The 127,711-nt window shown below is 41.4% G+C and overlaps 1 protein-coding gene across 2 annotated transcripts; it reads right to left on the reverse strand.

The window, feature by feature from the left end:
• Positions 1-2,748: 2,748 nt before the first annotated feature.
• Positions 2,749-94,277, reverse strand: GNPTAB (N-acetylglucosamine-1-phosphate transferase subunits alpha and beta). Of its 2 annotated transcripts, XM_078146808.1 has the most exons (23): positions 94,077-94,277; positions 73,576-73,661; positions 60,713-60,832; positions 59,440-59,481; positions 58,444-58,649; positions 52,844-52,908; positions 52,461-52,595; positions 45,069-45,230; positions 44,497-44,676; positions 43,637-43,807; positions 40,726-40,849; positions 39,387-39,590; positions 37,423-38,510; positions 35,876-36,075; positions 34,936-35,155; positions 33,613-33,726; positions 28,593-28,628; positions 27,994-28,023; positions 14,294-14,379; positions 13,971-14,069; positions 7,911-8,078; positions 4,923-5,013; positions 2,749-3,943 (listed from the first exon to the last, which is right to left on the reverse strand). In XM_078146808.1, the coding sequence occupies exons 1-23, from the start codon at positions 94,191-94,193 to the stop codon at positions 3,866-3,868; spliced, it is 3,822 nt and encodes a 1,273-aa protein (XP_078002934.1). In that variant the 5' UTR covers positions 94,194-94,277; the 3' UTR covers positions 2,749-3,865. The 2 variants fall into 2 exon arrangements, with proteins under 2 accessions (XP_078002934.1, XP_020838003.1); XM_020982344.2 differs by lacking the exons at positions 27,994-28,023; positions 28,593-28,628.
• Positions 94,278-127,711: the final 33,434 nt, after the last annotated feature.

Consider the following 127,711-nt stretch of genomic DNA (forward strand, 5'->3'; position numbering starts at 1 on the left):
TGGATGATGCCCAGAACCAAATGACCTGTCTTTTAGGGACCCATCTGGATAAAAGAGTCAGAAGCCTTATTTTCAAACACAAAGGACGGAATCCACATCATGGTTTTGCGTGTGTGTGTGTGTGTGTGTGTGTGTGTGTGTGTGTGTGTGTGTGTGAAGTAAAATTTCTTTGATGATGTGGAGTTACTGGGGGCCATCTGAATCAGTAGAATGTTTAAACTACAAAGGCTAAAAGAAATGCCATTTGGACATTTATAATTATAACTTAACTAGCCAAGTGCCGCTGGGTAATGCTTCTTGGTCTTGGAAATCAGTGTTTGCAAAGTGCTTTGATGTAGATGTAGCATTATTTTTCTTGCAATCTTGCTCCAACAGTAATCGGTTCAGTTAAACCTTTCTTTTTTTGGGGGGAGGGGGTTAGGCAATGGGGATTAAGTTACTTGCCCAGGGTCACACAGCTAGTAAGTGTTATGTGCCTGAGGCTGGATTTGAATTCAGGTTCTCCTGAATCCAGGGCCGGTGCTCTATCCACTGCTCCACCTAGCTCCCCCCTAAGCCTTTCTTCAAATACAATTGGGTACAAAGCAAAACCAGTCCAGTTCTGGTTCAATTAATATGAATTCCTAATAAAAAATGATATTTATCTTGACATACAAATGTCATAATTGAGTAGACAAGTGTGTCTACAAGAAGAGCTTCCAATTCTAAAACCTAAGCATGGTCAAAAGTCTGGGGGGCCTACAGGGGATACTGGGAGTGGTATGGTGGAAAAGCAAACCAAAACCCTCCCCCTCTGCAAAAGTGAAAGAAAATGCTGAAATACCACTACTAGGTCTGTACCCCAAAGAGATCATAAAAAAGGGGAAAGGACCCACATGTACAAAAATATTTATAGCAGCTCTTTTTGCGGTGGCCAAGAACTGAAACTGAGGGGATGCCTATCAATTGGGCAATGGCTAACAAGTTGTGTTGCATCATTGTGATGAAATACAATTGTGCTATGAGAAATGATGAGCAGGCTGATTTTAGAAACACCTGGAAAGACTTACATGAACTGATACTGAGTGAAGTGAGCAGGACCAGGAATCACAGCAACATGGGGTGATGATCAACTATGATAGACTTAGCTCTTCTCAGCAATGCAACAATCCAAGACAATTCCAAAACACTTGTGACGGAAAATGCTAACCACATCCAGAGAAAGAACTATGGAGTCTGAATGCAGAGTGAAGCATGCCATTTTTACTTTTTTTTTTCTTTCTAGTGGTTTTTCCCTTTTGTTCTGATTCTTTTTTCACAACATGACTAATATGGGAATACGTTTAATATGATTGTACATGTATAACCTATATCAGGTTGCTTGTTGTCTTAGGGAGGAAGGAGGCAAAGGAGAGAGGGAGAAATATTTGGAATTCAAAATTCTGGGTTGAAGTTGAAGTGGAAAACTATCATTACATGTAATTGGAAAAAAATAAAATACTATTAAGGGAAAAAGAAAGAAAGAAAATGCTGACAACTTCTAGTTCAGACCTCCGTTCTTGAGTCGGCCCCCTCCTCCCATAGCATTCTTCAACACCAAATTATTATAATTTATTATTACCATTATACCACGTATCTACAAAGTCCCTATTTATACACAGACTTAGAGAGGCCTCCTACAATAGAAAGAACATTGCATTAAAGAAATTAGAGTTCAAACACTAGTTCTTCCACTTACCAGATGTATAACCTTGAGCAAGACACTTCAAAGCTAAGGGTTAGCTTCCAAATCTGTAAAATGGGGGCTTTTAATGTTTTTGTCATGTCCTTTAATTAGAATGTTATCAAACACCTTACCGATAGGGATGTTTCATTCTTGTCTTTGTATTTCCAGAGCCTAATACAGTACCTGGAGAACAGTAGGTATACTTAAGATACACTTGCTGATGACAGAAAATGCTATCCACACCCAGAGAAAGAACAATAGAGTCAGAATGCAGATCAAAGCATTCTATTTTCTCTCTTTTTTTTCTTTCTTGTGGTTTTTTCCTTTTGTTCTGATTCTTCTTTCACCACATGACTAATGTGGAAATATGTTTGATATGATTGTACATGCACAACCTATATCAGATTGCTTGCTGTCTTGGGGAGGGCACAGAGGAGGGAAGAGGAGAAATTTAGAACTCAAAATCTTATAAAAGTGAATGCTGAAAACTAAAAATAAATAAATTCTTGAGAAAAGATATACTTGCTGACATGGCTAAAGTGGCAACATGTTTTGCATGACTTCACACCTATAATGGGCATCATATTGCTTGCCTTCTCAATGGGGTGAGTTGGAAGAGGGAGAAAAAAATGAATGTAAAAAATATTAAGTCTAAAAAATAATTTTAAAAACAATAAAGTCTAAAATAAAAGCTAGATCCTAAATTAAATGTATATTACATATATACATATACACACACACATATAAAACACACACACACACACACACACAAATATACTTGCTAATTGACAGAAAGCCTGAAAGTACATATGTGAAAGCATGTAAATGAAAACTCTTCTCCCTCCAGTAATCTTGGATAACATTTTTCTTCCAGAATAGAACCACTCTTCCTCCCACCCCCCAACTAGCACCTGTTGGCCTTCTGATACATACCCTTGTTTAAATATTGCTGAATATTCAGTGGCAAACAATAAACTAGTCTAGAAAAAATTCATGAGATTTAAAAAAAAAGTAAGGCAGGAAAAAAAAAAGTAAGGCGGGGGGAAGCATCAGACAAGTGAGTTTTTTTTTGTGACCTTTTTTAACCACAATGACAGCACAAACACATCCTGTACATTTCAAATTCCATATTTTACAATTATTACAAAATGATTAATGTGATTTTTGAAAGACTAGTGCTGTGACTGTGATTTAAAGTACATGTCAGAAACGTCCCCTTGAATAGATTTCCTCTCCTACCCTAGTCTTCTGTGGCTTTGTTGATGTCATACCACAGTATGATGCAGTGTCAGGGTCTGCCCAAACTTAAAAGACCCTCCCGACATATGTCCCTTGGTATCACCTGCTCCTGTATCAAAGGAACCATCAACGTGATGTGACGGTGGTTCAGGGACCGTATCGCTAATTTCTACAATGAGGCACTTTTGTTTGTATTTTACAACGTTTCCAAAACATGAGTACTCTTGATCAGCAGCCCTTCGTGTGCAGGCCCCCAAACATAATCCCTGTGTTCCTGGGGGTGGGGGGGTCAAGTAAACCCAAACCAAGATATTTCAGACATCAGGTCCTGAGATCTTCCATAGCCGAATCCCATTAACATTCTTCAAATCCAAATTTTTTTGATCCTCCCAATACGAAGCTGGGCTGAAATTATACATTCACCAATTTGTTTCAGCATCACAGTTGAGACACAAGGACAGCTAAAAGAGTTAACTTAAATGTTACTTATTTAAAAACGGAAAATGAAAAAAGCATCCCAGCAAGAGACCAGCAGAATGCTCTGGAATGCAAAGGCTGATTGAGGCCTCTCAGTAACTGCTCCCACACTGGTGTAGGATTCAGATATTAAATTTACTTGGCAATGTCCACTGCAATAAAGGCAGCTGTCTCTCTGTTGGTAACCCTTTTTATAAAAAGGATAACATGTCCATGAGCTAATGCTTCCAAAGTAGAATTTCAGCGGAGGGCTGCCCAACACACCTATCATTTTTTAGTGTGTCTCTTAAACAGCTCGGCTGGTCTGGGGGTCACACTTTGTGCCCACAACCTGTCATCCTTCAGGATGTTTCTCTTTATTTCTTCAGGCCTGGATCTCGAGGCATCACATTACAAAGATGCTGTTGTCATCGAGTGAACACGGAGGCAGGCTCTTTCCACCTCCTACACCCCGATCCGTTCAGTACCAACTTCCTTGTAGATCCTCCTTCTGGGAAAAATCCTCCGTTTGAGTGCAATTAGCTAGATAGTGGAAGGAAGGCAGAACACGGCTCTTAATCGTCCATAAGAGGGATTCAAACACACCAAGCGACAGCAGACATGGCAGCACCGATTGGACATCAGACTCCGCAAGCCAACCCTCTACATATATTTTTAATTCTGCCAACCCTGAGAAAATATGCACCAGCATGTTGAATGTCCAGAAGCCTACTGCACATCTCTACTGCAGTAAGAAACTTAAAGAAATGCAGCATGTGAGCTCTGGACTGGTATTTTAAGTGAATACAAATTTATCGAAGAAGCTTAATTTTGTCAAGGACCTAGAGCCCATGCAAGTCTGTGTTAGGAGGCGTGTTCTTTTTTAAGAAGATGGCTGTTAGCTAAAAGTAAAAGACGACCGTCATATTTACACAACAGATGCACTGAGTTTCTACATCTAAAAATGCACAAGAGATGGTCATCTGCTTAAAAGCTTTGGAAAACTTTTATTATATATCATGGAGGAATAATCACCAATTCAGATCGTTTATACAGATACATGTATGCACACACCTAAAGATTCTGCATATGGACAGCATTACAGACATATAAGCCTTACAAAATGTAATGGCATCAGGTAACATGAAAACTAGTTAGAGAACTAGATTTATTGAAACAGTGAACAAAAACAATCAGCTATCTCTTAGGATTGTGCAGATCTGGCATCAGAATTGGGAAGGTTCTGATATCCCTCCCATCTGAGAGTGTTTATAGGGTTAGAGCTTGAGCCACCAAAGGTTATCCATTGAGTCTTCAGGTCAAAAATATTACAGGCAATAAGTTTTGAGGATAATTAAGTAAAAAGGGTACACTGATGATATCTGGATATCACAGATCTCAAATGCTGTTAAAGTTTCAAAATATGATACATCATAAATTTATTGTCATTTTCTTAAAATTATCAGATGTTAGTGTACCAATATATAGGGCTTGGTAATTAGCTAAAGCTCACAAAACTTACCTGCTCAGCAAAAAACGAGAATACGGTAAACATGATCAACGTTACAAGTACACAATGGGTCCAAAATTTTAATTTATCTCTATATGCCCTCCTGAAAAGAGAAAGAGGAAAACAAATGTGTACTTTACATATGCTTATCCCTACCAATATTTAGGTGGTAGTCAAATATTTATCATTCTTTACATAAAATAAATGAATATGGGAAGGATATGTGGTTTCACTAGTGAGGGGAACTTCCAGTGTGGAAAAAAGCCCTCCATCAACGCAGACAACAATGTCATTGACTTCTTTCAACAGTCCTAGGTGTAGCCTGAGATGTGCAGAAGGTAAGCTGCTTGTCTAGGGGCACTGAGTGTCAGAGGTATGATTTCATCTTAGATTTTCTTGATGCTTAGGCCAGCTAGCACGCTATTCACTAGGCAATCCTACCACCATTAAAATCCATAATGACTTCAAAATCAAAAGCATCATTTGCACAATCTCCTTTTGAAGGTATTTTGTCAAAACCTAAAGATAATCTCACAGAGCAAACTTTTTTTCAATGTCATATACTATTATTTTCTCTTTGTGAAAGGAATCACTCAAGGGAAAATCTTTAAATATCTGAAGCTCTCAAGTCTGACCTCAATAAGGTTCTGTACAAAAACTGTCTTTTCATTTTTACCAATACACCAACTAGCCATGTCTCCTATCAGTCTTTAATGGTGTTTTTCCTGAATGGCAGGCACATACCAAAACGGAAAGGCATACCAACAGTCAGCAGTGTTTTTCTAGAGAGGAAGGCTGCAAAGTAGCTCACGCTCCTCCTTCTCTGGATGAAGGGGAAGCAAAAGGGCTCTCAAGCCAATTCTTTACATTTCAGGAAGGAAGGAAGGATGGAGGGTAGGTGGGGGAGAAAGGACCATGGCCCACAAACAACTTCCTCTCCTACTAAAAAGGAAAACATTTGGACGCCAACAACACCGTTGTGGTCTTTTAGAAATTCATTGATGAGACAAGTGAAAAAGCTGGCATGGGGGAGATGTGGGGACCAATGCGCCAATTCCCTTAATCTGCACTTTTCCTTCCTCGGTGCAGAGCAGCCCTAAACGAAGTCTGTATTTTGCTGGTTCTTCTTCCTCTTTTCCTGGCCCAAGGTCACTACCCTTGGCCTTTTGCTTCTCTCTTTAAACTTACCCATCCTCCGGAAAACTCAATGACTGATGCTCTCAGATTCCCCTGCTATCTCTATGCAGATGACTTTGTCTATAGGACTAACCTAAAATCAAACTTACCATTTCCCCTCCCAAATCTGCTTCCCATCTGCCTCCCTCATTTCTCATCTTATTATGAACTTCACACACACACACACACACACACACACACACACACACACACACACAGCATTTCCACATAGAAGGGAGACTGTCCATGAAACTGTGACTCTTGACTTCATAGTGCGTGTATTTAAAAAATCCACAATAATTCCAATCCTTTCTTTTCAAAACCACCCTGCTTGTCTGGGCTTCCCTCCCATATTCAACATTCCTGATGTCTGTCACTTAGACTTGAAATTTCTGTTATTCTTTACCTTTCCTATTTTTCTCAAGTCTCAAATATGATAAAGGCCCATCAATTCCCTTCTCCTTCTTCCATCCCTGCCTTTCTATGCCCACTGCCGTTGTCCTAGTTTAAGCCCTAATCACCTCACATTGGGATTATTTCAATAACTTTCTGTCTCTTTCCTCTTCCCTTCAATCCATCTTGCTGAGAGCCACCGACTAGATTAATCTTCCTAAAATAACACTTTCGAGATGTTACTCCACTGCTCATGAACCAGTCTGAATGGTTCCCCCAAGATTAGGAATTGCTAACACTTTTAGAACACTTGAAGGTTTATAAAGTGCTTTCTTTACATATAACATTTCATTTGTAAATGGGATAAAGAATAAATTCTTGAGGCTAGCATTCCAAACCCTCCACAATCGGGCCGCAATTACTTTTTTTAACCTCATCTTCTACTACTACCCAATGGCTCGAATCTGGCCATCCATCCTATCTAACTATCCATGCATACAAACACTCTCTCTCTCTCTCTCACTATCCCTGAAAAACTTTTCTTCTTTCCATCCCAACGTCCTCACTGACATGGTTCCCTCAAACAGCCCTCCAATGCTAGAAGGGAACTTAGAGATCTGCTCATCCACACCCCTCACTTCACAGATGAGGAGACTGAGTCCAAGAGGCTGAAGCTTCTCCCAAGGGCAGGGTCGGCTGGCTGCAGAGCCTGGTCCAGAGCTCTTGCCATCAGCCTGTGTAGGCAACTCATGCTATGCTATCTTGCTCCCACCCCTACAACAACCTGCCACCATGGATGGCACAAACTCTGCTTCTTTGGATCCCGCACGGCACCCAGAATGGTGGGCATATAGTAGAATGCTCTATAAATATGCATTCCAGGGTTAAATTCATGAGTATTTCTTTGATTTTATTTCTTTTCGCTTTGTAACTGCCTAAGTACTGAGTATGCTTTGGTAGAAAGATTCCTCCCTAATATTTTCCAAGTTAACCATCCTGTCATCAGCAAAAAGGATAGTTTTATCTCTTCTTTGCCTGTCTTTACACCTTGCCATTCTTTCTTTTATCTTAGTTCTATTGCTAGCATTTCTAGAATTATATCAAATATTATCAGAGAGAGTGAGCGTCATTGCTTTATATTCTTCGATAATTGGGAAATTTCTAGTGTGTTCTCATTTCTGTATCTTGATCCAGGATCCAGAAAGTTAAATACCCTTCTTAATTTTTATCTTCTTACTCTTTCGTACATTTGCCATCTATATCTGCCTTTCTTTTCTGAAGCTCCTTACTTTTTATGATATTAAGATGTCTTTATTTCATAGGGTATTTTTTTTAAGCATAAATGAATATTCTAAGAAGGAAAAGCAATCACATACACTCTATGATCACTGTTGACTATCTGCATGAACACTGCATGACATAAGAACGTACCATTCCTGGAGCTCATGCATGTGAAGGAAACGGTTCCGATATTCTCGTGGCAGTTCAAACTGGGATGGCTGGGGAAACATGGACTCGTAAAAATCTCTGAGTACTGCTTTCACTGTCTGTGCATCTTTATGATTGTGATCAATGTTGTCATTCAGGCAAACAAATTTTCTGAAAGAACAAGCGTCTGCTGTTATTTATAAGGTATACCTTCAGAAAGACTCAATCTATCACATTCTGAAATGGAAACGAATGACAATCAGTGCAAAGGAATGAGACGAGCTATTTACGAATCCTCCTAAGAAGTAATCCATGTAAAAGATAGCTTGTGTCTTATTGAATAGACAACAGTATTTGTCAAAACACAGCAAGATATACAAGCTTAAAGTTTCTTAAAATCTTTTAAGAGATGCTACAGATAAGCAATGTCATCAGTAAGGGCATCCCTTCCACTGATTCTAAGTATAGAAACGAATAGATGGTCTTTAAGAATAGCTGTAGTATGGGACAGCTAGGTGGCACAGTGAGTAGAGCACCGGTCCTGGAGTCAGGAGTACCTGAGTTCAAATCTGGCCTCAACACACATAACACTTACTACTTGTGTGACTCTGGGCAAGTCACTTAACCCCAACTGCCTCACAAAAAAAAAAAAAAAGAAGAGCTGTATCCTACGGAGTAATAAACCTTCCCAAATCTAATAAAGACATTTCTCAGATCACAGACACACAGTTTATCAAGCAGACCATACCTTAATCTTTCACAATCTGGTAGGGGCCATGCAGAAAGAACAGCATTTATTTTATTTAAGTTAGAATGGTTTCCCTTTAGGGATGCCAACCTTAGGATTTAGTGGGTCTAGGGGAACAGTAATATAGAGAGCCCACCCTAGAGGAGTGATGGTGGCACTCCTTCCCAGTGTCCTGTGGGACACAATCTGATCCAGCATTGTCACCCTGTTAATGTGGAGGTGGGAGACAGCAGCATTTTATGGGCCCTAAGCACTTCACTGGATTTCAATCCCAAGCCTGAATAACTAGACTTGATCTGAGCTCGGCCTGGCCCAAAACGTTTGGCATCAGTTAGCAAGCCTATATCAGAATGAATTTATGATTGAAGTGAGGGCCATACAGAAAAAAGTGAGTCTGACATCTTGTGGCTGCAACAATTTTAGGCACATAAAGAATATCCTCTCAGTGGGAAAAAGAGACACTGGTGGATGATTAAGAAACTTGACAGGGAAATTAAAGTATTGTAAAAACCAGAATTTCCTGGCTCTTACTTTAAAAAGCTGGATTACCAGCATAGGGAAAATAAAAACAGATTGTCTTTGAGAAATCAACAACTAGAGACACATAAATCATACTGATAAAGTTAATGATAACACTGAACTATGTTTTCACAGTATGCTTTACTAGTCACCAAAAATTTCTACATTATTATATTGTCACATGATAGACATGATGACTCTTCCAAGAACACAGCCTGCTTGCCACATCAGGAAGATGGAAAACTAAAATGTAATTAATATGCAAGAAGTAAAAAGTTCTGCCTTCCCTCGCCTCAGTGTTCCAATAGTCCCGTTCGTTCCTTTCTCTCAAAATAGCTAAAAAAGGCATTCTGGTCATCCTTAGTGGCGTTTGCCAGCTGCAGGGGGCTCTGAACTTTGACACTGCTGACACTCTTCTCAGAGGGCTACGTTACCATTTTGTATTCATCAATTACTTAACTTTGCTTCCATTTCCTGTATGTGGTGTTTTTTTTCCAATCTATAGTAGTCGATGAGTTAAAGGCATATCCCCATCATTATCTTTTAATCAGCTCTTCTTTTTGTTACTCAACGGAAATGTAAGCTTGGTCACATCCCCTCCCTTTGTGGTTAATTTTCCCCAAAAAATTTTCAGCCAGGGACTATACCTGTCCTTTGCTCAAACTCTCTGAAATCCATTCTCTCCAAATACAGGGTGGATATCAGTTTAAGCCTATCCTTCCCTGTACCTAGCATGAACTGTAAGAGGAAAGGGCTACTTTCTCCCAAGGTTCTGAATGTTTTCCCCTGGTCACATCTTTATTAGTCAGAATCAGGTGCGGATTAAGAGTTCTAATTCTTTTCCCCTCTCCTTTGATGAACAAAATGATCAATAAGGGAAGTCAAGAATTTATCAGTGTTCTCTTTTTAGCAGATATAACACTGAAAGAAATATCTGGGTAGGGAACTGCAACCCTATGTCACTCCCCCCCCCAATAAAACTTCCCTGGTTCCCTAGAACTTCCAGAATCAAATAGAAAATCCTCTGGAATTCAAAGCCCTTCCTAATCTGCCCCATCCTCTTACCTGTCTAGTCTTCTTACAATTTATAACCCGCCCTGCCTTACTCTGTGATCCAGCAACACCAGCCTTCTTGCTGTTCCTTAAACAAAATACTCCATCGTCAAATACTGTTCGCCATGCACGGAATGTTCTCCTTCCGCAGTTCCATCTGGCTTCCTTCAAGTCCCAACTAAAATCCCACCTACAGGACATCTTTCCTGATCCCTCATAATTCTAATGTCTTCCCTCTGCTGATCTATCTCCATTTTATCCTGTCTATAGCTGGTCTGTATGTAACTTTTTGCCATGTTGTCACCCCTATTAGACTGTAAGATCCTTGAGGGCAGGGACTGTTTTTTGCCTTTCTTTGCATCCCCAGCACTTAGCACAATGCCTGGAATACAGTAGGTGCTTAATAAATGTTTATTGGCTGACTGATATCATCCTTCTACTCCAGATTTTTAAAGGTTCCCAACTCATCATCCATTTTTCTCCTTTTGGCCAGGTGGTCTTTAATACACTCCCACCTGGTCTGGTTCCCCTCCTATTGCTTTTAACCCAAATGTCCTGGGCATGGTCCATGGTTACCCCTTCTCACCCCCATCTTTGTTCTTGTATTTTCTCATACATGACATCTTTTGTATCTATAGGAACACAGTAACGAGGTTGGCCCTTCTATCAAATCAGTTCTTTTTTAACAAGTATTTTCTTCCTCATCCATATTCTAATCAAGAATTCCATCTTATAGAAAATGCTATCTACAAAGAAGAAAGAACTATGGAGTTTGAACGCAGGTCTAAGCATATTATTGGCTATTTTTCTTCTTCTGTTGTGTTTTGTTTCCTCTTTCTGGTGGTTCCTCCTATTGGTTCTAATTCTTACTTACAACATCATTAATGTGAAAATACATTTAATAGGAATGTATATTATATAGCCTATATCAGACTGTGCGCCATCTTGGGGAGGGAGGGGGAGAAAAATTTAAAACTCAAAAGCTTATGGAAGTGATTGTTGATAATTCAAAATAAGTTAATAAAAAAAAAAAAGAATTCCATCTTACCAAGTCACAGTGATACCTATGAGATATCCACTCCACAGGAAGATTTCTCATTCATTTCATTTACATTCTGTGCATTGGAATATATTTATCTGAAGCCCAGAAGATTATTACTATCCCTCTTCCTGGATATTTTCCATAATACACTGGCCTATCTATTGCTCGCTCTTCTTCCTGACAGGTTTTCATCCTCTCTCCCTAAACTGAACTTTAATGCTTGATTGCTAAAAATTTTTTAAATTAATCAAAACGAGTTATGGGTAAAGAGCATTAAACAAACATATGTCTACCATCCATTATTAGATATACTCCAAACCCAGCCAAGGGCTCATCACTACTCCAGAGCTCTTATGGACTGTGTCTGGATCAGTCTGATTATTCGTTTTAAACCACTACTAACTGTAAGCAAAGGTAAGCAGTTCCTGCTTGCCAACTTACCTTGAGTTTAGAGTCTGAAGGAGAGAGAACAAACAGGCAAACAAAACATAATGTGATGGCTTGTTGCCATAACCATGGCAACTTACCAGAGACTAAAACAAGTGTTTAAAAATTTGGAGACAATACTTTTCTCCAGGACTTGCACAACAATTTTTGAGCATAGGACTGGTTGACTCAGGATAAGAAAATATATTCTGAAAGATGTGTTTCACTTCTCAGGTATTTGATTGCTCAAGGGTCTAAAAGAATTATGAGATGAGCTGAAGCCTGCTCCTTTCTTCTCAATGTTTCTTCCAAGAGAATTTTCTGACTTGGGAGTCCCAACAATACCCAATGGGTTCAGTTCTGAGGACGCACTTATTAATGCAAGGCATTCTTGGGGTTTATTTTATGTTTGGTTTTATTTGTTTTGGTGTGCGCCTGCCTATAACTATTTTCTTCTGGAATTGTGAATTGTTAATTAGTATTGCATGCAATTTATGTTACTGTTAAATGACTTAACTAGGGGCCAGAATTGCTTGTGGAACACAGGAATGAGCCCTTCACAACCCGACCACAGCCTATTTTTCTGGGCTCCCTAGACATTACTCTGATACTCTGCAGTCCGGCCAAATTGGCATTCTCTGTTTTCTCCCATTTCCATGCTTTTGCACGGAAGGTCCACATGCCTACAATGTATTTCCTGCTCAGCCCTATTTCATACAATCTTTCCCTTCCCTCAGATGAAGCCCAAGTACCACCTTGTACATGAAGCCTTCCTGATCCTCTAAACCACTACTGTCCTCTCCCCCAACTACCATGTATTTTATTCACTTAACATTTATTTATATCCTTGACCTCCGAACCCCAACTCCCCATGAGAAGTAAGCTCTTTATGAGCAGGGGCTGTTTCATTCACGGTCTCTCCAGTACCAACCACCATGTCTGCCACGGAGTATGCATGTAATAAATGCTTGTTGACTGATTCCAGTATTTGAACCAGAAATCCAAATACCCTTCTCCTTTGAGGTTTATCTTCTTAATCTTTTGTACATTTCTCATCTACACCTGTCTTTCTTTTCTGAAGCTTCTACCTTCAAGTTCATAGCGATTAATAGCAATGTATATTCTGCCCCAATTGTCCAGTTTTTCATCTAGCACTCCACAATCCCTAAGCAATACTTTATAGGTTCCTCCTGATGTTATCATCTGTCTCTACATTAATCATAAGAAGTGGGTAGTGGGGGCAGCTAGGTTGCACAGTAGATAAAGCACTGGCCCTGAAGCCAAGTGGACCTGAGTTCAAATTAAGCCTTAGACACTTACTAGCTGTATAACCCTGGGCAAGTTACTTATCCCTGATTGCCTCCAAGAAAAAAAAAGTGGTGAATGGAGAGACATCACCTTGGACAATTCACAGGATACTCTCAATGATACCCTAGATATATATGGCAGGATTCTGAACTGTCTACGTCAAGTCATGGACACTTACAAGGTGCTGTTGTGACCTGTCCCTCTCTGTGAGCCGTAGCAGATACCCAAGCTCTTTTTCTTCCTCCTGGCCCCTAAATCTAAGCTTCTCTCAAAGTTTTGTTCTCTTCTCTTATCCCTTTTCTCTTCATTTTCTCCTTCCCCTTCCTTGCCCTTCTCATTTACTGACATAGCTTCAACTATTCCTTCTAGGTCTCCTAAAGTCTCTAGCTGGGACCTTATACTGGAAGTCTGGGTCTGCATCTTACACTGCTTGGTGAATCTCTACACAAATGTTATGTCCAATAAAATTCACTGAAAATGCCATAAAGGTAGAAGCTGTGAATGTCTTCTGATGTAAGTACTACGTTACAGCTTACAGTCTCCTCTCAATTGTGGATTGAACATTTAGAAAATAAAATTAAGTTATACCACATTTTAAAATAAAAGTGAAGACCAGTCTAACGTACAAATTAGGAGAGGTAATTTCTATCTGTACAAAACCATTCATAACCATTTTAGATGAAACAGAAAAAAAGATCCCCTGGAAATAAGTCAGATATTGTACATTCACGATGGAGGGAAAGGCCAAACAAAGATAATATATGAAATAATGTAATATTAGTATACATGTTTTAAAACCAATTACAAATAACCTGGACACCTTCTGGTTGAATGATCATTTTTAATTTTATCTGGAGGTTTCTTTTTGCTAATTAGTAGTTACTAAGCTTATTCTAAATTATTTTTTGCTTTTAAAAAAGAAGAAAAGACCATTTAAATTTTAATGTGCATATTAAGAAATGAGTACCTGGGATTTTTTCTTATGTCATCTAATTGGCCAACCACATGAGAAACATTGGTGCGAATCATTTTGAAAGCAATTTCCTCTTCTCCCATGATTTCAAACCTAATTATTACCAAGACATAATGAAGAAGAGAAAAACATTTATACAGATTTAATATAAATATAGTTACTTAGCTAAAATAACAATCAGTAAGTATATAGTCTTATAAAAAGTTTTTCATTAAATAAATGTTTAGTCAACAAGAGGATACTTTAAAAAGAATGAAAAATGATTGGCCCCATCATGCTTAAGCTCACACCACCACCACCACCACCAAATTACATACCTATATTTGTTTTTGTCTTTATACGCTTTATGGATTTTATCAGTTACTGGTTTACAGTTGGTTACCAGACTTTTAGTCACTGGTGGCTGTGAGAAAATATAAGACATATCAGATGTTAAATACACACCCTCACACACACACCCACACACATACACACACACACAACAAAACCTTCTCTTAATGGGTACAATCAAGAGAAAGAATATCCTGTTCTATCACAAAACAAAACTGGTCTTGGTTCTTGATGCAAACCAAGAGAGTTTACAAACCCCTACATTACTTAACTTCCAATCTTTATTTATAAATATTTCCTGCAGCTCAGCTCTAACTACAACCAATCAGAACAGGTGCAGTCTTACTGACATTTCTAGAAGAATATCTATTGCTAATAACTAATGAACCCGCTCCTCATGTACTAAACAGATATTTTAAAAATAAACTTAATATTTCAAATTTGAATTACAATAGAATTGTATTGAAATCTCATCTCTTAAGGATTATATAATTCAATGTCAATGTTATGCTGGAAATGTTGAAGGCCATGATCGTCTAAGGAAAAGGAGCATAGTATAGTAGATAGCAGCTGGCCTCTGAATCAGGAAGACCTAAATTCAGGTCCTACATTTCAAAGGCTGGCTGTGTGACCCTAGACAAGTCATGTAACTTCTCAGTGCCACAAACAGTAAGCTACAGAAACTGCAGAACAGTGGCAGATTTGTACTGGTAGAGAGACTTCTTACTTGGAGTTCTCCACTCCAAGATAATCAACAAGCATTTATTAAATGCCTACTGTGTGCCAGACACTGGGAATACAAGGACATCAAATGAAACACTCGCCATGCACGAGTGGCTTATATTCTTTAAAGATATCTCTTCATTCTGCACTTTAACAACACAAAGCTGCATTGCTACACACACGTGTGAAAGCGTGAGCTGCCATTTCATAGCACGTGCTTTCTTAAAAAGTACATAATAAATTCCACCCACTCTTAAAACTGCTCTGCTTGTCTCTGATCTCTTCTATGCATCATAAAAAAGGCTTTAATGGCCATCATTTATTAGACATCATTACTATTGCTCCCCTCCCTGCCTCAGGGGAAGCACCTTGCCAGCGAGATGAGAGATTCAATATGAATGATGAAACAGACTTTGGGGACCTAGCCAAACTTGGGACCTAGAAACTTGTTCTGTTTTACAATGCATATTTGATATCTGTTGCAAGAGGAGGTTTTCTTCCCTTTTTCCCCCATGAAGGTGGGAAAGTTTAAGGAAAGAAAATAAATTTTTGGTTGAAAAAAAAATGAAGGGGGTTAAGTACAAATGAAATGACAGTTTATCTAGAAAACTCCAGGGTATCAATCAGCAAAGAAACTAAGACAATGAATAGTTTCAATAAAATGGCAGCAAATAAAAGAAACTGAGAAAAGTCATGAGCATTTCTATATAGCAATAACAAAATGCAGGAGGAAATCATGAAAAAACAAAAATCTCATTCAAAAGAACTGCAAAGAAATGCAAAAACCATCTGGGTAATCAATCTACCAAGACAGACTCAAAATTAATGCAGATACAATTATAAGGTACTGTTTACAGAAATAAAAAATGACAAAAATTGAAGGAGCATTCACTGCTCATGGTTGGGTTTTGTCAATATAATTAAAATGATGACACCATCTAAAATGATTTATAAATCTGTAAATAATACACATGTATTTACACACACAACCAATAAGACGGTTTTGTAACCAGACAAAATAATTCAAAATTTCACATGACAAAAAAGGAAATCAAGGCAGAATATTACTTTCAGATTTCAAGTTATAAAGTGGTAATCATTAAAACTCTTTAGTACTGGTTGAAAAATAGAAAAGGAGATAGATGGAACAGAGTATCCTAATCCAGCATATACTTATTGTGCCAAGCACTGTGTTAATGCTGAGTATTAAAGATTCAAGTTCAAAAAAAGAAACCTATGAATCAAAAACAATCCAGTTCAATAACCTAGAGTAGGATAAACCTGAGAACATAAACTAGTGGGGGAAGAAACTCCCTATTTAATAAGAAATACTGGAAAAACTAAAGGACAGTTTGGTAAAAATTAGATTTAGACCAATACCTCGATCCATATACATATAAGTGTGTGACTTATGCATAAACAAATTAGGAGAATGGAATAAGAAGCAGGTGACTGCCAAGGTGGAGCATTCATTTTTAACTAAAAAGGAATGCAGGAGATTACAAAACATTAAAACACGTCTGGGATTACATGAGGATGAAAATCCTTGACATGAACAAAATCAATGCAGTTAGTGTAAGCAAACTGACAAAGGTGATCAATGAGGGAAGTCATCGTCGAAGAGGGACAGGAAAGACAGACACTCTAATGCACTGCTGGTTGAACTGGGACTGTCCCAACCATTGAGGGAATCAGTATGGAGTCATGCTAAGAAAGTGACTAACTTGTCCATACCCTTTGATCCAGTGGTGGGCATATACCCCAAAAGGGTTGAAGATCAAAAAGAAAGGCCTGATAGATATCAAAATACGCAGAACAGGACTTTTTTGTGGTAGCAAAGAATTAGCAACAACGCAGGCGCCCACAGACTGGGGAATGGCTAAACAACACTGTTGTACATGAATGCAATGGGATGTTACTGTGCTGTTAAGAAAGGGACTATGAAGAGTTCAGAACACGAGGAGAGTGATTCGCACTGATTACAGAGGGAATTTAGTAAGGAGAACCAGGAAATATTATACCCAATCACTACATGTCTTTAAATGGAAAGAGTCAGAAAACAAATTTGAATTCTCTTTAATTAAAATGACAGAGCTTGGTCCTAAAGAGGAGATGAGAAGCTCTCTCTCTTCTTTGTTGGGCTAGGACACTACAGGTACGGAATACTGCAAATACTGTGAGATTAGTTCACGTTTTTTAATTGGTTATGCTAAGGCAGAGAAAAGGGAGGGGAAGGAATATATCTTCAGAAATTAATGTGATGTAATTAGAAAAAGGCATTACTTTTTTTGGTGGGCTACACTAGATGACCTCTAAAATTCAATAATGTGAGGAAGAACAAGAAGGAAATGTATAGATTACTCAAAAGCAAAAAAAAAGAAGGTACAGCTGCTGTTGAACTGTGCTTGATGAGCAGGGGAGAGATTAATGAAAGGGATCTGCGGCCAGAGAATCTAAGGCGGATGGAGCACATTTGGGCAGGCTCTTGGGAAGTCTCTGGGCTTGGATCCACGGTCAAGGTGACCTGCCAGAAAGAGTCTGGATGACCTGCCAGAAAGAGCCTTGTTTTCTCAGTGAGTGGGGCTGAGAGCGTTCATCTCGTCCTGGCACATAAAAGGTTCTGAGAGGTTGAGCTGATTTTAACCCTCATCTGGCAAATAACTACTCTATAATATTCCGACAAGTGGTCCTCCAACCCTCTTTAGGATTGCCAGGGGTAGGGAATGAGTCATCCCATTCCCTCCAAAGTCATATCTGCTTTCTTCTGATTTCTACCTATCACCGATCCCCATTCTGGAGCCAGGAGACACAGGATAACTGTAATCTAGATGGCTTTTAGAGTGAAAGAGTGTAGGGGAAAAGGATGGAAAACAGAAGTCTCACATAGGTAACACTTTCAGCTAGACAAAACTGGACTCTCTAAGTCACCCACGTTCTTTGCCTACAGCTCAGGGTTTCCTTAACATTCTAGGAAGAGTGTAGTGGCTGGCTGAAAAGCACCATGAGTTATGTTTCCAAGGACTGTATTTTTTTGGATAATGCTGGCAGAAGTAAGTAATGGTCTTCTAGCATCACTTGTGCTTTCAGTGGGGCCTGAAATTAAGCTGCCTCATGCTAACTGCAATACAATGAATGGTGTTATGGAGAGCTTCCGAGACCCACGTGAAGTCACAAACATGTCTGAACATATAATAATATAGTGAGCTAGCATCTGTATAGAACTTTAAGGTTTCCAAAGTGCTTTGCAGACATTATCTCATTTGATCCTCACAACTTTGGGAGGTAGGTGGTATTATTATCCCCATCTTACAAATGAGCAAACTGAGGCAAGAAGAGTGACTTGCACAGAGTCACACAGCTACTAAGTGTCTGAGGGTGGAATTGAATTCAGGTCCTCCTGACTCCTGTTCCAACACTCTAGCCACTGTTTGCTATCAGCCTAAACTGAAGTATTAGCTACATGTTACAACTAAGGACCAAAGTGAATGTTTGTAGTAGCAAAGAGCAAAGGTAAATGTTTCTATTTGTCATTATTCCCAAAGCAGGTACTTTATACCTCGGAGTAGCTACTGACACATGGAAGCATTAGTTGAATTACATAGGTATTCCTTCATTCCATCAAGACTCATCATTAACTACCTGTGTATGAAGCACTGTACTAGATGTTAGAGTACAAACTCAAAATGTCAAGCTTATTGGTCCTTTTCTGATGGGTATATGAGGCCCACTACGGGCTTTCCTGCCTTTACAGCCTGATCTTGTATTTCTCTCCCCTATATAATCTACCCTCTGACAAAAATGACCATCCCCTATATGTATGCCCCATACTTCCCCACTTGTATAGCTAGTATCTCTACCCCCCTGCCCAATCTCCCCCAGTGGAAGCCCTCGCCATCTTTTTAAAGCTCAACTCCAATGTAACCTCCTCTGGGAATATGCCTGGAGGGACCCTTCCCCCCACCTAGTAATGACATCCCCCTCCTCAAGCCTCCCAGGAGTAACATCGTACGTAGCCCTGAGACACTTATAGATCTGGGTCCTCTTCACACCCCTCCATCAAAAAAAAAAAAAAGCAGGAAAGGTTTTATCCAAACTTTAGACCTCTCCCCTTTACAAAGCAAGTGTTCAAGATATAAATACGGTTTAAGAAGCTTCCTTTTGAAGCAGGTAACTGGGAGGAAAATTTCAGTATCAAATACCTCTGATAAAGGTCTGATATCTAAATTATACGGGCAAACACTTAAAGATCTAAGACCAAATGCCATACCCCAATAGATAAGTGGTCTAAAGAACAACTACACACTGTTAATACCCACATGAAAAAGTACTCTAGATGGCAATGACTAAAGGAAATGCAAACCAAACTAAGGCACTCTGCAGCAAATTACCAAAGATGGCAAAAGAGGGGAATGGTGTTGGAGGGGTTGGCTGATAGAGCCGGATCCCACGAATACACATATATGCCACAGAGGTCAACGATAAAAACAACTGCCCTATAAACACCAAAATATTTACAGGGCAGACTTTTGTGGTAGCAAAGTACTGGATGCACAACAAACAGGAGATACCGAAAGCAGCTGCAGTGAGTGGATATAACAGAATATTGCTGGGCTCTAAGAAACAACGCGTATGATAAGCGTGGGCAGAGAACCCAAGACTCGGATGAACTGATGTTACAAAATAAAGAAGGCGATTAACACAACTGCAACAGCGTACATGGAAAGAGATGACGAGAGGGTGGGGGCCCGTGGGTTTGGAGCACAGCATGCTCTACCACACTTTGTGGATATAGTGGTTAGTTGGGTCAAACTGCTTTTTCCTTTTTCTTTTTTATTCTTTGTAAAAAGATTGCTGACTGATAGAGGGAGGGAGACATACTAAGGGAATGTAGGGGATGGAAAGATCAAAGACAGAAATGAAATTAAATATATATATTTCAGAAGCTTCTCTCTGTTTAAAAGCAGGTACTGAATAATCAGCACTGGGAGGAGGGAGTTTGCTCACCGAGGAGTCCTCCAAGGAAATGACACTAAATGGCTGTCCATTTTCCCCACAAAACCACAGCTGTATCAGTTTTCTTTCATTCATTTCCTGCACTCCTCAGGAAACACCACCATGCAATTATAAAAGTAGCCTCCTGCTTTTCTCATTCTCTTAGCCATCAATCTTACCTGTCAGCTTTGCGTAAGATTTTATGATCTGGAGCAGAAAGCAACCTTAAGAGATGAGGAGATTGGAAGGCACCTTCAAGGACACCTGGCCTCATCATACAGATGGGGAGAGCCAGGGCCCTGGCGAGCTGGCCTGACTTTCCAAAGGTCACCCCGGCTGTGAGCATCAGAGGCAGGATCTGAACAGACTGCAGAACTGGGGTGCTTTTTACTGGCCCAAGTCCCCTAGTTGATCCCACTAATTCTTCTGACACATCCTGATCTTCCTCTAGCCCTTCCACTGACTATGAATTCTTTTACATAAAGTGTTTGCAGTCTTTCTGAAAGGAAAAAAACAAAACTGCTGGGAAAGGTTTTCCATTTGCTAGAAGTCTTAACTATAATCCGCTAAAAAACCCAGACAGGAATGAACTGCTGACAGCTTTGTTTTCCCCTTTCAGGAGGCAAAGGAGGTTCAGCCTCATTCCGTCATACTGATGACAGGGTCACTGAATCTGTTCCTTTGCACACAGGTTTTCCCATAAAGTTAGCTCCCTATCCCATTCATGAGGCATTTGGCATTGACCTTCAAGTGAAGTTTTAGGGGGTGTCAACATCTATTTCTAGCTTGCTTCTGAAGCACAAACTAACAACCCTAGGCTTTAAATCAGTTCTGAAAGCCAAAAGCCTAGCAGGCCTACTACTTCTGTCCCTGCCACTCATTCTAGGGGAAGGAGGGAAGATGTACAAACAGGAGGAGGGGAGAAAAAGTCAGAGACCACATTCCATTCCTTGACACCTAAATTCAATCAAGATTAAATCATAAAGAATATTGGTTTTTCAAAACCAAAAGAATGAAAAAAATAGAAGACAATGTGAAATATTTCACTTGAAAAACAACTGACCTGGAAAATAGATCCAGGAGAGAGAATTTAAAAATTATTGGACTATCTGAAAGCCATGATCAAAAAAAGAGCTTAGACATCATCTTTCAAGAAATTATCAAGGAAAGCTGCTCTGATATTTTAGAACAGAGGGTAAAATAGAAATAGAAAAAATCCACCGATCACCTCCCAAAAGAGATCCCCATCACCTCCCAAAAGAGATCCCCAAAAGAAAACTCCTAGGAATATTGTAGCCAAACTCCAGAGTTCCCAGGTCAAGGAGAAAATATTGCACGTAGCCCAAAAGAAACAATTCAAGTACTGTGGAAACACAATCAGGATAACACAAGATTTAGCAGCTTCTACATTAAGGGACCGGAGGGCTTGAAATATAATATTCCAGACGGCAAAGGAGATAGGATTACAGCCAAGAATCACCTACCCAGCAAAACTGAATATAATCCTTCAGGGTCAAAAATGGACATTCAGTGAAACAGCGGACTTTCAAGCATTCTTGATGAAAAGACCAGAGCTAAATAGAAAATTTGACTTTCAAATACAAGACTCAAGAGAAGCATGAAGAGATAAACAGGAAAGAGAAACCATAAGGGACTTATTAAGGTTGAACTCTTTACATTCCTACATGGAAAGATGATATTGTAATTCATGAGACCTTTGTCAGTATTAGGGTAGCTGGAGGGGAAAAAATTATATGTATAGATAGATGATGGATAGATAGATAGATAGAGGGCACAGGGTGAGTTGAAGATGAATGGGTGATACCTGGAGAATAAAATCAAGGGGTGAGAGAGGATTATACTGGGAGAAGGAGAAAGGGAGAAACAGAATGGGGTAAAGTATCTCACATAAAACGGACAACAAAAGGCTTTTACAGTAGAGGGGAAGTGGAGGGACGTGAGAGGGAATAAGTGAATCTTATTCTCATCAGATTTGGCTTAAGGAGGGAATAACATACATACTCAATTGGGTATGGAAATCTATCTTACCCTATAGGAAAATAGGGGGCAAGGGGATAAGAGAGCGGGGGGATAACAGAAGGGAGGGAAGACTGGGGGAGGGGATAATCAGAAGCAAACACTTCTGAGGAGGGACAGGGTTGAAAGAGAGAATAGAATAAACGGGGGACAGGATTGGATGAAGGGAAATATAGTTTTCCACAACATGATTACTATGGAAGTGTTTCGCATGACTATACATGTATAACCTGTATTGAGTTGCTTGCCTTTTCAATGAGAGTGGGTGGGGAGGGAGGAAGGGAGAAAATTTGGAACTCAGAGTTTTAAAAACAAATGTTAAAAACTGTTTTCATATGCAACTGGGAAATAAGATATATAGGCAATGGGGTATAGAAATCTATCCTGCCCTACAGGAAAATAGAAGGGGAAGGGGCTAAGAGAATGGGGGATAGTAGAGAGGGGAACAGAAGGGAGGGCAGTTTAGGGGAAGGGGTATTCAGAATGTATGCCATCTTGGAGTGGAGGGAAGGATGAGATGGGGAGAAAATTTGGAACTCAAAATCTTGTGGAAGTGAATGTTGAAAACTATAAATAAATACAGAGAAAAAAAATTATAAAAAAGTTACAAAAAGGAATATTGGTTTTTGAGGTTATGACATGCAGTTAGATGAGCTATCAACAGAGAGCTTCTCTATCAATATGTGTGTGTCTGTCTGTCTGTCTTTCCTCCTTAGGCATCTGTCATTGGCTCTGTGCTATTTATCATTTTTTTAACCACTTAGACAAAAGTATAAATGGTAATACACACACACACACACACCCCCCAGACAGTACAAAAGGAAAATGAGTTGGGCCCACAATTAAACAGGAGAAGAGTAGGCTAACTGGCCTGCCTTCAGGAAAGGTTCTTTAATAACTTCAAAGTTCTCCTAGAAACAAAGGTCCGTACTTTTAATGCCAAGATTCTTGACTGAAGAACTGAAAGAGGGTCAGAGTGAGGGAGCATAACGTGGAAAACATAGATGACACGGAACCACAAGACTTCAATCAAAAGATAATATTAAAAGAATGTCACATTGATGAAGACAATGCCAAGGGGCACAGTGGGTATGAGAATGCAACATGAGCATCTTTTGAAAGAACTGAGCAAAAAACAATGCGCTGGCCATGAGGTCAGAGTAAGGGACCCTGGGTAAGGAGCTTAGAGCCTGGTTCTACTGATAATTTCATGATATCAGGAGACAGCGAGGAAGAGCCCCAGTACTCACAGGATAGAGGGTGCAGTGGAAAGAACACTGTATCTGGACTCAGAGAACCTGAGTTCAAATCCCAGCTCTGTGACTTACTTTATGTGTGACCCTGGGCAAGTCAAGTCACTTCTCTGGGCCTCAGTATCCTCAACTGTAAAATGAGGAGGTTGATCCCTTCCAGCTCTAGAGCTACAATCCTAAGACAGGAACAAGGGAAACACCGAATGGCCAGGTATAGATAAATTAAAATCTGCACGCTAGAGAGGGCATTCAAACAGATGAGGTTACAGATCTATCTTCTGATGGATAACATGTCTGTGAATCCTTGTGAAGGAGATGAGCGATGTGGGCAACAGAGGGGAAGAAGAAGCTAAGAGGCTCTTGGGAAAGGCAGAGTGTCTGGAAGCAGAAAGGTAGCTGTCTCCTTGCCCTCAGCAGCATGGCGCTCAGCTCTCAGAAGCCCATGACCAGCTGGACAGCACTCACAGGAGGAGGGACAGGATAGGGAAGGACCTGGCAACTGGGCTACATTAAAATCTGAGGACTAGCCCACAGACGTTTCCTTTGGAAAAGGGAGAACTTGGGGGAATGTGCTACCTGTCTTGAAGTGCTTGGAGGGCTGTCAGGTGGAAGAACAATTAGATTTGTTCACCTAGGTCCCAGAGGGGAGAAGCAGGAGGAGTAGAAGATGCCCAGAGACAGATTTAGGCTCTAGGCAAGGAAAACTTCCTCTTTAGGGTAAGACTTGATCAACAGTGGATTGAGCTGTCCCAGGCAGCTCTGGGCTCCCACTTCCTTGACATTTTCAAGCAAAAGCTAGAGAATCCCTCCTTGGGGAGGCTGTCAAGGGGATTCTCCTTTGAGAACACTTGGACAATGGTTCCTGCAGTCAGTCATTCCTTCCAACTCTGATTGTGTGATGCTGTAGAAGAGGGATGCACTGGTAAGTATATATGGAGACAGATGTGTATGGATGGATGGATGCACACAAGCATTTCCTTCTCTTCGATTTAAGTCAACAAAATTTATTAAGTAGCTACCATATGGAAGCCACTGAGCTAGGTATATATTTCTGATTTGTTTGTTTCTTCTTCCTTTTTTCTAATTTGCTCCTTCAGCCAAAAAAAAGAGTGTGAAATACATGACTTTAATAGTCCCATCCAACACTAAAATTCTCCATGAGGTTAGATTTTTTTTTTCCTTTTAAAGGGCAGAAATGGCTTGGTCAATGTCTATCCTAAGTGCCAAGTATAGCACTATGGGCTTTGAACGTGTTTTAAAAAAATAAACATGAGTTGTGAATTGATCCAACCATTCTGGAGAGCAATTTGGAACTATGCCCAAAGGGCAATCAAACTGTGCATACCCTTTGATCCAGCAATACCACTACTAGGTCTGTATCCCAGAGAGATCATAAAATGGGAAGTGTACAAAAATATTTACAGCAGCTCTTTTTGTGGTGGCCAAGAACTGGAAATTGAGGGGATGCCCATCGACTGGGGAATGGCTGAGCAAGTTGTGGTATATGAATGTAACGGGATACTATGAGCAGGCAGATTTCAGAAAAACCTGGAAAGACTTACATGAACTAATGCTGAGTGAAGTGAGAACGAGGAGAACATTGTACACAGTAACAGCAACACTGTGTGAAGACCAACTTTGATAGACTTAGCCCTTCTCAATAATATAATGACCTAAGACAATTCCAAAAGACTCGTTGATGGAAAAGGTTATCCACATCCAGAGAAAAAACTATGGAGTATGAATGCAGATCGAAGCATACTATTTTCTCTTCTTTTTTTTGTTTTTTCTTTTTCGTGGTTTTTCCCTTTTGTTCTGATTCTTCTTTCATAACATGACTAATGTTAATATGACTGTACATGTACAGCCTATATCATACTGTATGATGTTTTGGGGAAGGGAGAGGGGAGGGAAGGAGAAAAAAATTTGGAACTCAAAATCTTATAAAAGTGAATGCTGAAAACTATCTTTATATGTAATTGGAAAATAAAATAAAATACTATTAACTGGGAAACAAACAAACACTTGTCGACTCCTGGTCAAGATGGCAGCCCAATTCATACCCATATACTCCAGAAAAGATAAAACAAGAGTACCAGAAATAATAATGATTAGGAAATAAAGAAAACTTACAGTGAGTACCTCCCTCCAGCCTAAATCGGTAAGACAACACCCAGAAGACTGCAGGCATTAAGATGCCTTGAAGGCCTTCCAGCTCAAAAGTGTCCAGCCAAAAAGCCAGACAACGCTAGCCAAGAAGAGCCCCAGAAGAATCACCTATCAGTTTGAGGCCTGAGACGCTCTAAGAGTTTACAGCTACTGACCTGAGCTGTCCCCTGACAGACCTGAGAGCTAGCTCAGCACTCTGCACCCAGGGGACACAGGGGAACCCGGGAGCTGCCTGCATTTTGTATTTAACATAAAACAGCAGAGGGGAGGGGCAGTGACAGAAGCGGGGACAGCACAAATGGAGACCAAATAGGGGCCCACCATCCCATCTAAGAAGGTAGGAGCTGACAGACCCTAGACTTGACAAAAAGGTTTGGAATATGAATAAATCAAATATGAAGGCATCAATGATAAAGAACTTGTGTGCATCCGGGGATATTCAGGGCATAAACTTAGAAAAAGATAGTTAATTACACAGCGAATACAAGCAGAGCCTCAGATAGGGGTATGGCCTGTTCACAAGGTCTACTAGAATTCCTGGAAGAGATGAGAGAAATCAAAATATTATAAATAAAATGAGAGATCTAGAGCAAAGACCTGAAAGGAGAATCAACAGTTTAGTTAAGAATGTGCAAAATCTTACTCGAGTAACAGACTCCCGGAAAATTAGAATAGATCAAGCAGAAATAAATGATTCCGTGAAACAAGAAATATTAAAACAAATTTTTTTTAATTTAAAAAAATGCAAGATAGCACCTATCCAAAACAACTGATCTAGAAAATGGGTCAAGGAGATATAATCTAAGAATCACGGAACCAGCAGAAAACCATGACTACCCTCTATTCTGCTTCTGCCCTCCCCCAAAAAAAGTCCTATATACTATATACCAAAATCCAAAGCTTCTAAATGAAAGAAAAAATACTATGAGCAGCCATACTGTGAGAGTTTGAGTACCAAGGGACTATAATCAGGATTAAGCAAGACTTGGTAGCTATGACATTAAGGGACAGGAGAGCTTGAAACATGCTATTACAAAAGACAAACAATCAAAAGCTTTTAATCAGTAATTTACTTAGTAAAACTGAGTATAAATGTGAAAGAGGAAAAAAATGGACTCTTAATGAAAGAAGAAACTCAGTCATTCCTGATGAAAAGATGAGAGCTGAATACATCTTTGAAACACAAAAATCAAGAGAACCTAGAAAGGAAAAATCAGCAATTGGAAGGGCCGATACAATAAATGTGTATAAGCTAACAGAGGAAGAAGAAACAAGTGCCCCCTCAGAACCCTAGAGATGTCAAGGGTCACAGAGAGAGTGAAATAAGACAAACTGAGGTCCTATGGATAATTTTGTTCAGTTTTAATGATATAAAGTGAAGGAAAAAAGAGGCAGAAAAGAATACACTAAAGAAGAAAGAGGGAGGAACTTACTATATGCCATAGCCAAAAGTACAAAAGAAAAAGACAGGAAAAGTTGAAAACATATACATGGTGGTATATAAAAATATCCAATTCAACAGAGAAACAGGTGAGAAAAGGAAAAGAGGAGGGAAGGCTTAAGAAGGAGAGTGGGCAAAGGGAATGAGGCATAATAAAAATAAACTCCAACATTGGAGAGTGGATTGTGAGAGAGAGGCAAAGGGAAAGAAAAAGCAAAAACCTGTGATCTGGGTCTGACTGAGGTAAAGACTAGAGAAGCAGTAGAACGGAAGGTCACTCACTAAAATTGAACACTCCCTCTATCTGACTACCTTCTTTATAAAGACAGAGTAGGGGTAATGAAAGGAAAGAGTATAAGAGGAAAGAACAGAGGAGAATATACAGTAAACAATCACCATAATCATGAATGGGATAAATTCACTTATAAAATGAAAAAAGTTAGCAGAAGGGGTTTAGAAAGCAGAATCCAACAATATGTTGTTTACAAGAAACACTTTAGATTAGAAGTTGGAGCAGAATTCATTATGTCTCAGGTGAACTCAAAAAAGCAGGAATGGCAATCATATGATCTCAGACAAGGCAACAGTACAAAGAGACATGATTAAAAGAGATAAACAGAGAAATTATATTATGCATAAAAGGCACCAATGACAATGAATTATTAACAATTAGTGATCACTAAATGGTAGGAGAAAGGAATTTACATATTTCACAGCTGATCACAGATCCTTTACAAAAATGACCATGTATTAGGGCATAAAAACCTCACAAACAAATGCAAGAGAATAAGAAAGATTAACTACATCCTTTACCAATCAAAATAAAAATCACACTTAATAAAGAGTCTTTGAAGAAAGCATAAAATATTAATTGGAGATACAAAATTTGATTAAATCATACTAAACTCATGATTATATCAATAGAAATAGAACAAGTTTTCCACAAAATACCACTCATTTCTGCCAAAAGTACTAAAAAGCATGGGACCTTTCCTTAATATAGTCAATGGCATATATACATTAAAAAAAAATAGAAAATTTCATTTAAAAAAATGACAAGAGATAAACATACCAAAACTTTTGAAATGCAGCCAAAGAAGTCCTGAGGAAGAAAATTTATATCTCTAAACACTTTAATCAACAAAAGAGAAAGAAAAGATTGATGAATTTAGCATGCAACTAAAAAAATCCCCCCCAATTTAAAACCCAATTAAAACACCCAAACAGAAATGTTGAAAATCAAAGAAATCAGAACAAAAAAACCAAAACCAATAAAAGTGATAAAACATGAGATAGTCTTATGAGAAAAAAAGAGAAAAACCAAACAACAATGTCAAAAATGAAAAAGGAGAAACTACAAAAGATGAAGAAAATAAAGGAAATTTTTAGAAATTATTTTGCCCCAAATACAATTTAAATGAAATGGATTCATGTCTATAAAAATATTAAATGCCCAGGTTAACAGAAGGAAAAATAGAGAACTTTTATTAAATGACACAATTTCAGAAAACCAAACTGAACAAGCCATAAATGAGCTCCCAAAGCAGGGAAAAAAAAAAACCAACCTGGGACCAGATGGATTTAAAACCGAATAAGATCAAACATTCAAAGAACAATGAATTCCAATATTACAGCAACTGTATGCAAAAATAGGAAAAGAAGGGATCCTACCAAATTCCTTCTATGATACAAATATGTTCTTGATACCTAAACCAGAAAGAGAAAAATCAGAGAAAGAAAACTAAAGACCAATGGCTAATGAATATTTGCACAAATATTTTAAAAGCAGCAACATCAACAAGTAAAAAAAATTATACATTATGACCATGTAAGATTAATACATCAGGAATGCAAAGCTGTTCAATATTAGGAAAACTATTAACTTAATAGACCATATTAAGTAACAATCAAAATTACATATGAATAGATGCAGAAAAAGCTTGACAAAATACAATCCCTATTTCTTTTAAAAACACTAAATAGCGTAGGGATAAATGGAACTTTCCCTATTATGACAAGTAGCATCTATCGAACACCAAGACCAGGCTGGCTTTCTATATGATGGAAATAAACTAGAGGCCTTTCCAGTAAGATCAGAGGTAAGATAAGGAGGTCTTTTATCACCTTACTCTTTAAACATGACCACTACTAGAGATGTTGGTAATAGCAATGAGACAAGAAAAAGGAACTAGAGAATAAGCACAGGCAAAAAGTAAATAAAATTAGCACTTCTGCAAATGATGAGACGGTCTACATAAAGAATCCTACAGTCAACTAAAAAATTAATTAAAACAACTGGTAACTTCCACAAAGTAGCAAGATACAAAATAACCCCCTACAAGTCCACCAGCTTTTCTGTATGCTACCAACAAAACCAAGCATGAAGAGACATAAAAAACACTCCACTCACAACAACAAAATAAATTTATGCATGTACCTGCCACATGATACATAAGAACTACAGGAATACAACTACAAAACATTCTTCACAGAAACTAAAACAGATAATATTATCTTGTGATAAAATTACCTATATTAATTTACTTATTTAGTGCTATACCAGTCAAAACTTTTAAAGTACACTAGAAAGGTAGAAAACAACAATAATGAAGCTTGTTTTAAAGAATAAGATTAAGATTTTCAAGAGAAATAATGGGGAAAAAAACAAAAAGGAGGATAAAAGGTCTATCAGTACCAGACCTCAAACTATACTACAAAGCAATTATAATCAAAACTATTTGGTACCGGCCAAAAAATAGAAAAGTCTGTGAGTGCAACAGATTAGTTACATAATAGAGAAGCAAATGAACACAGTAACAATGCTTAATAAAGCCAGAGACTACAACTACTGGGTAAGGATTCTACTCAACAAAAAAATGCTAAGAAAACTAAAAGCGAATATGGGAGAAAATTAGGTTTGGAGTAGCACATTCTATATCATAATGAGTTCCAAAAGAACATATATGAAAGGTCACATTACAAACAAATTACAGGATCAAGGAAGAAAATACCTTTCTTCTAACTCTGAAAAAAGGAAAAGTTCGTGACCAGACAATGATTATTTTGATAACACAAAACTGAAAATTTTTTGCACAAACAAAAGCAATGCACTTAAAAATAAAAGGGAAGGAGTGAAGCACTTAGCACGTCATTCATTTCAGCAAGCAATTTATTAAGCACCTACTACTGTCAGAAACTGCTAAGTGCTTTACAAACATATCATCTCATCTGATCCTCACAAAAACCCTCTGAGGTAGATGTTACTATTATCATCATCCCCATTTTATAGTCGAGGAAACTGTGGCAAACAAAGGTTAAATGATTTGCCCAGGGTCACAGCTAGTAAGTTTCTGATGGCAAAACTGAACTTAGGTATTCCTGATTCCAGGCCCACTGCTCTATCCAAGATAAATGAGGAACTGACAAATATATAAGAACGACAATCATTCTCCCAAGAAAACTAATCAAAGGAACTGATCTGAGAGTTTTCAAATGAAGAAATCGAAGCTATCAACGGACATATAAAAAAAAAGAGGCTCCAAATCAGTAAATAATTAGAGACGTACAAATTAAAACAACTCTGAAGTTCCACTTCAACACTCATCAGATTGGGCAAAGATGACAAAAGGAAAATGACAAGGTCCCCAAAATCACCCAACTGTAAAGAGATAACATTACTAAGCCTATACCCCAAAGATATCCAAAAAAGAGGAAAAAGAACTGTATGTATAAAAATTCTTATAGCACCTTTGTTTGTTGCAACAAAGAGCTAGGAACAAAGAGGGTGCCCATCGACTGAGGAATGGCTGAACAGCTGGTCTAGAAAAGGAATGGAATTTGACTGATGAAATGACAAAAGGAATCCTGGGAACGCTTTTTTGAAGGATAAAGAGCGGAGGGAACAGAGCTGAAAGAATAATTTATACAATAACCACAACACTGTAAAGAGAAAACAATGTTGAAAGACTCTGGACCCTGACCAGGACATTCGCTAGTCAGGATGCTGCAATGGACTCAAGGTGGAGAATGTTAGGCATATGTTTTGGGACATGGTAAACATGTGGATTTGTTCTGCTTGACTCTGCTTCTTTGTTAAAAGGATCGTATATTTCTTTCAGGGTGAATGGGGGTGTTAAAAAATACTTGTATATGACAACTATGGATTTTGTGACATTGTGCAAAGAAAACTAACAAGCATAGACCGTAAGATTAGAATCTAGACCAAAAACAGAATCTATGACCCCCTCAGTTATACAAATGGTATTACTGCTTTTTCTCCAGCGCATATGGTCATTTTAAGCTAATACAGTAAAAATATCAGTATTTCCCAAATTAATATGCAGACTTAATGTGATGTTCAAGTACCACTGGCCAGAAATCAGATAAAACCTTAACAAAATTCAAAAGGAAGAACAAGGAGAGATGATGAAGAGGAGAAGCCCCGGGAAAAAGATCTGATGGAAGGAATGAAGAAATGTTTATCACACAAATGGAGCAACTAATGGAGAAAAATCTAAACTTAACATAGAGCTGAGACTACTGAAATTGTCTGACAGTAGAGTAAAAAAAACCACATAAAAGTAAATGAATGGAAGAGAACAGAGAATCCAAACACAGAATTACAAACGTATAAATATATATAAGAAAATAATATTGGATTTATCAAAGATTAAAACAACAACAACAACAAAAACCCTAGAAAAAACACATAAAAACTTGCATGTATTTGAAATACATGGGAGGAAATGGGTACAGATCTATAGTTCCTACCACATACTACACTGAACTCTACTTGGATCAATGATCTAAGAGATTTTAAAATTATTCCTAAAATAATTCAAATTTAAAAAAAAATTTTTTTAATTCCTAAAATGCAAGTATATTCATCTCATTTGTGGAAGAAAAACTGTTAATCATACAAACAGAATCAACCAACAAGGACAAAACCGATAGGTTAGATTTCTATAAAGATAAAAGGAATATATATGACAAAAAGCTATGTCTTCCCCAAAAAGAAAAGAGCAGGATAAAATATCTGTGGTAAACACATCTGATCAAAATCTGACATTCAGAATCTATAATAAGCTGGTACATACTTCTGAGAGTCACAATCATTACCCAATTAGTAAGACAGTTAAGGGTCATAACTGATAACCTTTGAAGGAGGAAGTACAGATTTTTAAAGACTACCTGAAAAATTCCTCAAAATCTCAAATTAAGAAAAATGATTTTGAAATGACTTCAAGATAGCACTTTGTTCCCAAAATGACAAAAGTAACTAAAACTTAATATCAATGAGGTTGCAGGGAAATAGACAGTTCCGCTGTTCTGTAATTGATTCTGTAGCTTTATGGAGAGCAATCTGGCAAGCTCAGGATCAAGACACAAGGTACAGCACGAAGGAGTGGATTTTGGGCTGGCTTTGGAGAAAGGAAGACTTGAGTTCAAGTCTAGCCTCTGCCTCTAACAAATACCAGCTAGGAGACCCTGGTCAAGTCCCTTAAGCTCTTGATACATCAGACAGATATGGCTCTCAGCTACCGAGGGGCTGCTGATTTGTGATGCTGAGGGGAGTTTCTAGGATAGGCATTCCCTACAAGGTTGGAATCCCAGATGCAGAATCCATAGCTCCCCAACAACTCATGCTCATCGAGCGCCATCCTCATATACAGCCCTTTTCTAGTGCACAGATCATCTCTAAAGGGTGTGCTGTCATTCCTTCCTATTGATAGATGAAGAATGTGAGGTCACGAGAAACAAGTAAAGCGACATGTTCTGTGTCACACAGTAAGCCGAGTGTCGGAGATAGACTACAGCATGAATCACAAACAAGATCTAACTTGTGCAAGAGTAATGCCATTGCTGGGACTACATTCCAGAGATAGCAATAAAATAAAAAAAAACCTGGCTGGTCTAAAAGTAGCCTTTGTTGTTTTATGATAGCAAAAACCAGAAATAATCAGTGCTTGGATAAATTAAGATATGCTAACATAACTGTGCCATAAAAAGATAATTATATACACTAAAGGCATTTTATTATTTGAAGTAATTCTGCTGTGAATCCCTCTATAACACAAATAAGTGCCCTCTCCCTCAGTTTCCCTGGCCCCCAACTGATCCATTTTGACATTTAAATGTTTGGATACTGGGCTCTTGATAAGTGAGGAACACACCTGGCTATTCTATCCACGTAGACATCTACTTTTATCCAAAATAAATAATTTAAACACTTAGCAGGTCTTAATAGTTGTACTTCACTTCTCTAAGATGTTCCGATGCATAGTCAACAAACACTTCTACATGGGTGAACTGTCACGTTACTGACAAACTGGGTGGATTTCCCATAATACATTTTTACTTCTGGCCAAGTTTTCACCTTACTTTTGGATACTTTTTGGCCACCTTCCCCTCTCTGTTATTTTTATGAAATGAGGAAGCATAAGCAGAGCAACTGAAACATTAACCAAAACAAAGGTTGATGTGGGATGTAGCATCTTGGGAAAAAAGAAACACAAAGTACACCACGGTCAGACAGAACTGATTTTGGACGAGATCCATGCCACGGTGTGGCATGGCATGGCATCCCATCATGTGCGGCCACTGCTGTACACTACAGAAATGATTAAAAGAGCTCTAGCCAGGGAAACCACTATGTGCTAGTTTAAATTATAGCTCTGAGAAATGCTCTTACCAGGTTAGGGTCGTAGTAAGCTTCCTGCGTTGGAGGGATGTTGTTTATCTGAGTGATGTTAGTAGGGAGCATTTTAGAACAATTTATTAACATGTGCTCCAGACCTGTCAAATCCTAACATAAGAAAACAAAAAGAACAAACAAGTTATAAGCATTTTAGGGACCAGTGGCATTTGGGGTTTTTTTAAAATGCTATTCAGTGGTAGAGTGAAATACCCAAAAATAGTTAAAATAATACATTTAAAGTTGACCTTGCAAAAAGGAAAACATTAAGAAACCCATTAAAAATAGAAAAAGGCATCTTGTGGAGTGCATAGAGCTAGCCTCTGAGAGGCAATTTCCTAAGACTACAAATTGCAAAGCAACTGCTGATGTGCACTGGCTGAAGAAGTGCCCCATCCCAGGGAAATCAAAGGTCTGATCTCTGGCCCCCTTCTCCCAAGCCCAAAGTAGAGGAAAGCAAAGCAAATATTTCATACAAGTCTCCAAGCATTCCTCCAAATGTATGGAATTTCACACGTGGTTGTAAAGGTGAAAGAAGAGGCTAACCTAACCTCTTCACTGGGGCCAGTGGCCCTTGTAGCCAGAACTCCATAGCTCTTCAGCTCAATTCCCTTCCCATCCCTCTCCATTCCAGGAATGAGACGAGAGGAAAGAACATTGACTCTGCAAAGGACCCGGGCTGAAATCCTGCACTGTGTGACTTTGGGCAAGTCCTTTCATCTTCCTGCCCTCAGTTTACTCATCTATAAAATGAAGATGGACTAGACAGCCTCTTAGGTCACATCCCACTTCGATGCCTGGATCCGGCCCTGCCTGGAACAGCCCAAAGCTTGAATGAGGAAAGCCACAGAGCACCAAAAGGGAAACGAAAGACCATTGTAAATGCATTTTTAGCACGGTCAGCTGCCAGGTCCTTTCCAGGGCTGTGACTCAAAAAATCTGCCCTGCTAAAGAACAAAACAGAAAAATACAAATTTTATATAATAGCCAGTCTTAACTCAGGCTATATTCTAATTTGGGTGAAAAAAAAACCTCAAAAAACAGTGGCAAGTACTTTTCCCAACAAATATGCATTACTTTTTGTTTGGGTCATAATGAAATTTTAATCTATTGGGGGAACAAAAGTAAAATCTTAAAAATCCAAGCTGTCATTTTGCAGAGTAACCACTACAATCCCTCCCAGGTCTAAAGCTATAACCTCAATGTACAAAATATTAATTTTTTTTTAAAACATTGCCCATAACTGTTCTATATTCTTTCCTTCCTAGCACCCCTCACCAAAACACACCCACCCCCAGTAGTGACATCTCTAGTTAGTACCTGCAAGCTTAAAGGCAGGTCATGAATCCTTGTAGCTAATGTCCGAATCTCCCTGTCCGACAAGATACCAGACTGGTCAGTATCGACTTCATCAAAAACTTGAGCAACGTTCAGCGGCTGAAGCGCACTCATGAGATAGTAGAAGTAAGAAAAAGCAAACTGCATGTCTTCAGAGTGGCGTACTTTGTGAACAGAAGTCTTGTCAAATTCTTCAGGAAACCTAGTCCGATACAACACAAGGAAGTCAGAGCTGCTTACATTCAGAGTATCGATGTGCCATAATACACAGCACGGGCCGGGCCACTCAAGTGTACGCAACAGCTCCAATAACGTAAAGGGAAGAAGGCACAAGCGCGCCCAACGATTCTGAAGAGCAGGGCCGGCCTGGATTACAGCTGAGAAAATCAACTTTCACTGCAGAGAAAGGGGGACTGCTGCTGTGAAGTACTGCATATGCTGTCAGACACAGGTGACATGTTGGTTGGTTTATTTAGCTCATTGGCTTTTTCTCTATCTCTCTTTTAAAATACTTATTCTATTATGGTTTACATGACTGTATATGTATAATCTATTTCAGTCTACTTACTGTCTCAGGGAGTGGCGAGAGGAGGGAAGGAAGAACAGAATTTAGAACTCAAAACTTTAAAATTGTTAAAAACTGTTTTTATGTGTAATTGGGGGGGAAACACAATATTACTTAAAATGTTTATTATAAGAGATAGCTCACTGGGTAGATGTGGGGAGGAGGGTGGAAGAGAAGGATATATTTGGAATTGATGTAACAACCAAGAGTGTCTGTTCTTTAAAAAGTAAAAAAAAAATTCATATATATGTGACTTTTGCTTTAGTTTAAATGACTAGTTCAACACATCACCAAATATTGCTGCTACAGATCCAAAATGGCGGACATTTAAGCCTAGAAAGAGGCACTTTTACTCACATATCCTGCAGTTCTTGCATAACAATGCGGTCAATCATATGGGGCATATGGGCGGGGACTTTCCGAGATGTAAATCCAAACCTGCTGTTTAGAATTTTATTTACATATCGGAGAGAATCAGCAAAGGTATCTTTTAGTTGTCTTCCAACATATTTGCTATCCGTCAAGTATGACAACTGTTTCTTTAATGATTCTTCTTCCTAAGAAATCCATAAAAATATAAAAGACTGTGAAATGAAAATGACTGAAAAGGAGAGAACTGGGTAATATTTTATAAAAAGAATTAATGATGGTCCGTGAAGGAAAAACCTAACATTCTAAGTTTAGGATAAAACAGTTTTGAGTAACATTCTAAGGCTGCCTGAACAGGAGGAACTGCAGAGTAGAGTTTTACCAAGTTCTCTGAAGGGGCTGCTCCTAGAGCAATCATATTTGCCAACGTTATTACGGACTGGCACACGTTTTGCCTTTTTGCTGATATTGAAACCCAAGTTTGTTTGTGCCCTGAAGAATACACAGTATCAGAAGTCAATTTGGGTAAGTCAAGAATTGTGTAGCTATAAAAAAGCATGGTTCTTAGTGGCTTAAATGTAGAGAAAGAAGACTTCAACATCAAGGTTTCTTGCCTTGGCAACCACAAAATGGAAGAGGCCAAACTACCCACAAATATGGCGGATGACATGGGAACCATAATCTTGCTTCGTTTTAATAAGTCAGCAATTAGAACAATTAAAAGAGCTTAAGCTTGAAATATACGACAAGGAGCGCTATAAGAATCTCGGTCCTCTTGCTAGAGGCTGCCCACCTGGGAGAAACGGTAGAATCCTAGCATGTTCGAGCCAGAAGGGACCTCAGAGGTTATTTAGTCTGCAACCCTAATTAAGCAGAAGAAACTAAGGCCTAGAAAGATCAAGCGGCTTGCTTAGGGGTGTGGAGCTGCTCAGGGACAGTGCCAGGACTCAGGTCTTCTGATCCTGTCAAGTGCTCCACCTACTTGCACTATAGTACCTCTCATTTTCTTGCTAGACAGAATCATCACCCCAATCCTGCCTTTCTCTGACATTGCTGTACATCTTCCCAATATTCTGGGAGAGGGAGGTAGCCAGGCAGTGGGGGGCAATGAACAGAGTAGTAGTTTTGGAATCAAGATGATCTGGGCTTACAACTGCCTCTAATGCACACAGGCTCCATGATCCCAAGGAACTCACTCAGCCTCTCCATGCCCCAAGACCACAAAGCTAAAAGCAGTCCCAGACGTCCCCTTGGGGGAGTTTCCTCCCTGGGAGTCACCTACAGTGAGATTCTAAGTCCCAACAAGAGAAACATGACATGGCTGAGTCCATCCACCAATAACAGTCTTCTTTCTCTCTCCTACTACGTCCCTTGCTGCCCTTCCTTCTCCTCCTCTACAGCTCCCTCCCTTCCTCTGGGAGACAGCTCAAGCTCCATCTTCTTATGAAGCGCGCCATGATGAGTGACCCCGGGTAGTATGTGTAAAATTACCATTTTTTCCTTCTAAATAAGAGATGACGTTGAACTCGACTTACCTCAAGAAGATCTTGGAAATACTTCTTTTTTTCCCAAGGCAAGAATCCTAGATAGCTCCCAGCATATTCTTGAAGTTTTCTTCCAGGCCTTACTCCGCCATTGTGTAGATCATGGTCCTCGGCATGCCCTTCGATCAGCCCCACTCCTCTGTTCTCCTTGGCTTTCTCTAAGAGCTCCTTTTCCTGGGCTGCTCGGTCTTGAGCTGGGACAACGGTCGTTCCTCTTAAGCCAACACTGACTCCAACTTTCTGAGTTGCAGAAGCAGCTTTTGCCCACTCCCGAGGTAAAGAGTGATCCTGATGCCTCCCGCCCACCTCGACTGTCCTGCCAGCACCTTCAGCTGGAAAGTTCATTGTCTTCGCGCCATCGGCATTTTCTGAGCTCTCTTTGGGGAGGCTGGTGTGATGCTCCCTACTCACGGGATCTTGCAGACTGTCTTTTTCCCTTTTTACAACTTGGTTAGCTTTTACTTCGATGACTTGAGCGCCTTTCAGAAATGGTCTCAGCAGAACAGACTTGGACAGGTTATATCCCTTCAGAGTAATATCACCACCTTCCAGCTTTACATCCAACTTCTTCAGACTCAGTTGTACTTCTTTTGGAAGTTCAGAGATATTTACAAGGGGTATTCTTATAGTTTCCTGAAAGCCATCTGCATGTTTGTTGTACTTTGGGAAGCGTTTTTCTTCCGGAATATCTTCAAATAGGATTTCGGCCTCTGGCAGAGGTGTGATGGGGCTAGCCTCACTTGCATGAGGCTTCTGGGTGGTAATATTAGGTTTTGGCTCCTCCCTAGTGTCCACTTCTACTGTGATCTGCATTTTAAACTCTTGGTTGTTTTTGTTTTGAAATGTGACATTGAAATGTATGATGGTAGCATTCATGCCACTGTGCAGTATGAGGTGGATTGTCTTCCACTTGTTGGCAACAGAGACGTGGCGGATGATTGGATTGTCACTGTAGGCACCCTCAATTCCTCTTTTGGCAATTTCAGCAAAGCTGAAATAGGGGAGGCATTCTCCCTTGGGGATAATGTAGTGAGTCTGGTTTGGGATGAGAGTCACCTTGTGTAATTCATCAAAATGATCTAGAAAAAATACCGTAACACTTGAATGTTTTGCACCGGTAGAGGGAAGTTCAGTCCTGGCAGTTCCCCAAACCAATGAAATCCACGGGCAAGCTTAAAACACTGGCCCATGTGCATGCACACTTGAGACTGACTGCCATCTCCACCAGCGCCTCTTGCAATCCTTCCTTTGTGCTTCAGCCCTCACCATCCCCAACTAGAAGGGATTCCTTTTCCAATCCCTCTCAAGAATTGTGTGTCTTTTTTTGTGACAGCCCCCTCTGATGCACTTAGAACTTTCTGATTTTTTGTGACAGCCCCCTCTGATGCACTTAGAACTTTCTGATTTGTTGTATATATGCATATGTATTTGCCGTGAAAGTGTAAGCTCCCTGATGGCAGGCAAAGTGTCAGTTTTCACTTCTATATCCCCAGTACTCGGTGCCTTGAACACAACAGGTACTTAATAAACATCTAACACTACATGGAACTCAAGGAGATAAGACGCTATGCCAGTGCATTCCAACAACCAGCTTCATCTTTCTGCACATTTCTAATGCAACACATTCAGGCAACATCAGAGAGCTGTCAGTGTGACCCCATCCTGAAACTTTTTATCATTGTTTCTGTGTCCGTGTATATATATCATTCTCAGCATTTTTAAAGGCTAAGGTATACTATACAGCTACAGTAATCAAATGCCAGTAACAGCAGGAAAAGAAACTTGCTCAGTTTCTACATTATTCAAAGGAACCATGTCATCTCAGCCCCAACCTGGAAGTGTCCCACAGTTTGGGTCTGAGTCAAAGCGTAATTTGACAGAGAAGAGTCCCTTGCAAAAGAGCACCCTACGCTTTTCGACAACACACTCATCCCTTCCGTCGGCAGGGTACGTACCTTGCCCACAGTCGCCAGCATCAAACCCACATGACAACACGTTGCACGCCTGATCGCAGAACTTATCGGCGAGCCAAGAATTGGCACATCCCTGGTTACAGTAAGAGATTCCGCTTATTCCACCACCAAAGTGCCAGGGTGGCCCAACTGCCCCGCCGCCGTGGCCGCCTCCTGGAGCGACGTATCGACTGCCGCCACTGTTACCTGAAAGAGAAGAGCCCGGCTCTCATTATGCTGTTTTGAAAACGAAGTGAACTTATTTCTGTTTTCAGAAGTGACTTCCTCTCTGTTTTCCCTCCCCGATACTCATCTCCCACCTCTGTGTCTCTGCATTTGCTGGTGCCCATGCCTTGCACTCCCTGCTTACAGCTACCTCACAGAATCCCTCTTTTCGTTCCTTACGCAGCACCTTCTACGAAGCCTTTCCCTATCTGTCACGACTGCTAGAGCTCCCTCTCCCGGATGGCCCTGTATTTGTTCTTTTTAAATTTATTCTGCATACCCTTATTATCTGCATTTCTTGTGTTCCTCAATAGAAAGAAAGATCCTTGAAAGCAGGCACTGTTTCATTCTCGGACTGTGTGTCCCCAGGCCTAGGACACAGTAAGTACTTAATTAATAAGTGCTGGCTGAGCCATGAGTATACACACTCCCTGGGGACAGTGGACACAGTGCAGCAGAAAGAGCCCCAGACTCCAGTCCTGGCTCACGGGGGTGCCGGGTGTGCGGCTACACCAGATCCCTCTGGAGTCTCAGGTGTCTCCTCTGTAAAGTGGCTGTGACACCTCCATTCCCTTATCTCGCCAGGCTGCTGGAAGAGTGTGCATCTCTGAGCTGTTTTGCTGCTCCGTCACGTCAGCTGCGTCTGACTCTCCATGACCCCACTCGGTGGATCCAGCAGAGACGCTGGAGTAGTCTGCCATTGCCTCCTCCAGCTCATCTGACAGATGGGGAAACTGGGGAAAACAGGGTCAAGTGACTTGGCCAGGACCACAGCTGGTAAATGTCTCAGGCCAGACGTGAACTCAGGTGCTCCTGACTCCAGCCCAGGCGCTCTATATACTGCGCCACCTAGCCACGCTTTGTAGGCCTTCAAGCCATGATGTTCTTTGAAAAACCAATCGCAGCAATTTGGGCTTCACATCTGAGGCATTCCACATTTTACTTCCTTTAAATAAGCAAAAAGGTCTCTCAGATTCCACGCTGACCCAGGGAAGATGCCTTCAAAGTAAGGATGAGACTACAGCCCAGAGCAGTGCTCTGAATAACCGTACAAGCCCTCATGCTGTTTGTTTAACGATTATAAATAACATCACGTAACTGCGCCTGCCCTTCTTACCAATGCAATCTCCTCCATCCCAATCACATGCTGAATTATTACAGGCCTTATCGCAGTACCCATCTTTAATCCAGGAGCCGGGGCAGCCCTCAGCACAGTTGGGAACGGGCCAGGTCAAATAGACCTACAGGAAGAGAAGAAACATTTTGAACTTCTAGGATCTCTATCCACAGGTCAGGACTCCAAAAAACTATCGATTGGACACTTGGAAAAAGGCAAGTGCTAGATGCTGTCAAATCTCAACTACCCAAAGGCTAAGTAGATGACAAACTTTGCTTCCAAATTCATTAATAGCAACTAGAGCATTTGGCTCAGCAACTTGTTCTGTTGATAGCCTTCCCTCCCTCCCTTCTTTCTCTCCCCCTCTCCTTCTCCCATCTCTCTCTCCTTGCTCCCCTCCCCCCTCGCCCCTTAAACTACGTAATTCCTCTGCCTGCAGCCAGCATCTCAGAAGTACTGCTTCTTGAAATCTAAACATTTAATGATCATCCTTGAGTCTAGAAAAACTGGGGTAAGCTCTGTTTCTGCCAGGGCTTTGTACCACTCAGAAGGAAGCTACCTCCTTGCAGTGAAGTGTCACTGTATGGGAAATAGACTGAAATACACTCCTCCTCAAGTACAGAATCCTACCTGCTGAAAGGAAGCTTGGCATCTGCCCTGGCCCAGACCGATCATCCCTGCCCAGCTTATCCACCTCTGACCTGCCCACTTCCCAAAGAGCTCATTCCACCTCTGGACAGCTCCACTTCCTCACACTGAACTTCGGCCTGTGTCCCTGTAATTGTGCCTCACTGGTGCCCTCTAGGGACCTACAGAGTAAGACCAGCTCATCCTCTTGCACAGGACAACCCTTCAGAGCAGACACAGACACCATGACTTCCCCGGCTCAGCCCAGGATGTGGTTTGAGTTACCTAACCGCCCCTGTCACCGGCCTTGGCTCTTCCACATTTCCCATGAAGGGTGGTTCCAAGATCTAAGCCGCTCTGCAGACACAGTCTCACAAAGTCTCTAGTTGCCACCAGAGCTCAGCCTCCCTGTGATTGGGTGGGGTGCTGCTCCGGCAGGATCTGCTCCCTCTTCTGGATGCTGCCTTTCCTTGAAAGTGGCGCACCATCTCGGGCTCCTTGGGAACCCTCTTCCTCCCTGACGCCAGCTTTACACGCTGTGTTTGAAGTCCACTAAGACCCCAAGGCTTTTCCCACTGATCTGCTGCCATCTTGTTCTGGTACCTGTCAGGTACCCACATGCAGGATTTCACATTTCCTCGTAAACTACATTTTGTAACAAATGGCCTACGGTTCTAGTCTATTGGGATCATAAGACAAATTTAGAACTGAGGGCATTTTGGAGGTCATTCCTTTCATTTTACAGGTGAAGAAATGGAGACGAGAGGTTTAACGATTCAGCCAGGGGCAGAGCTGAGGTGGAAACGCAGGTCCTCAGAAGCAGCCGGGCACTTGGACAGTGCTAATCCTGCCTCACACAAACTGTGCGAGCCTGGCCAAGTCATTTCATTTCTCTGCACCTCAGTTTCCCCATTTGTAAATGAGGAGGAGCCTCTATGATCCCTGCCAGCTCTAAATCTATGAGATTCAATGACTGAATCCCACACACCTCCCACTGCACCAGGATTAAGAAGGCCAAATGGGAAGACTCAAGGGCAGACCTTATTTTATTCTTGAAAACAATCACTTTTCTCAATCTCATACAGAAATCTAAAGGGTGGTTCTCCCTTAACTGGACAGGGAGATTTACTGATTCTCATCAACCTTGGTCTGGGGGTTCAGGTCTTAAATCCAAGATAACTAATTTCTGTGACTGTCTCGACCCAGTGAATATTTGTAGCCTCCCTTCTCTCTCATTTCTGTTTTGGAGATGTCAAAGGTTTCCTTCCAAATGGCATAATGGATCTTAGTAAGCAAGCTGAACAATGCTGGCCTCTCTGAGCTCAGATGTCCCCGTTTATAAAAGTGTGGGACAGGCCTATATCCCTAAGGTCCACTAGTTCTAACACTCTATGAATAGATGAATGGTTAATAACCCTCTAATACACAATGCAGTCTTGGGCTTGATAATGTGCCTAAGGATCAGACTAGAATTACAAGAGGTTCAGGTCAGGGTACTCCCTCTATGATGGGCATGGACCAGCAGGACTGCATCTCAACCAAAAATGAGTAAAAATAATCTGCTTCCATTTAATTCTTCCTAAATTCCCTCAGAGTAAAGCCTCATTAAAAAAATATACCTTTTTTCGCTGAAATTGAGACTGTTCTGGAAAATCTGTATGTGCAATCTTCTCTTGTGGTGGGTGAACACTTAGATGAAAGTTCAATATTAACCCTTTCAACCTTAAGATTTATCACAAATTTAAATAGAAACTCTTACAATAGCTAGGGAATTGTGATATTTTTCCAATTTTAAAAATCAGAGCTATTTTTCAATAACAAGTAATTTGCTTTCTACACGATAATTACTGGAATAACTAGAAAACGTGAATCTTTTTTTTTTTAAAAGAAGCCCATAGGATTGAAATTCACTGCTTTAAATGAAATGGTAGCTCTCTCTTTGGACAGAATGGACTTAGAGGATCAGGACACGAGTGGATGTCATAAGTACAAAAGATTTGGGAGACGTACATTTTCAGTCTTATGTCCTTTCTTTCTCTTTAATTTTCTGAGCGTTGAGGATGGGGTACCTCAAAGACTCTCTGCTGCTAACGGAGGATCTGACCCATCCATTCCTCAGCAGGGGGTTTCATTCATTATTATGGCAAAAAGCTGTTAGCTCATGCCCAGCATTCAGGCAGTGAGCATCTCACATGGTGTGGAAGTGACTCAATAAATAACTGATCAACTGACCTATGCTTTGACTTCACATCTAGGTGGGAACTTTCTTCCCAGCTTCACTCACCTTCTGACCTTTGGAGTGACTGTAAAAATCATCTGGCCAGACATCCTTCCCAAACATCACATCATCATTTAAGTAAATAAACTTCTGCGACAGCCCTTCAATCCGATGAATATGGCTTTCAATAGCAGGGGAGCTAAAGGTAGGCAAGTGACTCAAATTCCGAAACACCTCCTAGGAAGACAAAGCAGATAACGGGTTGGCTATCATTGCTATTTTATTGAAAGACTCTTTTGATACAAACAACACACTCCACGGTTCCCTTAGCGATTACTCGAGGACCAGTTTTCCTTGACTTACAGGAGACCCTTCTGCCGCTAAGGGAGGGATTCCCTTAAACTCCTTCCCTGCAGGGCAGCGGCATCTCCAGGAGGCCTCCCTCCTTCCTCACCTCCCCACTTGGGTCTTCCACTGTCTTTCCTAATTCTGGTGACCTGATGCCTGAATACCAATCACAGAACAGGAGATAAATTTCAAATTAGAATCCAAATGTGAAGACTGGCTAATGTGCACAGCAATTTGAGGTGACTGAGACCATCCTTGCGGCACAATATAAGATATGAAAAGGAAATGGTGGGCAGCTAGGTGGTGCAGTGGCTCTAGAGTCAGGAGGACCTGAGTTCAAATCCAGCCTCACACATGTAACACTTACTAGCTGTGTGACCCTGGGCAAGCCACTTAACTCCAACTGCCTCACCAGAAAAAAAATTACTTAAAAAAAAAAAAGGAAATGGCACAGAGGTGGGCTCCTGTGAGTGGGGGTGGTTTTACTCTCTGCCTCTGTATTCTGAGAACAATGCCTAGCATGCACCAGGCGCTTAATAAATGCTTGGTGACTGACCAACTGATGGGAGGATGTTTACCTGATGCGTTACTATAGTTATCCGAGGGTTATCAAGATTCAGCCAGGAAGGAATCTGCCCATTGGTTACGATGAAGATATTTCTCACCCACGGAGCGTGCTTCTCTATGGACCTCAAAGAATATCTCAGCTCTTCATTATCTTCAAAACGGCTGGCAGAAACATCCTCATCCTGTTTAGACTGCAAGAACCATTCAGCCTGTTAGGTTACCTCAGAGACGCTGCACTACGGAACTGACAAAGGAAGCTTCCCACAGACAGCAGCGCAGGGGCTATGACCTGCCTCCATGCGTGCACACAGCAGAGCCTGCACAGGGCAGCGTCCCATCAGGCACAACCAGATAACTCCCTCCCTGTCAGCTCTTTCCTTTCCCCACCCTGGCCTCAGGACTCTTCCTCCTATCTTGGTGACCCTGCTGCCCCCTTCTGAAGCTGGTATCTGAGGCAGGAACAGCACGGCAGCCTCGACTGAGGTGGGTAGCATGTGCCACACCCGTGGGATTTTTCATTTTTCTTTTCAGGCCCTTGACTCTCGTCACTGCTAACTTTTAAAAATCCCGCTCTGTTCCTTACCTGACTGATGGCACTGAGATCCCATAACAAGTAGGCAGGACTGAGCGCCAGCTCCTTGCCCTCAATGGTCATGTTCTTCTTAGCTTGTTTATTCAACTCCTGGAAGCCTCTGGGGTTATTCAGTTTCAGGAGGGCCACACTGGCTTCTGAATACAACTGCAGCTACACAGAAACAGAATGAAATCACCAGAAAGCTTCCAGGGGAAAAGAGAGGCACCGCAGACATTCCAAAGTCACATTTGCAGTGGACTTCCTCCGTACAGTCAACTGTGGAGGAACAACTGTCCCCCCAGAAAGGAACGCTGGAATGTCATCAGGCCGCCGAGTGGGCCTTGTGGCCACATACCAGAGGGACTCCTCCCCCAGGGGCTCCTGCGGAAATGTTCCGAGCGCAGAGAACACAACAAACCAAAGTGACACTCGGCTGCTTGCAGGCAAGGCCAGCGGCCTGCCAGGCAGCTCTGCGGTGGGCTCCCCACGTGGCCTGTACAGTGTGCTTCAATCAACGTCATAACTCACAGTCCTCAGGGGTGCAGCCAAACGAATACCGTGAGAGGTACCAGGGATGAGAGGCGGACGTGTGTGTGAGCTAGGGTCTCCAGAGGGGGACAAGTTCCAAACCACACCCCACAGGATAGGCCGGGCAGGGATGGAAGAAACTGATACTTACTATAGCTAATTGTCTCCACAAAATTCACAGCTTTCCTTTTCCTTCATACAAGTATATTGGTAGCATTCCTACTTTTCTCACCAGCCATTATTAGGTCATTTTAGGGACTCACAAATGAAATGAAAAGGGGGGAGATTTTCCTGAATTAATAAACAAAAGTTGGAAGAGAAATAAAAGAAGAGCTATGGGCGGTGGGAAATAGGGGAAGGAGGGACAGGCCATCAATCAATCAATCAAGGTAGTATGGATACCAAGCCCAAAAAACAAACAAAAACCAAAACCAAAACCAAAACCATGAGACGTGAAGGACAAGCTGGCCACTTCCTCCCCGCTCACGTCATCCTTGAGTGAAGACCCAGCACAACCAGATGCAATTTTCTGACCCATTAGCTCTTCACACAAGAAGATCGGTTCATGGCAATGAAATCAAATCCGTTACAGGAGACCTAGGCAGACCAGGTTTGTTTGGCAAGAATACTTCCAACCCAATCTCATGGGCGCTCCCTAGGAATTTAAGGAGGAAATAAAAGACCCACATAAAACTGTGAAAAAGCAGTATTGTGGAAAACAAAGTAACACATAAAGGTCACAGGGGAGCCGGGAGTGTATCCAGACATCCTTAATTTTTACAAGAAAATGAGAGGGAACAGGGCTAGGACAAGAACACCTAAAGGTGCTCCGAGACTTTTGGAAGCCTCTGTGTGGATAACCACAAGAAGTCAAGTCACATAATAAAAAGAGCTAAGTGTGACCTTATCTCCTGAGAGGCGGAAAGACGCAGGGCAAAGAACACAGATCTAGAGCCAGAAATACCTGTGATCGAGGCCAGCCACTGACCCCTGCTGGCTGTGGGTCCCTGGGCAAAGGACTTAACTTCTCAGGGGAAGTCGCAGTGCATGGAACATCTGGATTGCTAACGGGAGTCTTCTCCTCAAGTGTTCCTGACCCCAGTGGAGTCAAACTTGAAAAGAAACACATGAGGATGCCTGCAGGTCACAGACTGACCTAAAAATCTTATCTGTGTTGTACTGTATGATTATGTGCCTTGTTAAATATTTCCTAATTCCATTTTAACCTGGTTCAGGAGGGCTGTGGGCTGCATACAGCCCAGGCTGTGTGTCTGACCCCTCTGCCCACCAAGTCCAGTTCATGGCTCCTCCTCCCCTCCGCCCCCAAGTCACACTGCTGACTGGAATATGGCGATGGAATGGGGTGCATCTTGTTACCTCAAAACCCTAAAAGAGATTGTCAGGAGAATATGCTTCATAATCCATGCACCAGCAGACAGAAGAAGCACTGGGGTGGGGGCGGTATAAAGATAAATGCTGGCTTTAGAATTAATTAACTAGCTAATTAGAGGGTATATTTTGCTATTCATTAGCTGCATAACCTTGGATGAGTCCAATAATATCACTAGGCCTCAATTTCCATAACTGTACAATGAGAATTGTGGGGAGAGGGTAAATTAAATGATCTAAGGTTCCTTCCAGCTATAAATCTCATGCCCTATGGTAGTTGTATATAATTGTCCACTTAAGTGGAGGGGATAGACATTGGTCTCTGAATGTAATTAACCAATGGGTATAGAGACAAATGATGAGGAACTTCAGAGAGTCTGGTAAGTTCTTGAGTTGTCTGGCTTCAGACTTAATCTCTTGGGGTCAGCAAGGTGGCACAGTCGATAGAGCACCGGCCCTGGAGTCAGGAGGACCTGAATTCAAATGTGGCCTCAGACATTTACTAGCTATGTGACTTAACCTCGACTGCCTCCAAAAAATAATTTAATCTCTCGTAAGGACAAGGCAAAAACAAGGCAGGAAGGACTCTTACAAGGCACTGCATTCTGGCTAAGGAACCCCAAGTAACGGGCTAAAGCGGAGTGATGGGGAGTTCAGCAGAAAACAGTGCTGAAGCCGGTAACCACAAGAAAAGGATTCAGGGAATCCCTGGCACAAGGACCAGCACCAGCCTTTGGGACCCTGGGATGGCGGATTGCAAAAAGGTGAGAGGGGCAGTGGGGCACGGTGGACAGGAAGCTGTGTGCCCCTGGCCTTCACACTGCTGAGACCAGAAGGGATAGGATGGGGGCTATTCTGGAGTATTCCAAGGGGTTTCCTGACTGAGCCTCCTAGATCAATAAAATCTCAGGTTGGGAGAAAAAATGATTTAAATGGAAGATTAACTAAAAAAGGAAGAGAAGATCTGATAACTTCTATGGAAGTGACTTGAAACATGGGAATTCACTTAGCATGGAGCCTGACTTTGGTGGCCGAGCCCCCACTGCTCAGACTGCACCCCATGGTTCCTGCCTCCCTCCTCTGCTGCCTGCCCTCCCTCTTCTTCAGCCGGTCATATGGATGCCACGGCCTGGCCTGCTTCTCAGGGGGACCATGCTGGGGCTCTTCTGTTTCCCTCCTTGGCATCCTCACAGGCCCAAGGTCTCCCAGGGTCAGAGGAAGACCTCAGTCTGCCCTTCAGCCCTGAGCTGTTCCCCAGTTCCCGGCTCCTCCTGCAGCCCTGGCTCCAGCACTCATCCCCTTCCCCTCTCCACCAGCTCATCTCACGGGCCTGCAACATGCTCAGGGCCTCCCCTGTCCCATGAAAGCCTCTCCCTGAATCTCAGACCCGTCCAACCATGTTTCCTCTCTTCTCTGCTTCACTGCCCAAATCCTCAAGGGTACTTTTTCATCACTCTCCTCTGCTGCCAACATGCCAACCAAATGAGGCCACTCCCCACTTCCCTGGTGCTATACTTTCCCACCTCCCTGCTTTTGTCCATACTGCCCCCTATGCCTGAATTCCACACACCTTTTTATCTCCCAGCCCCAGCCTCCCAGGCTCCATTTTCATCTATGCTTCAAACTGGCCTGAACTGAAACGCCCCTGTAGCTCTGATTTCTGCTGTCACTGTCAGCAGTGGCCTCCTCTCCTCGGCCCTCCATAGCCTGCGGCAGCCTGTCGGTGTACCTTCTCTTGCCGCAGTCTAGATTACAGTGGGTGGGCCTTCATATCCCCCACTAGTCCTTAGCTCCCTAAGAACTAAACTTTGTGTCACCCCCAGCACCAAGCACAACTCTGTACACGGTGGACGCCTAGCCTCCCATCTTTCTAGAATCCACTTAAATCTTTGAAAAAGCACCAAGTTTTCAAGGAAAAGGCACACAGTGTCAGTGAGAGGGGTTCTCACTGGGTTCAAGTCTCTCCTCTGACCCAAATTGTGGGAAAGTCACTTCCACCTCTCAGTAATGATCTATGACTGAAAAAAGACCCTGCCCTGGTGGAGGGAGCACTTCAATGGGAAGAAATCGGGGGTACAGTCCCCATTCCCTTCACCCACACACACTCCTTAAGGAAGAAGGATTGCTTCCTTTCTGTTCCAATTCTTTGTGCCCCCCAGTATTCAGGCACAGGGCCCAGTACTTGTTTGTTGACTGATTCCCCCAAATCAGGTCTCTATAGGAGACAACATCAGCATAATTCCAAGACTCATCCGAAAAAAAGTCTGGGACTTTCTACAAAAAAGGAATGGGTGAAGCAGTCCTAGAATCCCCCTGCCTACAAGAGAGGGCTTGGCTACACTGTGGAAACTCGTTGAACATCTATAAATGTGAATGCAGAAAATGTCTTTGCATGTAAAAATAGAGCGCAGAACAAGGTGATCAAACAAGGTGATCGCTGAGGTCCATTCAGGGGTGAAAGCCTGTGATCACGCTAATGGTACCATCATGCGCTTGCACAAACACACACACTTCCTGGTTCCTTGCAGATCAGAACTGGGAGTCCATAAGAGATACATCACCTCTCTCTCTCTCCACTGAGCAGCATAGCCTAATCTGGGATGTTGAGAATTTTATACAATCCCCAATGACCCCACACAGAAAGAAAAGAAAGGCATATTGAAAGGAACCAGTGTGGCTGCCAGGTGAAATATATCCCAGAATCATCCCATTTCAGGTCTGAAAAGAACCGGTATCTAATTCAATGCTGTTATTTTGCAGGTGGAAGAAACTCAACCTCACAAAAGTGGCTTGCTATTTGACCAATGTAATGTGACAAGTAGGAGGCAGGGCTGGGCTAAGTACCCACGGTCTGGAGTCTTTGCCTCCAAGCTGGGTAACAGCCCTGATGGGCTCTATCTTTTGTGGGAGGCATTTTTTTTAAAGGGGGGGAGCATAAATAACCTAGGGGTGATGAAAAAAGGGGCACAAGCTTTTACAAAAGATGTTGGAAACAAGCCATGGTTTACCAAATATGTGGAGGACGAGGCAGAAGGCTGACTCAGCTATGTCCTGACCAAGATAGGCAGGAAAGAAGACACAGATGCAATGCCCAAGACAGGTAGTGCCAGGCTAACAGACACAGGAAAGTAAGCCTGATAAATTCTGACTCTGAGCTGAGCTTTTCTCTGAAAGAGAATGACCTGAAAACTGGGAAGTAAAGAATATGCTGAAAGAAGGGAGCAGAGTCCAAGATAAGGAGGGAGGTGAGAGAAAACCTCCAGGCCCAAATGACTTATAATGAGAGAGAAATGGGGGATGTTATATAGGGAGCTGCTATCTCCCATCTCAGAAGCATCACAAAGAGCAGAGGCTGTCACAAGCACCTGGAGACTGGCAGTTTTTGTGTCCATATGAAAAAGGGGGATAAATGCGGACCCCACAAACAATAACCTGGTGGTCCTGACATGTGATTCACTCTAGAGAAAAGTTCTAGTTACTAAACTGGGGGGATGTGAACACTTTAAATAGAGAAAGGAAAAGTAGCAGATGTAGTTTCACAAAGAACTAACTTCCGTTTCTTTTTGATGGGGTCATTTAAAATTGGGAACTGATTCTCCTGATAATTCTTGGGCATAAGATGAGAAGGGTGAGCTGAAGCATCATGGCACCACCAGGAGGCCCCCAGTGGTTTATCAGTTCACCTGGGTGTGGCCACTGTACTTATCACTCATTTGGAGGAATATGCAGGTCCTGGGCCCATCATCACACCAGCAGATGAAACAGCATTGGGCACTGGGCCTAAAGAACTGGGCAATGTGCCTTACACTCACACAGGTACTTACATGCATGGTTATCCCTTCATTTGGTGATCATTACAACCTTGTAGCTCTGATGCTCACACTAAGCCAGCTTATAGATGAGGCTCACGTACCTCATCCTGACAGGTCAGAAAGAAGCACTGGGAGTAACCAGATGGAACCTAAAGGTGCTCACTAAAGACCACTTTGGTTGTGTAAACACCAGCTTTGTTCCCTGACCCTGCATCCCTGCCAGCTTTGTCCTGCTCCAAGCTTTCAGCCCAATCAATGCAAAGAAAAAGAAGATGCCATAAGCCCCTGCTCCACAGACAATTCCAAAGCGAGTGCCCTGACTCTTCTGAGCAGGCCCCTCTCCCACTCCTTGTGGCTAGGGGTCCATTTAAGCAAACATGATCACTGGGTCTCTGTTGTGCTGCCTTGCACACCCAGCATTGCTCACTACAACTCTCATGTGGCACCATCCCAATCCACACACTAGGATGCACTGAGCCCTTGCCTGGCCAGCTACTGCTCGAGCCCTGCCAAACACCGGCCGCTCCACCCACCTGGCTAGACTGCCCATCACCTACAGAGGACACACAACTATCCCTCCTTGACATGTTTGCCTAGGCTCTGGTTCCAGTAATTCCCAGAGTGGCCCATCTTTGGCTTCTGAGCTTTCGCTCTGACAGGTTCAAAACATCAACCCCACAAGTGTAGAATGGGGAAGATTGACTTAAGAGTTCATGAGAGGAAAAAAAGAGCTAAATACAAGTTTTACTCAACTCCAGAGTCTGGGAAAGCCACCAGTGACCCATGGCTGCCAAGAAAGTAAATCCTGGTGTAGACCTCGCCATCTCCTCTGCCTGTCATCCCCTGGGCTGTGCTGGGCATTCTCTAGCCTCGAAAGTTCCCTGTCCATGAAATGCTCCCCAAAAGGTCACCTCCTCCCTGAAGTCCTCCCTGACCTGGGGCAGCTTTTTGGCAGCCTTTCCCATCTGATGATTTTCAGCGCTGCTTTTCAACCCTCTTTAATGCACCTTCCGCAGAGGTTAACACGAAATTATGAAACTGGAAGCCCCTTGAGGGAAAGGACTTTATCTTGTTCGAACTTGGAATCTCCTCGGTCCTGAGCCCAGCCCCTGTACACAGCCGATGCTCACTTTTTTGTGTTACTGCAGTAACACAACTGACTCCTCAGAGAGAAACAAGCACGGGGTCCTGCCTACTTCTGTGTGTGCGTGCATGTTTGTGTGTGCACCCACACGTGTATGTGAGAGTGGGGGCTCAGTGGCCCTGACCCAATACTGTCAGCCACCGTCTTTAAGACACTTGCCTCTCAAAGCAGATCCCCTTCCCCGTTCCAATCTATTCTGAACACACAGTAGGAGAGAACAGTGTATAAAGAAAGGGTAAAGCAGAGCAGGCCCTAGTAACCCGCCCACCCCACACACGTGCACACACACGAACACGGCACATTTTGGCTGCTCCCAGACCTTTACTCGGCGTCCTTCCCAGTTCTGGACCCCGTTTTAGAGAGCTGCGGTGACCACGAGACCCAGGACTGAGGCTGGGGAATCTCCACCTCTTTACCTGGACCCACAGTCCATCCACTGAGAGGGCTCGGGCCAAACGATGTTCTTTAATTTCAGAATGAGTGGCAGGTTCCTCCTCTATTCAACTGCCCTCTCCTCCAAATCCTTACCAGTGTGATTTTGGAGGACAGGTTCTCTGGGAGCTTTGCCCTCAGCTGCTCTGTTTCCTTGAATGTCGGTGGAAATCCGCTCAGGAAAGCCAAGTCACGCATGAGCACCAGGCCCGGGACTTCCTTGTCTGTGGTCTGAAAAAAGGCAGAATACACACAACCCAATTCTCTGGCTTCTTACACTTCAGAGCTGCATTTGTGACCCATGGAGAGGACCTCCAAGGTGAGAAAATGAATAAAGAGCTAACTTTTTATAAGCCTCAGAGTCACAATGCCAGAAACAATTTAGGTTAATACTAGCAAACCAGGGAGATGAGAAGATCCTCAAAGTCTCAGGGCATTTATCACTGATGCTGTTACAGTAAGTAACGTAGGTAACCTACCAGGTAGCCCCTCCACACAGACTGTTTGCCGGCATCTTTTAACATTCCAGCCTGGGCGTCTTCAACTACAAAACATAATTATGATATGTACTGAGAATCCACTCTGTGCTGAACATACAAAACAAGTGTAAGACATGATAATCTTTGGCTTCAGAGAGCTGATAACCAAGCTGGGGAGGCAAAATCAAGATGTAAAACTGCTGGGAGTGAGGGAAGGAAGGTTACCAGGCCTGCAACGGCGGTCGTGGTGGACTGTCTTGCACTTGGGAGGGATAAGCTAATCATGTGTTTGGAAAGTGTGTGCAGAGTTCAGATTGTGACAGTCCTTTGGAGAAGTTGTTCCCAGTATAAACAGGTGGTCAGTAATGGAAACCTGCCAGTTCCAATGGAAAATCCCTACAAGAAATCACACAAAAGATAAATCTTGTGTGGAAAACCTGTAGGTTACAAGAATGTACAGTTTTTGTCCCGGTTTGTTTCTCCATTCACTGGATACATTTATGGAAGATACACAAAGGCTTATGTGGAAAAAAAACACAAACAGATTACAAAGGCTATTAAGTGGGCTCAGATAATGAGATTTATAATCAGTTACTTTCAAGGATCCTGAATATCTGAAAGATCCCAAAATCTGTAACATCAAATACTGAGAATAAAGCTAGTACCAATAAAACTTACTTGACAGTTAAGAAAAAAAAGATATAAAATCGCTCTGGGACAAGACAAAACAGTATAGACCGAGTAAAGAGTTGAGACCCTGGGGGCATCTGCAGGGGCCAGAGCAGTTTGGGAAGGCTTGGAGGAAGGGGTCAAGAAAGTCTTTTAAAGGAGGGTAGGGCTTTCAAACACAGGCAGAACAACAGCTAAATTACAGCAGTGAGAAACTAGGGAGCATCTTATATATTTAGGGAGGGGTTCAGATAAAGGTAGAGTGGAGGATTAGGGGATAGGCTAGGGGACCAGAGCAGTCGTTTTGTTGTTACGGAAAACTCCAAGGTGATGAAACTCCCTCTATCAACCTCAGAGAGGTCCCAAGGGCACCAAGAAGTCCAGGGACAGACTGGCCCAAGGTCACATAGCCAGGATGGCTCAGAGGATCTTCACATGCTCTCTAGATGAGGAAGCATTCTGGAAGCCAAACAAAGCAGTTGACACTTCAGACAATAGACAGACAATGATCAAAGAACCATAGATTTAGAGCTGGGAGGCATCTTCAGTGCCATTGGGTCCACTCTCCTTAATTTTACAGATTTAGAAACTGAGGTCCAGGGAGAGATCACAGAATCACAGATACGGCACTTGGAGGAACCCTGGAGGCCAACATCCAGTCCTAAGAGGAAGTGACTTGTCCAAGGTAGTGACACAGGTAGGAAATGGCAGAGATGGGATCTGAATCCAGCTCTGACTCCAGACTTCCTATTTCCCCAAGCTGCTTCTCTTTTCCAGACTCTTACATTTTGGAGAGTGAAACAAAGGAAGTAAAGTTTGGGGAAGATGAATCATGACATGAGCAGGAGTGTGTACGGCAGATAGAACTGGCCTCATAGTCAGGACACTTGGGACTCCAGTTCCGCCTCTCACAAACACTGGCTGCACTGCCAGTATTTACTTGGTTTTTTACTTAATTACTTAACCTTTCAGTGCCACAAGCACTCTAAGGAAAAAGTCCATCTCCTTTGGTAAAGGTGGCTTCCTCACTGAGATCCCTAAGACCAAGAAAGCACAGACCCAGACCAAAGAAACACAAAATCTGAAAATCCTGTGCAGGATGATTCGAGGGACAAGGTGGTCAAGGGTATAGACCAGGCCTGCACAACACATGGCCCACACACCACTTGCAGCCTGATAAAGGATTTGGGCGGCCTGCGAAAAATGAGAGGATGTAAAAACAGGCCCTTGAGGCCTGAGGGCGGTATGTTGTGCAGGCCTGGTATAGACACTTACAGGAGCAGTGGGAATGGAGAACAAGGAAGAAATGCAAGACATTTAAAGGAAAGAAAAGCCAGAATTAAGGGACGGACTAAGCGGGTTGATCTGAGAACTCGGAACTACAAGTTTAACTAAAAGTGTTGAATTCAGATAATCATCCCTAAGTTCTCTTTGAACTCAATAGTCAATAATTCAGAATAATTCAAGATTGCATTAAATTAATTTCCCACTTGGATGTTATCCTGATACTTCAACCCCAATCACAAAACCACAGTTACTTCTGTCTCTTCAAAAGCTCGAGGTCTTTCAATGTCAGCTGTGCCACAAAAATCGATACAGAACACGATCTGCTTCACAGACCTAATAAACGCTAACTTAACCATGAGCTCTCTTTATGTCCCAATAAAACCTAAATAGGGGATCTCATTTAAAGCAAACTCGAAAATTAAAAATCTGAATGGATAGAAAATACAAGATTTCTTTACAGTATAATTCCTCAAACAAACTTAAAATAGGATTTGAGCTGCAAAATTTTGTTCTACCCAGAATGAATGAAGGATGAGCTTGGGTGAAGTCGGGTAAGACCTGTTTTAGAAGAGCTACAAATCAGGACACGATAGCTGCCTCTGAGGATTTAAAGAACTATAACCTCCACGATTCAGAACTATGAAATTCCTCTGGGACCAAGATGCCTCCCTCTGCTCTCCAAGTTCAAGATCCCTCCTTGGACCAGGTTCTACTCTTTAGAGTTCTGACCCTACTAGCACCAAACTAGTCCTCCACTATTCTCAACCCCTGAATCCTTTGCCTCTTTCCCCATTTTATCCATCACTTAGTCAAGCCTCGACCCTAAGAATGTTAAAGGGTACTGCAATATCCACTGGGCCCATTAACCAATTTAGGTAATCTAATTTTAACTGGGTGCTCACCACAGTATATTAAACTACAGCTTCTTAACCTGGAGGAGTCTAGACTGTATTTTCGTAGAATTGGGTTTTTTTTGTAATCTCACACAAACACACACACACACACACACTTTTTTTACACGTTTAAAACCATGAGTAAGAGAAGGCAGCCATAGGCAGCATCAGACGGCCAAAGGAATCCAAGGCACAAAGGGTTACAAACTCCGCCATTAAATCCTCTCTTCTTTCCAGGTTAATTCTCTACCAAGCTGCTTGCAGTCCCTAGTCCAAGCTTCATCTTCTCTTCTCCATTCCCACTTGATAAAGAACTTGGACTCTTCATTGAATGAGAAGAGAAAGGCCATCCACCACGAGCTCCTTCTCCCATCTTCCATGCTCTGGTCCCTCACAACATGCCCTATTCTCTCTTGCTGTGCATGCCAGACAGGGCCATCTCATCGTCCTGGTCTATATCTGGCCACTGGACCCAGATGGCTCTGGAGGAGAAAGTAAGGCTGGCGACCAGGCGCAGCCCTCCCTTGCTTAAATCCAACTCACTTCTAAGTCCTGGCCTCACCCCCCCAACATCAAGGTCCTCTTAGAGTACAAAGGACAAACAACAACAACCACCATGCCCAGGGATCTAGATCCCAGCCCCTGGACACCACGAAGCGATCGAGCCCCCTTTACTTCTTCTCCCTTCAGCAGCCGAGCTTTCCGAGCATCACGCAGGCTTGCTGCCTCCACTTTTCTTACTTCTCAGGCCCTCTCCAGCCACTGTCAGGCTGGCTGTCTCTGCTCACTCCAGGGTTACCAATGAGCTCTTTGCTGCCCAATCCTCTGGCCTTTTCTTATTCCTTGTACTGCTTTTAGCACAGTCTAGAAGGGGCACACAGTACTTCCATGAATAACTAGAACATAAAATAATGGGGGGAGAGGTCATTACCACTGGGGGGAATGGCAGTGAAACCAGGGAAGTTGGCAGGAAGAAAGCAGAGGGCAGGGCACTCCACAAAGAGGACATTGCGAATAAAGAAATACAAGGCCAAAACAGAAAAACGTACAGTTCAATTTGGCTAGAGTATGGAGTCTAGGAAGGAAAGCATATGAGGTTAGTCTGGAGAGGAATTAGGGAGGAATTAGGAATGTCTTGAATGACAAGCCAAGGAGTTTAAATTTTGTTCGGTAGCCAACAGGTGGCCACTATTGGTCTGAGACAGAAGTACATGGGAGGATAATGTGGCAGAAGTGTGAAAAAGGTTTGGCACACGGACAGAGCAGAAATAGGAAGTCCCATCAAGAGATTCTCTCCCTTGGCAGTCTCACCTTATGACTGGGATGACTGAAGTAACAAGGTCAAGGATTACATTACATTAGGAGGAACTGGAACCCAGAACCCAGGTGAAGAGGTCACATGAAAAAGAATGTAGCAAAGTGGCCAGAGCTCTGGACTTGAAATAAGGGACACAGGAGTTTGAATCCCCCCTCTGACACTTGCTAGCTGTGCACCCATCGGCAAGCCAATTAACCTGAGACTTGTTTTCCTCCTATATAAAATGGGAACAGTAATACCCATAGAGGCTAACTTTATAAGGCTCTTGTGAGGTCCAAATGAGACAATTTCTGTAAGATGATATATATAAACAACAATTGTGGTTATTATTATTATTATTATTATTAGTTATTAGCAAGGAAGATGGCTTCCTCCTCCTCTGAGAAGGAAAGGAAGGAGGAAAGGAGAAGTGAGAACACAAAAGACTTTGGAAGAAGGGAGGAGGGGAGTTTTAAGTGCTCACGTCAGACGGCTTTGATATTCATCTGTAAAGCAAAAGACTAAGGTCATCTGCAGAGGGCAGGGGTGGGTAGGTGAGACGAGGGCTTGAGGAGCTGTGGGAAACACTCCACGACTTGGTCAACAAGAAACGAATCAAAGAGCTGCCTTGCAGCAGTGAGGGGTGCAGCCATGCAGACACATTTATGTGTTGAGGGTGGGCGGAGAGAACAAAATACAATGTTTTTGTTGTTCATCCATTTCAGTCATATCCAACTCTTCATGACCCCATTTGGGGTTTTCTTGGCAAAGACACTAGAGTGATCTGCCACTTCCTTCTCCAGCACATCTTACAGCTGAGGAAACTGAAGTAAACAGGGTTCAGTGACTTGTCACAGCTGGTAAATGTCCAAGGCTGGATTTGAACTCCTGTTTCTTAACTCCAGGCCCAGTGCTCTATTCACTGTACCGCCTGGCTGCCATACACAATACAAAGGTCAGCAGCAGATCTCTAAAAGGTGAGGTTTTAGGTAACTCTGTATCACATGAAATACAGCATGGCACCATGGAGTAAGAAGAATTGGGTTCAAGTACCAGCTTTGACACACGCAGGCCATGTATGTGACCCTAAATAAGTCATGAACACTCATACCTCTGCTCTAGACCAGTCTCTAAAACTCTTAAGTTACAGAGAAGGCCCTGACCTTCATTAGTAAAAGAAGTTTCCTTATATGAAGAAGGAAACAAGCAATTATTAAGCACCTATGGGGTTCCCTCCAGCAGTGAGATCATGGGCCCAGGTCCAGGTCCATCCTTACATAAAATCAACTAAATTATCTCTCCCTAAGATGGAACTGAAAGCACTAGCTTTGTTTCTTTTTAATCACTTTCTAAATTTTCTAAATCTGCAATTCATTCAATATGCAAAGTATTTTAATACAAATACCAAACAAGTGATCATTACATTTTTTTCACACCCATAAAAAGGAGCTTACCTTCCTTCTGACTGTCAAAAACGACAACAGAAACATTAGTTGATGGGTTTTTGGGTTTTGCGACAAAGAATGTGTCACTTGCAGACTGCAGAGAAGGATAGATGGATGGCAGCTCCTTCAGACTGATGTTGGCGGGCAGGGCGGGGTCCAATACTAGCATGGGCACTTTGATGCAGTGCGTCAGCAAACATTCTAACTGCTTTTCACTGGAAAGAAATGCCAACATTCCCATTAACAGCCTTGAAAAACCAATCTGGCAATGAAAATTGTAGTAATGCTGCCAAACACGGCTGCTTTTTAATTGTATCCTTTGAAAAGTCAGGATGTTTTAACACACGAGCATTTCTCAAGAGCACAGGAATTCAAGGAAATAAAGACAACTTGAAGCTACAGCTTCCTCTCCTTATCCCCCAGAATAATGAAACTAGTTACCTATATGAATTAACATTTTAAAAATTATTCTTATACATTTATTCATTGTAAGTTGTCAAAGAAACTAATCATTCACGTCCTTACAGTGTCGAAGGCTTGTAAAATACAAAAAAAATCCAAAACCCAACAACAAAACAACAACTGCGTGTGCAACATCATTATCAGCAACTGTGCGCAAGCTAGCCCCATTCTGCAGATGTGGAGTCTGAGGCTGGGAGACCAATCCCCTGCCCATGGTCGCAACATCAGAATAAACAAAGCCACATCATTGTCATCACGGCAAGGCCTCCTATTTCCCTTGGCCTTTCTAGAATACTCGCTTACTGATTCCAACTCCTACCTCTCCATCCCTCCCCCAAACAATGGTTTTCCCATCAACCTGAGGCCAGAATATGTCCCTGGACCATGATGTGACCAAATCCAGTAGCGTCAGTTTCATAAATTGCAGGAGATTTCACTTTGTGCGCTCAAATACGTACTGGCCAATGCACACAAGTCATAACTAATATGTAATAATAAAATATTATTTTTCAACTCTTATTCAGAGAAAACTGATAAGTTTACCTTTTTTTGGTGGGTTCTGTGGAGTTCTTCCCAAGGAGTTCTCTAAATAAAAACAATAAAATTAAGGTCACCATAGAATATGTACAAATGGATGAGGAAATTCAGCTGGTGTCAGATAGGAGACATGTGGACAGAAACAGAACGTCTGAAGAGCCAATTGTGAGCAGTTAACGATGACCAAAGATATTCTACCATCCCTTATGTCAGTCAGTCAGCAAGAATTTATTAAGCACTTACTTTCTGCCAAACACTAGATAATAGCAAAAAATCACAGTCCCTGCTCTTGGGAAGAGTAAATTCTACTGGGGGCAATAATACGTAATAATATGTCTAGGAGCATATAAGATACAAAGTATATGAAAATAATCTGAAAGGGGACAGCATGAGCAGATGGCAGGGACCAGGTCTATCTCCTGTAGAAGGCAGGACTTGAGCTGAGTCTCAAAAGAAGTCAAGGAAACTTAAGAGACAAGTGAGGGGGCAGAGAGCTCCAAGCCTGGAGCTGAAGAGCTGGAAATGCCCAATAGGAGTCTGTGTTTGATCCGGAGGTGATAGGGAACCACCCAAATCACTGACTAGGAAGGTAATGATAGGCCTGTGCTTCAGAGAGATCACTTTGGCACCCGGAGAGGGGAAAGAGCTGAAGCAAGGAAGCCAGTCAGAAGGCCTACACAGTCACCTAAGCAAGAGGTGGTGAGGGCCTCAACTACACAGTTCTAGCTATGTGATCTGAAAGAAGGAGAGACAAATGCGATGCTTTGAAGGAAGGAACAACAAGATTTGACACTGGACTGAATAGGTGGAGTGAGCATGAATGAGGAGTCCAGGAAAAGGAATGCTCTCCTCTTGTTTAAGTTTTTGCAAAGCTGACAGTTTTCAGACAAAACCTGAAAAACTTGAGTAGTGATATCTTATAAAATTGTTTTCATGCTCAAGCTAATCCTATTGTAAATACACATACTTAAAATACATGAACCCCCCAAAGCAGGACAACTTCCTCGAGAGGCCAGAGACTAGATCTGGCAGAATTAAAGTAACTAAAAATTAACTGCTTTCAACCTCAAAAAACACCTGTTTAATTGAAGAGAACTAAAATCTTTATGTATATAATAAAATAAATAAGTAAAATAAAATAAAATAAAATCTACATAGAGTGATTTCTTCTTTAAATGCAACAACTCTGAAAAGGGAACGGATGTGTTTACAACATTATCTCTCTGGATGCCGACAAAAGGCTTCTGGGGGGGGTGAGAGGAGGGGGCCCCACTCTTACCTCATTGCTTTCTGTTCTTCCTCCATCTGTTCTCTCACCTGCCGAAGTTCTTTAAGCAGTTCAACATCAGTGCCATTTACCCAGGTATAGACCACATCAATGGGCATGGGCAAACAGAGCCTGAAGGAGAAAGGCCCATACAACATTGGAGATTGAATTTTCTACATGGATTACAACAAAAACTTCCAAAAAAAGTTTGAATAAACAAGTTATAAAAGCCTCATGACTATGTTTCTCTAAGTGTCTGCTGGGCAGTGATGAATTCCACTTGTGAAGTACCAAATATATACATTTTCAAAAACAATGACACTTCTTTAATTTAAGTCAAACTGGGGAAAGACCTATCTGAAGTAGCAAAAAGCTGAAGATTTTAACCAAAAGGGTTAGCATCCTGAGGCCATCGATTTAGAGCTGGAAGGGATTTGGTTTTTGTTTTTACAGTCTCCACAGCCAATAATTTACATAGAAAAGATAAATGGGAGAGGAAAACTTCCCCTCTAAAAAAATTCATAAGGTAGTCCATTTAAATAGTAAGCTATCCACTGTATTTAGAAATATTTAATTTATGATCAATCAATTTAAAGCGCTACAAGAAAGACACAGACCCTTGGCTAAGAAAGTATGCAGACCCTGGCCGCCAACATTGATGAAGAGAGAAAAATGGAAATGGGCAAAATAATTATTTGAATGTATACGGGCTCTTCTAAAGCCCTTAAAAAGTTTTCAAGTCGAACAGGCTCATCTAAAATTCTATAGATGCTTTTTCATTTCTCAGTTGAATCTTTTTTTCAAAGAGAGCAGAAATCTTTTTTCTAAATTATCACAAATGGCAAATTAGCAGCTTCTCTGGCCTACTTCTGAATGATTATAAAAATACAGCTCATACATTTATGGTGCTTATTTCTTACTGTCACATTAAGGTACTGAATTAGGATCTAGAGCAGGGGTTTCTTCACTTCTCCTGGGTCACAAACCCCTTGGGCAGTCAGGTGGGTGAAGCCTTTGGATAGACCCTTACTTAGAATCATGCTTTTAAATGCACACAATACATAGGATTACAAAGGAAAGTAATTATATTAAAATAAAAATGTAATTGCTTTCTCCCATCCAAGTTCATGGATCTCCAGAAATACCCCTTGGAGTTCTGTGGATACCAAGTAAAGAACCTCAGGTCTAGAGGAAGGTGTCCAGCCCAGTGGGTACACTCCCATAGAGGATTTGTGGAAGGACGTAGACAAGAAATGCAGAATCAATCAATTAACAAGAATTTATTAAGTGCTTGCTCTGCACATAGAAGAAGGTGGGGCCGCTTTACAATCTACCTATGCAGTTAAAGGACAGGTAAAACGGACCAAAGATCATGCAAGAGTTATACCGTGAATAGCTAATTACTATTGCACAGCCCTAAGAGATGAACAATTTCCTGCCAACTATGGCATAAAAAGGAAACACTGGGATACAAAGTACTCATTCTCTGATGAGAGAGAAAGAAAGGAGGGAGGGAAAAAGAAAGAGAGAAAGAAAGAAAGAAAAAGGAAGTTAGAAAGAGAAAAAGAAAGGGCCTTTCCCTTCTTTCCTTCTCCCTCCCCTCCTTCCTTGCTGACCACTATCACCTCTGCCTCTGCCTCAGGAGGAGCTCATCCATCTCAGCAATGAGTTCTTGCGCCTCCACATTACTGTGGGAGAAGAACTCAAGGAGATAAAACAAGGGACTGGCTTTTCCCACAGTCAAATCACCCATCTCCACAGCCGGTTTACCAGCCTGGACAGAGGACAGAACAGTACTTTCAACCGGGAAGACGTCCAGCAGATTCCAGAGCTTGCCATCAAGCCCCTGGGGGATCGCATCATCAATGCCTTCTTCACTGAGGGAGAGGACCAGGTAAACTTCTGTGGAGTCATGAGAGTTCTGGCTCACTTCCGACCAATCAAAGATAATGAGAAAAGCAAAGATGTGAATGGACCAGAGCGCTGAACAGCCAGGGCAATAAACTACACTTTGCTTTTCCATTATATGACTGGGACAGAGATGAACAGATTTCACAAGATGAACCATTACAGGCACTGCGCGGGACGGCTGGAGGGAGTATTTCTGATGAGCAGCTGGGCAACACTGTAGAGAGGATGATCCAAGAAGCTGAACAGGCTGGGGACAGTGCCATACCCTTTTCAGAGTTTGTCAAGGTTATGGAGAAGGTGGATGTCGAGCAGAAGATGAGCATCTGGTTTCTTCGCTAACAGACTGGGACCAAATTGTTCCCGACTGTCTTGTATTTAAGAAGCAGAACTTGAGTCTTTCTACCTCACCCTTCAGGGCCCCTTCTCTCCCTAAGTTGCAAGACAAGCCCTGCCCTGCTTGTGCCAGCACACACCTGTCAACCTTGGTGCTACAAGCAGGTCACTAAGGAATGATTCCTGCTCTCTTCCACTTCTCCCTCCATGGCTCTCCATATATCAACATCGCCTTTCCTTTCTGTGCTGCTGTCAGCTCTAAATCCATCAGCTCGAGAAAGGGAGAGAGAGGGAAGCACCATCACCCAACCCCCATCCCCAAAGAGCCAGCAAAGCCCTTTCCCTGGATGGAGACTGGAGCCATTTGTATGTTCTAGCCAGGTTTTAGCACACCTCGACTCTTTAATTTCTCTATCTGCACATATGTAACTGCACAGCCAATTCTTCAGTTTCGAAGTTCCTTTTTATTAAGCCTCACCCTCCCTTGCTCTTCCTTCCCCCAAGCTATGCCTATCACATTCTCACAACTCTGATTTGTCAGGGCTTACAAGATCGGTGAGATAGCTTGCCGTTTTTTAACCACCTTCCACTCTTAATTGGGATTCTAGGACATTGCTTTTCCTTGAAGAACAGAAACATTCTTGGGCTCCTTAATCTGTGTTGTAGCTCAAAGACTGCAGGATAGAGGCTCCTTACTGAAAGGAGTAGCCAAGATGACAGGCGGAGGTCAACCCCTCTGGGTCTGCTCGCTTCAGTCACCTCACCTCTGGTCTCTGACCCACATGATTACTCTTGTTAGTACAGTATTTACCCTTCAGGAACTGGCCATCCACCTGGAAATACACTTGATTTCTGGGCAGGTATTACTGGGATGGTGTCTATGGCGATATGTATGTGAGATTTCTCATGGGTCCTTGGAAAGGGAGGCAGGCTTAGTGTCCTCTGAGATCCTCAGTATTGATACCTACAGCATAGCTTACAGTTTGATATTACTACAATGAAGTATCTCATACTTTTGAGTGTCCAAGTAGACAAACTAGTATTAAGGAAGTGTCTAACTTATCCCAGACCAAGAGATTGTAAGACTGTCCTCAGTATCTTGAGCTCAAATTCTCTTTAAAATTGACATTTGCAAATTATTATACTGGAATTCATAGCTAGCTCATATTAGAAGTCCAAAGAGATGAATGCATTGCAAAATTAGCCTCCTGGTTAACTAGCTTCCTAGCTCCTCACATATATTGCAGCTGATTCTTCAGAAATGAGGGGTCTGGCAATGATCACAAATCCCGAGGTGGGTTTATAGGCCCTTGAAAAAAGCCAGAGCAATTTCCCTGCCAATGTCAGCTTAACTGAGACTTCCCTGAATCAGGCTGTGCTGTGCTAATTGTTGTAGGAGTTGATAATTTCTGTATCTGCCTTGGACTGGCTTTTTCCTGGTTCTTTGCTTGCTTATTTGCATCAGAAGACTGAGCAAGGTCTACACGGATTCTTTGAGAAGGCACCTTGCTGACCTGTCCTGAATCAGAATGCCAGCTAAAAAAGCGGAGTAGGGTAAGGAGGTAGTTAAGTGGGGTAGTGCAGACGCAAACTACCAATGACTTTCTCATGAGGGAATGAACCTAGATTACTGCTCAGATGCTGTAATATGGGAATTGTATAAAAGAGAAGAATTGGGTACCCATCAATTACGGAATGGCTGAACAAGCCGTGGTATATGAATGTGATGTAATACTACTGTGCTACAAGAAACGATGAGCAGGGTGATTCAGAAAAATCTGGAAAGACTTACAAGAACTGGTGTGCAGTGAAGGGAGCCGAATCAGGAGAACATTTTACACAGTAACAGCAACACTGCGATGATCAACTTTGACAGACTTAGGTCTTCTCAGCAATACAATGATCCAAGACAATTCCAAAGGACTCATGATGGAAAATGCTGTCCACATCCAGAGAAAGAACTATGGTATCTGAATGCAAATCGAAACATACTATTTTCTCTCTCTCTCTCTCTTTTTTTTCTTTCTCATGGTTTTTCCCTTTCATTCTGATTCTTCTTTCACAACATGACTCATGTGGAAATATATTTAATATGCTTTTACACGTATAGCCTATATCAGACTGCTTGCTGTCTTGGCGGGGGGGGGAGAGGAGAAAAAAATTTGAACTCAAAATCTTATAAAAGTGAATGTTGAAAACTATCTTTACACGTAATTGGAAAAAATACTATTAAGTGGGGAGAAAAAGGGAAGAATTGCCTGATGTGATGATCTGTTAGAGAGGTACTTTAGTGGCTTCACAACCTGCATAATTAAGGTTCTTAAGAGAAAAAATGAATGTTCCTCGTTTGGCTGTATAGCAAACTGTTTAATCCATGGATGTGCCTTACTGTTCCATTAAAATTGTATTCTTTAATCCATCAATAAATACTTGTGGTTAAAACAAAAAAAAAAAAGGAGAAAGGATACACCCTTGAGTTTAGTTCCAAGTAATCTTGTTAACAGACTCTCCAACCTGTTGTGGTCAAGATTAGATTGAATTAAATGAGAAATGAGTTTAAATGTAAAATCCCCCCTAGAAGAGTGAAGACCATTTAATGGTGAGCTTAAGGCATTTTAGTTTGAAGCTTTTAGTATCCCCAGGTTGTAACAGAGTATCAAACATACAGAAAGCACTCAATATGTGTTTGTTAATAGTGGTTTTTTCCCCACCTCAGACCCATTTTTACAGATAAGGAAATTCAGGCCCAAGGAAGTAAAATGACTCATCCAAAATTTGAACTGCAGTTCACTGCAATTCAGCAAAATTGTAAATATTCCATGCCATAGATTCCACACGGAGGTCAGGTGAAAAGAGATGCAAGGTCTTCAAGAATTAAATTTTGACAATATAAATATGAATGATCCTGATAGGGAAGAAAATGAAGATAACAATTAAACAGAGGGTTGTGGCTACAAACGGACCTCTCACTACCTCCTTTATAAAAAGGACGTGTGCACAAGACACAAAAAGAGTTGCAGAACTCAGTACTTCAACAGACCAATGGACCTGGGCTCTCCAATGAGATGCAGATATTTTCTCTCATCTTGCTCTCTCTCCTCCATGACTTCTCAAGCTAGCGGATTTTTTGCCTAAGTCCTCACATAAATTCTCCAGAGGATTCTTCCCTTGGCTTGCTCAAGGCTGTTTTTTGGGGTTTTTTCCCCCTTGGTGCCAGCACCACCCTCACTCAGACTATCCAGGTGGTAAGCCTTGCTCTTGCTACATAATTAATCCGCCTCCTTCTCTGAGCCCATATTTCCTGGATATCATTTATGTCACTTCTTGCAAGTAAATCATCTTCAAGACAAGCTGTGCTCTGCATACATTCACCAGGTGCCTCTCCATTGCCTTCTGAGACGCTAATAGTCTCACATCATCAAAGACTGGGGCATTCTATGATTCATAATCACATAACAGCACTGGAAGAATAGGAAGGTCTGCACATGGGTGTCTCTTTCCCCAGTCCTTCACGAGGCCAAGCACCAGCAGAATTTTCCTCTAGGCCTTTCACCCTCTTAGTGACCTGCCCCATGACCAGCTCCCATTTGTTCATGTTCTTTTTAAAATGGAGGACACAGTGCTGAGCCTAGAACTCTGAGGTCATCTGAGCGGGGGGGGGGGGGGGGGAAGGGAAGTACAGGACTGACCCCTCCCTCCTGCATTCTGGACACGCTGTCATTCTTCCACTGCAGCCTGAGATCATGAGTAGTTCCTCCTCCTCCTCTCCGCCCACCCCACACAGGAAAATTTAAAGAAAGTGCCAAGACTAGAACTCAGATTTCTCAGTTCCTAGTCCAAGCGTGCTTTCCACATCAAATGATCAGAAGACACTCTGGGCCACTATGGGTTAATTGAGAAAGTGGTTATGCCAAACATCACTCTTCTTTGTTCAGGGTCAAGCAGTACACTAGGGGAATGTCCTTAGGACAGTAGACCTGTTTCTCAGCAAAGCAGGTGACTAAATCTTGAGAGTTTTGTATTTCATTTTCTGCATGCATGTTGCTTCCCCACAAGAGTTCTCAAGTTAGCAGGCATATTGGAATCAAGGCCTGGAGATGGGGAAAGTGTCCTGACTTGTTTCAAATGGAAAAAAGGGTGCAGTCTTCAGATGTTAGAGGGCCGTGAACTTACCTTCAATTTCTGGCAGAGTTCTGCACCATAATATTAAAGGGATGGTTGGGAAGAATTTATTATGGGAGGCTATGAACACTAAATGTGTAACTTCTTCAAGAACAGATCACACTATAAATTAACCACAAATAACTTATTTAACAGGATTACTAGGCTGCCAGAACCTTCTACTAAGCTGAACACCTTCTACCTGGATTTTGGCAAACCACTTAATGTTGGTGTCTCATGCTTACATGATACATACAAGATTAAAAGACATGGGCTGGAGAAGACAGTACAGTTGCACAGATCTGAACTGGTTGAATGACTGGAACCAAAAAATGGTCATTATTAGACTAATGTCAGTTGGAGGATGGTCTACCGAATCCCAAACATCCTTCTGTTCATGGCTCTGAGCTCCTTGAGCTCACATAATCCCCACTGTGTTTGGCACACAACACACAATAAATGCTTGTTGACCTGAAGAAACCAAAGCTCAAAGAAATTAAATGATTTGGTTAAGTTCATATTAATGTTAATATCAGCCTTTTAAAAAATCACAAAAGTTTAATGTGAAAGCCAGGCATAAACAGATATTTTTATGTATTTGCTCTTAAAGATCATTTTTGAAAACACAAATACAAACTCCTTCTAGTGAGGAAAACAGTATTATTAAATTTCCTCGTACGATTTCCATCTGTCAACGCTGTGGTTCTCACTACAGGATGGGGAGAGCGTGGTCAGACCACATTTCATGTGAAAATTATCTGAAGGGCTGAGTGGACATTAATCTTAAAATGAATCAAGGAAAACTAAAAGGTGGGGGTGGGGGGAGAGGAGGAAGAGGAACCGCTCCTTGATCTTAGGCTGCAGTGGAAGAATGACAGCGTGTCCAGCGTGTCAGTTCTGTACTGCTCCCCCCTGCTCAGATGATCTCAGAGTTCAAGGCTCAGCACTGCGCCCTCCATTCTAAAAAGAAGATGGACAAACTGGGGCAGGTGACTTAAGAGCACAAAAGGCCTGGAGATCACACTGCAGGGAAAGGCCCTATTGACACTTGGCCTCACGAAGGGATGGGGAAAGAGACACCCTACATGGAGGCCTTCAAGCACCTGAAGGCTTGTCACTGCTTAGGCTTAAAAGACAGCACCAGGAACATCGGGTAGGAACTGTAGGGGCCAAAAGAATTCCTTAACAACGGACTGGCCCTGTGACTTCACAGGGATGGAAACTCCCAGAGAGGAATTTCCTCTACCAAAGCAGCAGCTCGAGGTAGTAGAGTTGCCTAGGCCACAGAGAAGAGGCAAGTCACTCAACAAACCTCACACAGCCAATACTTCCACACCATACTACTGCTTCTCAATATAACAGGGATGTTAAAAAGCAGAATAGACTGATGGGTTAGGTAGCAAGTTCCCTGTCACCAGAGATTTTTTTAAGCACAGGCTAGATAATAATTTGGGGATATTGCAGGGAAAGATTCATGCTTCAGGGAGAGGCTGGTAAACAAAACACGAGAGTCCCTTTTTCAAGATTATATTTCTTTCCCCTGCCAAAGAAGCTACAACGAATGAATGGCCTTCTAATGCCTACCACAAGCAAGTAGTCTACACTCCTGAGCCCAGCACAGCCCAGGGAATAAACAGATAACCATAGTAATCACTCCCAAATAGTTGTGCTTAAAACCTTAAGTACTTTGGGAGGGCCCCTAAATCTAACACCATAAACTGCCCAACCTAGTCTAATCCCATAAATACTTGATTATTAGTATAGTGAAATATTTCCCAATGCAAATTTTAACCTTCCTGGAAGCTTCAACCACGTACTTTAAGTATGGGGTTATCTAATCTCATTCAACTTTTTCTTCTCCAACTTTTGAAATAAAAGCTCCTTATTTTCCACTCAGAAATCCTCAAGACTATAGGGAAAGGTTCCTTCACAAAGCCCTCAACTCCTGCTTGATAAAAACTGAAAAAGTCAGTATCCCCACATATTTACTCTATAAATAAAATATTTACACATGACTATTTCTGGTAGGGTATCCATCAAATGCTATCGACTGTCTTCATGTGGTTTAGTGGTCTGGGAAGGACAATCTTAATCCTCAGCTCTCCACCCTACCCTGAGTCATGGAATCATAGGCTCCAACCCCCTGATTTTACACATAAATGTGTAAACTGTTTTTGAAACCAAAGCCCCAAAGCAAAATGACTTGACTGAGGTCACCAAAATAGTGGCCAGCAGAACTGGATTAATTTTAACATTAGCCTATGTAGAATGCTAAAATGACAAATCTGATGTTTCAAAAACAAACAGGGGCAGCTAGGTGGCGCAGTGGATAGAGCACTAGCCCTGAAGTCAGGAGGACCTGAGTTCAAATCCAGACTCAGACCAAACACTTGACACTTACTAGCTGTATGACCCTGGGCAAGTCACTTAACCCCAATTACCTAAAACAAACAAACAAACAAAAGTCAAATAGAGTGAAAAGTTGCTTTGATATACAGGCTTATAAACCGAAATCACAATTTGCCCAGCCAAGGAGGCTCATACCTAACATTAGCTCTTTAAGTACAGATAAAGAGCATCTGGATAATTTTCTTGTACCCTGCGAATCACATGACTTCCTCAAGGTCAGTGAGTCAGTTGGCAGTTTTCTAAGATTAGACTATGGCTTTTCTATCTGAGGCTTTGTTCCAACCACTAAACCACTATCTCAGTTTCCAAATAGGTAAACTACTAGAAACAAGCATGTCTCAGAACTGACATTTACATCATCTATCACACAGGCTTGATCATTATCCAATGTCAGAGGGTATTAAAATTAACTTCTGGGTAAAACTAAAAGATTTTTCAAAAAGACCTTAAAAAACTTACAACACAGAATACTGCAGAACTTAAAATCACAGCGCTCAAGACACTGTCCATCCTACAAATGAGGAAGGCATGGTGACTTTGCCAAGGTCACTGGGTATTAGCAGTACATTCAGAATCTATGTGAAGGCCTCCTTTCCTTCTTCACTCCATAACCTCATCACCACGTGCACCTCTCCACAGTTGCCAATGATCTTCTTAACTGCCAAATCTAATTAATGGTTTTTCTCAGTCCTCCCCCTACTCGAGGACACTCTCTCCTCCAGCATACTCTCTTCTCTCTGGGTTCTCTCGTCCCACTCGTCTGACCAGCCTTCAGACCCCACATTGCTTTATCACCCATCATATACCCGCCCAACTGTGGGGACTGGCCAAGGTTCTGTGCTAGATCCTCTCCTCTTCTCCCACTACACTCTTGTTCAGTAATCACCTAAGATATGCCCACACATTTAACTATCTAAACCTACAGAGGTAGGCAAATGACTCACAGGTAAGTATATCCAGTCTCTCTCCTGGGCTTCAGTTCCACATCATCAACTGACTATTGGACATTTCAAACTGGATGCACCAGAGACATCTCAAATTCAATACGTCCAAAACAGAACTGCCCTCCTCTCTTCTGAACATCCCTACTTCTCTCAAGGATGCCAATATCCTATTCCCTGGCTTCATATCACCACCATTTGCCATGATTCTTCCCTTTCTGCCACATCGTTCGCATCTTGTCCCTTCATTCCAGGCACGGTGCTACCATCTTATAGCATCACTCAGGCATTAGTCACCCAGGTGACTTCAAACACCTTCCAGCTGGTCTTCTTACCCCAAGGTCCTCCCACTCCCCACTTCCCAGTATCCCACAGAATGCTGCCCAAGTAGGTAAGTAGGTTTCCTTACTGTAGATCTGACCACCTGACCTCCCTACTCCCAACAGTCCTCTATGGCCTCTAGGGTTAGATATAAACTCCTGGGTTTAGATTTTAGAGTCATTTACAATGTGGCCCCGGTCCACCTTTCAAGTCTCACTGGATATTACTTCTTCCCCCAGCTCCCCACACTCTGTAAGCCACCCAAAATGGCCTTCTCTCTGTTTCTGATACATATCCCTCCATCTCTGTCCCTCTTGCCTAGCACACATGCCCTCCTGGCTTCTATTTTAGGAGTCCCTCTCTCTTCATGCCACAGCTCAAACAAAACCTTTGTCATGAAGCTTTTCCTGTTCCCCTACCCCTGACTGCTGGTTGTCCACCCCCCCCGGAAGAAAAAAGCCCTACCTGTATTTAATGACTAGGTTTATATTTGTATTTATTCTAATATATTCAAATAGGTCCTTTTCTTACCCAACAGAACGTGTGTCTTGAGTAGAGATCCTGCCTTCGTTCTTTCATCCCCAGCACCCCACCCAGAGCCTGGCCCAGAGGGGTACTTAATACTTAACTGACGTATGAAAAATAACATGATCCCTGACCTCCAGAAGCTCAGTCTAGTACGTAGAAACCAGATGTGTGCATAAATTATAACTTACATTTATAGAACACTGCAAACTTTATGAAGTACTTTCCTCACAACCATAAGACAGGTATCATTACCCCTACATTCTAGTTGGGGAAACTGAGGCTCAGATTAAGTGGTGATATTGTTGTATGAAGACCCCAGAAGCACAGTAAGCAAGGCCACAGTAATACTGTCAAAGCCTGCCCAGGGTGCTCTCCACTAAGCCACCCATCCTCTCTTAATACTAGCTTAGGTTTACATAGTGCAGGAACCCATAAATAACTAGAATGTAAGAGGGTGTGTGTGTGTGTGTGTGTGTGTGTGTGTGTGTGTGTGTGTGTGTGTGTGTGTGTGTGTGTGTGTGTGTGTGAAGAGAGAGGGACAGGGAGAGGGAGAGAGAGAGAGAGAGAGAGAGAGAGAGAGAGAGAGAGAGAGAGAGAAAGGAGGAAGGAGGTGGGAAGAGAGGGGAGTGAGGGGAAAGAAGGAGAGAAAGAAAGAGAGGAAAAGGAGAGAGAGGAAGAAGAGACAGAGCGAGAGATGTAAGATTCAAGGAGGGCAAAACTCGCTCTCATCTGGGGTATCAAGAAAGAACATTAAGGAGGGAGCAGCACGCCATATTACAGACAGTTCAGTTCTAGACATCATCACAGTTGAGGAAGGATAAGCTAATCTATGAACAAGTATATCCAGGACCTTGACCAGCACTGGGAAAGAACTGGAAATTATACCACATGAGGAGAGATGGACATAAATGAGTTACAGAGCAAACTTCAGGAGGGATGCAGGGAGGGGGGACACACATGTCAGCTGCCTTCAAGCCTGTGATGAGCTGTCATGGAGGAGGGGTCAGAGCTTTCCTGCTTGGTCTCAGAGAGCAGAATGAGGGGCAATGGAAAGTAGCTACAGATGAACAGATTCAAAATCCGCCAAAGAGTTCTGTGGTGCCTCAGGCTTCAGCGCCTGGAAGACTTCAAAAAGAGTCCAGCTGAGCCCTGGGAGGGATGCGGGGAGGGGGACTGGGAGGCAGGCAAGGCCACTGATAGAAATAAGCAAGGAGGAAGGTTTGGTGAAAAAGAGGATAAAAGCTTTGGTCACACTGAGCCTGAGGAGTTAGCAGGATAGCCAGATTTCAGGGTTTCCAACCAGAGGTTGAAAAATGAATGACATTTAAATATTAAATTCTTTTAATTAAAAAAAAATTAGAATCATTTTTCTAAGCTATTCAAATTAGGAGAAAAAGCACACAAGTTTAAGCATTGTCTACTAAAGCTGAAAATGTCCACAGGACAATATTTTTTAAAGTTTACTAAAATATTTGCATATTATAATCCACTGGTAGTTTTGCTAGCAAGATTTAATAATTTGAAATACACTGTCATAAAAAAAGATGTTTGATGCTATCTAAAATTAGAAGAAATATAGATATATACACTTAGACAAACCCATGTATTTAAGACTGATTGTCTTAATATCCAATTTTCTGAGCATCTGGTTCCTTTGCAAAAACTCAATAAACTTGGAGCTGGAAAGGACCTCACAGGCCATAGAGTCCCCCTCCCCACCCCCTTCATTTTACAGACAAGGAAACTGAGGTTAAAAAAGTAAGAGTCACACAGCCAACACACGTCTGAGGAAGGGTCTGAATCCACACCTTCCTGCTACTGAGTCCAGAGCACTAGCCTCTGTTCCATGCTGCCTCCAGTTTATAATTTGAAATTATACAGGGCAACCAGAAGCAGCTAACAAAGTACAGTAAGTCTATACAATGAACAGTAAGAAGGGGAAACACTGAAGGTAGCTACTCCAGGAAAGCTGAGACCTTACCGACATCATAGGAAGAGATTCCAAGGGGACTCACCATACAGACAACCCAGTTTCCCAATCCACATTCAGATTTGGACCAAATACATGGGTGATGTCTAACCTGGTTTAGAGCTCAGCTAAGCACTGAAATTCTGTGCACTGAATGGAACCAGTTACATACTCTCTACAGACAGCTGCAGAACTCTTTATTTGTCTATCTCCAAGAATTGCACGGTATCTTACACACAGTGAAAATGACAAGGTAGAAAGCATTCTAGAAGTCCAATAATCATCTTCCAAAGAAATCTTACCGATTCTGAAAAGACTTGCCAGCAATGTTGTCTCTATATGAATCAAACAGAACATGATACTGGTCCCGGCTCCATTCCAGAACAACCTAAAAAAAAGACAAATTCAATGATTACATCATTATACATTTTCCTGGCATCAAAGGATAATAATAACTGTTATCTCTGCCCCTTCCCCCTACTCCCAAGGGTGCCTGGACCCAAAGGTGATGGGGATGGAAGGCGAGAGGCACTGCTTCCAAAAATACTTTCATAGATCTATCAAACATGATTATCCCTAAAATAACTTCGATCTGTTATGAGCTCCTACCTTTTGCCTTTCTTTTATCTCCTGCACTTAGCATGGTGAGTCGGAGGCACTTCATAAATGCATATTGACCGACAGACTGAAGGGAGTGGGGGGTGACAGAACTCAAGAGCTGCTTCCTTTGTGGGACAGTAACTATTTTCAAAATATGGACTTAAAAATATAATTTGGTGCACTTACACTGATGCTCCTATAAAAATTACAGCCATTGATCAAAAGTATGGCAATGCCCCTAAGTATGGCAATGGTCCAATTACAGAGCCCAGATCCTCAAAGAGTCGAAGCCTTTGCAACAGAACAGAATCTCTTTCAAACACCTCCTTTGTAAAGCAATTTGCAAACTTTAAAACCTTACATAACATGCTAGCTTAAAGGAAAAAAACCCAAAACTTTATTATTCCTAATAATAACCCTAAAAACAACCCTTCCCCATAAGCCACTGGGCCTGGTGTCTCTAAGACTATGCCAGGAGAGCATAAGCTTGGGCCAGCTGGGAAAAGCAGCAGAGGCTTCAATAAGGAGAAAGGCAAAGGATTGGGGTGCCCACTGTGGGCCACGTCCTGTGCTAGGGCCTGGGGTACAAATACAGAGAATGATATAACCCTTCCTCCCAGCAAGCTTACATTCTAATGGAGACAAGTACATCTGAAAACACAGACTGCATAACGCTAAACTGAATAAGCACAAATATATATAAACATAAGGTACTATGGCATGGAAGGAGAAGCTAAGAAGATCAGGGAAGGCTTCACACTGAACTCTGTGCTCAAACTGGTCTTAAAGCAGAGGGGAACTCTCCAGGTGAAGAGGAGAAGGGAGGACACTCCGTCCACGTGGGATGTCTGGTGTAGAAGTATGGTTTGTGGTCTGTGAGTGTGCTGAACAGAGGGAAGACTAAATATGGAGAGAATGGCCTCTGGCCTGCAGCCCCCTGTCTGTGCTGCTGGCTAACAATCTTAATAGACTCTACACCTGCTGCGGGCAGAGACCATGCATTACCTAAACCATTTCCTCTTCCCGTGTACACACAACAGGTGCTAAATGAATGTCTGTTTGTCTTGTTTTCCAATTCTTTCATACGTGGAACACTGATCTACCCCTACAACTGTACGTTTCTGAAGAAAAAAAAGGCCTAACTATTCATCTTTTACCAAACATGTCAACAGACAGAGGTCTGCCTCACACTTGCCTTTCTTACACATATACACAGAGACATATACCTACTACACATATGAAGATGCAGCCTGGCAAGAGAAATCTGGGCTCCAATCCTGCTTCTGCCCCCACTACTGACACATTCGCTGAGTGACTCTGGGCAAGTCACTTAACTTCTCAGCACCTCAGTCAACTCTCTAAGACTAGAAATTGTAAAGAAGGTACAGATCTGCTTTGGTAGAGGAAGTTTACTCATCTGGCACTTCCCATATCAATTAATTCACAGGTCCAGGCCCTAACACACACACACACACACACACACACACACACACACACACGTGCGCACACACACACATGCACGTGTGCTATATCTGGTACTATGCTTGTTTTTAATTAATTTTTTAATTCAATAATTTTAATAATTTAATGATTTTTATTTTTAATTAATTTATTAAGCACCAATAATATAAGAGGCACTGCCAATCATAAGACCATCCCTGCCCTCAAGGACACACGTGCCAACTCCCTGAATCATTTCTTTCATCAGATAAATTCATCTGAAGGTCTTCAAACTGCTTCCATTATACACATGAACAAAACCAGCAAATGAGAAGTTGACCTTATTCAACACATTCACAAATATTCTGGAGACTGTCATACCAAGTCCCAGGGGGATTCCTTGGGGATTGCAACACACTATCTATCTCCCTGAAGGTTTGCTTTCTTCTTTCCTGCATGCCACAGCTTTATTTCTCTCTCCATCCTTTCAGTTTAGCCCTAACTCTCAGTCTTCTAAGAGTTAATTTTTTAATTAACACTAATTTTTGTAACAGACTAAAGTGGGGTTCAGCAAATTTGGTTTGGATCTAGAAATAAGTCAAAAGTATGTAGGCACCAGATGAAAAGTCTTCAGCTGAAACAAAGGGCAGCCTGGGATGAGGGTTGAGTTCCCACAATCAAGGTGCAACCCACATTTACCTCATTGAGGGTTTGCAGAAAGCTCTAAAAGGAAAACTCATTTTCAAACATTCAACAAAAGGGAGCTAAGCACATGAGTATTTCCTGTACCGAGGGGCCGATCTTCACCAAACTGCTCTCCTAAACACGCTGCCATCTATCTCCTGCCCCCATCTCCAGCCACTTGTCACTCGTCTGCTGCTTTCAGGGAAGATAAATATTAGGCATCCATGAAGAGACCGCCATGGTGAGCTGGAGCCCAGGATTCCTCCGGCTCTGGACTACCAAACCACATACACAGTATCTAATGGAATGAATCACAGACTCGGAGCACTCTAAGGGACCTCAGAGACAAGCAATCTCACCCCTGACCAAGAATCCTCTCCTCTTCCACTAAGTCTAGAAACTGTCTAAAACAGAAATAAAGTTAGTCCAGCAAGGCCTGTTCTTTTTTTAAAAAAATTATTATTATTTTTAATATTCTTTTCTTTTTAAATTTTGAGTTCCAAATTCTCTCCCTCCCTCCCACCCCCTCTCCCAAACATTGAGAAGGCAAGCAATATAGTATCAATTATACATGTGAAATCATACAAAACATATTTCCATAATAGCCATATTGCAAAAACAAATAAATGAATAAGGGAAAAATAATTAAGAGAACATGATACTTCAGTTTGCATTCAGAGTTCACCAGTTCTCTCTTGGATCACTGTATTGATCAGAGCAGTCAAGTCTTTCAGACCTGATCATACAATGATCTCCAGGTTCTTCTCACTTCATTTTGCATCAGTTCATATAGGTCTTGCCATGCTTTTCTGAAATCACCTCCCTTATCATTTCACGTAGCACAATGTTGCTCTAACACAATCATATGCCAGCCATTCCCCAACTAATGGGCATCCCCTCAATTTCCAATTCTTTGACACCACAAAAAGCGCTGCTGTAAATACATCTGCACAGATATAGATGCTTTTCCTTTTTGGTTTTTTATCTCTTGGAGATATAGACCTAGAGGTGGTACTGCTGGATCAAAGGGTTTTCACAGTTCATAGCCCCTTTGGCCACAGTTCCAAATTGTTCTCCAGAACAGCTGGACCAGTTCACTTGTCCACTAACAGCTCACTAGTGGACCTATTTTCCCTCATCCTCTCCAGCATTTGTCATTTCTAATAAGTGTGAGGTGGTACCTCAGAGCTATTTTAATTTGCCTCTCTAATCAATGGTGATTTAGAGAATTTTTTCATATGATTTCAGGTAGTTTTAATTTGTTCTTCTGAAACCTGCCTGCTTAATATTCTTTAACCATTTATCGATTGGGGAATGGCTCTTATTTTTTTAAATTTGACTCAATTATCTATATATTTGAGAAATAAGGCCTTTATCAGAGAAATTTGCTATAAAATTTTTTGATATTTCTTCACTGTCTTTGGTACCTTTTAGCAAACTGTAGCTTCCTGGATTCTCTTTTAATTAGTTCTATTTTTGCTTTATCTGAAATTATGATTGCTACCCCTGACTTTTTTACTTCAGCTGAAGCACATTAGAGTCTGTCCAGCCCTTTATTTTAATTCTGTGTGTATTTCTGTTCCAAGTGCCTCTTGTAAACAACATAGTGTTAGATTCTGGTTTCTAATCCATTCTGCTCTCTGCTTCTATTTTATGGATAAGCTCATGCCATTCACAGTTACGATTACTAACTGGGCTATTTCCCTCAATCTCACTTCCTTGTTTATCCTTTTCCCTCTCTTTTTGTTCTGTCCCTCTTCAAAAGTCTATTTTACTTCTAACCACTGCCTCCCTTAATTCATCCTTCCTTTTATCATCTCCTCCTCCCACTTCACTTCTCCCTTGCCCTCCTATTTCACTACAGGGTAAGATAGATTTCTATACATAACTGAGTGTGTGAGTGTGTGTGTGTGTGTGTGTGTGCGCGCGTGTATTCTTCCCTCTTCAAACCAATTCCCATGAGAGTGAGGTTCAAGCATTGTGTACCTCCCCTCTCCATTTTCCTCTCCACTGTAAAAGCTCTTCCTTGTATGACCAGCAAGGCCTGTTCTTTTGTTTTGGCTAGGCAATGGGGTTAAGTGACTTGGCCAGGGTCACACAGCTAGTAAGTGTCAATTGTCTGAGGCTGGCTTTGAACTCAGGTCCTCCTGACTCCAAGGCCGGAGCTCTATCCACTGCACCACCTAGCTGCCCCGCAAAGCCTGTTCTTGACAAGGTCACACTAGCCCATGGTGACATGCCATATCCTCTTCTAGATGTTCACCATGACCACCTCTAATTGGCAGGCCCACTTTCAGAACGTCAGCAGGATACTTGCCGTTTTCTACTTCTGTGGTATCTCTCCTGTTCTCCACAGTAGTCAAAGCTGGAAGTGACTTCAGAAATCACAACTGCCTTTCCTTCCAGTACCCTAAGATGTAGCTTATCTGGGCCCAACGGCTTGAACTGCTGAACAAAAGCCAGGAGCGACCTCAGTTATCTAGGGTATAACCCCCTTCTTAGACATTTTTGGTTTGTTCCTTTGGCCCCAAATCCATTCTCCTTGGCAAAGAAAACAAACGCTATTAAGAATGGAGCAGCTCAAACTAGGAGAACATTGTACCCAGTAGCAGCAACATTGTGCGATGACCAACTTGGACGGACTTTGCTCTCCCAGCAAGACAATAATGTAAGACAACTCCAAAAGCCTCATGATGGAAAATGCTTTCCACATCCAGGGAAAGAACTACGCAGTCTGAATGCAAACTGAAGCACACTCATTTTTTTGTTGTTGCTTTTTCTTTCTCGTGGTTTTTCCCTTTTGTTCTGATTCTTCTTTCACAGCATGACTAATATGGAAATATGTTTAATGTGATTGTACATGTATAGCCTATATCACAAGGCATGCCATCTTGGGGAGAAGGAGGGGGAAAATTTAGAACTCAAAATCTCATAAAAGTGAATGCTGAAAACTGAAAAGAAAGAAAGAAAGAGGAAAAAAAAAAGGATGGAACAGCTCCAGGGTCTTTCTGTGACTGGTAATTTATCACCTCTTAGAGGCTTCCCTTTTACCCAATACAACCTTTCCCCTTTGTCAGCCTTATCTTTGCTGGCCAGCTTGGATTCCTTCTAAACTTCACTTCTTAGAGAAACATGCTACACGTTTTATCTTCCTTTTTCATAACAAATTGAGGCCCTAAAAATCAAAAGCCACTCAACTAGTTAGTAGCAAAATGAGTCTTTACAAAGTAATTTCTTAAAAGAAAAATCTCATTATGAAAAGTTAAGAACTGCCAGAGATTTTGTAACAAAACTGTCCCACTACTTATATAGAGATAATACTGATTCTAAGGAATTCGGGGCTTGAAGCAAACCACAAAAATTTCAATACTGCCTCCCCCAATTAACACAGATCTAGGTAACAAAGCAACAAAGGCCATGTGGTTAAAAGGAGTGGGGGGAAAAAAGGAAAAAACAAAACCGTTCAAATGTTTGAAGCTGCAGTTCTGGGCAGGAAGCCTCTCCAATGACGTTGGCCCACAAGGGATCCCCACCTGAATTCAACCCGCAGCCTCTTTGTCTGTTTCATTCAACGACTTCTTGCAACATTCCCTGCCCGGTCATACTCTATCTCTCATAATTCTGCTGCCCTTTTCACATTTGTGTACCTCATCTGTCTTCCTAAAAAAGAAATCTTGTCACAGGTGACCGAAGACTTGGCCTTAAAACCAGGAAGCCCTGGGTTCAAGCTCTCCTTCTGACTCCCATTCGGCTGCAGGACCTCAGGCAAGTCACTAAAACTCAGTGCTCTCTGGCCAATTCTATCACAGCTATTTCTCATAGAGATGGTGCTCATCTACATCAGAAGCCATCTGACGCCTGAGAGCAAACCTTAGCCTTCTTGGCATACACATCCTATAAATGTAGTATAGTGCCTTTTATGTAGCATAAACTTCTCTGGATCTCTGAACACAGAAGTGCAGCCGTTCCCTCTGCCGTCACTGACTGCAACCCACCATATGTCCGTACTTTGTGTGATTATGCCTCCATAAATCCTTGAATCCTTTCTCTGCTTCTCGTACTACTTTTTGTGGCTATCAATTTCATTCTCAGGGTCCCCATCTGTCATCCCTTGCTTTCTGCCTTTTAAGCCAATTCTTACAGATAAATCACCATTGGTCATGCAGGGCTGTCTACTTACACACACTGTACACCTTTCCAGAGGCATTTAGGATGCCCGAAATTGATGTTTTTCTGATATCCCGTGATTTGCAAACATAGAGCAAAAGTAGGAGAATACTGGTGTTAAACAAGATGACCCCCAACAGCAAGCAGAGACTCAAGGGACCTGAAAAGACTGGACTTATTGCAAATAAGACGTTGTCCAATCTTCCTGGGCTTCTTAAACTTTTTCCACTCGAGCCCCCTTCAGCACTTCTTAAACTGTGGGACCACATAAACTGCGACCCACAGTTTAGGAAGCACTGTTCTAGGTGACTTGGAGCCCAGACAATTTTCCATGGTTATAAATCATACACAAGTTGCAGAAATTCATAGGAACACAAGTCCGTATCAAAAATAAAAAGTGTGTGCACGTGCATGTGTGTGTGTAAAGTTGAAAGGGCCTCATATCATCTCAAAGTTTGACGCAATTAGTACAACATAACCCACAAAAAAGGGAATATTTGGACCTCTCCGTATTTAGCAAATGAATTCCTTCACTTTTAAAATTTTACACAGAACATTCCCTACAACATTACCATACTTCGATGAGCACACGGATCTCTGTTTTATGTCTTTGTTTTTCGTAAGTACCAAACTACAGTAAGACTTAAGGACACAGAGTGTGGGTATAAATCCAGGCATCCTCATTACTGCCCTGCACAAGCCTTAGGCAGCTCCCTTCCACCTCTAAATCGATGAGACAATTTTCATCCAAGACCATTTGCTCCCTTTCCATTTTGCCAACCCCAAGGCCAGACTTAGAACTTACACAACAGAAAGGTGGTCATACAACCAGACTTACCAGATCTGGTTGGCTTTGTTCTAATATTATGCTATATAGCATGACTCAATTTAATAGCACGGAGAGGCAGGCCCTCAAAAGACACCGTCAACAGTATAAAAATCAGGTTGGCAAGGAATAGCAGAGACAACAAAAAGCTTTTTTAAGTTACTTAAGTAGAAAGAAGATCAAAGAAAAGGTGGGAGACCTGCCCAGGAAGAACTCAAGGATAAGAACAGATGACTGATGAGTGGCAAAGGCATAACTTCCCCATTACTATCTTAATTCCATTCTCTTGCCAACAAGGACATTAGGGCAGAAAAGTAAAGAACCAAAGTAGTTAACAAGGAATTGAAAACCAAAACAAACACACAGTGAGAGAGCAGAGCTACACCAAGGCCAGACAAACTAGATTCTAGAGTACTAAGCGAACAGTTAGATATAACTCCTCATGAGTAACTGGAGACACTTCAAGACTGACAGACTTAAAACGTGGTCTTGCTCTCTGAGCCTGACTTTTATTACTGGAAAAATGCTAAAGTGTATGATTAAACAATCAATCAGTCAAAGTTTACTGAGCACCTCCTATGCACCAGGCACTATATTCAATGCTGGGGATACAAAAAAGAGGCAAAAGACAGTCCCTGACCTCAAGGAGCTTACAATCTTCGGGGAGACAACATGCAAACAGATATACAGAAAGCAATACACAGGATAAATAGGAAATAACTGAAGAATGGAAAACTCTGGAATTAAGACGGGGTAGGTTGAAGGTAGAATTTTAGTTAGGACTTAAAAGGAAGCCAGGGATGGTTTGTGACTAAAGCTTCATCAGTAACAAATCAGAATAACCACAACTCACCTTTCTATAGCATTTCAAGACTGCGAAAATGCTCATCTCACAACTCTCTAAGGCAGGTAAGTGATGCAAGCCGTAATCTCCTCCCTTTTACAGACAGACAGATACCTTTCCCAGGGTTACTTCCCTTCTGAGGTTGGATTCTAACTCAGGTCTCCAGACGACGTGTCCAACACTCCTTCCCCTACTCGATGCTGCTTCACTTCCTGACTAACCTCATCTCACCCCTTCTTTGTTTTTTTTTTTTGTTAACAGTTATAAACTATCAGATAAGGAGAATGTCCCAGTCCTGGAAAACTTCAATTTCATCAAAGAATTGGACAAACTTTCTCCTGCAGTTCTTGTGGGCAGACTAGATTGATGTAAACAAGTCAGGTGGATTCTAAGATGGGGGAATGACCAAATCCAAAATAGAGTCATTTAGGAGTCAATGTCAACTTGGAGGCAGAACTCTAGTGGGACAGTTTCCCAAGAACCTGTCCTTGGAGTGCTATTTCACATTTGTATCAAGAACTAGGAAGAAAATGACAGTGTGATCATCAAATCTGCAAATGACACAAACCTGGAAGGGATAAGTTAAATAACGGATGACAAGTCAAGATCCAAAAAAATGAGAATGTCAATAAGCTCCTTGTGAGCAGGCTTTGTTTCCTTCTCAGCACCCCCTTCCCTTCCTTTCCTTTCCCCCCCTTCCCCACAACAGAACAGAGTAGGTGCTCAATAAATGCTTATTCCTTGATTTCAACAGGTAAAGATGATGGGCTTAATCTAATAGGATGGAATGTAAGAGAAAGAAACGTAAAGTCCTACACTTAGGTTGAATAAATGTTTAAGAGGTCCAAGCATGTTAATATAAAGTAAAAGATGGGGGAGGTTTGGCTAGACATCAACTCAGGAGACAAAGATCTCGTGGTTTCAGTGAACTACAATGTCTCTGAGTCAACAGGGCGACCAAAAGAGCTAACCGTGATCTCAAGCAATCCTGTGGTCAGACCGCAAGTGGAGGCATGTGCTCTGCTCTGAGTCCCACATTGTTCCAAAGGAGAGTGTCTACAACTTGGGAAAAGGGGGAAGATGAGAATCAGTTAAGGATCTGGGAATGTCTAACTAGGAAAGGGAAGACTTAGAAGGGACACGAGAAGAGTTTTCATGTGTTTGAAGGGATACTATACGGAAGATTAGAATTCTTCTCTCCTCCCCAACTCCTGACCTCGTACTAGGGGAATTCAACATTCACAATGATTCTATTTCACATGCCTTAACTACTTTGTTCCTCTACTTATTCACCTACCATGAGCTACTCCCCCACCCTACCTCAGAAATACACAAAGCCGGTTATATCCTTGATCTTGCCATGAATCACAAGTACCATCTCTATGTTCAAGAACTGTGAAATCCCCTTATCTGACCAGAACCTCTTAGCTTTTCTCCCTCTGCCTTCTTTTATATAACCCTCCTCTTCACCTGTACTATGACCTCTCATCCCTTGATCTCTCAGTTCTCTCTCCAGGCCATCTCCCCTGTACTAAGCTGTACCTCCTCACTGTTATCCCTCGGTGAACCAATTCAACTCAACACTGTCCTCTTCTCCTGAAGCCCTATCCCCCTTATATCGTTGATGATGGTCAGCCAAGCCTCAGCCTTAGATAGATCCTATCTTTCACCACCTTCATACCTACACACAAGCTACTGAATGAAGGTGGAGAGAATCACGCAACTATTCAGGATTATTGGGAAACAGAAATAAAGGTTTCTTTTTTTTTTTTTTGGACTACATCCATGATTTCACTGGCACACAGAACTCTCAGTGAAGACACTCCTTCTATCTCCTCTGTAGTTATAGTAACAGAAATAACAGTAATCAGAAGTAACCACGGAGAGGTTAAGTCACTCCTCTGGGGTCATACAGCCGGTATATATCATGAGTGGGACTTGAACTCATATTTTCTTCTGAGGTAGGCTCTCCATTCTTTAAGAAAAAACTGAGGGGTAGCTAGGGGGCACAGTGGATAGAGCACTGGCCCTGGAGTCAGGAGGACTTGAGTTCAAATCCAGTCTCAAACCAGACACTTGACACTTACTAGCTGTGTGACCCTGGGCAAGTCACTTAACCCCAATTGCCAGAAAGAAAGAAAGAAAGAAAGAAAGAGAAAAAACTGAGTTATCAGTTGAAAGCAAAAACCAACCAACCAACCAAACAAACAAACAAACAAAAGTCCCACACATACAAGAACATTTAGAACAGCACTTTTCGTGGTAACAAAAAACTGGGAACAAAATAGGCACCTGTCAATTGGGAAATGTCTGAATGTGGCCTGTGACTGTAATGCAGTATCACAGGAAACAATTAATAGGAGGAATGACTAACTCTTGGGGTGAAGCTACTCTGGAGGGTAGACTCCTATTCAGATAATAGTTACTAGATGCCCTCAAGAGATTTCTTTCAGTTCTAAGATTCTTTACATTGTAAATCTTCCCTACTTTAATATAAGCCCAAGTCTCATAAACTATTCAATGCATTAGTTCTGGATTTTTAGTTTCTACATATACGCTTAAGAATTTTAGATAATGAACTTTGTTCTTAATTCTGAAGGTAAGAAACATGTCTGTTCAACAGCCTTCAAACTCAGTGTGGGATCATGTGAAGGCCTAAGCAAATGGTGTAGTAATGAATAAGATGGTAAAGAATATGACTTTTGACAAGTTTCTAGCAAAAGAAAACTGAAAAAAGAAATCAGAAATGCCATGGCAAAGAGGAAACAATTTCCCTGAAACACTATTATACCACTACATAACACTATTTATCCCAAACTCCCATTTCTCCTTCTAGCCAAGCTGTAATTCAAATCATTTAACATCTGTTGACAAAATGAGCTCCTCCTTTGAACTTAAGGCAATCTACAGCTTGAATTCTTCAGATGCAGCAATATGCCATGACTCCCAGCCAAACAGTATCACTGGGAAAATAGAGTTTTCTAAAAGTGGGGAGAAGCTTGGGGTCATTAAAAACACTGGGCAATTCCCCCGAAGCACATGATCCTGTTTTCCTCCTCCCATCAGATTCCCTGTTCATTATTCATCTATGTCGCCTACGATACAAACACTAGTGAACCAGTTCCACAGGCTGTCCATCTGTTGGCATCTTTCAATCTGGACAATAGGCCACGTGGTTTTTCCTATATGGATGGCCAGGCCAAACTCTTGAATGACTACAGACTTCCTTTAGTAGGTTCTGCAGCGTCCTTAGGCTAGGTGTAACCTGTATAATGTCCTCAGAGACAAGAGCATCAAAAAGACCTCGCCGCCCTGAGGGAAGCTACCTTCTTGGCCTCTGCACTGAGCACTGTCCAAGGCAGCGGCAAACACCTCTGGCAAGCATGTCTCCTTCGGTTATTCTTCACTAAGTACTAGTAATCATCAGAGGGCTAAACAAAATTCTGTATGTGGTTACTGCTTTAAAGAATTCTTACATACTCTTAACGTACTTGGGAGATACGTTGTTGAAGAAGAGCCTACAAACAGATATTTGCTGTACTGAAGTGATAAGTACAAAAAGGATCCTGGATTCCCCCTGACTTTCAGCAGACTATGTGACAAAAAATATGTGCTCCACTGGAAAGCACTGTTGCTATGAAAGCCTGCCTGTTCCCTTCTCATACCTCCCTCAAAGGACAGACAGGGGAAAGGGGCAGAGAGGTCAGTGGTTACCGGTATTCTTCTCTAGATCACTTTTTTGAAAAATGGAGTCTGCGATTTTTGCTGAGTTTAGTATTTTAGCCACTTGCGGATATTTGGAGCATCAATCACTCAATATCCTCAAAATGATTTCACATCCAACAAAGAAAAACTCCCTTTACTACCATCTTTGTTTTCTTTAGTCCCAAAACTCCGTCATGCAGCACACTGTGGACTGGCAGGTTAGACTATAAAAGTGGCAGAAGTTGGTAGCAACATCTAAGCACGTGTTTGTCATATTTTTTTTTTGGCTGCTCCTTAAATTCCTTACAATGTCATTCTAAATGTTCTTGGAATGTTCAGATTTAACCAGGTCTATTAACAAGCTTTCTGAAAATATGATCGCTCCGTTAAAAAAAAAATTATGAGGATATACTACTCAGAGTTTCTACAATTCTCTACTAAATTTTACAAAGCAGTTTATAGTCTAAATTGACATTGCCGTGGCTACTATCTACTTGGGAAGGAGGTAAACATTTGCTGTCTAAACTAGTTTCTAGTTTGTTTTGGCCTTTTTGTGGGGATCAGTTTACACTGATCTACATTTCATAGGAAATGGTGATGATCTATGTCAATGGCTGGTCTTTTATCCATTTCTCACTATGGGTGGAAAAATTCTTTTAGGTTATGACAACTACCATTAGATTTTTAATCTTCTAGAAGTATTGTTGTACCGAGAAATCAGTGAGCGAGACCCAGACATAATTTAAAATGTGGATTTATTAGCGTGCGGCTGCCAGGGGTATGCACATCCAAATCAAGCAGCCCCGATCAGGGGTCGAGCTAGGGTTTATATGGAAAACAGCATGGGAAAGAAATGCCAGGAACACTGATGAGGTAATCCAAAGGTGCAGGTGTCTTTGGGGGCTATGGATGGGAAAGTACAGGGAGTATACCGGACAGGGAGGGGGATGGATCTTTGGAGTCTGGCAGGAGGAAGAGTCCTTGGGCTGGCCAAGGACACCCCTCTCCCTCTGTCTTGATGAAAGAATGCTCTGCAACAAGGGAAAGCTTTCTCACAACACAGGAACTTACTGAGGAATTGGGAGGCTTCCAGAGACATGATCTAGGGCTGGGGCCTGAGCAGCCCAGCTCTGTGTAGCTGTACCGGGGAGAGAGATAAGGGTCATGCTGAGGCTCATGCATGAATAACGGCTAGGCATAGCGTCCTTGGGCTGAGGAGTGGTTGTCAGAGACAGTGTTTCTGAGACTAGGGAGAAATTGGGGCACAAGTACAAGCACAAGCACCCGAGCACCCCGTTATTATGGGTCAGAGATCACACAAACCAGACCAGGTGTCCTGGTCTCTGGTATAAACATAATTATCTAAAGCAATTATATTGCAAGCTTTCTTATCCATCTGCTTTGGAGGTACGGGCTAGAGTACATTTCACTATTGTTTAGATTTAGGAGGAAAGAGGTCTGGGGCAAGATTAAGCACCAACTTTTGCTTTCCATGGCTTAAAGGGCCCTGCTACCTAAATGGCAAAATAATGTTCTGCATTACAGTATCTTATATAGTTTTGTATGCCTCCCATAGGAAACAGCAGAAGGCTTCCCTTAAAAAAAAAAACAAGACAACTTGTTTTCATTTGTTTTAGTTGCTGTGGAATGGTATAAAATGGAAGATCATAAGGTCTTGGAGATTCCTTATCCCAATACTTTTGTGTTATGAATAAGGAAATTGAGGCCCAAAGAGGTTCACAACCTTGTCCACTCCTGTAAGAAGCAAAGAATTTACAGAAATGGAATTACTCTGAACCTCTTTACAATGTAACATACTAAAATACAGTACCTAAGATCAGGATAATGTGAGGTAAATCAAGGCACTATGCGGGAGAAGGGGAGCTGGGCAGTGGTATGCTTTTAGATAAAGCTTTTAAAAGACTAGAGACCTTGAATCAGGGTAGGGAGTAAGGTGAGATAAGGGAGAGGTACTGGAAAGGAGGACGCTGGCAAACACATGTGCTCCTCTGAAAGGGAACACATACCAAGGATAATATAAAAACTGTCTCAAAATGAAAAAACAGATTCAAACCAACTCCCTGGGGGGATCCAGGTTTAGCAGCTCACCACCTGAACTTCACTATGGTGCAAGGTTCAGATTACAGGACTTTCTAAATTGCAGACCAAATTGCCCCACCAAGGTTCCTGTTAGCATTCCAGACTTGCACATGTGTGCAGGACGCGTGGCAGGCAGCAAACAGCAACACATGGGTCCATATGTTTATCTATTTATCTATGTTTATATCTGTGTATCTATGTATATATGATATAGAACTAAACATGTACCAACACACATTGGAAATTTTGCTACATTCAGTAGTTGTATTGATTGCATAATTTCAATTTACAAGTGAAAAATGTATAGTCTTTATTCTAGGTATACTGGTTCAGTCACTTACTTTCTAAATAAATTTAAGATAAGAAAGAATCAGGTTTTGGTAATAAAAATGATGTGTATTCAGATAAATATCAAGCTACCCAGCTCCTGCCACAGAGATCATGGACTTAGTGCTAAATGAAGCACACATTCTTGAACACGTCCAATATGTGAATTAGTTATGCTGGTTATAAGGCATTGGGGGTTTTTGTTTTGTTTTGTTTTTGTCTGGGGAGAAAAGTGGGGGAAGTATATAGAAGAGTCATGATGTAGTGACCCCTCCAAACAAAGACAAAGAAGGAGTAACTTTGAAGCACTTTTAAAAAATGCACAGAAGAGAAGAGAAAGAAGCTCAGAGGGCGCTACAGACACAAGGGATAGTTCTGAAATTAACACATATTATGGGGGCAGCTGAGTAGATAGAGTGCCAGGCCTGGAGTCAGGAAGACTCATCTCCCTGCTCAAATCACAACAAATGTATTATATGCTTCTAAAAAAAATACAAGCTGGGCAGCTAGGTGGCATGGTTCATAGAGCACCAGCCCTGGAATCTGGAGGACCTGAGTCCAAATCAGGACTCGGACACTCATTAGCTATGAGACCCTGGGCAAGTCACTTAATGCTGACTGCCTCCAAAAAATAAAAAAATACAAGCAAAGTAAAAAATGTGTGGTTTTATATAACCTACATCAAATTGCTTAGTATCTTACGGAGGAGGGAAGAGAGGGAGGGAAAAAAATTTGAAATTCAAAATTTTATTAAAAAATGAACGCTAAAAATCATCTTTACATATAATTGGAAAAAATAAAATACTATTTTCAAATTTTTGTAACTTCATTTGCAATCTTTTTTTTTGTTCTTTGTAAATAGAAATGTTCGTGCTTGCTGGCATTTTTCAAAATCAGAATACAAAATTTTTTTGAAGAAAAAAGAACACCTTACTTGGCAAATTCTTAGAACTGAATGAAGGAACGCTGACCTACACTGGGGCATTTATGAAATAAGTGAAGAGGAATGAAGTATAAAGGAATGAAGAAAAAGTAGCATTTGAAGCAAAGAGCACAGAGGAAGAAAACAATCTTGATTTTAGTGAAGTTCATAAAGTGATACGTTAGTCACTCTACGTTTATCCAAGTGGAACAAATGCAACAGACGAAGTGAAGGGTGGCCAGGAGAAGCCAACTGAACAGAACAGCCATCAGAAGCGGCTCAGAGCACCAGTCTCGGCTCCATCACGTCTCAATTCTGTAAGATGTTTGCTTTTTCCATTTTTATTAACCAGGATTCTTGACCGTAGTGCGTGCATTAACATTACACAGTCTTGAATCACCACCAGGGTTTCTCTCCACCACACTTAAGTAGCGTAACAAGAATGGCCAATTCCAGCAGCTCAAGGTATGACTTGTTCACATAGTAAATCTCCCCTTTTTGACTAGGAAAATGAATAAACTGGTCTATTGTTTACTCCAGAGAGGGCCTGTGAAGTAGCAGGGAGAGAGCACTGGCCTGAGGGAACCTGGGCATGCCATCTAACCTCGGCTTCCTGGGCTGCAAAATACGGATGATGATAATAACAGCACCCACCTCTCAGGATTATTGCTCCAATCAAATGGTGCTTGGTAAAATACTTTGCAAACCTTAAAGCGCTATATAAGTGTGAACTGGTAGTTTTAGCAGCAGCTTCTATAAGTAAGGCAGGTTTTAGAGAGGAGGGAGGGCTTTGAAGGCCGGCATCAAGATGGATGGTCATACAGTGCCACGTAACCTCTCTCTGGTCCTATCAAACCCAACAGACTATCATAGCCTAAAGCCAGCCTAGGGAAATGCATGGAAGCTGATTTCCGGAGGTAGCCTCCAGGGATGACATTTTTTGACCCAAGTAACTTGTGCAACCATGTCAGTCATAAAGAGATTATACCAGTAAAACTGGCATCAGTGGAGAAAGCCCACATACCAATAAAATCATTGTTCCTTGAAGTATATATCAGTCAACAAGTACTTAAATGCCTATGTGTCAGACACATTAATAAATATATTAATGAACCTAGAGGTAACCAACTTAAAACTTCATCGTTTCTCACAACTGAAAACACCTTAGAAGGGGCAAAACATGGATTCTAAAGGCCACATGCACAAAATGGCATACAGATAAGAGGGCACAACGCACCATCTACACCTGTGTTCACAAATAACTCACAGTGGGTAATACTGAAGGTTTCCAAAGCTCTTGGACTATATCTTATAATCCTTTTCTGCCCTGGAGCCAAAAGTCAGTTCAACAAAAAAGCAGGTTTTAAACAACCAGAAGAGAACTTAAAAAAAAAAGTACTGTAACCACATAGATAAGAACCCCTCAAAAACGCGAATAAATTGCACCTGTAGACACACACATACATTCTATTAATAATTCAACTCTTTATTATCTTGGTAAAAATCATGCCAAGAGAAAAATATTGATTCAGTTTTAAGTAAATAAAACAACTGCAAAAAATTGTCTCAACTAATGTATTTCCTCACTCGAAGACATTTTAAATAGGCTATAAGCTACCATGAAGGGCATCCCTAACTGCTGCTCAAACATACCCTCTTAACAGTTTCTAAAGGCAGCATTAACCATACATTGACTCTAAGGAATTTCAGACTTGACCACTTGACCATCTCCACGTTAAATCTAGAATATTTCTGTATTCTCTCTCTAACTGCCTGTGCTGTACCCCAAGACACCTTGTGCTAAAGTCCAAGGGAGCTGCCCTTATAAAGTCATGTGTCCCAGAACCTGAGCTGGTCTTGTGATCATGAAACAATACAAGGGCCTGAAAGGAAAACTACGGCTAGACCAGTTGATGATCTATGCTGAGTAATCTGTTTTAAACAAGAGTACAAAAATCTAAAACCTGGCAATGATGGTAAAAGTTAAAAAGTACCAAGTCCCCTGGATTCTTCAACCCATCAGTGGAGTTGAAACCCTCAAAATTCAAGCACAAATTCACTTCTGAAAGCCTAAAGGTCAAACGTTTCCAGATTTGGGAGTGAGGAAAGAGGAGGATTAGGAAGGAGCAAATAAGGGGAAGAGGTACAGGAGGGCAGGGCAAGGGAACAAGGCTGTCCAAGACAGGGGGCAATATTGGCACAAACTCTAGTGATAAAGCAGAGGTAAGGACAAGGCCTTTTAGAAGTACACAAGGACTTTCAATGAAGGACTTGAAAGCCTTGTTGTTAAAGGCAGTTAAGAGATGAATAGCCAGGTGCTGAAAGGACAGGAGATGGAACAGGATTCAAGGTGTCTTGGATTAAAGACGAGATGAACAAAGGTGGAGCGCAGAAAAGTTAAGATTGGAGAGCCACCACTCAGAAAAGGTGACATACATATGTATACTGTACGGTGAATAATAGGTAAAGGACCCTGGAAGAACTCAGGTGGAAGATGTAGAGACAAGGGTCAGGTGAGATGGAAAACTGAGATGACCCCCCCCAAACAAAAACAAAACCAGAGTAGGGAGACAGATAATGTAGAAGGGTGGGCATGTAAGGGTCTCAGCATACCTTACAGAGGCAGAGATTTGGGTAATGAGGAAATGGAGTAAATATGGAGTGACGGATTTGAAGTCAGAGGTGGTATTGTTCAGTCATTTCATTTGTGACCCTTTTCTGAGGTTTTCTTGGCAAACATACTGGAGGGGTTTGCCATTTCCTTCCCTAGCTTATTTTACAGGTGAGGAAACTGAGGCAAACAGGGTTAAATGACTTGCTCAGGGTCATACAGCTAGTAAGTGTGTCAGGCCAGATTTGAACTCAGGAAGATGAGTCTTCCTGATTCCAAGCCTGGCATGCTGTGCCAGCGCTAACTAGCTGCCTCTGGAGTCAGATGACCTGGGTTCAAATCTCAGCTCTTCCACTTACTACTGTGCGACCTTCAGTTCTCTGGGCCTCATTTGCAAAGTGAAGGGATTGGACACTGTGATCTCAAAGGTCCCTTTTATCTGGATATCCGTGATCCTATGAGTACTGGGGCCAAGAACTCACCTCTACTAACTGAACTGAGACATCTTCCTCTCCCCACCAAGGAAAGGGAGTCTGTATATAAGGGAATGGGGGGGTAGAGGGTTAAGATTAATGGGGTTTATAGGCTCTTAGTGTCCCAGGAAGGGACTCACCTCTCCAAACTGGAAAACTGGGCCAAAACACACCAAATATAGGGTTAGTTAGAGGGACAAGGTCTAAACTGGTTTAGAGTAACTTTGGAAGATGGAAATTTGGGAAAATGGGTAATGTTGGTGGTGAAAGATCATTTCTTCAAAATGGAAGACGAGGCGATAACATCCTCCCTCCACCAAAAAAAAAAAAGCAGAATGGTGGGCAAAAGATAAAGAATAAAAAGACTGGCTGAGGGGACCATGGCAAGGTGCTACCTGAACCAAAGGGTTCACCTCTCCACACTAGAAGGCTTAGATAAAGACTCTCCCCAAAAGGCAGTTTGGGAGCAGTGAATAATGGGAATGGTGGGACTTTTGAGTTTCAGGAAAGGAGTGTGCTGGAGCCAATCTGTATCAGCTTGGAGCTGATTGTTAAATTTTTGTGTCGGCAGGTACTTCTTGGAACTCAGCAAATGCTACACATCAGGGCTAAATCTACTATTTTGTTGATGGTCACCAGGCTTATGTGATGGCAAAAATGTTAATAATGCAGACTAATCAACGAATTTATTTCTTTTGGGAGGCAATCAGAGTTAAGTGACTGTGTGACCAGGGTCACACAGCTAGTGTCTGAGGCTGCATTTGAACTCAGATGCTCCTGACTCCAGGGCTGGTGCTCTGGAGCAGCCACTGTACCACCTAGCTGCCTCAAAGCAGACTGATTTAAAACTGTGTCCCTAGTCCTCCCAGAGCTGGATGCTAAACATTTGCCAGCACACCTCTTTCAGGGTATGTTAGAGAGACAGAAATTTAGGAAACTTGGGCTAAAGTTTCACCTCTAAAAAAAAAGTTGGGTTTTTTTTCTGTTTTGTTTTGGAGGAGAGAATGACAGTAGGCAGTAGGGCAGCTCTGGATGCCTTAGGAGGGCGGTGAGGTCTTAAGTGAAAGACTCACCCCTCCGAACTAAAAGGAACCAAAACTTCAACTTCTCCTTCCCCCTAAAAAGAGTATGAGGGGAAATGTACAACAAAGATGACAGAGCTTACAAACCTTTCAGGGTGGGAGGAGAGAGAAATTTAGCAAACAAGCAGGGAGAGATGGAAAGGGCCACACCTTTCCAAACTCACCTCCCTATAAAGAGAGGTAATAATAGGGGAAAGGGGGTAGAATGGAGACGACGGAGAATTTAGAAGATGTCAGGGTGGGGGGTGAGGGTTACACTTCTCTCTCCAAACTGAAAGGCTGCAGCAGAGCCTTCCCCCGAAGTATCGGGCTGGGGAGGTGATGTTAAGAAGCTCTCGGATGAGGCTAGAGGGAGAAACAAAGAAGCTGGAAGGGAAAGTGGTAAGGGTCACACCTCTCCAACTTGGAAGGCCCTTCAAACGTATCAGCAGGCAGGGCATTAGCAGAAAGCCCCCCACAAACAACAAAAGAGGCATTAAGTGGTGGTTAGTAGAGATTTCCCCCTAGAGACAAAAACACTAGAGGTGGCAAAGACCCCCCCCTTAAAATAAAGAGAGAGAGAGCGCATATGGGAAAGGGGTTAGGGGAGGCCCCCCCAAGCGGAGCCGTGTGGAAAAGAGCCGCAGAGACGCCCTGCAGAGGCCAGCACCTGGGGGTGGATGGAAGCTGGGACCCCTTCTGCAGAGGCGGCATATGGAAGGAAAGCAAGGACTCTCGCTCCAGGAGAGAGAGAGAGAGCAAGAGTGGGATCCTCCGCAGAGGCGGCACGTGGGGGGGGATCGCGGGGACCCCCCGCAGAGCAGCACGTGGGGGGGCAGGATCGCGGGGACCCCTACCCCCGCAGAGGTGGAACTTGGAGGGAGCTCGGTGAGGGATAGCGGGGACCCCCCGCAGAGGTGGCACGATGGGGGTGGATGGCGGGGACCCCGCAGAGGCGGCAGACGTGCTGGGGGGGTGAGGAGTAGCAGAGCCCCCTCCCGCAGGCAGCCCCCCCAGGACCCGGCGGCTCCGCGCGGACTCACCTCTCCAAACTGGAAAGCGGAGACGATCATGAGGACGACGCCCCCGAAGCACAGGTAGAGGCCGTACCTGTGCGACAGGCAGGTGTAGGTCTGCCTCTGCAGGAGCTTGAGCAGCATCGCCGCCGCCACCGCCGCCGCCACTCATGGCAGCACGGGCCACGGCCACCTGCCCCCGGGCTCAGCTCCGCTCCAGCCACCGCCTCTTCCGGGAGGCTGCCGGCCCCGGCCCCGCCCCCGCCCCCGCCCCGCGCCGCGGCGAAAGCGAGGCTGGGGGCGGGGCCTGCGGCGCCACCGGCTCCCCACGCCGCCCGTCCCCTCCTCGGCCGCCAGCGCCCCCTGGTGCGCGGAGGGACGCGGTGCCCTCCGAGGCGCATGGGCCGCTTCAGGCCCCACCCACCGCGTGCGCCCCTGGGCGGTGCGCACAGCCAGAGCGGAGCGGAGCGGAGCGGAGCACAGGAGGCCGGCGGCGGGAGGATCGCATGGGTGGTGTACTCTGCGCCGGTGGGAGCCTCCCCAGAGAAAAGTATGATTTATAAGTGTTGTAAAGGTTGCAGAGGCCTTTAAATGCACCGTCTCATTGGAGTGCCCTGCTCCTCCAAAAGTGTGGTTATATAAACACTTTAAAAGTTGCGGAGCCCTTTAAATACCTTGTCTCATTTGAACCCCACCCGGCCAAGGAGCGTAGGTTATAAACACTTTCAAGGTTGCAGAGCCCTTTAAATAAATACATTGTCTCATTTGAGCTTCCCTTCGCCTCCTGGTGGCTTATAAAAATATTTTCAAGATTGTAGAGTACTTTAAACATAGTCTCATTCGAGCTGCATAAAAAGGTGGGTTTTATGTGTGGAAGTATACAAAGCACTTTGCATACATTGTTTCTTGGGTGTCTTGCAATAAGCGTGGTCTGTAGAACATCAAAGCTTGAAAAGTCCTCTAAATACAGCGTGTCCCTAAAGTCTTAATGCAATTTTAACCCATAGAACCTAAATGAGACAATGTATTTAGAGTTTTGCAACCTTGGAAGTGTTGTGTTTTTTTTTTTTAATAAACCACAAGTCGTTTGTTCATTCCTTCAGTCCGGTCCAACTCCTTGTGATTCCTCGGACGATGGCATGACAGGCCCTTGTATTATCCACTACCTCTCAAAGTCCATCCAAGCTCATGTTCACTGCTTCATGACACCATCTATCCATTTCATCCTCTGCTACCCTCTTCTTCCTTTACCTTGAATCTTTCCCAACATCAGGGCCTCTTCCAATGAGTCCTGTCTTCTCATTATGGGGCCAAAGTATTTCAACTTCAGATGTTGACCTTCCAGTGAATCGTCTGGATTAATTTTTTTTAAGTATTGACTTGGTTTGATCTTACAGCTGTCCAAGAGACTCTCAAAAGTCTTCTCCAGCGCCACAATTCAAAAGCATCTGAGGTGCTCTGCTTTCCTTATATCCCAGTTCTCACAGCCATACATTACTATCAGAAAAACCATAGCTTTGACCTTTGTCAGGAAGCTATTGTCTCTGCTTTTTAGTGTGCTGTCCAGATTTACCATAGCTTTCCTTCTAAGGAGCAAGTCTCCTCTAATTTCTTGGCTGCAGTAGCCATCTTTGAGCCCCAGAATATAAAATCTGACACTGCTTCCATTTCTTCTCCTTCGGTTTGCCAGGAAGTGATGGAACCGGTTGCCAAGATCTCAGTTTTTTCAAGCCAGCTTTTACACTCTCCCCATTCACCCTTATCAAGAGGCTCCTTAATTCTTCTTCACTTTCTGCCATTAGAGTGGTATCATCTGCTTATGTGAGATTGTTGATATTTCTCTCAGCAACCTTAATTCCAGCTTTTGATTCATCCAGCCTGGCATTTCACACGAGGTAGTCTGCATATAAGTTAAATAAATAAGGTGACAATATAGCCTTGTCATTCACCTTTTCAATTTTAAACCAATCAGTTTCATGTTCAGTTCTTGATCCAAATACAGGTTCCTCAGTAGACAAGTAAGATGATCTGGTACTCCTGTCTCTTTGAGGACTTGCCACATTTTGCTGTGATCCATACAGTCAAAGGCTTTAGTGTAGTCAATGAAGCAGAAGTAGGTGGGTTTTTTTAAAAAAATTTTATTGGTATTCAATTTAACAGGTATTCAAAAACAAATGCTGAAATAACTCATCAAAAGGACTATCCTTGTTAAATGGACAAATGCAGTATAGGATTTAATTTTTTTTAAAAATTTGGCTATGTACTTCATTTATTTTGTCTCAGAGAAATGAAGTTTCTCACGTGTTAATTTTCTGGATAACTGAAGCCCATCATGTAAAGTATCAATTTTTAAAATTTAACCATTTTAGATGGAAGTCTTTACCCAACCTCTTAAATAGAGTATACATAACCTTTCTTTGACTTAGGGTAATAATGATGCACAATCAATTATTAATACTGGGACTAGAGGAAGAATATCAGCACAATCACTGATTATCTTTAATTAAATAGTAATGCTTTTTTTCTTTCAGTTATTCTGCCTGCGTTTTCTATTATCTATGTTATACTTTGTTGTCACTTCTTGCTGCTGTCAATGTTCCTAGCAAAAGGAGCCACCTTTTATAACCAGGGTGATGAAGACTGTGTCCCAAATAAGGAAATAGGTTTGAGTGACAGTATGAGGAGTTTTCCAATGAGTAAAAGGCATGAGCCTTATGGACCTTATTACACCTATTTTAACTGCTTAAAGGCCTATTTTATTATTATTATTATTATTATTATTATTTTGCTCATTGCCAGCTTCTTGGTGGTGTTCTGGATAGTTGAGGTTGCCACAAAGGTGGCCTCCAAATAAGTGAGTTATTACAGTATCCACATCAGCAAAGCAATGTTAGTATGGACTGTTGGCCAGGATGTGGAAATATCCTTATTACATAGAAGTGGACATCATCATGGTATTCATCAAACTGAGATTCTGTGTGCCCATAAAGTCTGTTAGATGACGTTGGGCTAATACCAGCAGGAGTATCTGCTGTCCTCTCTGCTGGTTTCTCTTCCTTGGGAGCACTAGTGGGTCTAGGTTCCCAAGCTGCTGCAGCTGGTGTTGGAGTGACAGATGTAGGTGTAGGGGCATGAACCAAGGCCTGGGAAGGAGAGGGGGCTTGAGCTCAACACAGAGGCTACTGTAGATGAGCCAACTGTAGTAATGGGAGCAGGATTTGATGGTTGAGCTGTCGATGGTGATGGTGTTGAAGTAGCTGCTGTTGCTTTGGGTTTTATCAACATGTCCACCACAAAGTTCTCATCAATTGTGTATTCTTTGAGAGCAATATCGTCATTGAGGATTTTGCCTGCATAAATTAATTTTTGGCCTGCTCCTAGAAAGGCATCCTTTCTCTTTTCAGATTCAATCTTCTCTTTCGGTGCCTTAATGGTCTCCTCAGGGTTGATGTGTATCTCGAAGGTCTGTTGCTGGAGGGTGTTCAGAGTGATCTGCATGGTGTAGCTGCCACCCCCAGAGGCCATGGTGGGCTCAGTCGGCCTCTCTGGGCTGGGAGGGAGGTTGAGGTGGCTGAGGGGGTTGGTCACATTCACCCTTTGGGGTGGCCTCCCCCCAGGGCCTGGGCCACAGCCACTCTGCTGTTGCTTTCCTGGGTGTGATCAGCCACAACTATTTTCTCCCCAAGGCACAGGGCCAGCCGGGAGTCTGTCCTGATTCATGCACCTGGAGTTCATTTGACAATAGTTTGATGAAGCCTTGAATTAAAAAGTGAATTCTATTAATAAGAATTACCTTTCTCCAGCCACTAGTACTCTAGCATTTGTACCGCCTTATTGATGACAAACATATTCTTCATATCAATGGTCAGCAGCTGGTTTTGTTTTACTGGTCTTCTTCTTGTTCCTCCAACTTCAAAAAATCATATCAATTTGTTCAGCTGCTAGCTGTATCAGAAGGCCTTGGCTTTTTTCCTGAGGACTTATTAAGCTATTTTGCATCAGTGATCTATCAGTTCTTGCTTATCAGTTTTTATGTTTGTTTTCAATCAGTTTTACCCTTTTTACTTCAGTGTAACTAATCTCATTTTCATTGGGACAGCTAGGTGGCGCACTGGGCTGGGAATGCCAGGCCTGGACTTAGGAAGACTCATCTTCCTGAGTTCAAATCTGGACTCAGACATTGACAGCCGTATGCCCCTGGGCAAGTCACTTAACCCTGTTTGCCTCAGTTTCCTCAGCAGTAAAATGAGCTGGAGAAGGAAATGGCAAACCCCTCCAGTATGTTTGCCAATAAAACCCCAAATGGAGTCATGAAGAGTTGGACACACCTGAAATGACTGAACAAGAAAAACAAAACAAAACAAAACAAAAACTAATCCCTTTTTCATTGGAGGCTTAAATGATCCTTGAAGTGTTTGATGTCACCAAGCCAACAGCTACTACAATACCTCTGTCATTGAAGTATGTCTATTAAGAGTGACAACTCTTGCCTATTTCCTTGTAGTAATACCTATTCTTAAAAGCACAAAATTAAAAACACAAATAAAAGACAACAATGAAATGTTTGTATGTCATGGAATCCAGCACTCAACTGACAGAGAATTAGCTAAAGGTGGGCAAACCTGCTCAATCTGATTTCATCTGGTCCAGGTCAGAAGTCCTGAATCATCTTCTCCCATGTCAATAGAAGAAAACATGTAGGACCACAGCAGTCACAAAACGAGGCATCAAAATTATTGCGAATCCCAAGTCATTTGTACACATGAGTAGTCTAACACCTCCATTTTACAGATGAGGAAGCTGAGGCCTAAAGTTATAAGTGACTTGCCCAAAGTCTGATAATTGGCAGAGCCAGGATTTTTACCCAGGTCTTCTGTCTCCAGAATCCAAACTTATTTTCCAATATATCAGAGTTCTATACAAAACTGAATAAATGAAAACAAGCAGAAGTTTGGTGTTTAAAGAAGAAAAACTTGGAAAATTTCACTCATGGGGAACTTATTTCCTAAGGATAATGGACAAAGGAGAGTTCACTCATTTATTAGAGTATTTTTTTTTTCAATTTCATAATACTCCCGCACATGTTTTCAGGAAAGAAAATCAAGAAAAAAGAATTTCTCCTTGTTTAGCTGGTTCTTAATTGAAGTTCTACTCTAATATCTCATCAGGTTTGGAAGTTATCCTGGCTCAAAGAGGATCATGAGCTGGAAGGCTGGGGGTAGGAGGAAGGGCAATATGCCAAGCTGGAAAGGCTTTGATCATGGGCTCTGTTACAATGGGTTTGTCATTTGAGGACCAGCCCGAGTCAGAAAGGTTCATCATCAGAAGGTTAATGAAATTTTCAACCATAAAAACTCAAGAAAACCATTTATTAAGGCTTAGAAGGGCTAGAATCCCTGCTTATCTTTAAAGCTCACCTCAAAAACCACTTCCTACATGAGGCCTTTCCTCAACCCCTACGATCCCAAAGACTTCTCCTCTCTAAGAAAAAATGAGTTTGTATTTGTTTTTCAAATGTAACACTGGGTCATTATATTGGGTTGTTTATTTTTTTAAGTGCTGGGACAGGGATGGAGATTTAAGAAAGAAAAAAATGTTACAGTCACATAGACCTCTCTACTTGTCTGTTTATGTGATGAATAGATAGTGTCATGGAAGTAAACATGAGTTTGGACAGACTTTGGGAGATGGTGGAGGATAGAAGGCCCACAAGGTCACAAAGAGTCAGACACAACTGAACACATGAACAACTTGTCTATTTAAAGGTCACCACTGGTGGCCTTCCAGGAAGTCTTGGATTTAAAGACTGAAATTCCAACAGGTCACAACACCATCAGCTGCTGTGGGCACGTTGCATTGATGCATGTATGTGGACCAACCCCAGGCACCTCCCTCTTTTCCTCTCTCCCCTCTCCCACCCACTCCTCCCCCAGTCTGTCTGTGTTGGTCTGTCTCTGTCTCTCTGCCTGTCCCTGGCTGTTCCTCTCCCTCTCCCCCTCTCTCCCCCATCCCTTCCTCTTTCTGTCTCCTCAGAGCTTCTGCTGTATTGGGAAAATTTCTGTCTTGATTTCATATTAGCTTCCTCTCTTCTCAAGCTAGAAGAAATACAACTCCCAGGATCTTTATAGCCAGCTGTTACATTTAAAATTAATGTAAACTGAGAGACAATGGTTTAAGCATGATCAATTTATTAGGCTAGCATTAACCAATAAATTAGGTCAGTGAGCTCTCTCAATGACCAAAGACCCAGTAAGAGATGACAGCTGTGTCTGCCTTCTGATTGGACTGATGGTGCATCATTTGGACCTCTCCTGGCAAAGGTAAGACAACCCCAATGAATAGACATTTTAATTAGGATGCAGATTGAGTCACCTCGGCTCCTCCCCATTACTTTCTCATTGGCAGATGGGAATTGTTGTTTGTCCTTCATTTTAGAAGAGGACCAGTGACATTGGGGATGACATCTTGACTCCCACATGAACTGGATTTAAGTAAGGAGCAACGTCATCAGCCTCAATCTCTCTTCTAGAGCAAATAAAGTTCAATGACAAGACAAAAGTCAAGAGGACAGGCGATGGCCTTGGATGCAGTGGATAACCTTGGCATCTTCAATGTCTAAAGGAGCTCTAAGCTCTCCATGACCTGCTTCAGCTGCCTTCATGGCCTTTGGACCAAAATGTTCTCATCTACCCATTCCACCAGGGGGTAGTCTTCCCATGCTAGGCATAGGTATCCCGCTAACTCACTCGTAGGTTCGAGGCCTGTCAGTTACCCTTTAACTGTCTTGGCAGACCATTTAACCAAGATATGGCATGCTATGGAAACCACTCCAGTATCTTTGCCAAGAAAACCCCAAATTCAGTCAGATACAACAGAGACAGAAACAACAAAGACTTGCTTGGAGTCAAGATAACATGAGTCTTTTTTTTTTTAAAGAGGCAATCGAGTTTAAGTGACTTGCCCAGGGTCATACAGCTAATAAGTGTCTGAGGCTAGATTTGAACTCAGGTCCTCCTGACTCCAGGGCCAGTGCTCTAATCAGTGGGCCATTTAGCTGCCCCCCCCAAGGATAACTTGAGTTGCCTTAGACAGTCAATAGTTGGGCAAGTTGCTTAAACCGTGTCTTACTTTCCTTATTTGTAAAATGAGAGAGTTGATTTGGCCTCTAAGGTCCCTTGTAGCTCAGAATCTGTGATGCTATTGTGGTGAGGGCTATCTCCCACATGTAGCATGGGGCGTCCTTGTGCCTCAAAGGGAGAACAGACAGAACAGGCATCTCTAGCTTCTCCTCATAATTTCTCCAAGGAGATTTTAATTCCTGCCAGAAGGCAAAACAGGAAGTTGGGGGCTGATGGCCACTCAGAGACAGAGCAGAAATCAGGTTAGAATTATATCTACCTACTCCCTAAAATCTTGTTAGGCTAAGGGATGTGATTTTCAGGTTTAATCTAACTTCCGGTCATTGTTTATTGAGGGGAAGAAGATCCCAAGCTTTACATCCAAGGTTTGACACTCTCCTCACCAAATACTAGTTCCACAATCTATACACATAGCATTTAGCCAAGAACCCATTTATCCAAATTGGTAGCAAAAGAGAAATCAGAAAAAGTTTACATAGGAGAATACATACAAAGCAATACAGAGTGAAGGAGATCTCCCATTGGGATTGAGGTAACTCAGAGTCCTCTAACTCTTTGCAGATTAGCAGCTCCCCTCACATCAGCTTCTTCCAGTCTTTTCCTTCAGTGACATGAAGTGGGGTTGACATCTTTCATCTTCTCTTTTGAAGCTGGAAGCCAGAAATGCAGAAACCAACTGCAGAACTCCAAACAACTGGAAGACAAGTTGAAAAAGATTCAAAACCTCTCCAGTTTGCCTCCTTCACCAACTCCACCCCTCACACAGGTGCAGGACATTGATTTTCACCAATGAGGAGAGAGTTCCATATGAATTGACTTTGGGACTAGGGTTACGCTAAATTGTCTCCTTCCATTCAATTATAAGCTTCTCAATCAGAGACTATCTTTTGCCTTTCTTTGTATCCAAAGCTGAACACACCTGACACATAGTAGAGCTTAATAAATGCTTATTGACCAGCTGGCTGAAATGTTTGCTGAAATGAACTGAGTCAAGGGGATTTATTGATTGATCATTAGAATGTAAATTCCTTGTGACCAGTTATTAATTGCTTACTATTTTCCAGGTAGATCATAACCCTAACCCTAAGCCCTGGGTTTACAAAGACAAACGTGAAACAGTATCTACCTTAAAAGAGCTTATATTCTAACGTGGGGCATCATATGTATATAGAGAGGTATATGCCTTAGATGAATGTGGAACAGCCCTCATAGGCACTTGATACGTAAGGGCCATTAGAGACATTTGGTTTTGCAATTATATCCCTAGCATTTGCGCCTCAATACTTGTTGATTGATTTCTGGGTGGAGAAAACACTCTAGGTCACGGATCCTTGAAGAATTGAATCAAGTTTGCCTTTGAATCCCATTTTTTAAAAAACTGCAAGCATGGAAACACTAACTTTAGTGGTGGTGGTGGTGGTGGTGGTGGTGGTAGTAGTAGTAGTAAAAAATGGTTCTCAAAAGATTTGCTCTGAATTCTTACTAGGTGTGTCCCTAATGTTACACTGGCAGTGGTACAGAATGTTCAAACTATGTCTCAAATTATATTAAGCTTGAAATGCTATTAACTGTATTCCCATCCAAGGTTATTTCATATTTGCTCTATGTATCTTGTATATAGCTATATATGTCTTCTCCCACCCCATTAATATGTAAACTCCTCAAAAGTAGGGATGTTGTTCCATTGTTGTTATGATTTTCCCGGAGTCCAGCTGGAGTACCTGGCACCTAGTAAGGACTTAATACATAAATTTATAAGTTGATGGGTATGAGAACTACTGCAAATAGAAACTTCTCTAATCAAAAGATACTTTATTGGGGACAGCTAGGTGGTGCAGTGGTTAGAGCGCCGGCCCTGGATTCAGGAGGGCCTGAGTTCAAATCCAGCCACACACACATAACACTAGCTGTGTGACCCTGGGCAAGTCAGTTAACCCCATTGCCTAGCCAAAAAAAAAAAAAGATACTTTATCCTATTGGAAAAATTGTTTGTCCTTCATTTCCTTAGAAGATCAATGATATCATGAGGGTGATGTTTTGACTTGTTTGTGAATTGGATTTGAGTAAGGCAGAGCTATGCAAAGTCATCAGCCTCACTCGCTCCTCTAGTCATTGGAAAAACAGAGTTTTAAATGAAAGGAGCTACTGTCTTACTGGCTAAAATGGAAATAACAGGACTAATAAAAATCTGGCTTCTTTCTTTAATATCCCAGTGGGAATCTCACCAATAAGAGCACTCGCCCCCAGCCTTCTCTCGCCAATTCTTGTCCATGTCCTTCTATATGCCCTCCTTGAAAGATACGTGATGAAGGGTTTCCTCTCGATCTTTGGATGCCTACTGCAGCTATGGTTTAACCAGGCTGATTACTGCAGAATTATGTTTTTTTTTTCCTCACTCTGTAGCCCACTTTGGAGAAGTCTGCACCTCTCACTTTTTCAAAATTCTTAAAAAATTTAAAATAATTTTTTCCAATTACATGTAAAAATAATTTTTAACATTTGATTTTTAAAGTTTTACTTCCAAATTCTCTCCCTTCCTCCCTAACCTTTCCCCCTCATTGAGAAGGCAAGCAGTTTGATATAGGTTATACATGTCTGGACTTCTCTTAATGCAATCTAAAATTTCATTAGCTTTTGGGACTACCACGTCACGCTGTTGATGCATATTGACCTTGTGGGCCACTCAGAATTCAAGTTCTTTTTTCATGTAGGATCATAGACCTAGAGCTGAAAGGAATCTCAGCCCATCTAGTCCAACCATTTCACAGATGGGAAAACTGAGGCCCAAGTGGGTTAAGTGATTTGCCCCAGTTGTCTACACCCTGTTCCCCTACTTGTACAATTGATTGTTTTAACCTAAGTAATACTTCATATTCATCTCTATTAAATTTCACTTCAACAATCTAGCCTGCCAATATCTTTTGGGGTTTTTTTTGGGGGGGTGGAAATGTTTTTATTTTAAACTTGTATACAAAATGAGAAAAGAAAAAAATGCCATGTACACAGAAGACCATAAGAGAGGAGTCAATATAAAACAATACATTTCCATTTCAAGAAAACCTATATAATAAATACTACATATTGTCTTCAAAGCTGCACAACTTTGCTTCCTTCTAGTTTTTCTTTTGTTCTCTACTGTGCACTTTTTACTTTATTTTCCCCCTTCCCCCGCTTTTACATCTTTTACATCTTTTTTCCCTGGTTTCTTTGAAGTTCTTGACCTTTTTTCTTCTGAATGAACTTATTTTTTTAATAACTCAGTAAGGTAATTTTTCAGTAATTTAATTGGGATGACATTGAATAGATAGATTAGTTAGGTAAAATTGTCATTTTTTAAAATTGTATTGGCTTTACCTACCCATGAACAATAAATGTTACTTCAATTATTCAGATCTGACTTTATTTGTATCAAAAGTGTTTTATGTTTATGTTTATATAGCTCCTGTGTCTGTTTTGGCAGGTATACTCTCAGGTATTTCATGCTGTCTAGTTATTTTAAAAGGTCTAAAACAACATTGAATAATATTGCTGACACAGCATAGTTTCTCTATTTTTCTCTTTTGATTAAATCTATTTTAGCCTTAACTTTGTCAGGGATCATGATTACTATCTCTTTTTTTTTTACATAATAAATTCTACTCTAGCCTTTTATTTTATTTTTTTATGGATCTCTCATTTTTATAGCATTTCCTGAAAGCAACATGCTGTTGAATTCAATTTTTTTAATCTACTGTCAGTTTCCATTTTATAGGTAAATTCATCCCATTCTCATTCTAAGCTGTAATTACTTGTGTATTTTCCTCCTTCCTATTTTTCCTCACTATCCTTCTCACCCTATTCCTATCCCTCCTCACTCTTCTGCTTTACTTCTACCTTGGCCTCATTTTTCTTAACCTACTCACCCCTTAAAAGTCCCTCCCTTATCCTCTCTCTCTCTCTTCCTCTCTCTCTCTCTCTCTCTCTCTCTCTCTCTCTCTCTCTCTCTCTCTCTCTCTCTCTCTCTCTCTCTCTCCCTCCCCCTTTCTCTGTATATGTGTGTGTGTGTGCGTGTGTGTGTATACACACACACACACTTATATTCCCTCTTTAACCCATTCCCAATATTCCTCTTTGTTCCAACACTACCTGCCCTCCCCCCACTAGCTTCCTCTGTATCAATTTTTCCTTTTATGCCTCATTTTTTATGATATAATTACTCCTTTATAACTCTCCCTACAGTTTTATTTTTTTAGAAGCACCCATCACATTCAGTTCAGCCCAAGCCTTTCTTTCAAACACCCAAATACTGATGACAATCTTATATGAATACTGATGATATTTTCACGTATAAGAAGTAAACAATTTGACCTTATTGAGTCCCTTATAATTAGTCTTTAATATTTACCTTAAATTTCTCCTGGATGTTATATGTCAAATTTTCCCTTAAGTTCTACTGGTTTTTTGGCACAAATACCTGAAAATCTTTCAGTTCATTGAATATCCCTTTTTTTTCCCCATTCAGGATTATACTTAACTTTGCTGGGTAAGTTACCCTTGGTTTTAACCCTTGCTCTTTTGCTCTATGAAATATAGTATTCCAGTTCCACCCTACCAGCCTTCTGTCCAAAGTTGTTCTGAAGGACATCTCTGATAATGAGATTGCATTTAATCTTTTTTATCTTGGTCAAACTCCAACCCAGGCCTGAATTGATTTTATCCTACTCAGGTTTGGGTGGAGACAGACTTCCAAGGCCAGGGGTGGTATTTTCCTTTGATGGCAGGCAATATTGGCTCCTGTAGACTGAGTGATCTAAGGAACCTATCCACCTCCTAGTATGTTGACCAATCACGGTTGATTGGCACCCCTTGGGAACATCTACTCTTCGAAGGGCATTAAGTACTCAAAATCCCAAACTGAGCCAGTTCTGAACTGACCCCCTTAAGGGGTCCCAATTTTGAACTGAACTCCGGCACTATGTATGTCAAGCCACCTTGAGAGAAATCAAATCATGGATACATGTACCCCAATTTCATTTATCTCTTTCTTAGAGCAGACTCTGTTTCAAATTGGGGTTTGTGGGGTTCATGGGGTTCAGGGTTCACATGACAAATTCACAAGAGAATTCTATAAAACTTTTGAAAAAGAGGTAGTATCCATATTTTTCAATTATTATTTTAATAGTATTATTTTCTAATTATATGTAAAGACAATTTTTAACATTCATTTTAAAAAAACTGAGTTCTAAATTTTCTCCCTTCTTCCCTTCCTTCTCCTTCCTTAACATGGTAAGCAATTTGAAATAGGTTGTATATATGCAATCTTGTAAAACATATTTCTATATTAGTCATGTTGTGAAAGAGGAAACAGACCAAAAGAAAAAAAACCCACAAAAAATAAAGTGAAAATAGAAAAAAAAAAGAAATACAGTATTCCAAGACTTACAGTCTTTCAACGTAGTAGCTGGTAGGTATTGTGTAATCCTTATTGTAGCTCCATGATATTTAAATTGTTTTTTTCTTTTTGCTTCCAATATGTTTTCCTTAACCTGGGAGCTTTGAAACTTGGCTATGATATTTCTGTAAGTTTTCCTCCTGGGATCTCTTTCAGGTGGTGACTGCTGGATTTTTTTCTATTTCTGCTTTGCCTTCTTGTTCTAAAACTTCAGGGCAATTTTCTTTGATAATTTCTTGTAATATTGTATCAAGATTCTTTTTTTAAAAAATAATTTTCAGGTAGTCCAACTATTCTTATATTATTTCTCCTTGATCTGTTCCCAGATAAGTTATTTTTCCGTTGAGATGTTTCATACTGTCTTCTATTTTTTCATTCTTTTGATTTTATTATTTCTTGGTGCCTTAGACTGTCATTGACTTACCTTTGCCCGCAATATCTTTTTGGACTTCAATTCTATAATCTAGACTGTGAGCAGTGAATGAACTGCCCCCAGGTAATAGCAAATTTCTTAACTTTGAGAGAGGTCAAAAACTATTCCTCAGGGATTTTGTAGAGAGATTTCATGCTTCAAGTACAGGCTGGACTAAATGGCTTTCTTACAACTTTAATAATGATTTTTGTTCTGTAACACAATTATACATTTCACAAGTAGGTGGCACCATATGCAATACTATCTTCTACATGTTGGGGCTCATATTTTGTATAGAGGTTTAAAGGACAGAGTAACTGAGGATGAGCGGAAAATCATAGATATGGAGAAAAATTATCTTCTAATTACCTAAATTCCTCCCTCTCTCCCTCCCTCCTTCCTTCCTTCCTTCCTTCCTTCCTCCTTCCTTCCCTCCTTCCTTCCTTTCTTCCTTCCTTCCTTTATCTTCTAGTCACCCTTTGCTGGATGAACTACAGTTTATTATTACCTTTCATTAAATGGGGGAACCCAGAACACAGAAATATAGCTGTGATCTGGCCAAGGTGAATTACAGTAGGATTATCACCTCCTTCAGCCCAAGAATGTGTCAGTTTCTTTGGCTACCATGTCACACTGTTGACTCATATTGAAATTGGAAGCCACCTGGGGAAAGGGAAGAATGGAATAAGCATTTATATAGCACATGTGCCAGGCATTGTGCTAAGAATTTTACAAATGTTATCTCATATAATCTTCACAGCAACCCAGAGAGGTAAGTGCTGTTATTGTTTCCATTTTACACATGAGGAACTGAGGCAAACAGAGATTAAATGCCTTGTCCAGGGTCTTACAGCTACTAAATACCTAAGGCCAATTTTGAACTTAGATCTTGATGACTCCAGGCCCAGAGCTCTATCACCAGCTAGCTGCCTCTGAGACCGTCACCTCTTTTGGTCTTTCCCTCCCCTTAACAAAAAAAAAAAACCCAGAAGTTAAATAACACCAAATAAAAGAAGCATTATCATGTGGGAAGTAGACCAAAAAAAAGAGGATTAAATAGGAAGTTACCAATCTGTTTAATGAAAAGCTTGCTTTGCTTTTTAAATATAAAATAAATTCAACATGGGATTTTCAAAGCTATAATAATACCTAACACTTATATATAGTGATTTAAGGCATGCAAAACAGTCAGTCCATAGACATTTATGAAGTGCCTCCTATCTACCAGCCACTGTGCTAAGCTCTGAGAACTAAACACTTTACATATATTATCTCATTTGAGGGAGAAGAAAGAAGAAAGGATGAAGGAAAGAAGAAAGGAGGGGAGGAAGGGAAGAAGAGAAGAGGGAAGGAGGGAAGGGAAAGGAAGAAAGGAGGGAGGGAAACAAGGAAGGGAGGAGAAAGGGAGGAAGAAGGGGAGCAAGGAAGGAAGGAAAGAAGGAAGAAAAATGCTATTGCCCATTTTACAGATGAGGAAACTAAGGCTCAAAATGGTTAAGTCACTTGCTTGTGGTCACACAGCTGGAAATACTAGAGAATGAATTTGGACCTGAATCTCCTGACCCCAAGTCAAGCACTCCTTCCTCTACAAAATGCTGGCCAATAAACAAGGGTACTTTTCCTATTACGAAAAATAATCCTCCCAGAAAACTGAGTAAGAAGCTAGGCAGCTGAACTGTGGTCAGCTCAGCAGAGGTGATGGAGAGAGAGCCTTTCCTCCAGCCAAATGACAATCCACAGAACGGCCTGGTCTTTTTGTGACGTCCAGGACGAGGGGGAAAGAGAACCCAGGAACAGCTGATAGCCCCAGGATGGGAGGGCTTCCCAGTGGTAGCATGTGTTTTGAATCCACAATTCTTGTAACAGAAGCAGTTTGGAGTCAGAGCTGGAAGGTACTGGTGACTGCAGCGAGACAGCTGTTTTCCATGGTCCTTATGGGAGGGCTAATAAGCTATCAACTGCAGCTGGAGAGATTTAGGTTAGACATCAGGGAGAACTTTCTAGCTCCAAAGCTTGTGAAACACATTGGATGCTGGAGCAGGAGGTGACCTTAGAGACCATCTGATCCAACCCCTTCATTTTATAGATGAGGAAACTGAGGCCCAGGAAAAGAGGCGGGGAAGGGAAGGAGAAGGGGAAGTAAATAAGCATTTATATGGTATTTACTACATGCCGAGCACTGTGCTTTCTACAAATACTACCTCATTTGATCCTCACCAGCCCAGTGAGGTTGGTGCTATTATTATTTCCATTTTACAACTGAGGCAACTGAGGCAGAGGTTAAATGACTTGTCCAGGGTCATACAACTAATAAGTATATTAGGCCAGATCTGAATTCAGGTTTTCTGATCCCAAAGCCCACATGCAACCAGGTACGTACCACCTAGCTGCTACAAAGTTGTTAACGATTTATGTTATAATTATGATGTTTCCTTTTGTTTACATTTTGATTTGTGTTTATCTGTAGGTTTTTTATTTTTTTAAATATTTTACTAGTTTATTATAGGCAATTTTTTAAACAAAAATTATTGAAATGTTTGCTAGCACCAAATAGTGCAAAATATAAACCAAATCTTGTTCACTATAAATAAATGAAAACAAAACTGGCAAGGAAAATAAACCTGACCCTCAATCTGATTCTCTTCTATTTCTTTTTAAAACTGACTAAATAACACTCTTTTCTTACTTTTTGTCATTTTTGGTAACTTATCTCCAGGTCTCCTTCCAGCTTTCCAAACTTCTCCCTCTAAAACTAAAAGAAAAATCCCTTGTATGAGATCATCTGTTGTATGAGACATGCTAGGCTCCTAGGTGGCGCAGTGCTGGTCCTGGAGTCAGGAAGACTCATTTCTCTGAGTTCAAATATGGATCCAGACACTTACTAGCTATGTATGACCCTAGGCAAGTCACTTAACCCTGTTTGCCTCAGTTACTCATCTGTCAAATGGGCTGGAGAAGGAAATGGCAAACCACTCCAGTATCTTTGCCAAGAAAACCTCAAATAGGGTCACAGAGAGTCAGACACAACTCAACCAACTGAACAACAATGAAATATACTTTGTAGAGTAAAAACAGCCACCCCTCCCCAATGGCCTTGTCTAAAAATGTATGCTTCATTCTGCACCTTGAACCCATCACTTCTTGGTCTAGAAGTCAGTCAACCAGTCAATTAACATCAATTAAGCTCCTACTACATACCAGCTACTATACTAAGCATTGGGGACCATCCTTTCTCACAAGGATCTCCCAGTCTAATGGAAGAGAAAACAAGCAAACAATTACATACAAACAAGCTATATACATGATAAATTGGTAATAATCAACAGAGGGAAGGCAATAGAATTAAGGGAGAAGGGGAAAGACTTCCTGTAGAAGGTGGGGTTTTAGCTGGGACTAGAAGGAAGCCTGGGGAGCCCAGAAGCAGAGTGGAGGAAGAGCATTCCAGACTCAGGAGTATTTGCTTTAATCAAATCATTTTGGATCTTTGCCTAGATAATATTTTGTAAGTTTTTCTAAGTTGTTTGTCTTTACAATACTGTTCTATTATTACCAACAAGCTCTTTGAATACTCTGGGATGTATTTTGAGATAACATATGTAATATGCTTTGGAAACCTTAGCTATATAAATCCTAGCTATTATTTTTGTGCCAGGACCCAAATTCATTGTCAGCTTACCCAGTAAGCTCTCTTACTCCTCACGTGACCTAATAACCTTTCTGAGCCTTAGTTTCCTCAGCTGTAAAAATGAAGAGGTTGGACTAGATCTCTAGATCTATAAACAGCTCTAAATCTATGACCCTGTAACCCTAAGTAAGTCAAACGCACTCTTTGGCTCTGTTTTCTCATCTGTAAAATGATTGGGTTAGACTAGATGATCCCTAAGGTAACTTCCAGCCCCTTGGCACCGAAAATTGCAACAAGGGTTGAGCAATGATGCCCTCTTTCTATTATATGTTATCTTCCTCAAAAATATGGCAGGGGTCCCCTCCATCAGATTTTCCCTTTTCCTCTTAGATAACTGGAAAAAAGGTCCTTTTGTTGTTCTTGGCCTTTATTGCTGAACAAAACACTCAGGCCCATGCTGTTCTTCAGGATTCATTATCAGTTCACTGGCCTGGACTTTCATTTTCTACATGTGTCTTTCAAAAAATCTAAATTCCTCAATGAGTTTTTTATGTATCCACATTGGTATCGTTAGACAGGCATCTACCTTTGAAAAAATGTGCATTTGTGTCATCAGAATTTTATTTCTGAGAGGTCCTCTTTCTCTTAGGTTTGTTTCCCTTGTAGATTTTTAGGTAATAATAATAATCATCATAACTACCATGTACTATATAAGCACAGGTTCTGTGCTAAGAGTTTTGCAAATATCTCATCTGATCTTCACAGGTTGGGAGTCTTAGGTACCCTTCCAACTTTGGCTGAAGGAGGGCTTTGTGAGTATCCTATGGTCCCTAGGATTTTGGACTTCCCACCTTCCTATCAGCATCTTAACATATTCCCCCAGGACAGCACTAGCTGGTGTCAGTGGCTAATTTGGGAGCTCAGGACAGACTAGACTCTTGGTACTACAAGGAGCTTGGCAGAGAAACCACTCCTTGCCTAAGGGGAAATTACTGAACTTCCTAGGAATGGGAGAAAAGGACCTCCAGCTGAGTTACTCCTTTGCCACATATGTTCTCTTAAGTTAAAGTCCACACTCCCCCTGACTCTATGCTCTTATGGGAAAATGTGCTGCAGACATTTGAAGGGATGATTTGTACTAACTCTTCTTATTGCACCATTGCAGTGGATACCCTTTTCAAAAATATACTTAAGGGTAGCTGACTAAATTGATTCTTAACTGATAATCTTGAGTAGAAGCACACCAGTGGGGGCTCAAACCAATGGCAGTAGAGAATCATCCCAGACTCCTCAGAAATATCCTTAGGACCTTGAGGGGGAAATGTAGCCTTGCTTCAGGCCCTGAAGCTCACCAGTGGGAGTGGAAGTTGGAGTTGGAGATCCTCAAGTTTACTTGGGCTACATAAGTATATACAGAATATATATAAAGAGAATAAATATAAACACAAGGTATATCCCAAAACCTTCTGTCTACCTTCATAAGCCATCACCTTATCACCTCTCACCTAGATTATTAGTTTCCCTGCTTCAAGGTTTTCCCCACTCCAAGCCATCCTCAATATAGCTGCTATAATGATTTTCCTTAAGCATAGCTCTGACCATGATTCCCCTACTCTATGAACTCCAGTGGCTCCCTATTGATTCTAGAACCAAATCCTTACAGGGAGAGAGGGTACTAGGAATTAAGGGATTAGGAAAGGCTTCATATAGAAGGTTGTAATGGAGTAAAGAATTCTATGAGATGAAAGTGAAGGAGTAGAAGTGGACAGCTGATGCAAATGATGGGGTGTGGCCCAAGCCAAAGTCTTCATCCCTGGCACCAAAGGGAATCTGGCTCCCCTTTGTCTACAGGCACCAGCCCCTCATCTCCCTTTGAAAGCCTTAGCTTACCTTTTAATCTTATTCAGATGTGCTTTTGCCCCTTGCCCTAAAAGAATCTGGCTCCCTTTTGTCTATGGGCCCCAGAAAGCCTTTACTCTTGTCCCAAATGGTTCCTTATGGACTCCCCTTATCTCCCTTTGGGAGCCTTAGCCTCCACCTTTTGGCCTTACTCAGATGCCTTCCAGCTCCCACCATTACAGGCCCCATAAAATACTTAAACTACTCCCCTTATCTCCCTTTGACTGATGCCTTCCTGTTCCCTCCATTAGCTATTCCCATTGTCTATTCAATCTCTCAGACCTCCCCAATTAGAATTCTTACCTAGACCCTTTCCCCAGACCCTTTTCTGGCCACCCAAATTTACTTTAGTATTTAAGATCCACCTTGGCCCCCATTCAGAGGCTGAGAATCTCAAGCCAATAGGCTGAGACTTTCTCATGCCCGCCAGTCCTCATGGGCATTACCTGGCCTATGTGAATTATCACTAATAAACTTTTTCTCTGGCTTGAAGAATATTTGAGTTTATTCATTCAGGCAGGGCCTGGTACTGTGATTTTGGGGTTGCAGCACCCCAAAAGTCCTAGACCTCTTCAGTATGATCAAAACTATGCTTAAGGAAAATCCCGTTGGCAGCTTTGTTGAGTATGGATTGTAGTGGGAAGATATTTGAGGCAGGAAAGTTGAATAATTTAGGTGAGAGGTGATGAGGGTCTGAACTAAGATGGTGGCTTATGAAGGCAGAAAGAAGGGTTTGGATGAAATAACAGGTCCAGTAAAAAAAAAAAAGATGAAAGACTATTCCATTACATTCATATACCACAATTTATTCTCCCATTTCCTGACTAATAGACACTGTTTTTGCTTCCTTTTTGGTTTGTTTGTTTTTGCTGCCACAAAGAATGTTAGTATGAATATTTTGTAATAGATGAGAGTTTTCTGTCATTAATCTCCATAGGGAATATGCCCAATAGGGGAATCACTAGGTGAAAGAATATAAACAATTGAGTGACTTTTCCCTTGTGATTTCAAATTGCTTTCCAGAACATTTATTTTATTTTTTTATAAAAAATTTTATTAATTTATTTTGATTTATCAACAATCACTTCCATATGCTTTTGAGTTGAAAATTTTTCTCCCCCTTCCTCCCCCCCACCCTCCCCAAGACAGTGTACAATCCAGTATAGTCTATACATTTACATACCCATTAAATATATTTTCACATTAGTGAAGTTGTAAGTAAAAGTTAAAAACAATAGGAGGAACCATCAGAAAGATGAAACAAAACTCAACAGAACGTAAAAATAAGTGATACTGATTCGACTTCCATAGTTCTTTCTTTGGATGTGGACAGCATTTTCCGTCCCGAGGCCTCCGGAGATGTCCTAGATCCTTGTAATGCTGAGAAGGGTTCAGTTTAACAATATTAGTCATTGCATAATGTGGCTGTTATTTTGTACAAAGTCTTCTTGGTTCTGCTCACACTTTCCAGAACATTTAGACCAGATACAATCAATCAGTTGGTCAACTAGCATTTATTAAGCACCTATGAAGAACTGGACACAACTGAAAACAATGAAACAATAACAGCAACAAATATTGCAGGCATTGTAGTAAGAGCCAGGGATGCAAGGAAGGGCAAAGGATAAGACCCTATTGTCAGGAAGCCCACATCTTAATGGGAAGATAACATGCAAACAACATGTTGCCCTACCTCAATTAAATCCAATTCAGTTGCACGTCACGGCATTGCCTCCCTGATGTCATGGTCCTCTCTGAGAATGAAAGACAGATAACAATGACAACAACAAACAAAATAGATACAGGATGAATTGGAGAAAATCAACAGAAGGAAGAAACTAGCATGAAGAACAAACTCTAGCAAAGGTATAGTAAGCACTGTCTTCCCCAAGTTCCTCTCACGTTGGTATTTCTGATTTTTCCTTTATCTTTGCCAATTTTCTAGAGGGGAAGCTAGGCACCTCATTGGATAAAGTGCCTGGCCTGGAGTCACGCAAGAAATCAGGAGTCAGAAAGTTAGGAGTTCAAATTTGATCTCAAACCCTTACTAGCTGTATGACCCTAGGCAAGTCACTTCACCCTGTTTGCCCCAGTTTCCTCATCTGTCAAATGAACTGGAGAAGGAAATGGCAAACCTCTCCAGTATCTTTGCTAAGAAAACTTCCAAATGGGGTCACAAAGAATTGAACACAACTCAAAGGACCGAACAATGACAAATAACAATTTTCTGGGTGTGAGATGAAGCCTCAAAGTTGTTTTCAGTTTCCCTTACTATTAGTCATTTGGAGTTTCATATGGTCATTTACATTTTTCTAAAAGCTATTCATATCCTTTGACCATATCCATTGGGGAAAAATGGAAATATTTTCCCCATAAGTTATGGCATCCGGAACATGAAGTGTGGGTGGCTTTTAGAAGAATTCATTTGAGCATGAAGTAACAGATAATGCTAATTAATGCAAATCTGAGCATCTCATTTCCAAGGTCAACCAGTTTGTTTGGAATTCATTTCTTCCCAAGCTTGTTTTGAGACTAATTGTCAATTCTAACCCAGCGGAAAGGAAAATACAAAACATAACCACAACATAATTCTTAAAGTAAATTCTTCTTTTTACTAGTCATTATATGACCCAATTGGAAACCCCCTGATTTCCTAACTGTATTCTTTCTTTCTTAGTCGTAGAAATGAACATCAGTCAAAGAACAGTGAGAAAAAAAATGAAAAGGGAAAGATGGAGTGCAGGAATGGTCAATGTATAACAGACTACTTTATGAAAATGCTAGATAATTTAGGAAGATAATCCCTGATTAGACAATTCCGAAAGGCTCATGATGAAAAAATGCCATTCACCTCCAGAGAGAGAACTAATGAACTCTGAGTGCAGATTGAAGCATTTTTTTTCACTTTTTAAATTTTTCTTGCCTTTTTTAAATAACGTGGCTAATACGAAAATATGTTTCACATGACTTTACAGTATAACTGATACATATGGCTTGTTTTCTCAATAGGTGGGGGAGAGACTAGAAGGAGGGAGAGAATTTGGAACTCAAAATTTTAAAAAATTAATATTGAAATAAATAACAACACCAAAAAAAGATTATCCTTGATTCCTAATTACTTCCCTAGTATGCTGTCAGGATGTTATCTAATATATAGGTCAATGGTTTGTATACTGAATACTGAATTTGATCATTAACCTAAAAAAGAGAAAAGAGAAGTTCATTGACCTTTATGTTCCACTAACAAGACACTACATCTCTCAGCTCTGGGGATTCTCTCTGGGTGTCTCCCTTGTCTAGAATGCTCTCCCGCCACCACTCCAACTACTGACCTCCCCTGGCTTCCTTTAAGTCTGAACTAAAATCCCACCTCCAACAGGAAACCTTTCCCAAATCCCCTCAGTTCCAGTGCCCTCCATCAGTTATCTCTTATTCATCCTGTATATAGCTTGCTTTCTGCATATTTGTTTGCATGCTGTCTCCCCCGTTAGCCTGTAAGCTCCTTGAGAGCAGGGACTCTCTTTTGCCTCTTTTGGTGTCCCTAACCCTTGGCACAGCGTCTGGCACATAGCAGGTGCTTACAAAATGTTTATTGATAGGGCAGCTAGGTGGCGCAGTGGATAGAGTACCAGCCCTGAAGTCAGGAGGACCTGAGTTCAAATTTGACCTCAGACCAAACACTTGACACTTACTAGCTGTGTGACCCTGGGCAGGTCACTTAACCCCAATTGCCTTTAAAAAAAAAAAGAAAACGTTTATTGAATTGAACAAAAATATCTTAACCATTTCTCTTTTAGACTTCCATTTTGTTTTCTTGGTACCATTTACATGATCAAAAAAGGTTTCTCTCCTAGTCTAATAATACTCATTTCCCCTCTCCCTCTCTAGCCTTTAGAGTTAGTATCTCTCTAGCCTTTAGATCTCCTAGGTCAGGGGTTTTTAACCTTTTTTTGTGTGCATCATGGACTCTAATGGCAAGCTGGGAAAGCTTATGCACACCTTCTCAAAATCATGATTTAAATGTATAAAATAAAATATGTAGGATAACAAATGAAACCAGATACACTGAAATGTTTTTAAAATATCATAAAAAATGTTCAGGACCCAAGGTTAAAAACCCCAGCCCTAGGCGAGTGGTCTCAAACAAATAAAAATTGATCCCTGCAGGCCATATATTGATATTGGTTGCTGTTCAGTTGTTTCAGACCCTTTGTTAGGGTCTTCTTGGCAGAGATACTGGAGTGGTTTGCCATTTTCTTGTCCAGCTCATTTTACAGATAAGGAAACTGAGGCAAACAGGATGAAGTGACTTGCCCAGGGTCACACAGCTAGTAAGTGTCTGAGGCCAGATCTGAAGTCAGGTCCTCCTGACTTCAGGGACAGTGTTCCATGGGCTACATTGCTGTCCAGCATATTGACTTAGGAAATCACAATTAACATCATGTGGGTGGTATTGTATTTTTATTTACTTTGTTAAACACTTCTCAACTGCAGTTTAATCTGGATTGGGACCCATTGGGGCATTTTGCTAGCCAGTAGGGGCCTGGAGTTTGACACCTCTGCCTAGGTCATAGACTTAGAATTGGAGGGAATGCCTAGGGTCATCTAGTTCAAAAACTCTCATTTTACAGATCAGGAAACAGGCTCAGAGCAGTAAAGTGATGATCATACAGGTTTTAAGTAGCAGAAATGAGATTTGAACTCACTTCAATGTTTTTCCCTTGACATCTTGACATAGCAGTCTTCAAGGGGGAAAAAATAAAAACAACACATCTTTTGTTCATATTTTTCCCTGTAGCTCCCTCATGGAAGCTAGAACTTAGAGGTCAAATGTCATCTCTACCTTCTTTTTAATGCAAGGAGAGTTTTCCTTCATCTAATAATTATTTTTTTGTCTATCATCAGGCATTAATGTGGTTTGAGTAAGGAGGCCAGTCAAAGTTAGGTGCAGATGAAGTTTATTTACCTAATCATAGGTCTTTAAAGGATAAAGGTCCTTCTACTTTAACAAGTTCTTGAATTAAAGAAAAGAGGCAGGGAGAAGTCATAGTCCTGGGGCTTTACATTTAACAAAATGGGGAAGGATCCTCCCTAGACCTCTGAATTTTTTTTAATATAAATTTATTTATTTTTAGTTTTCAATATTCACTTCCAAGTTTTTTGAGTTCCAAATTTCTCACCCCTCCCCCCACCCCAAGATGGCATGCATTCTGAATACCCCTTCCCCTGGTCTGCCTTCTCTTCTACCTCTCCCCCCTCCCTTCTCTTATCCCCTTCCCCTTCTATTTTCCTGTAGAGCAGGATAGAGTTCTGTACCCCATTTCCTGTATTTCTGAATTTATTTTTTAAACAGTCACTGGATTTCTGCCCTATAACACATTCTCCTACCTTATTAATTACCTTCCTATCTTATTAATTACCCTGCTTCCTTCTCCTAAAAATGTTTTTCTACAATTTAACAAAAAAATAGCAGTTTAAATTTTTAAAAAAATAACATATCTCAGGTTATAATGGGAGTCAAGAAAGGAATGTAAGATGAGTCATTTATGACTCACAATGGTTAACTCTATAGAAATGTGCAAAATATGAAACTAATCTGGACTTCGAAGATGAAATACCAGGCAGTGTGGTCTGGTGACTTTGGAGGCAGAGAACCGGGGTCAGATACTGCATTTGATGTCTGTTACCTGTGTGACCTTGGGCAAATGACTTTATCTCCCTCAATCTCAGTTTCTTCCACTATAAAAGAAGGGGCTGGCTCTGATGACCTCTGACTTCTACCTCTAAGCTACAGATAATTCTATGGATACAAGAAAGCCTATAATATGTCAGGCATGTCTGTCATGAAAGTGATGGAAAAACAAGGATAATGATCAGCTGCACTAGAGAAGAAGGGTTACTGTGGTAGGAATTGTGGGGCTGTCCACTGGTATACATGCAAGTCAAGGGATCTAAATAAATGCATCCTGGTAGCATGGAAAGACCAGTGAACTTGGGATTCCAGCATCTGAGTTCAAATCCCAGACCTCCCCCTTACTATTTGTGTGACCTTGGGCTAATGCTTGGCTTTACTTTCCTCATCTGTAAAATCAGAGAGTTGTAGTAGAAGGCCTTCCAGCTCTAGACCTATAGTCTAAGGCCCCCAATATGTTGGGTGGATTTTCCTTGTGGAAAATTAATGGGAAAACATGGACACCAATTGCACAGGATAAGATAATGTGGATGGGTTGTGATGTGATTTGTATTGTGGGAGAGATCACAGGTGCATCAAAATATTAGACATTTTTTTCTGTGATGCAATATAGTTGTGAATCATAGAATACCACAGTTTCTGAAGATTCCCAATTCCTAGTGACCCACAAGACAATGGAGGGGCACATAGTTGGCATAAATAGGCTGTCTTACCAATAATGAACATTCCTTCAAGCCCTCCTCCCATATCTCTCCTCCTTTTCTTAGCCAAACGTCCTCTACTGCCTATTCCTCCTTTCCTCAGTTTCTAACATTTTGCAATTTGGCTTCTGACATCATCACTCAAATGAAATCTCTCTGAAATGTCAATGATCTATGATTAATTTCAGGGCAGCTAGGTGGCACCATAGTGCATAGAGCACCAGGCCTGGAGTCAGGAAGACTCAGCTTCCTGAATTCAAATCTGGTCTCAGATGCTTCCTAGTTGTGTGACCCTGAGCAAGTCACTTAACTCTGTTAGCCTCAGTTTCCTCATCTGTAAAATGAGCTGGAGAAGGAAATGGCAAACCACTCCAGCATCTTTGCCAAGAAAACCCCAAATGGGGTCAGGAAGAGTCAGACACAATTGAACAACAACCCTCTCATTTTATTGTTGAGGAAACTGAGGCTTAGAGAGTTAAGTGACTTGTCCAGGGTCACACAGGTAGTAAATCTCTGAGGCAGGATTTGAAACCAGGTCTGCCTATTCAAGTCCAGCACTTTGCTCCTATACTATAATTGTCTCCCTTACCATCCAGGGATTCCCAGGCCACCTCCAATGCTTGCATTGAATTCCCTAAGCCTCCCTCCCAGAAGCCTTAGCTTTCTTCTAGGTTCAAGTCAGGGTATTATCTCCTAGGAAGCCTTTCATGACTCCTTCCCACCTCCATTTATTAGGGCTCTCTATTTGTTTATCTATTTATATGTAAAGATGTTGTACCATCTCTCCCCCTAGAATGTACGCACCTTGAGGGCAGACATTGTTTTTTTTTTCCTTTTTATCTTCAAATCCAAAGTATCCGGAATATAGCAAGAGTTTAATAAATGCTCATTGAAATATTTGTTGTTGAATAGTTTACATATGAGGAATGGTGTAAAAGGTATTATCCAGGAAGTTTGAAAAGGGGGTTGCCTGGCAATGTTGTGAGATCATAGGATAATGGTTAGTGGGAATGGGACACTGGTACCCAAGGCATGTTAGGAGAGCTAGAGGAAGTCCTTCAGCATGCTGGGTAGATCCTCTATGAATGGAATATTTACAAAAATAGTGGCACTCAGGGCAGCTAGGTGGCACAGTGGATAGAGCACCGGCCCTGGAGTCAGGAGGACCCGAGTTGAAATCCAGACTCAGATCAGACATTTGATACTTACTAGTTGTGTGACTCTGAGCAAGTCACTTAACCCCAATTGCCTCGCCAAAAAAAAAAAAATAGTGGCACTGGATGAGAAGGAATGAACAGGGCTTCAACATTTGGGTCATGTTGAAATGTCTGGGAAAGCCTATAGACCCCATCTCAGAATTGTGTTTTTAAGTATATAGAACAAAGTCCTTGGGATTACAATGGAGACCAATTAGTTGAAATATAATTATTAAAAAAAAATTTTAGAAGTTCACAGACCCCAGGCTAAGAATCTTTTCATTAAAAGGAGTACCCATATCCACGAGAACATAGATTCAATTCAGCAAACATTTATTAAGTACCTACTGTGTGCTGAGCACTATGATAGCTGTAGGGGTGCAAAGACAGGAATGAAGAACAAATTGGAGGGAGGAAGAGGCATCAACCACTTGGGGGATCAGGAGACTCTTCTGAGCTTTTAAGGAAGCTACCAATTCCAAGGAGGAGGGGAGGCAGAATGAGGAAGTTGTATATTCCAGGCATGAGTGAGAAAGAACACGAGTTCAAGGGAACAGCAAGTAGTTCAATTGGGCTGGATTCCAACTGAAATAAACCCAGCGGAGAGCCACCGAGTTCCTGAGAAGCAGTGTATGAGTGCATCATGGTGAGGTAGAGAGAACACACTGCCTGGAGTCAGGAGCCCCAGGGTTCAGAATCCTCTCTTGGTCCTTACTAGCTGTGTGACCACAGGCAAATTGCTTAACTTCTCTGAACCTCAATTTCCTCCATCTCTAAAAAAGGGCCTAGAACTATGAGTTCTTTATTATACATGCTACCCTTCCAGTTCAGCACCTTCCCTGCAATTTGTAATCTTAGAGAGTTACCTAGAGAGGATATGTGGACTCGCCTACAGTCACATAGCCAGTATGTATCAGCAGTAGAATTTAGCTCTTCCTGGCTCTATGGCCAGCTCTCTACCCTCTCCACTACTTCCCTGACCCTCACTTTTCTCCATCTTTAAAATGGGGAGAATAATAGCACTGACTCCAAGGTTCAAATAAAATAATATAGGTAAAGCACTTTGCAAAACTTAAAGTGCTATGTAAATGATAATTTTATTGTTGGGATGATAATACTGCTTAAATCCACTCCCCATGACTGGGAAGAACGCTTTGTAGGACTGAAATGCTATATGAATGAACAATTGAAAGACCCTTCATAAAATTCTGGCCATTGCCTCCTGCACTTCAATTTTTTTCTTCATCTTCCTCATCCTCCTCCCACCAGAACCTTGAATTTTGCCTCTAGAGTCACCCTGGGCTCTGACTGGTGAGCTTTGACTTATCCTGCTCAGAACCAGGTCTCCACAGACACTTCTTAGCTATCTCCAAACCATACTACCCCCCCAACTTATGTCTCCCCCCCACCTTTAAAGTTAGGACCTGTCTTGTTTTCTTGCTTTTGCATTCCCAGCATTTAGCTCATAGTAAGTGCTTAATAAATGCTTTGTTCCTCATACTATGTTCCAAAGACACAGAAAAATCTGAGTTTTTAAAATCATAAATAAAAACTAATTTCATTTACAAAAATTGAATTCACACACAATTTTCAGAAAAGCAGCTTTTATGTAGAGCAAGTTACACCTATATTGTCATTAGGTATAAGATTAATGGAGCTCTATAAATTATAAATATTACATATTTTATACTTTGGTAAAGGGAGGCACACATTATTAGATTTGGTGTTGGAGAATCTGGGTTCAAATATTAGTCCTGCTACTTAATCCTTAGGAGACCTTGAGCTAACCTCTCTTTGCCTCAGATAGCTATTCTTTAAAACTACAGGACTAGGCTGTAAGGTCCCTTTAAGCTCTAAATTCTATGATACTCCAGAAAACAAATCATTCCACAAATATTCTATTTTATTTTATTTTTAGGTCTGACTTTTTCCCCTCCCATCTCTTCCTCTTCCTCCCTCCCAACCCCTGCATTGAGAAAGTAAGAAAAACAAAACAACATAAACATAGAGTCCCACAAAACAAATATGCCTCAATAAATAATTTGAACACAACGTGCATTTATTAAGTGTTTACTACGTGCCAGGCACTGTGCTGGTGAAATCCCATGATTTCATTGACAAACTAGTTTTATATGTTATTTGCTGGAACTGGTCTTTTCCTCAGTTTTCATCTTTCCTGACTTCTCAGTTTTATTGGACAGTTGACTGCCATACTATCTCCTCTTTTTTTATTTTGTGAGGCAGTTGTGGTTAAGTGACTTGCCCAGAGTCACACAGCTAGTGAGTATTATGTGTCTCGGGTCAGATTTGAACTCAGGTCCTCCTTACTCCAGGGTCAGTGCTCTATCCACTGCACCACCTAGCTGCCCCTGTTTGGTTTTTGCCACTACTCTCTCCTGATTCTCCTCCTATATGACTGATCACTCCTCTGTTTCCATCATCCATGTCATGGTCCCTAACTGTGGTACTCTGAGCTTCTGTCCTGGGCCCTCTTCTCTTTTCCTTCTATACTCTCTCAGTGACCTCATCAGCTTCCATTGATTTAATTATCGCATTTCTATGCAGATGACTCACAGATTATATATGCAGCCCTTTAGGGTGCAATCAAGTAGTCACATCCAGACAACAATTTTTTTTTAGCATGGCATGCAGTTTCAGAAATAAATCCCAGGCTCTTGGCAACACCAGAGACCCAGAACCTTGGTTTCTACGGTAATTATATAATTGAAAAGAATGGAAAAACATGATTATAGTGATTGAGACACCTGGTTTCTTATTGGTGGAGGGGGTTGGGAGACACTGAGGTGAGGGGGGAAGTAGAGTCTTGTTACTTTCCCATGATTAGGTGACTTAGAAGAAGCTGGAGCTTAATTTCACAAAATGGTGGATAAAGGCAGAACGGAATTACTCATGCTATTTTTAATGTAACCCCCCCTTCCCCTCCTGGAATTCTAAGCCTCCAGGTTCACTTATCTAAACACTTAATCTATTAGGGATTTCTGGATGGAATGATAGTCTTACCTTAAGGGGCATCAAAGGGATTGGGTGAAAGGAACAAATAGAACAAGCAGAGTCATAATCTCATCCTTTAAGAAAACAAGCCTTGTTAAACCGATCCTATAGGTAAACTAAGTCAGGCTATAGATCAAACTTCTTAGAGGGTTAACCTCTAAGAACTAATCTGAGATTGGGCTAATTTGAGATGAAAGATTAACATATCGTCAAGGTAACCAAGTAAACATAAATACTATGAATCAAAAAGCCAAAGCAATACAATCACAATCATCAATATTAAATAATAGCAAGTCTTCTCTTAACCTGGTTACACACTCCCAACGTCCATTTGATCATCACATTTCATCTTGAGTCCCAGATGTCCCAGGTAGTTGTCTGGTCCCTGAAAACATCCTCCCTGGGATATTCTAGAATAAGTCTCATTCTCAGGGCACCTCTGAAAGGGGTTCCTCCTAGTAGATCTGCTTCTCTGATTCCAAGTCATTTGCAAAGATTCCTAGGTAATTCTGCGAAAATCTGCTAGTAACGAGCCTCAATATGATTTAGTACAGTCTCCTCAATTTGATTTTCCAGTAACTACTTCATGTGGTAAAACCCAGCTCAAGCCTTACGGTTATGATCCTATTAACAGAGCTATAAGAAGAACATCAAATTAGGAGCCCATAATTCACCCAAACTTAGAGAATTTCAGGTTTTACATGCCACTTATTCTTTCTACCTTTTCCTAAACCCTGTACCTGATATGGAAACAAAATAAACAGGCTGACGGAAGAATCTTAAAAGGATCCCTAGGGGTTTAACTTGGAAAATGAGCATTTCTGTCTCTTAAAATGATCAGATAGATACTTGAAAATAGGAAAATTATTTCACTTTCTTTACAGTTATCAATGTAATTTTATATGTAAAATCCATAATCTAATTTTGAGAGCTAGTTATTAAAACATACTCAAGGCTTATATATCCCATTAGAAACATATGGAAACCAACTCTGTGCATGTGTATATATCCTTATCCTTCTTAGTTCTTAGAAAATATATAGTTCTCAGAAAAAAGAGTGTGATCCTGTTGCTTTCTCAAAATTTACTATTTCATTCAATTAGAAAAATTTTACATCTTTGTCTTATCCTCTTCTCCCCTTTGAGGATATTATCCTCATATCACCCTGAAAGAATGAGATGCTTCAAGGGCTTAATCTTATACATAATTATGTAACTGTTATCAAGTGTATGGCAAGCCCAAGAACTCATTTGTTTAGCTGCTCAGGATACGGAACTGACTACAAAATCAGATTGAAAATAGTAAGGTCTTTCCCACCTGCATCCTATTATAGTAACTTACATGTTTAAGAATTGGGTTATTAATTAATCAACTTAGTACTTCAACAACAAAAAGCTGACTTTCAAATACAAGACTCCAAGAGAAGCACAAAAAGGTAAATGGGAAAGAGAAATCGTATGGTGATTTAATAAGGTTAAATTGTTTACATTCCTCATGGGAAGATGTTACATTCCTTCACGGGAAGATGATACTGGTAACTCCTAAGAACTTTCTCATTATTAGGGAGTTAGAAAGAGTGTACAAAGATAAGAGGGCACAGGTGTGAGTTGAATATAATAGGATGATATCTAAAAAAATAAAATTAAGGGTCAAGAAAGAGTAATGCATTGGGAAAAAGGGAAAAGGAGAGATAGAATGGGGTAAGTTATCCCGCATAAAAGAGGTGTGAAAAAGCTTTTGCAGTGGAGGGGAAGATGAGGGATATAGAGCAGAGCACTTGAACTTACTCTCATTGGAACTGGCTCAACCAAGGAATAGCATACACACTGAGTTGGGTATAGAAATCTGCCTTACTCTATAGGAAAGTAGGAGAAAAGTGTGTGTGGGGGAATGAGTTGATAGGAGGGAGGGAGGTAAAAGTCAGAAGAAAACACTTTTGAGGATAGACAGGGTTAAAAGAGAGAGAGAATAGGATAAATGCAGAAATAGGACGGAAGGAAATACATAGTAATCATAACTGTGAAAAAATTTTACAGCAAGTTTCACCGATAAAGGCCTCATTTCTCAAATGTATAGAAAACTGAGTCAAATTCATAAAAATAAGAGCCATCCCCCAATTGATAAATGGTCAAAGGATATGAACAGGCAGTTTTCAGATTAAGAAGTCTATCTGTAGTTATATTAAAAATGTTGGAGATGTGGGAAAATTGAGACACTAATGCACTCTTGGTGAAACTGTGAACTGATTCAACCATTCTGGAGAACAATTTGGAACCATGCACAAAGGGCTATAAAACTGTGCATACCCTTTAATCCAGCGATATCATAATAGATCTATATCCAAAGAGATCAGAAAAACAAAAAGGAAAAGGACCCACATGTACAAAAATATTTGTAGCAGCCTTTTTGTGGTGGCAAAGAACTGGAAGTTGGGGGGATGTCCATCAACCGGGGAATGGCTGAACAAGTTGTGGTATACATTGTGATGGAATACTAGTAGACTGTAAGAAATGACAAGCAGGATGCTCTCAGAAAAACTTGGAAAAACTTACATGAACCGATGCAAAGTTAAATGAGATGAACCAGGGAGAACGTTGTACACAGTAACAGCAATACTATAAGATGATCAGCTGTGAGTGATTTAGCTATTCTCAGTAGTATAATGATCCAAGAGGATTCCAAAGGACTTATGATGAAAAAAGCTTTCTATCTCCAGAGAAAGAACTGATGGAGTCTGAATGCAGATTAAAATACACTTTTTAAACTTTATTGTTCTTGTGGTGGTGTTTGGTCTGTGTTTTCTTTCAGAACATGACTAATATGGAAATATGTTTCACATGACTGCACATGTATAATCTATACCAAATTGCTTGCCTTCTCAATGAGGGTGGAGGGGAGGAAGGGGAGGGGAGATAATTTGGACCTCAAATATTTTTTTAAAATTTTAGAAATTATTTTTAAATGTAATTAGGAAAAAATAAAATATTATGTATATTAAGCTACATAAAAATGAGCAAATATAAGAACATTTCTTTATTAAATTAAGAGTAATCACATTCTGGAGTTTCACACATACAGTGAATCAGTGATAGTTGACTCAAAACCTCCAGAAAGATGCTGACTATAGTAAGCCTCCAATCTTTATCACCTATTCACCCTGAAGGCAAGATTGAAATCTTTGAATCTAAGGTCTATTGTTACTAAGTTGGCTCAAAAACACAACTTCAATACATATTATTTGTTAATAGATACAATTTCATAACTTTCATAAGTGATGCTCAAATAATTTATCAGATAACACTCACTCCTTACTATAAGCTAACTAGTAAGTTTCCCCATTTTGGCTGGGACTTCATTCTAGTTTCTCAAGCTTTAATAGTTTAGAATTTTATTACACACTGGTTAGCTGGGCTGATAAAATCTTCTGACCTTGTGTGTGAATAGGAAGTCCTAAGGAACCTCACAGAAAAGGATAACTCAAAGAGATATTTACTACTTTTTCTCCCAACAGTAAATTATTATTATTATTATCCATTTTACACATACCCCATTAAATATTGAACAGTTTTCCAATATTTTTATTACATTCTTTTAACTGCTCAATTTATAATCTAATAGTATCCAGATTAAAAAGGAGAAATTACTTCTGTAATAGTATTTCTGATTCAATGGTTTCCCAAATATCACAATATAAGAAAAAATTTTTAGAATCACAATAATAACATACACAATATCGTGTATTTAAAACCTGAAACAAAACTTACTATCAGTCAGGTGACATCAATTCAGTAGAATGCATTTCCAAATTCTCTTATGTAGAGAATCATTCATTTTTATCAGTTTTGGCATTTGGTACCGATTGCATTCAAGACCAATATAGAGTACTTACACTTACTAACATTTATATAGTGCTTTGGGTTTCTTCAAAAATCACCAAGGAGCCAAATCAATTCCTTTGGGTTCTAATCAACCCTTCTTTAATTTGCAGTAACTGAAAGTCCCTTCTTCTGGCCAAATTTGGGACCCACTGAGATTCTTATATATCTTAGATCAATCTTTGCATAATTTAAGATCTCTATTCTTAGTCATCCCCTTCTGAATCGGAAGCTTCCCCTGATCTCAGTCCACTAAGAACTTCCATATTGGGGTATATGTTGGTTTACTGCAGCTGTTACTTATTGAACCCTCCTCATGGACCACTCACCTCTAAAAAGGTAACCATCTGGATGTGGTTCAGGAGGAAGTAGAGGTTTGGGGACAGGTGGTCCTTAGTCGAGGAAGTATATTGGTAGAAATCTCACCAGAGCATCTTAGGGTGATCCTTTGGCAAAGGTGCAGCTGCCACACGGAGACTCAAAGTCTCAATCCATTTGTGGTCTCCATAACTGTAAAGGTGTAATAAAGACACCAAGTAGTTATAACCAGACAACAATTTATTTAGCAATACGTGAAGTTGCAGAAACAAATCTGGTCCTATGCTATTGGTAGCACAAAAGACCCAGAACCTTGGTTTCTACAGTTATTCTGTAATTGAAGGGAATGGGAAAATAGGATT

The sequence above is a fragment of the Phascolarctos cinereus genome, unplaced genomic scaffold (assembly GCF_003287225.1).
Source record: "Phascolarctos cinereus isolate Bilbo 61053 unplaced genomic scaffold, phaCin_HiC Scaffold_1;HRSCAF=81, whole genome shotgun sequence".
Taxonomy (NCBI): Eukaryota; Metazoa; Chordata; class Mammalia; order Diprotodontia; family Phascolarctidae; genus Phascolarctos; species Phascolarctos cinereus.

Excerpts from the sequence above, each read along its gene's own strand:
- GNPTAB (XM_078146808.1), bottom strand. The coding sequence starts at position 94,193 with ATGCTGCTCAAGCTCCTGCAGAGGCAGACCTACACCTGCCTGTCGCAC. Across the intron at positions 28,629-33,612 it reads CTTACTACGACCCTAACCTG|GTATCAAGAACATATTTGTA; the intron begins GTAAGAGCATTT and ends TTTCTGGTTTAG. Across the intron at positions 8,079-13,970 it reads GACATAAGAAAAAATCCCAG|AAAATTTGTTTGCCTGAATG; the intron begins GTACTCATTTCT and ends TTGTTCTTTCAG.